Source organism: Ziziphus jujuba, chromosome 6 (assembly GCF_031755915.1).
Source record: "Ziziphus jujuba cultivar Dongzao chromosome 6, ASM3175591v1".
NCBI lineage: Eukaryota > Viridiplantae > Streptophyta > Magnoliopsida > Rosales > Rhamnaceae > Ziziphus > Ziziphus jujuba.
In genome coordinates this window covers 6,549,985-6,660,598 of record NC_083384.1, presented here as the reverse complement: position 1 = coordinate 6,660,598, position 110,614 = coordinate 6,549,985, and the positions used below count along the sequence as shown (strand labels likewise).

General features: G+C 33.2%; 12 protein-coding genes across 14 annotated transcripts; 7 read left to right on the top strand and 5 right to left on the bottom strand.

Annotated features, from left to right (window-relative positions):
- Positions 1 to 3,290: 3,290 nt before the first annotated feature.
- Positions 3,291 to 5,057, bottom strand: LOC125418931 (purine permease 21). Its single transcript, XM_060818475.1, has 2 exons — positions 4,724 to 5,057; positions 3,291 to 4,617 (listed from the first exon to the last, which is right to left on the bottom strand). The coding sequence occupies exons 1-2, from the start codon at positions 4,764 to 4,766 to the stop codon at positions 3,512 to 3,514; spliced, it is 1,149 nt and encodes a 382-aa protein (XP_060674458.1). The 5' UTR covers positions 4,767 to 5,057; the 3' UTR covers positions 3,291 to 3,511.
- Positions 5,058 to 24,068: 19,011 nt separating this feature from the next.
- On the bottom strand, positions 24,069 to 25,754 carry LOC107431168 (purine permease 21). Its single transcript, XM_016042049.4, has 2 exons — positions 25,598 to 25,754; positions 24,069 to 25,514 (listed from the first exon to the last, which is right to left on the bottom strand). Exons 1-2 carry the CDS (start codon positions 25,632 to 25,634, stop codon positions 24,340 to 24,342), a joined length of 1,212 nt encoding a protein of 403 aa, XP_015897535.3. The 5' UTR covers positions 25,635 to 25,754; the 3' UTR covers positions 24,069 to 24,339.
- A 7,230-nt stretch (positions 25,755 to 32,984) lies between these two features.
- LOC107431210 (ABC transporter B family member 2) lies at positions 32,985 to 40,709 on the top strand. Its single transcript, XM_048464204.2, has 12 exons — positions 32,985 to 33,630; positions 34,064 to 34,118; positions 34,337 to 34,512; positions 35,641 to 35,841; positions 36,041 to 36,300; positions 36,758 to 37,298; positions 37,418 to 37,797; positions 37,935 to 38,350; positions 38,609 to 38,850; positions 38,945 to 39,192; positions 39,314 to 39,726; positions 39,943 to 40,709. Exons 1-12 carry the CDS (start codon positions 33,337 to 33,339, stop codon positions 40,488 to 40,490), a joined length of 3,774 nt encoding a protein of 1,257 aa, XP_048320161.2. The 5' UTR covers positions 32,985 to 33,336; the 3' UTR covers positions 40,491 to 40,709.
- A 5,018-nt stretch (positions 40,710 to 45,727) lies between these two features.
- On the top strand, positions 45,728 to 46,932 carry LOC107431136 (transcription factor MYB93). The gene is made up of 2 exons (XM_016042019.4): positions 45,728 to 45,990; positions 46,113 to 46,932. Exons 1-2 carry the CDS (start codon positions 45,728 to 45,730, stop codon positions 46,930 to 46,932), a joined length of 1,083 nt encoding a protein of 360 aa, XP_015897505.4.
- A 5,992-nt stretch (positions 46,933 to 52,924) lies between these two features.
- LOC107426149 (inositol-tetrakisphosphate 1-kinase 1) lies at positions 52,925 to 54,832 on the bottom strand. 3 transcript variants are annotated; one of them, XM_016036256.4, is made up of 2 exons: positions 53,649 to 54,832; positions 53,419 to 53,559 (listed from the first exon to the last, which is right to left on the bottom strand). In XM_016036256.4, the coding sequence occupies exons 1-2, from the start codon at positions 54,485 to 54,487 to the stop codon at positions 53,478 to 53,480; spliced, it is 921 nt and encodes a 306-aa protein (XP_015891742.1). In that variant the 5' UTR covers positions 54,488 to 54,832; the 3' UTR covers positions 53,419 to 53,477. The 3 variants fall into 3 exon arrangements, with proteins under 3 accessions (XP_015891741.3, XP_015891742.1, XP_024933322.1); XM_025077554.3 differs by having other exon boundaries at positions 53,420 to 53,559; positions 53,661 to 54,832; XM_016036255.4 differs by having other exon boundaries at positions 52,925 to 54,831.
- Positions 54,833 to 59,044: 4,212 nt separating this feature from the next.
- On the top strand, positions 59,045 to 59,611 carry LOC107426131 (kiwellin-1). Its single transcript, XM_016036229.3, has one exon. The coding sequence runs from the start codon at positions 59,045 to 59,047 to the stop codon at positions 59,609 to 59,611; it is 567 nt and encodes a 188-aa protein (XP_015891715.3).
- Positions 59,612 to 61,447: 1,836 nt separating this feature from the next.
- LOC107431184 (uncharacterized) lies at positions 61,448 to 64,330 on the top strand. The gene is made up of 2 exons (XM_016042065.4): positions 61,448 to 62,008; positions 63,687 to 64,330. Exons 1-2 carry the CDS (start codon positions 61,448 to 61,450, stop codon positions 64,170 to 64,172), a joined length of 1,047 nt encoding a protein of 348 aa, XP_015897551.2. The 3' UTR covers positions 64,173 to 64,330.
- A 3,362-nt stretch (positions 64,331 to 67,692) lies between these two features.
- LOC107426108 (uncharacterized membrane protein At4g09580) lies at positions 67,693 to 71,042 on the top strand. The gene is made up of 4 exons (XM_016036207.4): positions 67,693 to 68,160; positions 69,574 to 69,844; positions 69,927 to 70,097; positions 70,533 to 71,042. The coding sequence occupies exons 1-4, from the start codon at positions 67,934 to 67,936 to the stop codon at positions 70,656 to 70,658; spliced, it is 795 nt and encodes a 264-aa protein (XP_015891693.2). The 5' UTR covers positions 67,693 to 67,933; the 3' UTR covers positions 70,659 to 71,042.
- Positions 71,043 to 71,511: 469 nt separating this feature from the next.
- Positions 71,512 to 77,241, bottom strand: LOC107426126 (pectin acetylesterase 8-like). The gene is made up of 12 exons (XM_016036224.4): positions 77,121 to 77,241; positions 76,853 to 76,935; positions 76,590 to 76,719; positions 76,384 to 76,463; positions 76,178 to 76,264; positions 75,911 to 76,035; positions 75,741 to 75,801; positions 75,555 to 75,608; positions 75,377 to 75,454; positions 72,060 to 72,165; positions 71,800 to 71,948; positions 71,512 to 71,643 (listed from the first exon to the last, which is right to left on the bottom strand). Exons 1-12 carry the CDS (start codon positions 77,239 to 77,241, stop codon positions 71,512 to 71,514), a joined length of 1,206 nt encoding a protein of 401 aa, XP_015891710.3.
- A 2,275-nt stretch (positions 77,242 to 79,516) lies between these two features.
- On the bottom strand, positions 79,517 to 83,554 carry LOC107426106 (pectin acetylesterase 8-like). The gene is made up of 13 exons (XM_016036205.4): positions 83,328 to 83,554; positions 82,632 to 82,753; positions 82,351 to 82,433; positions 82,081 to 82,210; positions 81,887 to 81,966; positions 81,683 to 81,769; positions 81,373 to 81,497; positions 81,167 to 81,227; positions 80,914 to 80,967; positions 80,517 to 80,594; positions 80,230 to 80,335; positions 79,904 to 80,055; positions 79,517 to 79,726 (listed from the first exon to the last, which is right to left on the bottom strand). The coding sequence occupies exons 2-13, from the start codon at positions 82,750 to 82,752 to the stop codon at positions 79,598 to 79,600; spliced, it is 1,206 nt and encodes a 401-aa protein (XP_015891691.3). The 5' UTR covers position 82,753; positions 83,328 to 83,554; the 3' UTR covers positions 79,517 to 79,597.
- A 7,115-nt stretch (positions 83,555 to 90,669) lies between these two features.
- On the top strand, positions 90,670 to 94,041 carry LOC107426105 (MDIS1-interacting receptor like kinase 2). The gene is made up of 2 exons (XM_025077787.3): positions 90,670 to 93,441; positions 93,555 to 94,041. Exons 1-2 carry the CDS (start codon positions 91,953 to 91,955, stop codon positions 93,863 to 93,865), a joined length of 1,800 nt encoding a protein of 599 aa, XP_024933555.3. The 5' UTR covers positions 90,670 to 91,952; the 3' UTR covers positions 93,866 to 94,041.
- A 2,163-nt stretch (positions 94,042 to 96,204) lies between these two features.
- Positions 96,205 to 97,053, top strand: LOC132803965 (receptor-like protein 33). The gene is made up of 2 exons (XM_060817832.1): positions 96,205 to 96,595; positions 96,857 to 97,053. The coding sequence occupies exons 1-2, from the start codon at positions 96,205 to 96,207 to the stop codon at positions 97,051 to 97,053; spliced, it is 588 nt and encodes a 195-aa protein (XP_060673815.1).
- The last annotated feature ends 13,561 nt before the right edge of the window (positions 97,054 to 110,614 follow it).

The window sequence follows — 110,614 nt, the reverse complement described above, 5'->3', positions numbered from 1 at the left end:
GTTTATCAAATGATATGGTTTTTTCATTCACTGTTCCTTTATTTATCTTTCTTGACAATCTCATTTTGTAAATATTTTTGGTGAACAATGTAACACCCCGTCCTGAATCGCACCGGAATCCGTGCACGTTAATCAAGGTTGACCGTTGACCGAAGGGGTCAAAAGTTGACTTTTTGACTCGGTGGAAATTTCGAGTTGACCAGGGTACCGTGGCGAAGTGCATGACGCCTTGAGTTCGTAGACTAGTAGCACGTCAAAAACGGAGCTACGGTTTGAAAGTTGTGGGCAAAACAAGTTGAAGTTCAAACTGTCCAAAAGGTGCCAGAAGTTGACTTTTTCTTGTGATGTAATTTTGAGTTGACTCTTGTATGGTTGTAAAGTACTCGTCAATACGAGTTCATAGACTAGCGGCACGCTTAAATCGGACATTTGGTTAAAAAGTTACGGACGTTTGAAATTCGCCGGGTACCGTATTATTTTAATATATTTGGCTTAAGTGCACAGTAACACCACGTGTCAGCTTCTGATTGGTCCACGTGGCATGAACAGTGTCACGCAGGGTTTTTATTTGTTAAAACTCTCGGGGAAGAGAGAGAAAGAGAGAGAGGAGAGAGAAAGAGAGAGAGAGGACCCGCCGGACTTTTTCAAGTTTTCCGGCCGAGATACTGTACACGCACCGGCCAGCCAGATTGCCCACCTCATTTCCGGCAAAACCTCCAAATTTCACGGCGAACGACCGCCGGACGCGCCCGGATCGGAGCTCCGAAGTTTGGCGGCGACTTTTACCCCTCCACCGCCGGCCACCGCGAAACGACCCTGTTCCGACCTATCTACAGTACACGCGCCAGCTAGCCTTGATCCTCTCCTCAAGTCCGGCCTACCCACCAAAAATCACGGCCATCGGACCACCGACGCGCCGGGATCGGAGCGTTTTCCGGCGAGGGGCCGGAAATCTTCAAACGGTGATTTCTCCGCCGTCTGACCTCCGTTTTGCTCACTGCCGGTCCCGTTGGATTGCTCTCCTCACGATCTACAAGTCTGCAAAATTTCACAGCCAACCGCCACCGCACGCGCCGCCGCCGGCGACGGTTGCCGGTGACCGTGGCGGCCCGCCGGAAAATACTGTTCCGGCGAGTACCCGAAATTTCGGCCAGCTCCAGTCCGCAGTGTTCGACCTCCTGAACCCAAATCCGACTTCCGTTTCTGCCAATTCGCGACGGTTTGGGAGAATTGCGGAGCCGAAACTCGAAAAGCTTCCAGATAAAATTCCGACCCCGTCGGGTACGATCATCGGAAATTAAGACCGGATCTGTGATTAGCATCACTCGAGCTTCGATTCGGTGCACGTGCGAGTAGCGGAGTCGATCCTGCGGAGGATCTTGATTGAGATACGTGCACAAGGTGAGTGACCCACCTTCAAATTAATTTTGGGAATTTATTTGGTGAATATATTATGTGCGATTTAAATATTTGGAATTTAATTTCTATGTGCCAAATATTTATTGGATTTATTGTGGAATTATTTATGAATTTATTGGATTTAAGAAAATGTGCATTCTACAAATTTATGCCATGTGAAATTATTTTATGGTTTTGAGGATTTTGAAATTGGTGTGGTTTTAATGGTAAATTGGGCACGATTTGACTTTCGAATATTTCAAGGAAAATATTTGGTTATGTTGGTGATTTCAATTTTTATAAAATATGCCCATGCAATATTATGAGATTTGATTATTATATTTCGAGAATTATTTATGCTATTGAGAAAATGTGGATATTTGAATTGGTGGATTTGAAAATCATGGAATTTATGGTGTTGATTATAAAGAAATTACGGAGAATTTCCGGGTTCAAGCGGATGGACTATGCCCGCTATGTTTATGAAAAATGTGAAATTTGTTATATAATTTAAACATGTGGATTTATGATTTTTGGATGCACCGTGCACGTACTGGTGTTCTGTTTATATGTGATATGGTTAGTGTGCACACGGTTGTGATTAGCGCGCAGGTGGGTGTGATTAGCGCGCAGGTGATGTGATTAGCGCGCAGGTGGGTGTGAGTAGCGCGCGGTTGATATTATAAGGTTGTCCTGTGGTTGCCATCGGATGAGGGTAGGCCACCCCCCTTGGCCGGGACACCTGGTTAGCAGCGGCGCAGTGGGACGCCATGCGACCGTATGCCGGTTTCTCTCTATAACCTCCTGTCTGGCGGTACCTTGGGACGCTGGGTACTATTGGCGCCACTGGTATATAGTGGGTGCATCAAATGATTTTTAGAACTGTGTTTTAAAAATAAAATGTTTGGAAACTGTATTGGAATTAAAAATATAATTATTACTGTTTCTGGTATTTATTTGATGTCATGGTTTTCGGGGAATATGAATAAAGGGTTTTGTGAAAAGATTTTAAAAGGGGAACTTTTCCAACTGAGAGAATTGTAAGGGTTTTGAGAGAAATTATTATTTCCAATTAATTATTATCTATCTACTTATTACTATGATATTATATTGTATAGTAGATAGGGTCACTCACTGAGATGATTAGCATCTCACACTCTTAAATTCCGTTCCTCTAGGTTCCAGGTTGTCGGTGTTCATCCGGAGCGGACTTGATCTTCATCGCTGTTTTACTTCGTGAAGTACCCTGTTCTTCCTTTATTGCAGTTGTACTATTTCTTTCACTCTTGTTGTATTTATTATGCACTGGATTACTGTATTTATTTTGAAGTGCTGAAATTTGTGGAACCAACTTGTAGTACTGTGGGAGGGATAAGGGGATGTTGTTAGAAGTGTGTTTTCGGTGCAGGTAATTTGTGGTAAGTAAATCCCTTAGGGGAGGCTCTGCCGGATTTTCCGTTGGAGGGTTCGGTAGGGTTTCCCTGGGATCAGGGCTGTCTAGGGTTCCGGGGAAGGAATTCTGAACGGGTCCTGACAAACAATTTGATGCAATAAGCATAGGAAAAATCCATGTCAAACTCATCATTGGTCGAGCAATAGGTAGACAATGGGCATAAGAGAAATCCGAGTCCAACTTATTATTGTTCTAAAAGAACGTTTTGGTATTCATAAAAAATAAATAAATAAATAAAAGAATGTTGATTGAAGCTGTATTTAAGTCGTAAAGTATATAACCTTTTTGGAAATGTATTCTAAATAATAAATAAAAGAACAATGGTATTCCACTTTCATATATACAAGTGCTAGAAGAATAATATTTTGGTTAAAAAAATGCAACTACATACATATATATATATATATATATATATTTATTTATTTATTATACACCCACTACTGCATAACCACTTTTCCATTGCAAACGAGGATCATTATTCATTACATTTGTATTTTTTTTTTTCTTTTGACACTCACTTATTCAAATTTAATCTTTCTCTTGTTGATACTAGAGAATAATTTAGTGTCAAAGTTACTATTTTTTAATATAATAATTCTGAATTTTATTCCCTAACTCCAATTACGGAAAAAAAAAAAAAAAATCCTTCTTGATCCTCTTTCAAATAGAGGAAGCTTCTTTTGAAACTCCACTATTAGCATTTGAATATGAATCTTCAGTAGTACTCTTGGATTCCTGATCATCAAGGTAATTCTGGTAGATGTAAGAAACAGAGCCCCAAATGGCCAAAACCATTGAAATCACCTTCAAACCATTCATATGGTCATGGAAAACGATGGCAGCCATAACTTGAATAATAGGCAATGACAAAGAACTAATGACATTGCAGAAAAGTGAAGAAACCTCAAAAATAAGACCCACAAAACCAATTTGGAAAACTTGCCAAGCTATAGCAGTCCAAACAAGAGTCATAACATAGGAAACTTTACCCAATCCAAATCCCTCCATCTCTTTGCTTAAATCTTTCCACTCCCCACTAGCAAAAACTCCAGCCAAGATCATACAACTTGCCACTAACAACTCAAAGATTATCATATCCACCACGGCTCGAAACGATTCCTTCTTAATAACTCTCCGGAAGAAGAATTGCGAGAGAGAAAGCCCGAGTGCAGCCGAAGCTGCGGTACCTAGAGTGCATATAAACCCTATTGCATGATTTGCTTTGGAGACTCCGGACAGGGAGGAAGAACTAGGTTGACAAGCAAGAAGGGTGGAGGAGATTGTCAGGAGGACAATGGAATTGATAATGAAAGGTGTGAACTTTTGGGAATTGAGGAAGAAGGAGAAGAAAGCTGTAAATCCCAATTGGGATGCTAAAATGATTGAAAAAGTAGAAGCTGAGAGGTATGAAAGCCCATAGGAAGCCAAGACAGAGCCTGATGCTATGAGTAAGCCAAGGATACCATAAACCATAGATAGAGCTACAAGAGAAGGTGATGAACATTTTGTTTGTTTTCCCAATTTGGATGATGATGATGATGAAGAAGAAGAAATGAAATACAGTGGAAGTAGAATTGGAAAACCAACAACTTGGACAAGAGCTGCAATCCATTTCTTTTGTCCACCTTTATCATAGTACAATCTTCCCAAAAGGGTTGCTGATGATTGGCCACACAGCAGAAATAGTATATACATGGCTATTCTTATCCACCACTTGTAATTCCTTGCTGCTCCATTTTTTGTTTCCTTGTTTTCCTCATCTTGTGCTATGAAAAAACCAAAAACACAAAAAGCGTTTTTGAAAAACTTGATTAGATGCTTAATATATGCCAAAACAAACAAACAAACAAATATGAAGATAGAGAAACTCACCCCTTGCATGAAGTCTTATTTCTTGAGTTTCTTTCATAGACATCAAAAATCCGAGTCCTAATGACTTTCCAAGTTCTCATGCATAGAAATGATGACCAATACATGCAAATTATATAACATGACTAAAATGACTACTGTTCCAAGATGTGAATGAGAGTTGAAATGACTCCACCCTATTAACAATTTTGGATAAGACAAATAAATAATAATTTCTTTTGAAAAATAAGTTATTTACTATTTAGAAACGAGAAATTTCGTTTAGTAGAAAGTGTATTACAAAATTTAGAAATTTGGAAACGAGAAACACCTCTGCCACCAATCCAAAGGGTCGTGGATTGCGTTATTAGGAAACACTTAATTAACTTAAGCAATCTTCTTTATTAATATTGATTCTCTGAGAAACTTAATTATTATATGCATAAAGCATCTATTCTAGTCAGGCATCTAATCTAGCGTGTAGAAGTACCAAAAGCGTTTATTCTAGTGGAAGTTTTTCACTAAAATAGTAATAAATATTCTTGGAATCATTGTCTTGGCCAAACAAGAAATAGAATAAAATAAGAAACAGACTTTGGAATCATTTATGGATTGGAATTTAATGGCTTCACATGGGAATAGATATAGCGAGCTTTTTTTTAATATATATATATATATATATATATCAAGCAATTATTAGGGTAGACAATGGGCATAAAAGAAATCCAAGCGGCACTTAAAATCTTTGTTCTAAAGAACTTTGGTGAAGCTGTAATTAAGTTGTAAAGAACTAAAATTTGCGTAAATTTATTTTCAAAATAGGGAGAGTTGTCAGATTGACCTTGTTGTGGCACTTAAAATCTTTTTTATAAAGTTGGTGAAGCGGTATTATTATTATTATTATTATTATTATTATGATCATCATCATCATCATTATTATTATTCTCATTATTGAAAAGGAAGAGGAGAAGCTAGATTGGAAAGAATAAATTTTTGGACATTTATTTTAAAATAGGGAGAGTTGTTGGATTGACCTTGTCTTCAAAAGTTGTTGTAATTGTTTTCATGTATATTTCAAAAATTAAATTGACACAAAGGATAAAAATTAGAAAATGAAAAACCGGCCAATTAACCCACCATAGATTCATGGGCCATTGACCCGTTGGATTAACAGAAATGCGTGATGGCACATTTACCCAGCATGGAACCCAATTAATTGGGAGGGTTAGCTTTGTTGAAATAAAGAAGATTAGTTTTTGAACTTTGGACCTCAAAATCCACTAATGTGGAGTCTCTCTGTTTTAATATTTGATTTGAGATATTATTCTAGAGATTAGATAAAATGCCAATTATCCTATATGGTTCAAAGGAAAAAAAAAAAAAAAAAGAAAAGAAAAGAAAAGAAAAGTGAGTTATAAAGCTGCTTTTGCAAAACACAACATATCTCCTGAATTACCAAAACAAAAAATAAAAGAGATTAAAAAAAAAAAAGAAAAAAAGACAACCATCTCCCATGCTCAAGCTTAGACCTTTTGTCTCTAGTTAAGTACCCTGATCTTCAAGACATAACCGATTATTAAGCTTGTTTTGTGGCTAAGAAATTCTTTCACTACGCGAAAAATAAGCTCTAGCGACACATTATTAGCGACGCTACGAGATAAATGCGTCTAAAAAAATAAAACCGCGACTCTGAGGTTAATACGTCAGTAAAAATTCGACCAATCGACGACGCATAAAAAAAAAGTTGTCGTCGAGAAGTCGCGAGAAACAAAAACACACGACGCATAAGACTTAGAGTCGCTGAATAAACACAATTATGCGTCGCCTATTAGTGTAACAACTTTTTTTTTTTTTTTTACGTTTTTTTAAGTATGTAACAGTTGATTTTCTTTCAAATTTAAATAATAAGTGAAAATGTTTAAATAATTCGGAAAATATTTTATTGATATAAGGCGACGTATACACTATTATGGGTCGCCCATTAGGGAATAAATTTATATTTTTGGGTGTTTTTTCTAAGTATTAAATAGTTGATATTCTTTCAACTTTAAATAACAAGTGAAACTGTTTAAGCAGCATGACATTTTTTTTTTTTCAAAAAAAATTTTTAAAAGATTTATTAATGATATCAGGCGACAAGAAGAATTGTGCGTCGCCTATTAGTCTATTATCATATATTTTTTTTGAAATTTTTAGTAAGTATTAAACAGTTGATTTCTTTCAACTTTAAATAACAAGTGAAAATGTTATAGCTGCTTCACAGTGCTTTTTTTTTTTTTATTCAAATAAATTTTTAGAAAATATGTTATTGATATATGGCGACGCATAAATACCATTATGCGTCGCCTATTATTGTGAAATTTTTTTTTTTGTTTTTTTCTAAGTATTAAACAGTTGATTTCTTTCAACTTTAAATAACAAGTGAAAATGTTATAGCTGCTTCACAGTGCTTTTTTTTTTTGTTTTTTCAAATAAATTTTTAGAAAATATGTTATTGATATATGGCGACGCATAAATACTATTATGCGTCGCCTATTATTGTGAAATTTTTTTTTTGTTTTTTTCTAAGTATTAAACAGTTGATTTCTTTCAACTTTAAATAACAAGTGAAAATGTTATAGCTGCTTCACAGTGCTGTTTTTTTTTTTGTTTTTTCAAATAAATTTTTAGAAAATATGTTATTGATGTATGGCGACGCATAAATACCATTATGTGTCACCTATTATTGTGAAAATTTTGTTTTTTTGTTTTTTTCTAAGTATTAAACAGTTGATTTCTTTCAACTTTAAATAACAAGTGAAAATGTTATAGCTGCTTCACAGTGCTTTTTTTTTTTTGTTTTTTCAAATAAATTTTTAGAAAATATGTTATTGATATATGGCGATGCATAAATACCATTATGCGTCGCCTATTATTGTGAAATTTTTTTTTTGTTTTTTTCTAAGTATTAAACAGTTGATTTCTTTCAACTTTAAATAACAAGTGAAAATGTTATAGCTGCTTCACAGTGCTTTTTTTTTTCGTTTTTTCAAATAAATTTTTAGAAAATATGTTATTGATATATGGCGACGCCTATTATTGTGAAAATTTTTTTTTTGTTTTTTTTCTAAATATTAAACAGTTGATTTCTTTCAACTTTAAATAACAAATGAAAATGTTATAGCTGCTTCACAGTGCTTTTTTTTTTTTTTTTTCAAATAAATTTTTAGAAAATATGTTATTGATGTATGGCGACGCATAAATACCATTATGTGTCACCTATTATTGTGAAAATTTTGTTTTTTTGTTTTTTTCTAAGTATTAAACAGTTGATTTCTTTCAACTTTAAATAACAAGTGAAAATGTTATAGCTGCTTCACAGTGCTTTTTTTTTTTTGTTTTTTCAAATAAATTTTTAGAAAATATGTTATTGATATATGGCGATGCATAAATACCATTATGCGTCGCCTATTATTGTGAAATTGTTTTTTTGTTTTTTTCTAAGTATTAAACAGTTGATTTCTTTCAACTTTAAATAACAAGTGAAAATGTTATAGCTGCTTCACAGTGCTTTTTTTTTTCGTTTTTTCAAATAAATTTTTAGAAAATATGTTATTGATATATGGCGACGCCTATTATTGTGAAAATTTTTTTTTTGTTTTTTTTCTAAATATTAAACAGTTGATTTCTTTCAACTTTAAATAACAAATGAAAATGTTATAGCTGCTTCACAGTGCTTTTTTTTTTTTTTTTCAAATAAATTTTTAGAAAATATGTTATTGATATATGGCGACGCATAAATACTATTATGCGTCGCCTATTATTGTGAAATTATTTTTTTTTGTTTTTTTTTAAGTATTAAACAGTTGATTTCTTTCAACTTTAAATAACAAGTGAAAATGTTATAGCTGCTTCACAGTGCTTTTTTTTTTGTTTTTTCAAATAAATTTTTAGAAAATATGTTATTGATATATGGCGACGCATAAATACCATTATGCGTCGCCTATTATTGTGAAATTTTTTTTTTGTTTTTTTCTAAGTATTAAACAGTTGATTTCTTTCAACTTTAAATAACAAGTGAAAATGTTTAAACTGCTTCACAGTGATTTTGTTTTTTTGTTTTTTCAAATAAATTTTTTGGAAAACATTTATTTATATAAGGCGACTCAGAAACTCTATTATGCGTCGCCTATTAGTTTAAGGATATTTTTTTTTTATTTTTTTCTAAGTATTAAACAGGTGATTTTCTTTCAACTTTAAATAACAAGTGAAAATGTTTAAACAGCATCACAGAGCTTTTTTTTTGTTTTTTTTTTCTTATTTCCCTCAGGCGACCCTCAAGCTTTTTGTGCGTCGCCTATTGACTTTTTATTGAAATATTTTTTTTCCTTTGGTTTTGTGAAAATATTTATCAATCTGTTTTACTTTTGGCATCAAATAATCTGTTAAAATATTGAAGCACATAACTGTGATGGTTTTTTTTTTTTTTTTTGCATTATTTGTATCAGGCGACTCTGAAGCATATTGTGCATCGCCTGTTCATCGTTTATTTTAATTATTTTTAATATTGTTTGAAATTTTGTAAAATTTGTATGTTTGAAACCAAAGTTCATGCAAAACAAATACTACCTTATGAGCGATTTTCACAAATTTGTCTACGATATTTTATATGTACAAACAAAAGCTATTAACAAAAGCTAGCTATTTCACTACCATGCATATGTATTCATTGGTTTGAGATACTTGTGATCATCGCTATTGCCCATTCATCTCTAAATTCGTTGACATTTTCAGCTTGTAACCAAGTGACACCTTCATACTGAACATGAGAAACTTATGTTAATACATATAAAAATAATCATAAATATTAATTATTATATAATAGAAATATGATGAAATCATTAAATTAATAATAATTTACCATTCCTCTTAAGTCCCGGGGAGGAACTTTGCACCTAATGATATCTCGCATTATCATCATCATATAGTAACCGCATTCCGTATTCCCGGGCTGCATCGATGTCTAAATTTGCAAACAGTAAATTATGTGTAATATTAGATACGAATATATACAAGTATTTAAATTAACTAACAACTAATAATGCTAAGTTTTTATATATAATAATTACCTTAGTATTTTGCCACCGAAGTTTCTTTTCAAATGTCATTCCTTGGTTCCATGCAACGAAGGAACTATATAGAAATATAAATATTGTATAAGATTATACAATAGCTTCAAAAGTACAAATCCAATATATATAAGAACAATTAAGTAAAAATATTAGAGTTATTAATTAACTTACTCGTCGATCAAAGATTTTAGATCCTTATCAATTATATTCTTATGAGTCTTCAAAGAATCAAAAAACCATGCTACTGCTTTATATAAATCAACAACACATAGCATCCAATGATTCCTAAAAACACCAATAAATATTTTAGTTAATATGATGTTTCTCGAAATGAATATTTTCATAACATAATTCAATAAAACTAACACAATATTACCTTGCACAGTAGGGAAATAACCATAGTTGATTATTTCTTGCATCTTGCAATCTACTCAATATATTTAATATCCGTTCATGAGGGTTTTGATGACCAACCAAAGCAATAATATCTGGATGAACAAAGCAATATTTCCCTTGAAAGGAGCCCGTCAATCCCTCACATAAATGCCTACATAATCCGATTACAAATAATTATAGTGTTTAATTAATTAAATTAAAGAATTAGTTATAAAGACATCCAAATTTAGTTTACCTTATGTAGAATGAGATGCATTCGGAAGATAATTCTTGCATGTAACAAAAATCGTTTATATCGCTACTCGCTATGGCCAACTGTTGTTCTTCCCCAAAGATCTCTTTTTTCATATTAAAAAACCATAAATGATCGCTATCGAAGTCTTTGATCCGACGTAGCAACTCTCGGATCGTTGGGGTAACGATTAAGGGATCAACATTATCATCTTCATCATTCTCAACATTTGACCTGTTCGAGCTTCCCTACAAAATATCAACAAACAACATTTAAAATAGAACAAAAATGAAATTATTTTAAACTTCATTAATATATATAGCTGCATCGAACAATACCTCCTCAGATGGCAAGATAACAAGATCTCTTGGCCATGCAACAAATGCACCTTCAGCATCACCGACACGTATGATGTCAAATGACGGAATAGGCAAAGGTGCAAATCCATCAATAACGTCATCAACAGTTACCTTATAATTTGCTGCACCTAGCTTCACACCATGGCACATATTCATTGGCAGCGAAGGTACCAAAGTGCCATGTGCTACTATATGGCCAACATTGCCTTGTGCAAGATTGCATTTTACACCCTGCAAAGTTTAAAAAAAAAAAAAAAGATTAATATATGTTCACATGACAATATTCCTTCAACTTAAAGACTCGATCCCATGACCTCATGGCGGTAGGTAAGACCCTTCAACCATGGGAGCTATATAGATAGTAATAACCCACTTAAACATACATACATACATATATATATATATATAAATAAATAAATAAATAAATAAAATATGAAATAATCACCTCAGGATAGATCCGAGGAGCATCAATCCAAGATGTAGATTGGGTCCCATGAGCAGCAACATCATCGAATTGGGTGCCCAGAGCATCAACATCATCGGCTGGGGGGGTCCCATGAGCAGCAACATCATCGACTTGGGTCCCACGAGCATTAACATCATCGGCTGGAGGGGTCCCTAGACCAGCAACATCATCGACTTGGGTCCCAGGAGCAGCAACAGTATCGGCTAGATGAGCGAGTGACGGAATCTGAATACCACATGCCGATATGAGCGCATCAACTTGGGCAGCGCTGCTGCTGCTTGAATTTCTGACAATCGCCATCAGACCTTTGAGCAGCGTCTCATAGATTGAATTGTTTCCACTTCCCTCCGACTTGGTCTTTTTTTGTGAACTCGGCTTAGGAGTATGGAAAAAGTTATTCACCGTGTATCCTTTGCCTCGACCCCTAAGCCTACCTCCATACTCCTCTTTTCCCAAAGCTTGTGTTATGATATCCACAGGAGGTGAAGGCCGAATTTCTCCTTCTGTTGCCTTCTTCTTTAAGTCATTCTACAATATATTGTTTAAATGATTGAATATATCAGTTTATATAATAATGAAGTGAATAATAATATATGCAACAAATATTCATATAAAATACAATACTCACAATTTTTTCCGCTACATGTTCAGTTTCTTCATTTGCGTATTTTCCATCCTTCCCCATACGTGCCCGTATCCACAGGTCATCTCGGTCTACATAATCTTCAGTGCCTCTTTCAAGTTGCTTCAAAATTACAAATAAATTAATTTTAATAATGCATGCAACTGATCAAGTAACAATGACAAAATTATTATGGTTAAATGTAAATAAAAATAAATTGCATACAATGGCTCTTTCTAATCTCGCGTAGCCCATTGCACCTATCCTATGCGGATACTTGTTTAATTGCCGTTTTTCCGAATATTTTTGACTTAATGCCTACAAAAGTTATAAATAAACATATTAGAAAACCCAAATAACATAAGTCACCATAACAAATTTTAATTTTTATATAAATAATGCCAGCGCAATTTAATACAACAGTACCGTGCGTTAAATAAAACTATACCTGGAATTTATCCGACAACCTTTGTTGTACAAAATCATCCCACACCTCTTGGCTTATGAATTCATAAATTGAGGGTCGATGCTTCAACTTTTCGGGTGTGTCAATATATGGTCGAACAAAAGATCTATACAAGTAATTCTTGAATTTTCTCCATTTGTCACAACAATCTTTTAAAGTTGCCTTCCTAAAACTATCATCCTTACCCGTATATTGCTGTAAAATTAAAATATATATATATATATATATATATTTAGTAACATTGATTGACAAGTAAATGCGGTAAGTTAGAAATGCAAGTAAAATGCATATATACAAGCTGCAAATGCAAAAAAAGAATTATAAAATCTCCATCTATTAAATATTATTTATAATAAACAATATCTAACAATAATGCACTCCGTACCTTTATTGATGCCCATAGGTTATCTTTTAACCTATCGGACACATCTCTCCAATTAGGTATATTAATTGGTATTGTGCTCCTAGCCAACGAGCCCTCCAAATTGTTTAGTCGAACGGCCTCAGAGTTAATAGCAACTCCAACCTCATTATATTGAGGTTCCAAGCTTTTGTTTCCCGCCAAATGCTTCCTAAGGCCTTTCATTGTTGTGGCCCCTCGTTTTCTACGCCTTGGGGATGATGTATTCGGCCTTTCCATATCACTGGATGGTGATCCAGCGCCATCCCCATCCGAGAGGACATGTTCATTAAAAGAATCCATAATTCTACATACAAAAAACATAAACACAAATTAATATTACTAACAATATGAACATAGGGTGTAGTATAATGAATAAACCATTAATAACAATAATAAACGATAAATTCATGTAATTTATTTACCAAGTGATGCAGTAATAGTATCTACTCTTAACATCTATCCTTTTTAACAGTCATTAACATTTTCAAACTTTGCATCCGGCGACTAAATCACTAATGGATTTTGAGTCGCACAAACGACGTCGTTTTAAGACCCAAAACATAGCACCACCTCTGACATTTCCCACGCAAATTTAACCATATAAACACATAATACAAATAATAGCATATAATTTTGCTTTACATACAATCGAACCCCACTTAATAAATATAGCTATTTTTCCAAACAAAATTTAGCTAACCCATTGTCGACAACAAGCCATGATTTTGACAACATAAAACCCCACCAAAATTACAGTAACGAACAAATATTTAAAAAAAAAACAAAAACACCAGCAAACAGAATTTTTTTTCCAGCAAACACATACACCACCGAACCCCAAAAGGGATGAAAAACAGCACACAAAAACAGCACACATATACACCACCGAACCCCAAAAGGGATGAAAAACAGCACACCTTTACAAATCCAGCAATCAAGAGGAACTTCAAGCCACCACAGCAGTGACGGCGACGGCACGGCAGAAACCCAGCAACCAAATCCCGGCGACGAGACGGCAAAAACCCCAGCCACCCAATGCGACGGCGACGGAGAGAAGGTGAAGTTCTTCCAACCCAACCACCGGCAAGAAGGAAGAAGCAGAGGAAGAAGGAACTTTGGGTATTTAGGAAAGAAACCCACAAAATCCTTCAAACCCTTGAAAGAAACAAGAATGCATAATGAGAGTGATCCTTCAAAATCTTCTCATACCCCCTATATTGCTTCCAACTTTCTAGTTTCCGTACTAATGGTTAATGGTTGAAAAGAAAGCCCATAGATTAACGTGCCATTTTATTTATAATATTTCATGAATATTGGGGAATAAAAAAATGTTATTAAAAACATTTTAGGGGCAAATAAAAATATTTAAAGACACTTACAAACGAAAAAATGGAAATACAAAAAAAAATAAAAATAAAAAGAAATCAGAAACAGCGACGTATAAAGAATAAAATACGTCGTCTATAAAAATTAAAAAGCATATAAATTTTAAGTGTTTTGAAATGTTAAATAAAAAATAAATATACTTGAAAGAAAATCAGACTGATTAAAAAATATAAAAAAAAACTCATTCACGTTGTTAAAATATTTTAACTAGTTATTTGATGCTGAGATAAAATCAGATTGATTAAAAAAATAAAAAAACAAAACTCATTTATGTTGTTTAAATATTTTCACTGGTTATTTGATGCTGGAAGAAAATCAAATTATTAAAAAGCATGGTTTTTTTGAAAAAAAAAAATTGGGTATTAGGCGATGCATAATACTGCTTATGCGTCGCCTATTACTATAATTAAAAAAAAAAAAACTCTCTTTATATTGTATAAATATTTTCACTGGTTATTTGACGCTCAACTAAAATCAAATTGTTAAAAATGAAGTTTAAAAAAAAAATATAGGGTATTAGGCAATGCAAAAGCATCCTTATGCGTCGCCTATTACTAAAATTCAAAAAAAAAAAAAAAAACTCTCCTTATCTTGTTTAAATATCTTCACTGGTTATTTGATGCTCCTAGAAAATCAAATTGTTAAAAAAGATAGTTTTTTTGGGGAAAAATAAAAAAAAAACATGGGTATTAGGCGACCAATAATGATGTTTATGCGTCGCCTATTACTATAATTTACAAAAAAAAAAAAAAAAAAAAAAACTCTCTTTATCTTGTTTAAATATTTTCACTGGTTATTTGATGCTGGAAGAAAATCAATTGTTAAAAATGAAGCTTTAAAAAAAAAAAAAACTTTGGGTTATAGGCGACGCATAAGACTTCATATGCGTCGCCTATTACTACAATTTAAAAACAAAAAAAAAAAAAACCTTCTTAACTTGTTTAAATATTTTTACTGGTTATTTGATGCTCCAACAAAATCAAATTGTTAAAAATGAAGGTTTTAAAAAAACATATAAAAAATAAATGTGTATTAGGCAACGCATAAAATAGATTATGAGTCGCCTATTACTGTAATTTAAAAAAAAAAAAATCCTGTTTATCATCTTTAAATATTTTCACTAGTCATTTGATGCTGGAAGAAAATCAAATTGTTAAACAGGAAGATTTGAAAAAAAAAAAAAAAAACCTTCTCTAACTAGTTTAAATATTTTAACTGGTTATTTGATGCTCCAAGAAAATCAAATTGTTAAAAAAGATGGTTTTTTTTGGAAAAAAAAAAAAGGGTATTAGGCGATGCATAAGGATGCTTATGCGTCGCCTATTACTATAATTTAAAAAAAAAAAAAACTCTCTTTATCTTGTTTAAATATCTTCACTGGTTATTTGATGCTCCTAGAAAATCAAATTGTTAAAAAAGATGGTTTTTTTTGGGGAAAAAAAAAAAGGGTATTAGGCGACGCATAAGGATGTTTATGCGTCGCCTATTACTATAATTAAAAAAAAAAAAAACTCTCTTTATCTTGTTTAAATATTTTCACTGGTTATTTGATGCTCCAACAAAATCAAATTGTTAAAAAGGAAGGTTTTAAAAAAATATATGAAAAATAAATGGGTATTAGGCGACGCATAAAATAGATTATGCGTCGCCTATTACTGTAATTTTTTTAAAAAAAAAACTCTGTTTGTCATCTTTAAATATTTTCACTGGTCATTTGATGCTGGAAGAAAATCAAATTGTTAAATAGGAAGATTTAAAAAAAAAAAAAAAAAACCTTCTCTAACTAGTTTAAATATTTTAACTGGTTATTTGATGCTCCAAGAAAATCAAATTGTTAAAAAAGATGGTTTTTTTTGGAAAAAAAAAAAAGGGTATTAGGCGACGCATAAGGATGCTTATGCGTCGCCTATTACTATAATTTAAAAAAAAACAAACTCTCTTTATCTTGTTTAAATATCTTCACTGGTTATTTGATGCTCATAGAAAATCAAATTGTTAAAAAAGATGGTTTTTTTTTGGGAAAAAAAAAATGGGTATTAGGCGACGCATAAGGATGTTTATGCGTCGCCTATTACTATAATTAAAAAAAAAAAAACTCTCTTTATCTTGTTTAAATATTTTCACTGGTTATTTGATGCTCCAACAAAATCAAATTGTTAAAAATGAAGGTTTTAAAAAAATATATGAAAAATAAATGGGTATTAGGCGATGCATAAAATAAATTATGCGTCGCCTATTACTGTAATTTTTTTAAAAAAAAAAACTCTGTTTATCATCTTTAAATATTTTCACTGGTTATTTGATGCTGAAATAATATCAGATTGATTAAACAGAAAGATCATAAACCCAAAAAAACAAATTATTTGTTCATAAGCGACTCATAAATATTTTAATGAGTCGCTTTTTATTTGAAATGTCCTTCCCAAATGTAATCTATTAGTTTATTTGGGTTCATATAAACTATCACTGATAGCCGAAAACATGAAAGTGCAACTCGTTGAACATACTTACTTCGAGCAATTGGACTATGGGTCCTTGCTTTAGACCAATTTACAATTGTTATATCCTATCTCAAATTATGTCGTGAGATGTGTTTTTGTGTTTGTGTATACTCATAATATATGAGAATAATTGAAAAGAGCATTGATAGAACTGTTTTATATTTTTAGATTAATTGACTTGGTGTTCATTGGAATGCTATGTGAAAATTTTTTTTGAATGTAATTTTAAAAAAAGTGACACAAATTAAAAAATAAATTTTAATTACTATTGGATAAGGCGACCCTTATATACGTAAATGTGTCGCCTGTTTCTATCAATGAGTCGTTAGATCATCTACCTTTTTAAATGTAAAATTACCATTTTAGAATTATTGCCAAAAGTTTAAGAAAGAAATAAACAGTACTTGGAGAAACTTATTTGTTTTAAACAAATTAAAAAAAGAGCATCTATGAAACTGTTTATCCTTTAGTGACACAATTTATCTGAATACGTCGCCTGTTTATCCAATTTCTTAAACTTTTTGGCGCGTTATCAAAATTTATGCAGGATTTTGAATACCATTTCTTTTCACAAAATATGTGTTAGTACACTTCATAATAGGTGTTAGAATTGGAAGCAATCTAAAAGAGACTTGAAGAGTGGGATATTTCGTGTTTAATTTTCCATTTGCTTGCATTGCTATCTGGAAGTTGGATTTCTTTCTTCATGGATTCTTCTTTCTTCGTCTCCCTCGTGGTTAGCTTGGATTCTTCTTTCTTCGTCTCCATGGTTTCGGTGAGTTTCTTTTCGCTTTATGATTGGCGGTGACATGTGGTGGATTGGGTTATTTTTTATTTATTTATTCATTATACCCGAAGGTTAGGTTCGCTGGGTTTTCTTAATCTTGTTCTTGTGGATAATTTGTTTTCGATGGGTTTTCTTAATCTTGCTTTTGTCAATAATTTGTTTGCGATGGGTTTTCTTAATCTCGCTTTTGTGGGTAATTTGTTTGCGATGGGTTTTTTTAATCTTGCTTCGATGGGTTTCTTAATCTTGCTTTTGTCGATAATTTGTTTGAGATGGGTTTTCTTAATCTTGCTTTTGTTGATAATTTGTTTGCAATGGGTTTTCTTAATCTTGCTTCGATGGGTTTCTTAATCTTGCTTTTGTCGATAATTTGTTTGCGATGGTTTTCTTAATCTTGCTTTTGTCTCAAATTTTTTTTATGATATTGTTTGATATTGTTCTGTTTAGATTGGTAGGGAAATGGATAAATCATGGATAACGAAGGATAGAACCTCAAGCGATTTTGCTAAGGGGGTGAGTGAATTTTTGAAATTTAGCATGGAGAATGCCAATGATTGTAATGCCATACGGTGTACTTGCATGCAATGCGGGAATATGAAAATCCATACTATTAGGGATATTAAAGGCCATATATATTGGAATGGGTTTGATGTCAACTATCGGTGATGGATTTGGCATGGTGAGTCATGTGCTGATGGTATTAGACCATCTTCTCATTTTGGGAATATTAATGTAGAATATAATGAAAATGATAGTAGTAGTAAGGAAGACGTGGCTTTCAATAGCTTAGACATGACCCGTGCTGCATTAGAAACTTTTGATAATGATCCTAATGAATTTGCTACCTTATTGGAGGATGCGGAGAAACCTTTGTACCTAGGTTGTACCAAATTTACCAAGTTGTCGGCTTTGGTTAAATTATACAAATTAAAGGTAAGATATGGATATTCTAATAAGAGCTTTGATGTACTGTTGCAATTGTTATCCCAGATGTTGCCAAATGACAATGTGTTGCCAACCTCCATGTACAATGTTAAGAAGACTTTGAGTGCTTTGGGAATGGAGTACATCAAGATTCATGCATGTCCTAAAAGTTGTATTCTGTTTAGGAAGGAATATGTGGACCTTAATGAATGTCCTAAATGTGGATCTGCTAGATGGAAAATTGATAAGAATGGAGTTGCTAGCAATATTCCAAATAAAGTTTTATGGTACTTTCATATTATTCCGCGTTTTAAACGAATGTTTTGTAGTGTTGAAACAGCTAAGAATTTGACATGGCATGCCAATGGGAGAAAGGTTAAGACAGGGGAAATGCAACACCCTGCAGATTCTCCATCTTGGAAGTTGGTTGATCGTTTATGGCCAAACTTTGCATCCGAAGATAGGAATTTGAGACTTGGGATCGCGGCCGATGGAGTTAATCCACATAATATGTTGAGTAGTAGGTATAGTTGTTGGCCTGTGATGACGGTTGTGTATAATCTTCATCCTTGGTTGTGTATGAAGCGGAAATTTATGATGTTAAGTCTTCTAATTTCTGGACCGAAGCAACCAGGAAATCAAATTGATGTATACATGGAGCCGTTAGTTGAAGACCTGCAGCGGTTGTGGAATGAGGGTGTTACGGTCTTCGATGCTTACCGTCAGGAGAAATTCACATTGAAGGCAGTGTTGCTATGGACAATAAATGATTTCCCAGCTTATGGTAACTTGTCCGGTCATGCGGTGAAGGGATATTATGCTTGTCCAATTTGCAGTGAAAATACTTTTGCTACAAGGCTAAAGCATGGAAAAAAAATGAGTTTTACCGGGCATAGAAGATTTCTTCCTCCAAATCATCAATATAGAAGGCAAAAGAAGGCTTTCAATGGATTTCAAGAATTTGGAGTGCCTCCAAAACCGTTGACTGGAGAAGAAATCTTAGATAAGCTTAATGCAATGAGATTTGATAACTCACACAAGAGGAAAAGGACTGTTGATTCTGAAGAATGTTGGAAGAGGAAGTCCATTTTTTTTGAATTGGAATATTGGAAATTTCTCCATGTGCGACATAATTTAGATGTCATGCATATTGAGAAAAATGTTTGTGAGAGCATATATGGTACATTGCTCAATATTCCTGGTAAGACGAAGGACGAAGTTAATGCTCGGTTAGATTTACAAGAAATGGGTTTGCGGAAAGACTTGGCCCCTAAGCCTCAAGGTAATCGAACTTTCCTACCACCGGCCTACTATACATTATCAAAGCATGAGAAGAAATTGTTTTGTAAGTGTTTAGCGGACTTAAAGGTTCCAGATGGTTATTCTTCAAACTTTAGGAATCTTGTTTCAATGGAGGACTTAAAGATGGTAGGATTGAAATCTCATGATTGTCATACATTGATGCAACAACTCTTGCCTCTTGCAATTCGTGCAATCCTTCCTAAACATGTGAGACATGCAATTGGAAGACTTTGTTTTTTCTTCAATGCAATTTGCAAGAAGTCTATCATTGTTGCTGAATTGGAAAATATTCAAAATGATCTTGTCACAACTTTGTGCCTTTTAGAGAAATTCTTTCCACCATCATTTTTTGATGTAATGGTTCATCTAACTGTACATTTGGTTCGAGAGGTAAGATTGTGTGGACCAGTACATTTCAGGTGGATGTACCCGTTTGAGAGGTACATGAAAGTATTGAAAAGTTATGTTCGAAACAAAAATCGGCCAGAAGGTTGTATTGCCGAGGGTTACATATGTGAAGAAGTGATTGAGTTTTGTAGTGAATTTCAGAGAGGATTAGATGCAGTTGGAAACCCAATTGGTAGATATCAAAAGTTAAATGATATGGATGATGTTGGTGCCCCATTTAAAGGTGGAAAAAATCAATCAATTGATCAACAACTTTGGGAGCAAGTTCATAGATATATACTTTTGAATACACCAGAAGTGGAACTGTATGTCAGGTGCGTATATACATGTTAATGTATAAAATAGTTGATATTTTTAATACATATATATATATATATATATATATATATAGATCAACATGTATAATTTAGTTGATATTTTGTATATATTAATAGGCATCGATAAGTTGATATGTTGGATATTTTTATTAATTACAACAACTTTTATTTGTTTTAGTATTCATTTTGAAGTCTTGAAGTCAAGCAAAAAAAATCGAGGAAAAAAAGCAAAATGGTTTCAAGACGAACACAAACGTACATTTACGTACTGGTTACGTGATAAGGTATGGGAAAGTTAAATATTCAATATATAATATCATTGTTTTAGCTTTAATTTTTCATATTTTTCTATTGACTAGATTGCACAAGAGCGAAGTCAACCTAATCACACAGTGTCTGAAACATTACGATGGTTAGCCTATGGTCCGCAATGGGTGGTAACGAAACATGAAGGATATGTCATTAGAGGGGTTAGATTCAACACTATAAATATGGATAATAAGAGGGTCACCCAGAATAGTGGTGTCAAAGTTATTGCCAAAAGTGAGCATTTTGCTAGTGCTAAGGATAATAACCTAATTTTAGCCGAGATGACATACTATGGGATCATAAGAGAGATTTGGGACGTCGATTACACTATGTTTCGAATTCCAGTGTTCAAGTGTGATTGGGTTGACAGCAGTGGTGAGAAAGTTGATGAGATGGGGTTTACATGTGTTAACTTTAGTAAAATTGGATATAAATCTGACCCATTCAACATGGCTTCACAAGTTCAACAAATATTTTATGTTGAAGATCAACTTGACTCGAGATGGTCTGTTGTTTTAACTCCACCACGACATTGTACTTTGGTTGAAGAAGAATTGGTTGAAGAAGATGTTCTTGGCGATACTACAATGGCTCACAATCCATTTGCCATACAATTGCCAAGTGTTGATGAAAATGATAATGAGGATGAATGTGAGAGTGGCTATGTTCGTAATGACTGTGAGGGGATATGGATAAACAATATCTTCTAAATAAATTGGTACGTATATTTATTAACTTATAATTATATTTTAAGTAATATTTATTTATTCATTGTGTGTTTTTTTCTTATGTGTTTTCCACTTTAATTAGGAGAATATGTGCCACGCCAAACCTTAAGAAGGTAAATATTCATTAAATTTTCATTTGCCAAATTACAATTTAATTTATTAATTATGATTAAGTTTTTATTAATTTATTTTGCGTCAGTGCTAACAAATTTTTTTATTTTTCCATATGCAGTATGAGGGCGTAATATCGTCAACACGAGTACATCAACTTCCATCTCAATAAGTATGCATATGTAAAAATATGTCAATGAGATGATATTTAATTATATTGATTATTGTTTTGTTATGAACAAGTATTTATTTTAAATTTTTATATTCTAATTATTTTGGACGAAGTTAGTTTGGGTTTTTTGCTCTTATAACTAATTTTATATTTTAATAAATTTTTATGAAGATAAATCTAAAAAAATATAAAAGAAATGGCGGTTTATGAAGATAACTAAAAGTCGCCTAAAATATATAACGACATATAATAAGATAAATTTGGCGACTCATATAATTTTTAGCGACATAAATATATTGTTGTATATGTCGCTAAATAGGTAAAAGAGTCGCTAAAAATTCATAAATATGCGACTCTTATAATTTGTCGCTAAAACATGAACGGTCGCTAATATGGCGACACTAAAAACTCCTCGCTAATTGTTACGGGTCGTTAAAAAACCGATCCACACAATTTGTCGCTAAAAATAATACGTCACTAAATAGGCGACAAAAAAGCGTCGTTAAAAATTCATGAGACGCTAATTTAGAGACACTAAAAAATAGTCGCTAAAAATATATGGTCGTTAAAAGAGAGACTCACATAATTCGTCGCAAAAAATAACACGTCGCTAAATAGGCGACAAAAAAATGTGTCGCTATTCAGGAAGCATTTTTAGCGACATAATTATTTGGCGACGAATCACGTAAGTGTCGCTAAAAATTTATTAGTGACTTTATTATAAAGAGTCGCTATTTTATTAGTCGCTATAAGTACATCACTGTATGAGTCGCTAAAAATTAAATGTGCGTCGCTAAAAATTCTTATTAGGCGACTGTTATTATATGTCGCCTGTTATCTTATATATTTCGCGACAAGACATTTGGCGACTCCGTCAAATGCGTCGCTGTTTATTTAGTACGACGCAGTACTTGCGTCGTGTATCAGCTCGATTCTAGTAGTGCTTCAAATCCATGATTTTGGATTTCTTTAAAACTTTTAGGATGAAATTGGCCACAATTCTGATTGAGTTAAACTATGGCAGTTTTGGCCTAGTAAATTGATATGGAGACGTCAAAACTGTCTCAAAAATTTAAATTTATACTTATTCAATATTAAAAAGGAAAACTAGAAGCTTTTTCTACATAAACGAAAACAACGAAATAATCGAACAAATATGAAGATATTACAATTTATGGCTTTGTATATATATACATTATTATGCAATGCAGGCCGGCTTAAGGCATAGGCTACTTAAGGCACACGCCTAGGGCTCCTATTTTCTTGGGCCCCTTTAAAAGAAAAAAAAAATCATATATATAATATATAATATAATATATATATATATATATATATTAAATAGAATATAATTATTAATTTATTTTAAAAATATAAAAATTTTGACTTAATTTTTTTTTTAAATTATCTAATTGATTATTTGTTTTTAGGTGAGTTCTAATTGATTATTTATCAATAATCATTTTTAACTATTTTTATTTTTGAAAAATAACATTAATTAAGTTTAATTAAACATTTTATATTTTATAATTGATTATATTTTAATAATAAAAAAGAGAGAAAAACATGTTTAATATTCCTCTCATTTATGCACTTTTTCTCATTTGTTTATGCTTTTTTTTTCATCTTACTCACTTATTTTCATTCCTTATCATTCACTCATCTTTTATATTTGTTTAATCTTGATATTCAACCGATATAATTTGCAATTTTAATGCAAATGACTTTAAAATAAAAAAGGCAATCTTGTAAGTGATAATTTATTTTAATAAATTTGTATTGTTCATTCTCATATTAGTTTTAATTTTTGTTTTTTGTTTTTTTTATGAATTCATGATTTTAGTTATTTACTAATTGTTTTTACTGTTTGTAAAAAATTAAACTTTGTATTCCTCTAGTTTTTACTTTTTTTTTTCTTTATATTTTAATTCAAATAAATTGATTAGATTTATTTTGAGAACTAAAACTTCAAAAAAAAATTAAATTATTTCTCCTATGCATAAATTTATTATTTTTTATTAGTGGAGCTTCAGTGGAAAGAAGTTTTGTGACACTAAAATTAATGAAAGCTTATTTATGTTTAATTGTATCTCAAAAAGATTAAACAATTAGCAATTTTATCAGTTGAAAAATATTTATTACCGAATCTTAAATATAAAAATTTAATTAGTAATTTTCCATCTAAAAAGGCCAAAAAAAATATAGATTTTATATCAAAAAATCTATTTTATAAAAATAATATTTAATTATGACCCTAAATATTTTTTTCTGTCCTAGGGCCTCAAAAATTGTTGAGACGGCCTTGATGCAATGCTGTGATATGATATGATACATATGATATGTCTAGCAATAATTTTTAACATGAGACCAAATTAACAATAATTGCTGCATTACAATCAAACAAACATAAACAACATATTACAATTTATGACCTTGTATATAATATGCATTATTATACAGTGCTATCATATGATATGTCTAGCAATAACTTTTAACATCCGACCAAATTAAAAATAATTGTTGCATCACTATCACCAGACAGCATATATCATGCAACATATAATGGCCATAAATCGACATATTATGCCAATTTTATCAATTCTTTGGCCTCTTTCACAAACAGGAAAAGCAATGAAAACTCCATTAATTGGCATCTACATCGGCAATATCTTCAACAACATCAGCATCTGCATTTGCATTTATTTTTATGTTTTTGGACTTCTGATCATCAAGGTAATGCTGGTATATGTAAGAAACAAAACCCCAAATGGCTAGAACCATTGATATAGCCTTTAAACCATTGAATTTGTCATGGAAAATGATCACAGCCAATACTTGAATAAGAGGCAAAGCCAGAGCACTCATCACATTGCAGAACAGAGAAGACACTTCAAATATCAATCCCACTGCTCCAATTTGGAAAAGTTGCCAAGATATAGCTGACCATACCAGAGTCATCGCATAGGAAACTTTCCCCAATCCAAACCCCTCCATTTCACTCCTCAAACCCTTCCACTCATTGCTAGCAAAAAGCCCAACAAGTATCACCCAGCTTGCTACCAGTGACTGAAAGATAATCATTTCCACAACAGCTCTAAAGGATATCTTCTTTATAACCTTCCTGAAGAAAAACTGTGAGAGGGAAAGAACTAGTGCAGTCACGACTGCAGCACAAACTGTGCAGATAAACCCAATTGCATATTTTCCTTTTGAGACACCATTGACATTTGAAGGATTGGGTTGGAAAGCAAGGAGTGTGGGAGAGATAGTGAGAAGGACAATGGAATTGGTGATGAAAGGAGTGAACTTTTGGGAATTGAGGAAGAAGGAGAAAAGAGCAGTGAAACCCAACTGTGATGCAGAAATGATTGACAAAGTAGAAACCGGGAGGTACAAAAACCCATATGAAGATGATAAGCAGCCTCCTGCTGTGAGTAGACCAAGTGTAAGATAAACCAACGCCAAGGTTATTATAGATGGTGGACCTGATATTCCATTACTGGTGGTAGGAATTGAGGATGGTGATGATGATGACGATGATGATGATGATGATGATGATGATGATGATGATGAAGTGGGAAGGAAATAGAAGGGAAAGAGAATTGGGAAACCGACAGTTTGAACCAAAGCAGCTATCCATTTTCTTTGTCCACCTTGATCATAATACAATCTTCCCAAAAGGATTGCTGTTGATTGTCCACACAAGAGAAAGATCATGTACATTGCCATTCGAATCCACCATTTATAATCTTTTCCTCGTAAATTTGTTGTTGAATCTTGTCGCGTTGCTCTGCTTGATTCTTTGTGGGCTTCCTGATCTGGTTAAGAACAAAAAGAGCAAAAAATTAGAGTAACCAAAAATAGAATGCATATAAGGAAAGGATTAATAAGTTTCACTTACCAATTGCATGAAGCTGAAGTAGTTGATTTTCTGCCATAATCAAAATGTGAAGGAGTTAAAAGAGAATAAACACATAAAACTCAGCTTCCTATAGCTAGCTCTGACAGTACCCCTTACAGAATGTCCAATTGATATACATATTTAAACTGAATTTGAAAAACCAAAAAAAATAATAATAATAAATAAATAAAATAAAATAAAAATAAAAATAAAAATACATATATTTAATTTATCTGACTGAATGTATTGTATTGGGTACGATGTGAGTTACAGTGTTGTGGTGGATATGATGTAAGTGACATGAGACTCAAAATTCTGCATAAGACAGAGTGAGATTAGAAATAAAATGACCAGCAACGTAATTGACTAATTTTGTTTTTATTTTTTATTTTTTAAAAAAACCGACAATAACAACAACCACAACAACATATATATTTATTGAAACCATACAAATTGTAGCTATAAACTTTCTAATCAGTTGAATTTCTAACAAAACAAATAAAGCTCAATTACTAGTCAACGATGGGTCACATCTACAATACCTTCACAGCATATCATCCATACCTTTAGGAGTCTCTGTGATAAAATACTTTTTAAAAATACCTGAATTAATTCAATAGGAAATTGATTAGGATAATATTTGAGCAAATTTGGCAGTACGATTTCATGGAATCCACTCAAATTTTTTGATTTATTTTTGCTGAATTAAAGGAAGCCACTCAAATTTTGTAGCTGAGATTAGAAACATTTGTACATAAAAGACAGAGAGCTGAGGGTGATTGAATACCCTTCTTTCAATACTGTGAATGATCATTTTAATATATATGTTCAAGATCAATTTGAAGAGACTTCTAGAGGAGGTTAGCAGTATTAATGTTTTATTTTGTATTAATAATTAGTGATTAGTTACTAATTATTCCTGATGATGACCAGAAATTGTTAATATATAGATTGTCAGACACAGATAACTAAATAGACTAGGCTTTCATTTTGCTGATTAATCCTTCGTGATCCTTGATCTCATCACCTGCCGGCTGGTTACTTAAACGTTCAAATAGTGATTGAATTAAAAGTGAAAAAAAGGTTCTGATATTCAACCAAAAATAAATAAATAAAATATAAAAAAGGGAGTGCATAGAGATATTAGGCGGGTACAAGTAGAATATGACCTTGCAGATTGGCCCAAATTATCTAGATACTTCGAGGCAATATAAAGGCCCAAAATAAGAGAGACACAACATGAAGGCTTTTTATAATTATCCCTTTTCTATAATTTTTTATTCTATTATTATATGCATTTTTCTTTATTTTTTTTTTTTTTAAATAAGTTGAGAAAATTGGTTTTAGGCCAATTTCGGTATTGCCGTAACTTATATAAAAATAAATTACTACAATCGGTGGTGCTAAAGTAAAAATCGGTATTGCCGTATCTTATATCAACTGTCAGTATCCCAAGATAAAAAAAATAAATAAATAAAAGAAAAAAGAACTAGACATGTAAAAGAGAACGAATACTTTGATATATTTTATTTTAAATATACTCCATTATTTCTATTTTTGTTATTGCTGTATATAATATTTCAATTATAATTAATTTAACTTAGATAAAGAACATAATTATATGAAAAATACATATTTTAGAGCTGTGGTTTTATAAAAGTTTTTTTTTAGTGGAGATTTTAACAGTTAATAAGGGTGAATTTTGCTATTAAAATTACATGTTTACAAAGGATAGGGTATTTGGAAATTTATCTCTTTTTATGCCTTTAATCAGTATCCTTTTTTTTTTTTTTTTTTTTTTTTTTTGGAACTGAAATCAATATCAAGTTCTCTAAATCACCAAAACTGATTAATTTAGTTGTAATTATATGCTATAATTAAGACATTGGAAAACAGATAATGAAGCATTAAGAAAAATAAATACAAGTGGTATGGAATGTCACTACAACCCTTCAAGAACTTGGACAAACAGGATATGTAAAAAGTCAATCATTAATATGAATAGAAAAAAAAAAATGTTTATCATTCCATTTCACATGGAGACTCTTAACTACTTGACTATGACTGATCGAAACATTTTTTTTGTTTTTTTTGGATGAATAATGACTGATCAAACATTTGAAATTAATATAATTGTTAAAATTTAATAAAAATATGCTAAAGAAAGAAAAAAGGAAAATTCACCGAATGAGTCCTTTTCAGCATTATAATTCTTGAGATATGTAGTAACTAACTGATTTTCTATTTTATTTGTCAAAAAACTGATTTTCTATTTTAATATTTGAAGCATGTACTCACAGAGAGGTTAACAAGTTTTGGGGATTTGATTAGGTCTGCTTAATACGTAGATCTGAGGCCAATAAATTAACCAAATTGGTTAATTAACAAATCTTTACTCTTCATCTTTAGTTATAGTCAATTTTAAAAGTGTTTTTTTATTTTTTATTTTTTATTAGTGTCCATTATGTTTTACTTCAAGTTATCATTAATTAGCATCAAATTGTTTAAGCTATGAACCAGCACTGATTTTTTTTTTTTTTTTAAAGTCATTAATCGACTAAGTTGTTAGGTGAAATTTTACTTTTGTAACATTATTGAAAAAAATATATAATTAAGATCATTTGATTATACTCAAATCTTGATCAACCCCAGTTTTGTCCTGTGTGTTAGATAAACAGATTTCTGATTATATGTATATATAATATTTACTCCAGATTTTATAGTTGAATTTAACAATAAAATATATGTTATGCAATGGAAAAACGTAGATAATATGTAGGGGGTTGAGACTTAAATTGGGCATATATGGTTTACCTAATTGATTAACAGTCAAATTTGAAAATCCTTTATATGATATAATATTTATTAGAAAATTCAGAATTTCACTTTTTTAATTGTAAAGACCTCAAAATATCTTTTTATTCAGTGTACGATACCCAATTTCAGAACAAGATCATATTTATATATACGAGTGAGACAAAACAGTTTTGAAATTTCGAGTAGACATATATGAGTCTGGTTAATATCCTGGTATGTGTACGTGGAAAAATGGACAGTTTATTTCTTTGGTTTTCAGACTATTATAATTTCACATCTCATAACATCCACTTGGTCATTGCAGATGTAATGCAGAAAAGAAAAAAATAATAATAAATAATAAAATAATAAAATGAAAAAACAAAAATAAAAGCCCCTACCTAATAATAGTAAACCCGAAACACAAAAGAGAGAGAGAGAGAGAGCCCATCAGAGCATTAAATTAGCACAGCTTCTTGTTGATGAGCCTCAGCTTTTAAAGCATCCCAACTACTTCTATCGATCTCTTTGCCCTACTGTCCAACTCCCAACAGCTCATTCCTCTCTTCAATTATTATTCTTATACATTTTTTATTATTATTATTCTTACACATTTATAATATATATATATATATATATATATATGTTTGCTATACCATAACGTGAGCATGAGCATTCAATTAGATATAATTTTCCGGTAATATAATCAGAAATTACATATAATTAGATAATATATCTCATAAATTATATATAATTAAACATTAATATATGTTCATAACTGTATATTATCTAATAGAGCTCATTCGACATGCAGTTTATATTACACTCTACGCGGTGTATTTCCATATTTTGGTAAAATGTTGTCATTTACCATAAATAGACGATTAAGATTTAAGTAATCATATCTATAAACTATTCAATGGCGTTCAGGTTTTTTCAGCTTCTTATTTTCTGAAAAAACAATTAATTGCAAAAGAGCTACTCTTTTTTCCCAATTAATAGTAATTTAAGCCAAGCAATATTTTGCTGTTTCCGGCGCTTATTCATTAATTTTCTTGATTTTTGTAAGTTAACTATTCTTTTATTTTATTTTATTTTATTTTTCCTGATCATCATTTTGTAGTTTTAATTGGATTCTTATGTTTGGGCACAATTGCAGAGGAGATTTTTATTTATTTATTTATTTTTTTCTGCTGACCATATAAAAAATTACGCATAGTATCGTATCTTTTCCTAAACATTAAAAAACCAGAAACAACAAAAACAAAAGTTCTTCTAACAGTTTTTTTTTTGGGTACTTGATTTGAGTTTAAGTAGATAATGAAATGTTCTCTTTTTTTTTTTTTGTCATTTATAATAATATCCTTTTAAAATTATAATAATTTTTCCTTCCCACCTCGATATTTCAAATCCAAATGGGCTTATTAACTAAGCTAATTCATTTGATAGATAATGAAATGTTTGATAACTGTTTTTTTTTTTTTTTAATTATGAAAAATATGTTAGGTTTTCAAAAACATCTAAGCTAGCTAATACTTTTCTTTTGTTCTTTTAACCATTTTCAACTGTGAAAGATATATCATCTTTGTTATTTGGTTATTAAATATGAAACATTTTTATGCTTTTTAAACTATAGAAAAAATGTTAGAATAAAATAATAAAAAAATGATAGTCCATTTCTTGTTAGTTGAAATTTTTCAAAAAAAATAGTAATTAAATTTAATATCAAAGCCAATAATTTAAAAAGTATTTAAAAAATCAAAATACATATAAAGACTCAAGAATAAATTCAAAAGAAACCAAATCTACATATAAAAAAATGTAAGATTAAAATAAAGAAATGATAGATTTTCCATTATATGAAAAAGTGATGATTTAATTAAAAAAAGAAAAGAAAAGATTCAAAATCTATGTACATATTTATTATTATTTGGCTATGAACCCAGGGAATATATATATATATATATGTATGACACCTCTAATATATATGCTTGAAATTGAATTGATCGCCATGAGCAGTGCTTCTTATGAAACGTCAGCATCTTCGTCTTTTATATAGACTGTTTTGTCTTCGTATGGATCATTAATATTGTTTGGCAAGCAGTTGAAATATATACGTAAGCTTTCCAAACCACACCCTCCTCAACATTCTATCAAAATTTTACTACATTCACCAAAAAATGAAATAAAATAAAATAAATTTTTTTATCACACCCACATGCATAGCTATATATACATGGAGTTAATCCACATATGTATCATTACTGTTTTGATATTATACATGTTCGATCAATTTTTTAACCGACTCAAAAAAAAATGATAATTATTATTGATCAATCTATAATTTGTTGTTATGTTATCAAGATTGATTAAAATGTTAGTATTCACAAAACAGTGAAAAGAACCCATGGTAATTTATTGGGAAAAAAGAAGAAGAAGCAAATAATCAATCATAAGTCTACGGGCAATTAATTTAGAAGGTACTTGGGCAATAGCCATAACCCTACATATAAAGTGAATTTATATGCACAATTATACGCAATTGGTGGATGCCAAATGGGTTCTGATGAGTATGAGAGGTACGCACGAGGGGGACCAAAAGGTAACAAAATTTTTCTACACTGTGTGAGAATGTGATCACAATTTATATATATATTAAGGAAACATTGCTTGATTGGCATACTATTATACATGGTTGTTTAAAATCTTGTAAGGACAATATCAAAAATTCACATGCATACACTTATTATTATTAATTGTCCAAAATATAATGCTCCTGCAAATCTGTAAAAGTTCTTCCTCAGTGCTTTGTTTCAATATATTTGACTTCGATCCAATCGAATTCGACTTTGCAAATTTACATCGTTTTTTTACTTTTCAGAAAACGAAATTATTGTTTTCAAATTTTCAATATATCCTAAAAAACAATCTTTTCGAGTTGTCTTTTCTGGCATATTTGTTTTTAGACGCTTTAATGACATGTAAAAACACCGAAACAATAACATATACATTATGTTCAAATATGGTAAAGAAAGTACATAGTAATTTGTTTACCTGTAAAAGTATCTAGTAACTAATTAAGACTTTGTTTTTCTGAACTATTATATTTTGCAATTTTTCGTACAACTATATATTTCAATTTGAGGAGCTAAAATGTTATTAATTATCCCTTTTGGAAATTAGATATTATTTTTCCTATATAGTCAAAACATAAATAGAATTCACATAAAAGAGAATACTATATAAAGAAATTTAACCAAAAGGTTGTCAACTTATTTGTAATAATACAAACACCAAAATACATAAACACGTAGATGCATTATCTAATTCATAATTATATGGCTAACATGAAAGAATTAACGGGCCAATTAATATTTTCTTCGAGAAATTAAACTATTTAATTAGGTGCCAACTATTTCACTAACAAAGTTGATCAACTAGCAAATGCATTATTTTTATTTAATACTGTTGTCTATTTCACTAACAAAGTTGATCAACTAGCAAATGCATTATTTTTATTTAATACTATTGTTACTAAAAAGATATTTAATGGATTTATTAAATTTTCAAGAATTATGGGGACCACGATCTATTGGCACATATGTACTGTATCTCCAACTCTACTTGTCAACAAAATGCTTATTAATATTTATCAAACAAAAAAAAAAAAATGCTTATTAGTAATAACGACTTGACCCGCTAATAAAAATGTCTAGAACTTACAATTAATTACGAACAAAATGGGTGGTGGGTGGACAATACATCAAGAAAACTGGAAGAAATTGAATACATTTTTCTTTCATCATTAATTTGACACAATTTATTCATTAATTAGTGTCTGAAATTACGATATTTAATATCTACTGAAACCTGGTTAATTATTATTGGTGGAGTAAATTTGGTGTCAGCCCAAATAGTTTAAAAAATTAGATCATTGTGGGGCCAATGAAAATTATCTTTGACAATGTCAAAGCAATATGCGGCCAAGAAAGAACACTTTACAAGTAAGAATGTTGCAACAATTCACCAAAACAAAAAAAAAAAGAAAAAAAGAAAAAAAAAGTAAGAATGTTGCAACAAGTTCTAAACATCCATCGGCTCCTACTTTTTTCTTCAACAGCATTTAAAATGCTTTAATTATATATGCAAAATATTGCCAGAGAGATACATCAATCATTTTGGTAAATGGGCTGTCTCTTTGCTCATTTCAATCAATATAATGACTCATATTGCATGAGTTTTTTTGTGTTTAGTACTCTCTCAATTTATTTATGTGTACTTCTTCTTTTTTTTCCTTTTCCTTTTCCTTTTTTCTTCTTCTTCTTTTTATTTTTTATTTTTTTATTTTTATTTTTTTAACAATTAGCAATTAGGAAATGTGACAACACAAAAGGCTATTGCTTGCTTGAACAATACCATATGGAGCCACCTATCTCACTTCAATTTAATGCATACAGAGAGACAGAAAAAAAAGAAGTCAAAATCTCATCCCAAAAACATGAAAAATCTTGAAAATTTCTTGTGGAGACAATGCATTAGCTCTGCTATAAATAATCATGATAAAAGTTTTTGAATCAAAGCTAGCTACAACTGTTACTCACAAGATAGTCAACCTGCTTAAGCAGCTCTTAATTACACGTCCAACTTTTTTTTATTTTTTTTTTATAAATTTTGGGTGGTTTTCATTTTTGGCATTTTAAAGGTCCATCCAACTCCAACCGCATCTCTATCCTTCTCCATATTAATATTTCTTTTCCTATAACACTTTCACAACCTCCTCTAACTTGTTCTCATATATCATTTTAAAAAACCTGTGACTTCTTTTAAACTTACCCTTTCAACACCTCCATACATATATATATATATATATATATCCTTCTTTTCTCTGTTTTCTTCATCTCTTAACTTAAAACTTAATTTTTTATTGTGGTGTGGGGCCAAAAATGGCACCATCGGATTCATTTTCCGGCAACGGCGAAGCCGGAGACAATAGTACTACGACGAAGAAGCAGCAGCGAGTAGAAGAAGAAAAGAAGAAGAAGCAACAAAAAGTTTCGTTGCTAAAACTATTTAGTTTTGCTGATTTTCAAGACTATGTGCTAATGGGAATCGGATCCATAGGAGCTTGTGTCCATGGAGTTTCGGTTCCTGTGTTCTTTATTTTCTTTGGCAAGTTGATAAACATTATAGGGATGGCTTATCTCTTTCCCAAAGAAGCTTCTCATAAAGTTGGAAAGGTATATATTTATATATATATATATACACATATATATGCAGACAAATAGGTGTTTGAGCATGCAACAACATTACCATTGTTTGTATCTTCTATCTTTTTTTTCTTTTTTTTAACAGAAACAGATATAATCCTACGAGTGAAAAGACAATTTTGTTCACCCCACATATATATATATTTTTAAATTATTGTGAAATTTAGTTTCTTTTCATATATTTTTTTTTTTGGATTTTTTTTATCTAATAGAAAATATAAAAGCAATACTATATATTTTTTTAATTTTTTAATTTTATTTTTCTGGTTGTCTAGAGCCTTTAGTTTAGAGGGTTTGTCGTACGGTCTGTAAGATCATTTTCATTAATAAATTTTATTTTATAAGCTTTAATTGTTTTTTTGTACGTTTATGACTTATTTTGTATCGTATTGTTTTTTTGCAGTATTCATTGGACTTTCTATATCTGAGCATAGCTATACTGTTCTCATCATGGACAGGTTTTTACTTAATTCTCTCAATATTTTCTTAATCAGTCCTTATATTGAACCCAAAAAAAAAAAAAAAATCAGTTCTTATATTATGTTAATTTTAATATTAGTTGATATTGTTTTGCTTAATTGAATATATATATATATATATATCCAAGTTCAGATTATTATATTATATATTGATATGGTAAAATAAAATAAAAAATAAAATAAAATGAAACATGCAGAGGTGGCTTGTTGGATGTATACTGGAGAAAGACAAGCAGCGAAAATGAGGATGGCATATTTGAGAGCAATGTTGACTCAAGATATTAGTCTTTTTGACACTGAAGCTTCCACTGGAGAGGTTATCTCTGCTATTACTAGTGACATCATTGTTGTTCAAGATGCCCTTTCTGAAAAGGTATTTTTTTTTTAATTATTTTTATTTTAATTATAATTATTAATCTAGTTTATCCAAAAAATATATTAATCTATTTAATAATCTTTTGTTCTCCTTTATAATATGGGGATATTATTAATATTGAGCAAATTAGTCATAAAAGTCTCATTCAACTCTATCTTAAAATTATGGGTCCCAACCAAACAGGAAAAAAAATGAAAAAAGGAAGCAAGTATTTACAGCCCTTAAAAACATATGAGAGTCTGTCCTTATCATGAAGTTGTCAAAAGTGATTTTTCTTTCTTTTTTCTTTTTTTTTTTCTCTAAAAACTTTAAGAGAGAAATTAGTTTTGAAATTTCAGTATAGGAAAAAGTAAATACTTGTTGATTAATCAAGACAGTCGCCAAAATTTAAATTTTCAAGAAAATAATTAGAGCACCAAAAAAAACAAAAAATTGCAATTCCCATTTTTATTTTTTTCACCGTCTTACTGTTGATGGAGATTCAAAGGTTTTACTGCAGGGGTGTAATTAATTTGCTAGGCAGGGGTTGAAAAAAATTCATGAATGCCAAAGGTAATTTATAGGTCTAGACTGTAAACGTGTAGGGAGAGATGATATTGGAGTTAATGCAAAGGCTGGTGGCATTTATAAGTTGGTTAGGGCATAGGGGGTTGGGTGCACTGGGTTTAAAATTCTTACCTGCTTTTTACGGCTGGGAATTTATTTCAACTCTAATAATTTAAACTATTTATTTATAGGAAAAAAGTTATTGAAGAGACAATTGTATAATTGATTTTTATAGTAAACTTCAATTTTTTAAATTGATATCACTTTCATATTTCAGGCTTATGGAGACCAAAAAAAAATAAAAAAAAAATGCCTACCTACCTTTAATATTCATAACAATGCAGGAAATGAATTCCCATACAACTTGCATTTCAATGGTTTATAGTGTGGACCAATTTCAGTTGATCAATTTCAATTTATTGTTTGCCACCTGTATTTAAATTCTTGGTCATCCCCATCATTATATTTCCATCCAAAAAAAGTAAATTTTTGTTTTTGGTACAGTAATTTTTCAACATTTTTTTTTTTTGCAACATTAATCTGTAAAAAAAAATAAAAATGTTGGTGGTGTGGTTGCAGGTGGGGAATTTCATGCACTACATGAGCAGATTTCTAGGAGGATTCATAATTGGATTTGTGAGGGTTTGGCAAATTAGTTTGGTAACACTTTCAATTGTCCCGTTGATTGCCTTGGCTGGTGGTGTTTATGCATATATTGCTACTGGTCTAATTGCCAGGGTAAGAAAATCCTATGTCAAGGCTGGTGAGATTGCTGAAGAGGTCAGTTTCTATCTATAGCTCCTAAATAAAAAATAAAAAAAAAAGTTAAACTTTATAGTTCTTAAAAAGTAAAACTGGTTTTCTACCCCTCATTTGGTAACTTTTATGCAGAATAATGTAACATATGCATAGTTGACAATATTTTAATATATATGATACTACTTCTGTTGTTAAAAAATGAAAATAATAATAATCTCAGGTGATTGGAAATGTTAGAACGGTCCAAGCATTTGCAGGGGAAGAAATGGCAGTGAAACAATACACGTCAGCTCTGACTAATACATACAAGTATGGAAGAAAAGCAGGACTAGCTAAGGGTCTGGGCCTGGGTTTCATGCATTGTACCCTTTTCCTTTCTTGGGCATTGCTTGTCTGGTTCACTAGTGTTGTTGTTCACAAGAGCATTGCCAATGGCGGGGACTCTTTCACAACCATGCTCAATGTTGTTATTGCTGGCCTGTGAGTATATACTTCCTTTTTTCTTTCTTTACTTTCTAATGGAACTGACAACCATTTCTAAATTGATTGGTTTTAACTTTGCATTTTATGTAGTAAATTGTGATAATCATGGGGTTTTATTTGTGATTTAAGTCTGTTTATATGAACTTATTCTGCATGTAGAAATTCTTGTACTTTACATCTTGAGGTAGTAAATTGTGTTGATCATGTGGTTTATTTGTGATTTAAGTCTGTTTATATGATCTTGTTCTGTACGTAGAAATTCTTGTGTGAGATTCTACAAATAATCAGGTTCCCAATTTGCTTCTGAATTCTGCGCTTGGTCCATATATGGGATGATGGTGATCTCATTCTCTTTGGTTGCATAGAAAAGTAGCTGTCAATATGATTATGGCTTTTTATTTCTGAATTCAATAAACAACATGAAACCAACATCTGCTATGCATTTGCTTGTCAGGTCATTAGGACAGGCAGCATTAGACATTTCTGCTTTCGTTCGAGCTATGGCAGCTGCTTATCCCATATTTGAGATGATTGAGAGGAACACAACGAACAAAAGCAACAGTAAATGTGGCCGGAAGTTGAACAAATTGGAGGGGCATATCCAATTCAAGAACGTGTCTTTCAGTTACCCGTCTCGTCCTGATGTAACAATTTTCGACAATCTCTTTCTTGAAATCCCTCCTGGGAAGATTGTAGCACTTGTAGGAGGAAGTGGATCTGGAAAGAGCACAGTTATATCTTTGATCGAACGCTTCTATGAGCCACTCTCTGGACAGATACTTATAGATGGGAATGATATTAGGGAGCTTGACCTCAAGTGGCTTAGGCAGCAAATTGGGTTGGTTAATCAAGAGCCTGCACTTTTTGCAACAAGCATCAGAGAAAACATACTATATGGGAAAGACGATGCCACTCTTGACGAGATCACTCGTGCAGCTAAACTTTCAGAAGCTGTCACTTTCATAAACAATCTGCCTGATAGGTTTGAAACTCAGGTATGTCAAAGATATGATTTCTTCTCTTATGGAATAATGTTGTACACCATTGTGCATTTATGTGTTCATATTGTTAGTTTCTAAGTTGAGAAACTAACATTAAGATGTAATTTTTCCAGGTTGGAGAGAGAGGGATACAACTATCAGGTGGACAAAAGCAAAGGATAGCAATATCACGCGCGATAGTGAAAAATCCATCAATTCTGTTACTGGATGAAGCTACAAGTGCATTGGATGCAGAGTCTGAGAAGAGTGTGCAAGAGGCCCTCGATCTTGCCATGGTGGGAAGAACAACTGTAGTGGTTGCTCATCGACTTTCCACCATTAGAAATGCAGATATCATTGCTGTGGTTCAAGAGGGGAAGATAGTGGAAACAGGAAGCCATGAGGAACTCATTTCGAATCCAAACAGTGTCTATGCATCACTTGTTCACCTTCAAGAGACGGCATCTTTGCAACACCACAACTCGTTTGGTCCTAACTTGGGACGCCCACCAAGGTACTTAACAGAGAACTTTGAAATGCAGAAAGCAATTTCTTTTTGAGCTTGATGCTGCATATTACACGCATACAATATTGAAGAATCTGATAACCTGTCTGTCTTGGTATTTATATCTTTGTACTTTTGTGTTGCAGCATAAAGTATTCACGAGAATTATCCCGAACTACAACAAGTTTTGGTGCTAGTTTTCGTTCTGATAAGGAATCACTAAGCCGTGTTGGTGCTGATGGGACAGAGACTGTCAAGCCCAGGTATGTTCCAGCAGGAAGAATGTACTCCATGGTAAAGCCAGACTGGATTTATGGGGTGGTGGGTACGATAGGTGCCTTCATTGCTGGAGCACAGATGCCCCTTTTTGCTCTGGGAGTCTCTCAGGCTCTTGTAGCCTATTACATGGACTGGGACACAACACGCCACGAGATCAAAAAGATTTCTTTACTCTTCTGCGGTGGTGCGGTAGTAACTGTCATTGTCCATGCCATAGAGCATCTTTGTTTTGGAACCATGGGAGAGCGACTCACTCTTCGTGTGAGAGAGATGATGTTTTCTGGTATGTTGCAATCAAATTTATTATTTTCGACCAGTTTTGGTTACTTATGCTATGTTTAAAATTGAATGTATTTTATTAGTCCTAATTACTTCCATACCAGATTTGATTGTATCTGTTCTGTTCTGTTCTGTTGCTACTTTGTTAGAGTAAGGAATGAATCCAAGTACATTATTTTGTTAAATAGGCATATTAAAACACTTAAATTTATAGTTTGATGGTTATTTTGCTCTTTACTGAACTCTACCATGTGTATTGCAGCCATATTGAGGAATGAGATCGGATGGTTTGATGACACTAACAACACTAGTTCTATGCTTTCGTCTCGTTTAGAAAGCGATGCAACACTGTTACGAACAATAGTCGTCGATAGGTCTACGATTCTGTTACAGAATGTGGGATTGCTTGTTGCCTCATTAATTATAGCCTTCATCTTGAACTGGAGGATCACACTTGTAGTCTTGGCTGCATATCCATTGATTATCAGTGGTCATATCAGTGAGGTAATAAATGATTTGCACTCTGCAGATTTGAAGAAAAATTACATTTCAACATAGCATGTCAATGAAATCAATTTTTACTTTTTCTGTGTTTCAGAAACTTTTCATGCAAGGCTATGGTGGAAACTTGAGCAAAGCATATCTAAAAGCTAACATGCTAGCTGGTGAGGCAGTGAGTAATATTCGTACTGTTGCTGCATTTTGTGCCGAGGACAAGATCGTTGACCTCTATTCCCGTGAGCTTGTTGAGCCTTCTAGGCGTTCGTTTACTCGTGGACAAATTGCTGGAGTATTCTATGGCATCTCCCAGTTCTTCATCTTTTCATCCTACGGCCTGGCCTTATGGTATGTGGCTTTAGCTTCTTCTTCTAACAGCTCTTAGGGTGCAGAACAATGTGCCTAATTTCTAAATTAGAGAATGTTGCTTTAGCTATGATTTGTTCTCTTGACTGATCTTTATATTCAGGTATGGTTCTGTTTTGATGGGAAAGGAGCTTGCTAGCTTCAAGTCTGTCATGAAATCATTTATGGTTTTAATAGTGACAGCACTGGCCATGGGAGAGACTTTGGCATTGGCACCGGATCTCTTAAAAGGGAACCAAATGGTGGCATCGGTGTTCGAGGTGCTTGACAGAAAAACTGAGGTAGTTGGGGATGTAGGAGAAGAGTTAACAACAGTTGAGGGTACAATTGAGCTAAGGGGTATCCAATTTATCTACCCTTCAAGGCCTGACATAGTGATTTTCAAGGACTTCAATTTAAAAGTTCGATCAGGCAAGAGTATGGCATTGGTTGGGCAAAGTGGTTCCGGTAAAAGCTCTGTGATATCTCTAATTCTCAGGTTTTATGATCCTAATGCTGGCAAAGTGATGATTGATGGTAAGCTTTTTCAACAATCTGTATTATATATGTTTGTATTCAGAATATATTTGCACGTTGAGGAAAAATAAACTTCAAATTTAAAAGGCATGTTAGTACTTCAAAAACGTGTTTTTCTTAGTGAAATTTCATTATATGTTACTCATAATCAATTCTTCTTAACTAGTGAAAGTATGCAAATCTAAAAACTATATATGCATCAAATTTTTGTTACAGGGAAAGACATCAAGAAGCTGAAGATCAAGTCTCTCAGAAAACATATTGGCCTGGTTCAACAAGAACCAGCCCTCTTCGCAACATCAATTTACGAAAACATCCTCTATGGAAAAGAAGGAGCATCTGAAGCAGAAGTGATTGAAGCTGCTAAACTTGCCAATGCACATAGTTTCATCAGTGCTCTTCCTGAGGGCTACCAAACCAAAGTAGGTGAGCGAGGAGTGCAACTGTCTGGAGGCCAACGACAACGCGTAGCTATAGCCCGAGCAGTTCTAAAGAACCCTGAAATCCTGCTATTGGATGAAGCAACAAGTGCTCTTGATGTCGAATCAGAGCGCATTGTGCAACAAGCTCTCGACAGCTTGATGAAGAACCGGACGACTGTCATGGTTGCTCATAGGCTTTCAACCATAAAGAATGCAGACCAAATATCAGTTTTACAGGATGGTAAGATTATAGAGCAAGGGACTCATTCAAATCTGATAGAAAATAAAAATGGAGCATACTTCAAGTTAATAAACATTCAGCAACAGCAACAGAGACAATAACAAATTTGGAAAAACATATTATCCAAAGTATGATGATCAAAGAAGAAATGGGGGGAGAGCTTTCTTTACTAATGTACCTTTTGTAATTTATTTTCATTTATTTTTCTTTTTCACTATAATTTCAATTTGATAGATTGTTTTTTTCCTTTTTTTTTTTTTCCTCAACCTAAAAATAATGATCATATACATGCTCAAGAATGCTGCAAAATATTGCTCACATTTCCTCTGTAGTTAATTTTGTATGTATCTGTATGAAAATATAGAGCCGAAATATATATATATATATATATATACATAGTTAAGAAACAGACTATGCAATGTATTGGTGATAACAATTTTATATTTAATTGGATATTGCTTTTGAAATTTGTAATCAGGTACAGAGTTTGCATATTGATTGTCTACTGCCCTTTGGAAGGACAAAAACAATTGAAACTGAGCAGAAAATGCCTTATTGGAAGGCTTAATTTGGTTAGTACGTAGTACACCATATTGATGGAATTAGTTTCTCATGAATTGTTTCATTGAGAAAAATTTTCACATTTGCTTATAAAATATTTAAAAAATTATCTAAATAGTTGAAAAGTTTTCTTTGCAAGACGCAAAAGAAAGCTACCAACAAATAAAGGAAAAGGAATTCAAACAACATAAATAAAAGTAATAGTTATTGCAAATTTGAAACTTGTGCCCACAGAAATCACTGCAAATTTCAAGGAAAAGGAATTCAACCCTTTTTTTTTTTTTTTTGTCTTTTTTGTTTTTTGCCTCCCTTGATAAATCAAAAGTAATAGCTACTTATCAATGTGGAAACCATATAAAAAATTAAAATTGAAATGAAAAAGCCGCCTTCCTAAGACACATACTCACTTTATAAGAAAACTTTTTCAATTAGGAAGTTTCAAGGATGCACAAAGCAGGGTGACAATCTAAGTTGTTTGGCTTCTGTCTTCGTGTTTTCTACTTCTTGTCATGTTCTCGAAAGAAAAACAAAGTTGACAATATATTAATTATTATTATTTTTTTATTAATATTGTTCTTCATCTAAGGAAACCATGTTTGATAAGCAAGTAATCCATCTAATAAGTTAGAGTTTTGTGTATATATATAATGCCTATATTCAAAGATCAGAATAGCTACTTTTTTATTTTTTTCCCATTCTATTTTCCTTTTGAATAATTAATATTTAAATCCAAATAGACGTGTTGTAAAATGAAACCCAATGAGAGAGAAGAAAGGTTGAAAAACATATCTTACTGGCATTTTATCGTCCCCTTGACCAGCGAGTCTAAAATGATATCAGCTTGTTTGGAGTGTGGAAAGAAAATACCTTGAGATATAATTAACCTTCTCAATTTGTTGAGGTCCAAACCAACCTTGCATAAATATATCAAAATGTCAAAGTGTTTATTAAGAAATGTCAAACATTAATCCCCTCTCCCAGCAAATCCCAAATTAAAAAATAAAAAAAATAAAAAAGGTCAAAAGCATGTGTATTCCTTTTTCAATATGAAGAAAATGCTCAAAAACACTGTCAATTATATATCATAAGTCCCTAATATAATAGTTTATACATATTCTTCTATTTGACATTTCCTTTGCTGTATAATATTAGTGTCCTTTTACGTGGCTCTTGCTCTGCAATTTCATTGCAAGCTGTTTATTCAAATACTGTGCACGAAATTTAACTAATTCTGATATAGTGAGATTTTTGTGAGATTAACTTTAATTAAAAGTCAAATATCTCAAACCAAATGTCAACCCAATTAAAGTAAAAAAAAAAAAAAATGACAAAACATTTCATCTTTAGCATTTTCCTAATTTGAAAGTATAAGTGCCAAATGATGTACATTATTTTTGGGCAAGATTTTTTTTTTTTTTTGGGGGGGGGGGGGGGGGGGAGTTATTGTAAATTCCAAATGCACTTTTTTTCTAATAATTCTATGGCAAATCGAAAAAAATTTCTCAGTCATAGCCACAAACATGATATCTCCAAATTAAATTATCCAAATCTTAGAAAAGAGATTGACAATTAATTAAAAAATATATTTTTCAAGTTAATATTAATTATATATGTTACTGGTGGCTATAATATATGTATATATATATAATGTATATTAATGTAGTCATAGCTGACGTTCGCTTGCTTATCTCATATACTGGGGTGTGTTTCCTCGAGCCGATCAAAAGTACTAATTAAAACTAGTTTTTTTACCGTAAATTTTTTCATAAAACCATTATTTTTGTTAAAGTTAAGCGTTGAGTTTGAATGAAATTCAAACTTAGTAGTCGAAATTAAGGAGGCACAAATTTGGAGTCCAAAAAGACTGAAGAGAATGTTTGGTAAATGGGTGATCAACCTTTTAATGGCAAAGAGATTGAATGAGCAGGTAGAGACTGCCATAGCTGCAAAATAATCTATATATATATATATATATAAATCAAATTAATCGTAGTTAATATTGAATTAAATTAGTAAGAAAATGACAAATTGATGACCACTCTGATGAGGCATTATAGGATCATATAGGATATTTGGATCATAACAGGAAGCAACGTCTTAATAACATATAAATATCAAGTATTATATGTATTGGCTTGTCGATGATGCAAGAACCCATTTATGTTTCGTTTCAGAAGAAGTATATAGATTGGGGAATAATATTAAAATTGTATAAAGATAAAAAAAAAAATGGTAATGAAAAAAAAAATTAGGATTATCATCTTCTGCAGTCAAGCAATAAATGTATAAGATCATAAAACAATAAGATCACCTAGTGCTTATACGAAAATATGGATGCCCACGTTGTAGTAGACTCGGCGCAAAATTATATTTAATTTATAGAATGTTATATGTGTTTTACTATAAAATTACATATAATTTTCTCTCAAATCTATCATAACGTGGACGTCAACTTTATGATGGTAAAATTATATATATAGTTAAATTTTAGTGTGTAATGTCAAATTTACTTATGTTCCTTGACAGTTTGTTAATGATACTAAAATTGTATGAGATTTATTGTGCAATGTTAAATTCATTGTATTGCTCGACGTTTATTAATTACGTACAATTTATAATTGGATTATATATAAATAATAGGCTGTAAGGTAACATGATTTGTCTAACATCGCCTAGTAAACTATTTCTCTCTGTATATATATATCTCCAAATTAATTAAAAACCAAGCATAAGAAAACAAAAACATATATATTTCTATTTTCTTCATTTTGTGTAGTATAGAAATGAAGAAGGAAAAGGAAAATGTGATATCCCACATCGGTTGAAGAGGAAAATGAAGTATGCCTTATAAGGATGTGGATACTTTTTACTTGTAATGCGTTACCGTCTCCTAGAGACGCATAGAAAACTGTAAAGGGTAGAATTGGGCTCACCACCTAGCTTCCAAAGCGGACAGTATCATGGTTGGGCCTGGGAGGCCAGTCCCACTAGGACTGGCAGGTGAAGGGGTGTGACCCCTAACCAACCTGTACAGGTGAGGCCCAAAGCGGACAATATTACATGCAGATGGATTTTATAAGGGTGTGGATACCTTTCCCTCGGTGCGGACGGGTCCCAAAGTGGACAATATTATATGCAGGTCCAGGTGCGGACGGGTCCCAAAGTGGACAATATTATATGCAGGTGGACCTTATAAGGGTGTGGATACCTTTCTCTTATGATGCGTTACTCTCTTCTAGAGACGCGTAGAAAACCGTGAAGGGTAGGATTTAGCTCATCACCTAACTTCCAAAGCAAACAGTATCATGGTTGGGCCTAGGAGGCCCGGATCAGTAGGACTGGCAGGTGAAGGGATGGGACCCCTAACCACTATGACGTGTTTTAAACCCGTGTGAGCGGAACCCAAAGCGGACAATATCACATGCGGATGGACTGGGCTGTTACAAAAAAAATGATTGGGCCTTGGAGGCCCAAGCTAGTGGGATTGGCAGGTGAAAGGGTGAGACTCCTAACCACTATGACGTGTTTTAAACCTGTGCAAACGGGACCCAAAGCAAACAAACAATATCACATGTGGGTAGACTTGACTGTTACAAAAAAAATAATAGAAGCCTGAAGTAATTTCATTTTCTAAAATTTTACAAAACCAAAATAATTCGTGGTTCTACTAATACGGATCTATCTCATTTAGTTTGATCAATTCCTTACTTGCGTGTGAAAACTAAATTTTTAATTATTTTTATTATTTTGAAGAATATAATTCTTATATTGTCTTTTTTTTTTTTTTTTTTTGGGAGGAAATCCTTATATTGTTATCAGTAGAACACAATATGAAGACAAAGAAGACAACATTAGTTGATACCCCAAACATATACCTTAAGTTAATCTAGCTTAAAACAATTTGGTACAACAATAATAATAATAATTGGAATAATTATTTTTTCTCATGGTATTAATTTGAAAGGATAATGTTAGTGATGTAATATTACATTTACAATCATACTGCAGCTTTAATTAATTGACAAAACCTTAAATTTTAGCAATTGTACGTATTCTCTCCAGATTGGCCTACACAACAGTGAATGGCAGCGCATGTGCTCTGTACTTGCACAATCTATGTTATACAAATATTTAAAAATATGCAACGTTTCCTCATATCACGTACCTAAGGGTTTTTTTTTGTTTTTGTTTTTGTTGTTGTTGTTGTTGTTGTTTTTTTTTTTTTTTTAAATTCTTTTTGGACCAAAAGATTAACAGAATCCTAAACTAACCACTATATTAATCCCATGCAATCATGTTCGTCATGGAACTGGTTATACAAAATTAATTGAGAAAAAAAATTTATATATGCAATATAAAATCAAACTGATGGCTTTAATTTAAACCATATACGTGCATTTTAAGGAAAACTAGACCAAATTAATTTTACCAATCTTCATATATGACACCACCTTTACTACCTAACCCTCATTTTTGGTACCATTTGATTTGCTGGCATGCTCATAGAATAGGCCAAGCAAGAATATTGTTTTCCCTTGTGGACTTCCTTCCCATTTCGTTCCTTTTATGGATGCTAAGAATTTATTAAATTATAAAGAATGGATAATGACATAATCATTTGAATTTCATCTTCTATATATATGCACCTATAGAACCCACCCCATTTCACCAAAACATTTCCAAACCAAAAATCCTTGAACAATAATTTTTACATTTTCATATATCTCCATTTTGATACAACAAGTAATTCTTTGTCTTAGCTAGAGCCATAGCAACAATGGGCAGACCACCATGTTGTGATGAGAATGGTTTGAAGAAAGGGCCATGGACACCAGAAGAAGATGAGAAGCTTGTTGATTATATTAATAGGCATGGCCATGGAAGTTGGAGAGCTTTACCTAAGCTAGCAGGATTGAATAGGTGTGGTAAGAGCTGCAGATTAAGGTGGACTAACTACCTAAGGCCTGATATCAAAAGAGGCAAATTCTCCGAAGAAGAAGAGAGAATCATCATCAACCTCCATTCTGTTCTTGGAAACAAGTAATAATTATTTCATGATCGTCTTCTTCTTTTTCTTTTCTTTTTTTTTTTTTTTTCCAACTTTTTTGTAGTAATGGTCTAATTAGCTATATCCTTATAAATATTTGTTGTTCTTGAATTAGGTGGTCAAGGATTGCAACCCATTTACCGGGAAGAACTGATAACGAAATCAAGAACTTCTGGAATACATACCTGAGGAAAAAGCTTCTGAAACTTGGTATTGATCCAGAAACTCATAAACCAAGAACAGATCTGAATCACCTCCTGAACCTTTCCCAGTTGCTAACCGCTACGCAATTCGGAAACACCATTAACACTACTAGTCCTTGGGACAATGCCCTGAAGTTGCAAGCAGATGCTGCTCAACTGGCCAAGCTCCAGTTGTTGCAAAATCTATTGCAAGTGATAAACACAGCAACCAGTAGCACTAGTGCTACTGTCACTAATCCACAGTTTCCATTTATGGATCAAAATAGCGGTACTAGTATTTCTAATCTATTGGGTTCTCAAAATTTTAACCCAATCCTAGGGCTTTTGAATGGAACAAGCAATAATATGATGAATACAGGTGCTGCTGATTTTGTTCCTCAATATTATGAATATTCCAATAATAATGGGTCATCTCAAGGTGTTATAGATACATGGGGTTCTCCTGAATTAGGTGGTGGGTTAGAGTACTTGGATGGTAGTGTTAAAGCCATGGCCGATAGCAACAACAACAACGACAACAATGGAAGCTATGAGATTAAGCCTCTTCCTGAATTGACTTCATCACCATCTGATCATTCTCATGGAACTTCTGCCGGAACCAATCAAATGGAAGAAAGCAAGAGCGATATTGATCATACTCATGAGTCATCCACTTCCACAATCTTTGAAGCCTGGGAAAAACTCATGGATGATGAAGATAGCGAAACTTACTGGAAAGATATTTTAGAGTAAGTTCTATATTTCAATAAATTTCTATGTTTATCCGCGTATATATATATATATATATATATGTGATATTGGGTGTTAATTTCTATAAAAACATATATAACATTTGCTGTTGCTACTTGTTTTGCAGATTGATGTCATAATTGCTGAGGCTGCTGGTAGAATGATATTATTATAGCTCCCTCACTTCCACATATAATCAACTTTCTTGATCAACTCCATATATATGGAAACTAAAAGAATTTCTTGATTCGTTATTCCTTTGTTTTATTTTTTTCGTTTTTGGGTATGAGGAGAACTAGCTTCTGAAATTGAAATTAAAGCTATACATACTTATATATATGAAAAAACCTATATATATATACTTCCAAGTTCTTTGTAGCGAACCTTTGTTTTGCAAGGAATTAATTGTTCAATTTTTTTTTTCTCTTTTTTAAGTCTTTCGTTTTTCTTCGATATTCGCACTTGAATCTTAGAAATAAAAATCTGAATAAGATTGCAACGAAGCACCCAATTGCATGCCCCTGAAAATATTCCAAAAAAGAAAAAAAAATTAATTGACGGAGCTAGTTTTAGTGTTTTTAGAAGCACATGTATTATATGTTGCATGATTGTGATAACGACCTCCACTATTATAAAAGTAAATTAAATTTTCGCTGGGATACGATCCAATAGTCGAGTGTTTGACCATTTTACATAGAACATGTGTCAAAGTCAACCATGTCACCGGCATATGATACTATAATTTAGATCTCGTTCTCGATGGGCCACCAAGTGTAACGCCAGATCATTATATAATATAATTTTTTTCTTTTGAAAAATATTTTTTTAAAAAAAAAAATGAAGGAAAGGCGATCCTGTTGATAATATTAATGATTGATTATTTGAGAGCATATTTTGAGTAACTAAAAGTCAGATTAGTTGTTGCCATTGTTAACTATTAGGTAAAGATTGTTTACGTTGAATGCAAGCCATTGACTGTCGCAAAAACAATTTTACCAACCAAACCACCCTAGCCAAGTTTACTTCCATCTTTAAAATCAGTCTTTGTAATTTAGTCAGACAAACAAATAAGTAATTATCATATATGATTTTTTTCCTTTATACGGTTTGTTCGATTTGGATACGAGTGTAACCTTTTAACATGTGTTGTCCGCATAAAATTTTTGTGCAAATATTCGAAATTTTTTATTTTTTATTTTTTTTTTTGGGGGATAACATAATAATTTTTTAAATTGCTTTGTATTTTTAGTGAATATTTTGTATATGTTACTTCATTTTATGTTTATAATTAATTATATAAATATGAATTTTAGAATTTTCAAAATTGGTAGATTTGTAATTTTTACGTAAAGCACGTTATATTATAATTTGTAACACATAATATTAAAAAGATAAACTATTAAATTAATATTTATTTTTATCCATATGATGGTCGAAATGGATTTTTTACAATTCAAACCCGATAAAAAAGATGACATTTCTAACTGATTTTAACATTTGGGTAAGTGACGAATTTGAAAACTCAAAGAGGTGGGTGATGTTTTATCATACATGAAGGGGACCTATGAAATTTTGCCATAAACATATACAGGCATATAGGTACATGTATGCAGGGGTAATTTTATCAACTTCTATTATATCCACTAGATGGAAGAGTTTCTTTTTTTTTTTTTTTTTTTTTTTTTTTGGTGAATTGATAGATGGAAGAGGTCCATATGCAATTTTAGTATGCCTGATGAATCAGAATTCTGTTTTTTATGACTCGTCATGCAAGTCGAAGGCAGAATTTTGTTCTTTATCCAGAATGAAATACAAAAAGAAATAATAAACAGATAAATAATAAAAATAAAAAAATAAGCAGTTTCTTCAGAAAAATTAACACTCAACGAAGAAAAGCATAAATATAAATTATACATTTAGATTAAATGCAACTATCTATAGTGCAAATATGAATATATATTTAAGAGTAAATGCAACTATTTTAAAGTCTCAAACATGAAATTTGGTACTGGAAAATTAACTTCCTATAATTATATTTAGCAATCCAAGAGAACCTCAAACAACAGTGAAGCTAAATCGACTCTGTACATCCTTGAGAACATTATTACCAGAGCACGATCTGTGCACCAACCATGCCATGCCAGTGCGAGTAAGAAATGCGTCTTATTTGATAGCAACCATTATGCTTTTGTTGAAAGTTATAAACACAAACATTTCTCATCGTTAATTATACTTCGAAAATTCTCGAACAGCTTAGATACCAACTCGAGGACCAAAGCATAAAATGCACTCCACAATCAAAAGAGGGAAATATATTTTCCCCCTCTTCTTTCGTCTATAATACACAAGCATTATACGCGTTTCTAATCTTTGTTCATAGGACACCTTAATCAGAGTAAAGCCTCAATAGTCCAAACAAAAAGAACCATACTATATAGAAAAATGTCAAAGCCAAATACCAACAGCCTAGCAACATTATTCAATTTCTGATAATACTAGGACCCAGCATGGCTTCAATGCTGCTATGAACAAGCTTCATTATAATGTCCAACAACAACAAATAGTTCATTTCTATCTGATATCACTGACACCTACACAAAAATCATCATCTCATTGGAAAACTTGGATTTCAAAAATAGCCAGACAGCCCAAACATGAATGCTCGTGCCTTTTCTATTTCCATCCCCTGTATAAGCCGATTTTCAGAATTCGGTTTCACCTTCTTTCTTCATCCTAAATTTATTCAAACTTGATTCACAAGACTAAACTTAAATATGCCTTAACCCAACAGCAAGCGACTGGTATAAAAAACAGATGCATATCCACTTTTCACAAGAAGATATAATCAAGGCCAGCAAGTGCAACATTCCTATTTTTATCATACTAATTTAGATGGACCACGTACGTTACTAAATTGACAATTATTCAGAACAAAATAGCAAATATTAAAGCACCCATAAGAACAAGCAAAAAAATGAAACTATGATCCTCTGTTCTGTGTTTCGGCTGTCACAATCTAGGAGCTAATAGCCAAGGTCAATCTATTAACAAAGCTACATTAAGAACAAATGAAGAACTTTTAATCTTGTAAGCCTTTCTAGTTACCAAAGCAGCCACAGTAAAATAATTTGCTTAAAAACCATTCTAACTGCAAAGTTTGGAAGTACATATCAGTTATGAGATATGAATACAATATGAATGCACAAACTGTGCCAATTTTATCCAAGAAAGGATACCTTTATCATGGTACACACTGTATGTGCATGTATCATATTTCATAACATTATATAAGTTGTGTGTGTGTGTGTGGAAAGCAGCATATATATATATATATATATATATGCGCATACCCCTTTTTTTTTTTTTTTCTTTTTCATTTGGTGATTTCCTATTATTTATGGCATAATAGTGCATTTCAGTAAATAACAAAAATATGTTATCAATGGATCCTACATCTCCATAGGTTCAGTCCTCCGAGAGAGGTTGACAGCCAAGGTGTATAAGACACTCAAGAGTAAGCAACGAGTATTGGATGTGCTTGAAAATTTATAAGTGCATAAAGTTACAGTACGGTAAAGGGAGACCCTGCTTCACTAGATATGTATAGCTTTCAGGAACCTTATTCAAAACAAGAAACTGAATTTTTTTCATCATATAACTCCTTTTGACAGGTAGGCTACATAACTACATTCCTTGATTGCTGTTGGTTGTCTCAACCTAATATAGTAGAAGAGTACGATAAGGATAGGCAGCAATTTAGTTTTGGGAAGCAAAGGAAGTAGGATCTAGATTTGGCCAGATCTTTGGTTGATGAAAATAAAAATCCTCCAGAAAATGCAGAAGAGGTTTCAAACCAAAGTTCACATTTTAGTTTCTTGTTTGTGCTGCCATGAGTCAATTGAGCACATCAAGAATTTATTGGAAAGAAAGTAAAAGCTCGACATAGAATTAATTTTCTTAGGTTACAACATGCTTCATCTCCTTACGAATTCATTAAGATATGATTAATTTGAAGATCTTCATGAATTATTAAGTTACCATTTTTGAGTTGGTTCCTTAATAGCAAAAATCTATGCCAAACATGTAAGGAAAATACCTAAATCTTACTTCTATAGTCGTATTGTTTTCTATCTTCACACTGAGCAGGTGTAGAACGATGATTATTAAAGAGGAGACACCATGCAGCCCAAGAGGATCTATAAGAATTATACCCTTCATCTCCTGAATTATACCCTTCATCTCCTTAATTTTACATGGTTTTATCTTTTAAAGAGCAGCAAGTTTATTAAAAAAGCCCTAGCTACTCTTACCACATATCCGTACCAAACTTCTTCAAAAGTGTCAGCATAATCTACTTGAAAATCAGTTGCTCATCCCTTAAAACATTCAACATGCAAGGAAATGGGTCCACCCCAAAGACAATTAAGGATAGCTTCATTTCACCAAGAAAAAAAGAAAAAAAAAGAAAAAAAAGATTAGCTTCGAATTAAAAGAAGCACAAAGATTATCAACATATTTCTTTTCTTTTCTTTTTTTTTTTTTTTTTTTTTTTCCAATTATTATGACTAGCATTAGTATCAAGTGAAAACACAATTGGCATCTTACTGGTCGGTTTAAATACTTCTACCTTATTTTGAATACAGAAAAGGACAGGACAAAGATAAAGTGTAGAAGAGGACGTAAGAAATCACCTTTTGCTACACCCATGCGTCTTGCAAATACGCGGCTTTTCTAAATATAGAACAACACAATACCACATGTATTGTTGACAGATTGAACTTCCAGAATTCAACAGAAGCAGATCAACCAAAATCAAGCATGTCCTTACATTCAGTTTAGATTTCTGAACTGTACATGTTTTTGTATTCTACTATCCTCATCAGAAAAATATACAAATTTATAAGAAAGTGATCTAAATCATGGACACTTGCATGAATGGGCATATGGTATTAAATATGACACATCCACAGGTCAGAACACATACCAGTTGAGACTTTGAAACGCAAGGTGCAAAAATAAGATACAAGTACAAGTGGAACTTGACATTAATATATTTTGTCACCATCCAACACCACTAAAAGCAAATAGAATCCTATACTTCACTAGGTAAACTCTTAAAATATAGGATTTGAGAACATGACATGGCATAATAGCTCATTAACAAAGAATAACAATAACACCTAAAACAACATGCATGCCAGACAGTTCTATTGGTGTTCATGCAAAGTAAGAACTCAAATTTCAATGTATATAGATCCAGTTACAATCATATGATACTAAGAAAAAATTCAATTAAAAAAATGAGCTCCCATTTTCAGTGGCAACCAGTTTGATTCTGCAAATGAACTGGACACGCTTACCTCTAAAAGAATCTATAGAATCATGCTACAAAACAATACTCTGTTAATAAAGTTCACATAAGTGAGCTGTAGTATATATTAGTATCTCAGAAGTATTACTCTGTTAATAAATCCACATGAGTGAGCAGGAGTATACTTTAGCATCCCAGAAGTTTTACATGCAGAAGACATCTAATCCAAGGAATGGAAAAAAATCTCTGCCTACAACTACAGATTGAGATAGAATCACTAAAGCTATAACACTTACAATTAGGTTCATCTTAACCACAAAAGTTTTACATGAACATAATACAGAATACAATGATTTCATGCTTACATATCATTCATCGCAATAGATGAGATAGTGAACGAACTACGATTTTTAGGCATACTTCAATTAATAGTTCAAACTAATTCTTGCTTGAAATCTAAAACACTGATATCAGCGCCTGCCTCATTTTTTATTTTATTTTATTTTTAAAGTTAGACATGCAGAGAATTTACTTGACATAGTATGAAGTTATAAACCGCATAATCCAAGGAAGTAGAACCAAATCAATAAATTTTCATCAACGTAATTAATGAAATATTATAACATCAGTTAGCCTACAGAAAAAAATAAAAAATAAAAAATAAAAAATAAAAAAGCAACAAAATTAAAAATGAAACTACCATTGACAAAATGGCAAAATCCATTCACTAAAAGTGCCAATGACACAAACTAGAACAGTTTCTAAGCAAGGAAAGACTTTTAAGCCTCAACATACAACTTGGCTTTCCTAAAACTTCGAAGTATTTTGGAAAGTACCTATTCTCCAGAGCAACGGTGGATGGAATATACATCATCAACAATGAATCACCATCTAATGCTGTCAAGAAGTTAAACTAAAGCCAAGAACAAACCTACTCAGTTTCAGCACTGTACCATCTCTGCTATCTAAACCAATTGTGCAACTCGCTTCAATTCCAAAATAATCGGTGGAAAAAGGCCAAACTGCTTGAGCAAATTCTGATGACCCAAATCCACCAACCAAGGAATGAACATGCCCTCACAAAGTTAACTCAATTCATGGGTATATTCATACGCCCTTTATTCATACTTGAATTGGGTTCTCCTCTTCCCTGCTAAGAGGTGAAACAGGGAGACCCCCATCTTCCCCATCACTGCAGCAAGTATTGCTTACCAGTTTTCTCACTTCTTGGTCGCAACTACGCCTTTCCAAGCCACTCTTCTCCAAACCATCGGTCTCCTCCGAAACCTTTGCGGCCTCCTTTTGCTCTTTCTTGTGCACTATATCACAGAAGAAATCCGTCAAGATAGTCTCATAACCCGGCATTTTGGCGTACCCAGGAAAATAGTTAATGTCAATTATAAGATACCGGTTCCCAAACCTCGCATCCCGAATGACATCGAAGTTAAACAGGTTCAGATTCATCGCTCGCCGCAGACCCTTTGCGATGTCGGTAATGAAGCTCTGCGGAGGCATCTCTGTATCTGCCAAATGCATCATCTTGTAGTACTTATCGTCAATCCTCTCATTGGTGGCCAGATTTGAGACCTGCGAGAACGACATCAAACCGTCCAAGCTCCCCAATTTCTCTTCCTCCGAGACGTCTGGCAGAGATTTCCTCTTGACGCATTTGACATACTCTCCAACCACATAGACCTTGAAAATTACTCCTCCATGGTTCACAAACTCCTGCAAGACAATCGGAGGCTTGAGCTTGTTGAGGCCGTCGTGGTTGAATACGAGCGCCATTTTGTGAGATTTTGCGCTGCCGTCGGCGACGAGAGGCTTGGCAATCACCGGAAATTTGAGACCCTCCCAAGCCTGTCGATCAAACAGAGTCTCCTTGTCGTATATCACAATCTGCTTCGGAATCCCAAACGTCTCGTCCTGGTGCTCCATTTTCAGCTCCGACACAACCTGAAGCATGGAAATCCGGTTGTGGAGCCGCTCGATCGCCTCCGGCGAATCGATGATCACGGCATTAGGGTTCCTATCCCTAAACTCCTGCAACTGCCGTCTCCAATCCTTACCGTACAGCTTGTGAATTACGCAATCGAACGGTCCCTGATCCACCAGGGGTCTCTCCATGTCGATCCGTACGAGATCGACTCCACGTGACCTCGCCGTACTCACCAACGATTCCTGAATGAAGCTCTGCTGCTTCTTCGGCGCCAGCGCGTAGCCCACGCCGAACCTCGTCTCCGCCATTGTTTGTTCCACACTTTCCGAACCACCCCTTCTTCTTCTTCTTCTTCTTCTTCTTCTTCTACTTCTTCTTCGACCACCACAATGAATCCTACAAAAATGCTAACCAAAACGCTCATAAGCAACCATCAAATCGTTCAAAGAATTTTTTTTAGTCTCCCGCATACTCAGAATCCAAAAATCCGATACCCTAATTGGGTTTGAGCCTCCATTTTTTTTTTTTTTTTTTTTCCCTTGTCGTTTCGAGCTTCGAAAAAATCGGGAAAAAAAATGTATTTTATTTTATTTTTTTAATTTTGTTGCAGAGAGAGAGAGAGAGAGAGAATAAGGTGGTGATGGAGAGAGAAAGAAATGCTGGGTTGATGGATATATATAGCTTCCTCGACTAGGGTTAGATAAAGTTACGGTGATGATAAAGTAACCAGGGTTAGTATCAAACATAGGGATCTCATTGTACACGTGGCATATTCTTTTGGCCAATATGCGGATTCTCGCCGCTTAAATAAGCGCGTTGTGGCAGGAGGAAAACGAAAGAACAAAAAAAAGGTAACTAGGGGCTGTGACCGAAACGGACGGTTATAAATTTGAGCTAAATTGACGGGGTGGTGATAGTCAACGAATTTTATTAATTATTATTTGCTTTATTTTATTTTATTTATTTTTATTCGATTATTATAAAAATAGTAGGCCGCGTTTTAGCTGGGCAATCTTTTTGACTCTGGTCTTGCACTTGATTACTACTCTACGTGGCTTTCTTTTTCTTTTTTTCTTTTTTCCTTTTTTTTTTGGGTGCTGTGGAATTCGAGGTAATTGGGTCTTTATTTTGGGCACTTGGGACCTCAAAAGATTGGAATTTTTTTTTTTATCTTTTTGGCAAAAGTCAAAATTGGAACTAAAATTTGGCTTATTTGCTATGTTTTTCAATTTGGTATTATATTTATGCAAATTTTTTTTTTTTTGGGTATATATTTGTGCAATTTGGCCTGCACTTTAAATGGTACTTTGATCATGTGACTTTCTCACCCATCACTTGAATGCCACGTGGAAATTTATGTAGACGGTTGATTGTTGAAATCCACGTGAACTATACACTTGCTGAGTTGAACAGCGCACGTGCAAATGGAGTATATATATATATATATATATATTTGCTATTGGTTTTAGAAGTTGATGTAAGAATTGGTCATTGATCTGATTAGAAAGTCTAGTCGTGTGCATAAGGACATTAGGCAAATGAGGGGCAGGCCTACATGTCATGTAGGTGTCACAAATGTCTCCTTTACAACCCCACCCCCACCCCCCAGAAAAAAGAAAAAAAGAAGAAGAACGAGTGTTGCAAATTTCTCTAATATGCCTCGTGTATTTGATTTGAACGGTGGTTGACCTTGGAATAGTATATTGACTCACTTTGTACCTCAAAATAATATTTAGTAATTTATTAGATATTTTGAGGTTAATATATCTATTTTCCAAGTTATTTTCTTATAGATTTCTTAATAATAATAATTTTCTTATAATTCCTTTAATAAAAAAAAAAAAACAAAAAAAACTACCAACATATTGAGTAGAACGGAAAATAACTTGGGAAACGGTCGCTGATGGCTTTATTTTTTATAATTTAAAAGATTTAAATTTGAAAGCGTTATTGGTGGTAAAAAAAAAATATATATATATATATATATATATATGATAATTTCATCAACGATATCATTTTATTTTGACGAATTGGAAAATCAATAATGTATCACATAGTCCAAGTCAAAGATGTTAAACGTGTCAAAACAAAAAATGATCTCATCAATTTCCTTAAGCACGATCACAATCACGTTTAAAAACCACCCTTTTTTTTTTTTTTTTTCCCTGTTGTTTGAAGTTTTAAACCAAAGCTCATGCCCATTTCAATCGCTCTGACTCATCACTCTTAAAACTTAAAACCCGTCAATAGCTTGGCTTGATGTACCAAATTGGTCATATATTTCCTTCTACTTTTCCATACTTATATATTCAACACTTTCATTATAAAAATCTGATCTACACTTTGTTATTTTAGAGACACATATTCATGATTTCGATGACTTTGTTATTTTAGAGACATATATTCATGATTTCGATGACTTGTTCAAAACTCAGACCATTTGTTTCCCATATAATAACTTAAAAAAAAAAAAAAAAAAGGCCAAAATGAAAGTTTAAATCAGTACCCAGTTACCCATTTCTTCAAGACAAGGTCAAACTATAAAAGAAAAGGAAGAAACCAAAAAGAGCCTACCTTTTGAGTCGTAGACTTGTAGTTTTCATTCTTGCTAATAGAAAATATATACTTTTGGAATCTATACTTACATTTCAACACATTTTTCCAACACGACTTGACTACAATTAATGCATATAGCTATCTAGCTATCTATCTATCTATCAAAATATATATATATATATATATATTTGGAGTTGTCAATGTGGGTCCTATAGGACATGAAACCACAAGAATTTTTTACAAAATGGAAAGAACAAATCCATGAGAAAAAAATGCATAGTTTGATTAAAAATCTACCATAATGGGAAAAGAAAAATAGCAACTTTCTATTTGTTTGGATATTTGATAATTTATTTGTCGAAATTGAAAAATCAAAACATAAAAGAGGGTAAATTGTAATTTCAGTAAAACAAATAAATATAAATAAGAAGTATGTTTACAAAATTATTTTAGAAACGTTGGGGTCCCAACCTAAAGAGTGTTTCTCATTGATAATGATGAGTAAACCAATTAATTTCAACCGTTTAAAATGAGTGGTAGATCTCAATTACTCGATCCAAATAAATAGATATAGCCGATCCTAATAAACATGGTTATTTTTATGGTTGATTATAGCTAGGAAAGTACCGAGTGAAAAAATAAAATAAAAAAACTAACAATAAGACCATAAGTGGGACTTTGTCGTTTTGAGTAGAAAACAATCAAAGTGGATAAGATATCTAATATTCTAAGGATGTGGAGACAGAAGCTTTACATTTATTATATCTTTGTTACATGAAAGGCTTCTTTTCGGGGTACTAAATGGATAAGTAGGTATCAACCCAAAAGGAAGGAAAAAAAAAAAATATAGATAAGTTGGTCTTTATATTATTATTTTATATTATATTTCACTACTCAAGAATAAAAGACTAGAAAAAGTCGGTCTTTTTATTTTTTTAACATTTTTGTTAAAAGATGTAATCCATTATAGCAGAATCCTTACCAATATATATGTTGGGAATAAGAAACAGACTGCTCAGGTTTGTGGTATTCATATGCTTTGTCTTAAAGCTAGCTATTTAATAAGGGTGAAAATAATTAATTGGTATATTATATATATATATATATATATGTATATTCTATCTTGATAACCCAGCACATTAAAATAAATTTCAAATCGACCACCTTATTTATTTTATTTTATTTTATTTTCGGGATGTTGGGAGAAGATGATGATGATATAGGGATATGAGCTTTGATACTGTCGTTCAACCCAAGATTAGGAGTTTTGGAATGGATTATAGTTTGGGCCTGACAATAGGTAGACAAAACATATCAAGGCCCAAGTTTTAGATTAAACCTTTTTTGTTTTAAGTTTTATTTTTTATTATTATTTTTTTCTTTGGAAGATTAAACCCTTAGGGCCCGAATTTGGCCTAACAAACTTGAGCTTGATGAATAATAATAAAGAGAAAATAACTCTTTATAGACAATATGAACTTCAAATTTGACCAGTAGATATAAATATATATATATATATAATTTAATATTTTATGATTGCTATATATTCATATTTCATAACAAATCATTATTAGATAAGTTTCCAAGTATTTTAAGACCAATGAAAATAAATCTAAAAAGACTAAAAACATGTAGCTAACGACAGGGCAGTTATCTCCTTCATATAAATTATATAAATTAAGAAGAAAAGCTTTGTTCTATATCTGTTTTTAAAATATATATATACATATATATATATATATATATATATATTTCCTAACAGGCTATATGTCAAGTTACTCAAGTTTATGGATAAACTAGGATCTCTAAATAAATTGTTTATGAATAATCAACTTTTTTATTAAAAAAAAAAAACTGATAATATATATATATATATATATATATATATTTTGAAAAAAAGGGAAAGATTTCCGCCTACGTAATATGTTTTTCATTTACTATTATAATTATATTTTTTATTTTATTTTATTAAAAGTGGATTTCTCCTTTTGCAACTCCAAAGAAGCTAGCGTACCGTTTTGTGATTCAATATATTATTCCTTAAAATTTTAAAAAGTTCTTCTTTACAAAGAGCATAACTTTGTTTTTTTTGCTATATCTAAATTATCAACGGTAGATTTATGGAGTACCATAATTATGTGCTAGAAAGACTACAAAAATGTCATATTTTGACATAAAATGTGACTTTTCTTGAACTTCTTAATCTCTATATATAGGTAAAAACCTAAATACAACTTATTCAAACTAAACGCATATTAAATTTTCACCACCAAAGCAAATTAACAGAAATACAAAAGAAGTTAAACAAGATGAAGAACCAAATTTCTTCAGCTATTGTTTTCCTCCTCTTCCTTGTTTTCACAAACTATTGGCTAAGCATTGAAGCCCAAACCTGCAAACCCAGTGGTAAAATCAAAGGCAAAAATCCACCACCAAATCAATGTAATCAAGAGAACTACTCTGATTGCTGCCAAGATGGCAAAACCTACCCAACCTACAAGTGCTCACCAAAAGTTATTGGCCACACAAAGGCAACCTTGACATTGAACAGTTTTGAGAAAGGTGGAGATGGCGGGGCCCCATCTGAATGTGACAAAAAGTACCACTCGGACAACACCCCAGTGGTTGCGCTCTCCACAGGTTGGTTCAACAACATGAAGAGGTGCCTTCAGAACATTACCATTTCTGGCAATGGCCGGAGCGTCAACGCCATGGTCGTCGACGAGTGTGACTCCACCATGGGGTGTGATGCTGATCATGATTACCAGCCACCTTGTCTTAACAACATTGTTGATGCTTCTAAAGCTGTTTGGAAGGCCTTGCAAGTCCCTGAAAATGATTGGGGTGAATTAGATATCTATTGGAGAGATGCTTGATTGATATAATTAGTACTTCTCAATGTTAATTTTGTTTTAATTTGTCCATGTGTGTGTGAATTTCATATGGTTATTGGGTTAATTTTGTTACATTCATGCATGTCTATACTATATAGTGTTGTATGTAATTATAATTGGTATTGTTAATTAATTAACATATGTTCTTGATATTCTCAATTTCTGTTCTCTTTTTATGATTTTTGGGTTGAGATTTAAAATGTATAGAAAGAGATAGAGCTTCCACATCCTTGAATGTTGTTGTTAGTAGTAAATAAAGATGCAATACAATTTTAATAACTTTTTCAAATTAAAATGAATTGAATAAAACTGAAAAAAATAAATCAGTTGATTCAATAGGTTTTTCGCATACTGGAGATCATATATCATAAAAAGTAACTATTCAAAGATGTGTAGAGAGGTTGCTGATATTATATGTTTTTGTACACATGTGAACAATAAGAGAAAGAAAAAAAAAAAGATTTTTTAAAATTATTTTTTATAGTTTACATTAATTAATTCCCCACAAGAAGTTAAAATTGTCATTTTGAATAATATATGAACTGTATAATTTGGCTAGCAAAAGAGGATAAAGTGAAATAAAAATGAAAACTGAAAGGATACTATATCATTTAATTTTTCAAAATAAAGATGCATATTTGTGAAAAGAAATGCAAAACCAAGGAACTAAAGTGAAATTTATCCTAAAATAATGTCACAAAAGTTGATACCTAAAATTTTGATAACCAAATTTAGGAGACAACATTGTTGTTTCTAGATTTCAAAAAAAAAAAAAAAAAAAAAAAAGAAGAAGAAGAAGAAGAAGAAGAAGAAGTTAAAATATTGGATTTTTCAAGCCAATCCAATCAAATTATTCCGCACCGTGGGTAAGAAATAATAATTAAAGGCATGCGTTTGGAGAAAATTTCAAGTGCTTATGAAGCATTGCTGCCTCTTCTCACAGACAAATATGATATCCATATGCTTTTGGAAGCATTGTTCCCTTCTCTCACAAATAGATGGGACTTACGTGGGATCTTCATGTGTAGTGCCTACTTATTTGTGAGAGAAGGAAGCAGTGACCTCGGGAGCACTGGATTTTTTTTTTTTTTTTTTTTTTTGGAATCAAATAAATTTTTCAAATGTTTTTGTGATCCTAAAAACTTTTAACCAAATAAATTTTCAATTATATTTTTAGAGTTATAAATTTTGGTGGATAGAGTAGTATTCTCATAAATTTCCTTTGAAAAATAAACTCAAGGAGATCTACTACACGTTAGGCTTAACAAGTATCATAATTAACCAAATAAATAAATAGAAAATAGATGTTCTTACATATAATATATTCTCTTCCTATATGAATCAGGCAAACAAAAAGGAAGTTCTATAATGTAGCTAGTGACAGAGCAGTTATCTCCTAATTCACATATATATTAAATAAACATTAACCAGAACGATGCTTAATTTGTTTTATATGTACATATACATATTTCAAAATATAACAGTGATCTCCATCTCCTAATTAATTAGGCATAAAAGGATGATCTATTCGTCCACAAATTAAAGTAGTTCAATTTGTCAGGATTAGATTTTGAGATTAGACATATGCATCTTTTAATCTCAAAGTATGTTTTTTGTTATTACCTAGCAGTATTTGTACGCAAAAGAAAGTATCATACTTAAAGAAAGACTACAGAAATGTCATATTTGACACAAAATGAGAATTCGATCAGTAACATCTCTCTATATATACTCAAAACTTCTAAATCATTCTTCAAATCAGTCTCATAACTTGTACCATTACTAAAAGCAAGAGCAATATACTACCCGAAAGAAAAAATGAAGAACCACATTTCTTCAGCTGTTATTTTCCTTCTCTTCCTTGTTTTCACAAACCATTGTCTAAGCATTGAAGCCCAAACCTGCAAACCCAGTGGTAAAATCAAAGGCAAGAATCCACCACCAAATCAATGTAACCAAGAGAACTACTCTGATTGCTGCCAAGATGGCAAAACCTACCCAACTTACAAATGTTCACCAAAAGTTACAGGGCACACAAAAGCGACCTTGACATTGAACAGTTTTGAGAAAGACGGAGATGGTGGGGCCCCATCTGAATGTGACAACAAGTACCACTCAGACAACACCCCAGTGGTTGCACTCTCCACGGGTTGGTTCAACAACATGAAGAGGTGCCTTCGGAACATTACCATTTACGGCAATGGCCGGAGCGTCAACGCCATGGTCGTCGACGAGTGTGACTCCACCATGGGGTGTGATGCTGATCATGATTACCAGCCACCTTGTCCTAACAACATTGTTGATGCTTCTAAAGCTGTTTGGAAGGCTTTGCAAGTCCCTGAAGATAATTGGGGTGAATTGGATATCTACTGGAGAGATGCTTGATTGATTTAATTAGTACTACTTCATGTTAATTTTCTTTTAATTTGTGTGTGAGTGAATTTCATAGTTATTGGGTTAATTTTGTTACTTTTCATGTATGTACTGCATAGTGTTTTGTGTAATTATAATTGGTATTGTTAATTAATTGATATGTATGTTCTTGTTATTCGTAATTTTTGTTCTCATTTATGATTATTGGGTTGAGGTTTAAAGTGTGTGCGAAGAGATAGAGCTTTCCCATCCTTGAATGTTTTCGTTAGTAGTAACTAAAGATGCTAGTTCTAAGTTGAAATGAATTGAAGAAAACTGAAAGAAATTAACAAGTTAATCCAGCAAGAATGGCACTATGGAGATCATATATCTCCCAAAGATGTGTAGAGGGGCTGCACAAATTGTAGTGAATGATGGGCCCAGATCATGCACCTTTTTCTAAACACATATGAAAATAATAGTTAGGGTTAAAATTGTCATTTTGAATAAAGTATAAACTAAAATTTGACTAGCAAAAAAGGCCAAATAGAAATAAAAATGGAGAGTGAAAAGATACTACATGTTTGTGGAAGAAAAAAAAAAAAAGGCAAAACCAAGGGAAGTAAACTGAAATTTATCCAAAAATAAAGGCATGAATTTGGAGCAAATTTCAACTGAATCCCTTGGAGCATTGTTCCTTTCTCTCATAAACAGATGGGATCTACATGCTTTTGAGAGTAGTGTTTCTTTCTCTCACAAATAGATAGGAATCATGTGAGATCCACACATGTGGTGCCTACTTGTTCATGAGAGAAAGGAGCAGGGGAAATTTTTTTCCTAGGTCTGGCATATCAAATCAGACAAGCTTCAAGCTCGACTCCAAATGAGGTTTTCAGAGAAATATATGTTCTCCCAACAAAAAAAAAAAAACTTTGACCAAATAAATTTTCAATAATATTTTTTAGAGTTATCAAATTTGGTGATAGAGTTGTATATATTCTCATAAATTTTCTTTGAAAAAAATAAATATTTAAACATCACAATAAATTGCAATAAAAAAAAAAAGTGAAAAAAGAACACGGAGATCTACTACACGTTAGGTTTAATAGGTTATCATAATTAACCAAATAAATAAATAGAAATATATGTTCTCTACATATAATATTCTCTTCCTATATCAATAAGACAAACAAAAAGGAAGTTCTATATGTAGCTAGTGACGGAGTAGTTGTCTCCTAATTCACATATTTATTAAATAAATATTACCCCGAACGATGCATAATTTGTATTATATGTACATCTATATTTCAAAATGCAATCCGTCTCCTAATTAACTAATTGCACAAAAGGATGATCTATTCGTCAAATTGAAGGTCAATTTGTCAAGATTATATTTTGAGAATAGACATATTAATGTTTCAATCCTAAAGTGTGTAGCAGTATTTGTACGCAAAAGATGTATTATACTCGAAGAAAGACTTCAAAAATGTCATACTTACCACAAATTGAGATTTCAAGTAGTTCATCTCTCTATATATACCCAAAATCTCTAAATCATTCTTCAAATCAATCCCATAACTTGTAGTATTGTAAAAGCAAGAGAAATACAACCCAAAAGAAGATGAAGAACAACCACATTTCTTCAGTTGTTATTTTCCTCGTCTTCCTTGTTTTCACAAACTATTGGCTGAGCATTGAAGCTCAAACTTGCAAACCAAGTGGCAAAATCAGAGGCAAAAAGCCACCACCAGGCCAATGTAACAAAGAGAACTACTCTGATTGCTGCAAAGATGGCAAATCCTACCCCACTTACAAGTGCTCACCAAAGGTTACTGGCCACACAAAGGCAACCTTGACATTGAACAGTTTCGAGAAAAATGGTGATGGCGGAGCCCCATCTGAATGTGACAACAAGTACCACTCAGACAACACCCCAGTGGTTGCACTCTCCACAGGTTGGTTCAACAACATGAACAGGTGCCATCATAATATTACGATATATGGCAATGGCCGGAGAGTCAACGCCATGGTTGTCGACGAGTGTGATTCCACCATGGGGTGTGATGCTGATCATGATTACCAGCCACCTTGTCCTAACAATATTGTTGATGCCTCTAAAGCCGTTTGGAAGGCCTTGAAAGTCCCAGAAGGCAATTGGGGTGAATTGGATATCTATTGGAGTGATGCTTGATTGATTTAGTACTCTATGTTTCTTTTTTTTTTTTTTTTTTTTGTTGGTGTGTGTGTGTGTGTGTGTGTGTCAATATCAGGTTATTGGGTTTGCTATGTTTCACGTGTACTGTGTTTGTGTTATGCTTTCATGTGTGATATTATTTACTGTATAGTTTCTTATTATCCTTAAATTTTCATTTTGTTTTATGATTATGAATTGAGGTTTTTGAGTTTACAAAGAGCTTTCCCACATATACTTGATGATTACAGTTACAAGTACTAATTTAGAAGCTGTTCAATAGAACTTGAATTTGAAATTGAAATCTAGTTGAAGAAAAATGAAAGTGCTATATGTAAAGTACTAAAAATGTCAAAGACATGTGGAGATAATAATGGTTAACAAATGCAGTGAATGATGAGTTGAATAAAGTTTGTAACTTCCTAAACATGAAATAATTTGTAAGAAGACAACCTTGGAAAGATAAAATCAATTGAGGTAGAAAGTGAAATTTCAATTTTGGGCTCGATGGTTTTTAAAGCTTTTTTTGTCCAGTACTGAATTAGAAAACCATATTGCTTACAGCTTTTGTTTAAGGAAAATTGTAAAACATTTTTGGGTTTCAATTTGCTTTCACTTTCAAACAAAAATGCGATGGAAACGTGGTTACCAAACCCCACCTCATTAGATTCTTTTTCTTGGATCCAAATGAAAGAATATGTGGTGATCTATATGCTTTTGTTCAGAGTGAATGTTACTCCTTAAGACGAATGTACAAAACTACCCTTCAACTTGATTGCCCATGGGTCCCAATCAGAAAATGACTAAATGCTCAACAATTTGTAATGTCAACATTGTCATGCTACTACTAAAATGGCCACTTTCCAATCTCCCCAAAAATGTAATTATCCAGGGGTGTATAGGTCATTCCACTTTGAAGTTGAATGCTTGGCAAATCATTTTCCTTTTAAAGTTTAAAATTAATAATGGGCTTACATTCTAAGAATTTCTTTTTCTTTTTAATTTTTTTTTTCTTTAAAAAAGGAAACCAAACAAAAATAATACTAAATGAGAATCGCATTTTTCTCTAGATGCTTGTTATTACTTTCAATTCAACGTCATCACTAAGATTCAATCAACATCATCACTACTTGCGTCAAAGCAGCAAAAATTCAACGTCAAGGACTCAAGGCATCGTGATAATACTAAAACTTCAAAGAATTTTCTACATGTCCATGAAGGTTGCTTTTGTAATATATAAACCTCTCCAAGGACCTAAAGAGCATTTGCCTTTTTGGGGTTCTTATAAAAATTATTTCCATATAATTTGTCGGCTAAGGAATGCATTAATTTATAAAAAAGTTATACATAGGGTCTCAATCGAAATCACAAATGCATATTTTGATCTTAGATTACACAATAAGTATGTCCTTGTGCAATGAATTCCTCTTTTGTCCTGATTGTTAGCCTACACCAAGAATTAAATAATGCAGTTGAACTTTATTTAACGTATTGCAAAAAAACAAAAAACAAAAAGTAAAAAACTTTTTGACAATTTCAACATTTTTTTTTTTTGTTTTTTTGGAAAGCAACAATTTCAACATTGATGGGCATGGCATATTTATATATATGATTGGGTATGAAATGTGGTATTAATAGCTTAATTTAATAATATGATCCTTTTCTTTCGATCTAGCTACGATCAATTTGTTTGATTTCCCCCCACAATATTGGAGAGTTGAAGTACATTTATACCCCCTCCATGCCACTTTCATTTATATGAATGAAAAATACTTTTCATTAACACAATTGCGATGCAACATATCTTCACCGTCATAGATTTATATGCTTTCATTTGTTTAAAGCTCACAACTTCGGCTTATTCAACAAATACCAATATGCTATGTTGATTTTTGTTGTGGTCGAAATTGTGGTGAGTAAATAACTTTGTTTTCTTTTGAAAAAAAAAAAGAAAGTAATTTTGTTCTCAAAATGTTTGTCAATTAAAAAATAAAAAAAAGAGACATTTTTTTTAATATAAGCTGAAAACATTTTTTTTTAAAAAAAATAAACACATAATTGGTGTCCTTATTAACGTGGTTGATTTTAATTTTTCTAATAAATATAATTATGTGTAATTTGCTTATTTTAAATATTTTTTAATATTAATTAGTAGTAGTTACAATTTTGTTAGACATCAATTTAAATTAGTGTTCAATTAAATGTTTTTTTTTGTTTTATAATTAATTAAGATATCTAAAAAATTATAATTACCAATAACAAATATTTTTTTTAAGAAAACAACCAACAACAAATATTCGAGATAGACATATCGTATACAATTATATTAATAAAATAAAATAAAATGGAAAATCATGTTACTAAACAACACTTAAATCTACTTAAAACTATGTTAAAATACCATTTTCATGCCCTGTGACATTTTCTCTCTCTCTCTCTCTCTCTCTCTCTCTCTTTTTTTTTTTTTTTTTTTTGAGGTAAATCCTTCGACATTTTATTTTATTTTATTTTTTAAAACCTTTTGACATCTTCTCGTAAAGAGACATAATTGTCGCAAGTGGAAATGAATAATTAATTATAGGCATTAATATCGTACTGGTAACAAGGTGGCGTGTTGCAATCCTTTGCTTTTGGGCCACAATGATTGACTGATAAATTATCATCATCAATCATCAACATATTAGACACCAAAAAAGAAGAAAAAAAGAAAAAAGAAAAGAAAAGAAAAATGGTAAATTAGTAATTTAAAACCATCTCTTTTGGTAAGCCAACTATTCTCCAATTGCGACAAAGTACTGTAAACCACAAACTTCTCCAATGGCTACCAGAACATTGTACAAAGATCAGGGGTATTTAAGGCAAATCAAGCTTGGGCACTTATTTAAATGCCATGGAGTAGCGTGTAGTGGAGCACTACCATTAGATGGAGGAACACGCACATGCCGCTTTTGATGGACGGCATTGATTGTATGTCTTTTCTGCTTACCGCCGTTCAGTGTTCACACTTGCACGTGCTTATCGTGGCTTATGTGTCACACTTCCATTTTTTTTTAATATTAAAATAAAACAAAACAAAAGAAGAAAAACATTAATTTTTATTCCTCTTATTGCAACTAAATATATTAATTCGTTCGTTGATTTTTCCTCATTGATTAAAAAAATTGTGCTTATAATCAATGTGATCAAATTACAAAACAATTATTTTCTCAGATGGTCAAGGACCGAATGCATGTGAACATGTGGTCAAAAAAGTTGAATAAAATTTTGTTATTATTAACTACTTATTTAAACTTTTATAAACGAATGAAGAAAAAGAAAACACCAAGTAAAGAGGCTGTTTGGTGTGAACGACATGTCGTACTTGAACGGGAAGTGAGAAAATAGAATCGGATATGAAATGATACGACAACGGTAAAAGGTCGCTTGGTTAAGGAAAAAGAAAAAATAATTAAAATTTAATTTATGATAATAGTAGTATATTATTTTTAAGAAAAAATTAGTTAGTTAAGCTTTTAGGATTTTAATTTCTAACCAGCGAATATTCTTTGTCTCTCTCTCTTTTCATTCAAGATAGAAGAGAGAGAGAGAGAGAGAGAGGAGGAGACCAAACAACAAAGAACAAAGAAGAAGAAGAAGAAGAAGTGCCCCTGAAGGCAGAGAAAAACTAGCGTAATTATTTTCTCGAGTTTTTCTCTGTTTGTTTCCCGAGAAAATAAAAAAGGAAAAAGAAAAGGGGGGAAAAAGAATTAGTGGAGGGACGTATGGAGAAGAATATAAGAGAGAATGGGAATGATGGGGACGTGAAGAAGGATGTTGTTGCAGTGGGATCTGACAATAAGTTTCCATTGAGCTTTTGGGAGGTCACGGTGGCTTCTTCGGTTGTTTTGGGCTTCTTGTTGGGCCTCCTTGGTGTGTACCTAACCATGCCTGATTCCGATTACAGCTTCCTCAAGCTCCCACGTAACCTTGAAGATCTTCAAATCCTCAGGTATTTTTTTTTTTTTTTTTCCATCACTTGTTTTTTTATTTTCCTCGTAACTTTTTTTTTTTTTACTTTTTTAATTACGCTGGATGTACTTTTTTTTTTTTTAAATTCATTTTTTTTTAAAATAATATCCTTTAAAGTCATGGAGCTGAATTGGGTATTCCAGATTGATTTTCATTCTTAAATAAATAAAACAAATTTTCTAAGAAAATGAATTTTTCTGGGAAAATAAATTTTTTAAACGATTTTTTATTTTCTATTTTAAAATTTTGTTATATTAAAGCCTAATCCCTGATTTTCAAAATTGCGTTATATTTATATGTAGTTTAATATTTGGTGTTTCAATCTCTACAATTGGCTTCTCTGTCCTAGGAATTATAGGTTTCTCTTGTCTAACATTACCTCTAAAATGCCTCTTGATCTAGGCTTATGCTTCGTCATATCATTATGATTTAGAAAATACAAACTTTTGCTAAATTAAAGCAAATCTGTATAACTGACCTTGGCAATCGAACGTCGCTTACCGCATTTTAACGCTAAGTGCAATATTTGTCTAAAAACTAGACTGATTCGCATACGTTCAAACCCAAACCTTGGTATTCAAATAAAAGTGAAACAGAGGCAAGGAAGTAAAAGTTTTAGGATAGAAACTGAGATATATAAATTGCAAGCCATTGTGCAGTTAAATTATTATAGACTTGATGCTTAATAGAAAAATGTGAGACAGATACAAGTTTTTGTAGGGCTGTTAAAGATGTTTTAGATAATTCTTCTTCTGGGGGGTTCATTATTGAAATGTCCTGTTACTCATAATCTAAGTTATCAAAAAGAAGAATAATTAAAATCTACTCTGCTCCTAGTGAATCAGCAATGTGCTACACATATGGAGCATTTTATTGGGTTTACGTCATGGATGATTGCTTCAGTTGTAGGCATGATATAATTGATTCTTTTCTGGATAAATATGTTGAAAAGGAGCTGTATAATTTTACTTTTTCTCTCTATTCTTTTATAGTAAATAATTCTTCTGTTAAATAGGGCATTTGGCCAATTTGTGTTCAGGATGTTGATAAAATGGTTGATTGAACTATATACTTCTTTGTTTGACATATTATAACTATGAAAAGATCAACCCTATGAGTACGCATTAGAAAGGAGAATACAATCATGAACTCAAATTTGTGACTTTTTTGTTGTCACGGTTGACTCGACTTGTGATTGATGTGATCTGATTTATGTTGCAAGATGATCTTCGTTTGTCCTAATATATCTCTTTGGGCTGTTGTTTCATTTCCAACTAGCTGCGTTTTCAATGTTTGCTTGCATTCTATATATGCTTTATGTTCGGATGAAACATGGTGTGTTCTTTTGATAATGTTCTGTGATTTTCATTCCCCTTTTCTTCTTTTTGAGTAGAAATCACCTTGAGAGCTACACTAGTGACTACACTGCACAGGTCTTGGTGGGGTATTGTGTGGTTTACATTTTCATGCAAACATTCATGATTCCGGGCACTGTGTTCATGTCACTGCTGGCGGGATCCCTTTTTGGAGTTCTGAAAGGTGTAGCTCTGGTTGTTTTCACTGCCACGGCTGGAGCTTCTTCTTGCTACTTCTTGTCAAAGATGATTGGTCGGCCTCTTGTCTTCTCACTGTGGCCTGACAAGCTGAATTTCTTTCAATCACAGGTAAATCATAATGAACTTGGCCTATAATTGTTAGGTTATATCAATCGGCATACTGGAATTCATTATTTCTATATATTTCCAGGTTGCTAAAAGAAGAAAACGCCTGTTGAACTACATGCTTTTCCTGAGACTAACTCCAACGTTGCCAAATACGTTTATCAATGTTGCTTCGCCAATTGTTGATGTGCCATATCATATTTTCTTCCTGGGAACAGTTATTGGTCTCATACCTGCTGCTTATGTCACTGTCAGGGTATGACACTCTTGAGTGTTACTCTTGAAGAACACCTTTATTGGGTTTTATCACTAATACATAAACATATACTTATATGTGCATATATATATTTGAATCTTAATAACATTAGCATAGAGAACATGTAGGCTGTAATGTAGTTTATTGTAGTTATTGACTATCCAAACCCCAAATCCCCTATTACCTGAAAATACAGCCTAGGTGGTGGGTGTTTGTTGGCAAAGAATTTTGTGGTTACTGAAATAATCTAATTTAGCTGCTGTTACAGAACTAGTCTAGATGTCGATAAACTTTTTTTTATTGGGACTGGGTGCAGTTTCACTTACAGAAATAGAATTAGGTCCACCAAGGAAATGTAATTGAAAACTGGTGAAAATTTTTCAGAGTTCTCAAATTCTATGTTGCATTCTAAAATGTGCAAGGTTTCTTGTGCAGGCTGGTATAGCTCTTGGAGAGTTGCAATCCCTTGGAGATCTGTATGACTTCAACTCAATGGCTACATTGTTCCTTATTGGAATTGTGTCGGTCACCCCCACATTGGTGAGCAAGAGCAAGTCATAGGATCAAGGCAACACTAGGCTGGCTGAACTTGCTTGGCGTACATGGGTCCTTGTTATTTGGGCAGCCGTTCAATACCACCTCATTCCTGTACAGATCAGCATCCAATAGTTGGAAAAAAATTGTATACGGCTGTCTGTGTGTTTACCATTCATTGCTGGCCATCGGAGAGGGCTTACATAAGGGTGGTTGGGGGATGTTAAAAGAAAACTTAGGTTTCGGGCTCTCTGTATTAGGCGGGGTTTGTCTTATAATCTTATTCCTTGTATAGGCTTTATTCTTATGCTTGTAGTTTTCTACTCAACATTTGTATAATTGTATTGTTGAAACCAATTCATATTTGATAATGCTAACGAAATGGCACATTATACGTGTCTTTGAACTCAAGTTGCCTAGGTATTTTGTTTAATGTAAATGGGGTTTGTGGTTCAAATGTTTGTGGTTTTGTTTCCAGTTGTATGATTAGTAAAATATATTCTTAACATTGTTATTAGTGAAAGGCAATAGATTACTATCTTATTACCTTTGACTGTTTGTATGGCTCTGTGTCATTTGAGTTTTTTTTTTTTTTTTTTTTTTTTTTTTTTTTGGGTGGGTTTACTTGTACCGTCCTCTTTTTTCCTTAAAAAAAAAGGGGGGAAAAAAAAAAGCAGAGCAACATTTCCTAACTCTCTGACTTATTTCATTCTTCAAACAATGTCACAAGACAATATATGATTAACCAAACCATATGAAACCAGTCGATTTCATATTTACCAGGAGATAAAAAGAGAAGAGGAAAAAAAAAAAAAAAAACAAAGAAGCAAATTCCATTAGATCAAATTGCTTATCGATTCTCATAAATCAGTAGTTACTATCATTGAATAGCAGTGGTTATATTAAACACATTGTGATAACAAGTGGGGTTGCAAGGATAAGGGCAATCGGCTTTCTGCAATGGACGATCTTCATCATAATAAAACCAGTCTCTAATTTCATTTGCCAATTTCTGTATATATAAGTAAATTTGAAATAATTAGTACTTTATTGGTTTGGCAATTTAGGGAAGAAAGGATAAGAAAATCTCAAATAGAAGAATTTAACAACTGAATTTGTAATATAATTAGCATTTAAATCAAAGGTAAATGATCTACTAATTAATTACCTTGCTCCACACAAGAGTAGAATCATTTCTGAACCATATTTCTTGCCGTTCGGTTTGGCAGTGTACATAGCATGAGTCTATAAACATTCCATTAGCTTCAGAATTCTTCCCCAATCCTCTCAATGCATGCAAAAATTTCAACCTGAAGTCTGAAATTAATAAATACATATATTTAGAAATAAATTCATCAATAATTAATTTTCCACTGTGATATTTCATTTCCAATTTCAAAATTAATAGTTGATATACGCAACACTTACGCTGCATGGTCTTGATTTGGGCACTCGAGCAATTTCCTATGTTAGCCTTGCATATTTTCCAAAAGCCATGAGGATCAGCAATTTCTGGAACAAGAATATTTGACACCTGCACTTATCATACAAATTAAGTGTAACACCCCGTCCCGAATCGCACCGAAATCCGTGCACGTTGACCGAGGTTGACCGTTGACCGTTGACCGAAGGGGTCAAAAGTTGACTTTTTGACTCGGTGGGAATTTCGAGTTGACCAGGGTACCGTGGCGAAGTGCACGATGCCACGAGTTCGTAGACTGGTAGCACGTCGAAAACGGAGCTACGGTTTGAAAGTTATGGATGAAACAAGTTGCGGTCCAAACTGTCCAAGGGGTGCCGGAGTTGACTTTTTGTTTATGGGGAATTGAGCTTTGACTCATGCATGGTTGTGAAGTGCTCGTCGATACGAGTTCACAGACTAGCGGCACGCTCAAAACGGACATCCGGTTAAAAAGTTATGGACGTTTGAAGTTTACCGGATACTGTATTATTTTAATATTTTTTTGGGTCGGTGAACAGTGAAACGCCACGTGTCAGTTTCTGATTGGTCCACGTGGCATGAACAGTGTCACGCAGGGTTTTAATTTTGAAAAACTCTCGGGGAAGAGAGAGAAAGAGAGAGAAGAGAGAGAGAGAGAGAGCCACCGCCGGCCACCGGATTTTGCCACTGTTCCGGCCGAGTTACTGTACACGCGCCGGACAGAAAGCTTGCCCACCTCATTTCCGGCAAAACCTCCAAATTTCACGGCGAATGGCCGCCGGACGCGCCCGGATCGGACGTCCGAAGTTTGGCGGCGATTTTTCTCCCTCCACCGCCGGCCACCGCGAATCGGCACTATTCCGGCCGATCTACAGTACACGCGCCATACACCCAGCATCCTCTCCTCAAGTCCGGCCTACCCACCAAAAATCCCGGCCATCGGACCACCGACGCGCCGGGATCGGAGCGTTTTCCGGCGAGGGGTCGAAAATCTTCAAACGGTGATTTCTCCGCCGTCTGACCTCCGTTTTGCTCACCGTCGGTCCCGTTGGATTGCTCTCCTCACGATCTACAAATCTGCAAAATTTCACAGCAAACGGCCACCGTCGGAAATTACTGTTCCGGCGACGGTTGCCGGTGACGTGGCTGCCCGCCGGAAATTACTGTTCCGGCGAGTACCCGAAAATTCCGGCCAGCTCCAGTCCGCAGTGTTCGACCTCCTGAACCCAAATCCGACTTCCGTTTCTGCCAATTCGCGACGGTTTGGGAGAATTGCGGAGCCGAAACCCGAAAAGCTTTCCGACGAAATTCAAACCCCGTCGGGTACGATCATCGAAAATTAAGACCGGATCTGTGATTAGCATCACTCGAGCTTCGATTCGGTATATAACTCGTAAATTCTAGATATCGTTTGTGTTTTGACCCCCCGGGTACCGGGTATTATTTACCCGAATAAAATATTAATTTATTTAACTGTCTGTGAATTTTGTTCTAGGAGCACCGGTGAGTCGTAGAATTGATCCCGTAGTGGATCATGGGTTAATTGCGTGCTCCAGGTGAGTGACCCACCTTCAAATTAATTTTGGGGAATTTAATTGATGAATATATTATGTGTGAATTAAATATTTGGAATTTAATTTCTATGTGCCAAATATTTATTGGATTTATTGTAGAAGTATTTATGAACTTATTGGATTTAAGAAAATGCGAATTCTACAAATTTATGCCGTGTGGAATTATTTTATGGTTTTGAGGATTTTGAAATTGGTGTGGTTTTAATGGTAAATTGGGCACGATTTGATTTTCAAATATTTCAAGGAAAATATTTGGTTATGTTGGTGATTTCAATTTTTATGAAATATGCCCATAAAATATTATGGGATTTGATTATGATATTTCGAGAAATTATTTATGCTTGGAAAAAAAATGTGGATATTTGAATTGATGGATTTGGGAGTTGGTGGATTTGAAAATCATGGAATTTTTGGTATGGATTATAAGGAAATTGTGGAGAATTTCCCGGTTCAAGCGGATGGATTATGCCCGCTATGCTTATGAAAAATGTGAAATTTGTTTTATGATTTAAATTTATGGATTTTATAATTTTTAGATGCACCGTGCACGTACTGGTGTTCTGATTATGTGATATGGTATATGTGATATGGTTAGTGTGCACACGGTTGTGATTAGCGCGCAGGTGGGTGTGATTAGCGCGCAGGTGATGTGATTAGCGCGCAGGTGGGTGTGAGTAGCGCGCGGTTGATATTATGAGGGTGTCCTGTGGATGCCATCGGAGAGGGCGGCCACCCCCCTTTGGCCGGGACACCAGGTTAGCAGCGGCGCTGTGGGACGCCACGCGACCGTATGCCGGTTTCTCTCTATAACCTCCTGCCTGGCGGTACCTTGGGACGCTGGGTACTGTTGGCGCCACTGGTATATAGTGGGTGCATCAAATGATTTTCAGAACTGTGTTTTAAAAATAAAATGTTTGGAAACTGAATTGGCATTAAAGATATAATTGTTACCGCTTCTGGTATTTAATTGATGTCTTGGTTTCGGGGAATATGGATAAAGGGTTTTGTGAAATTGTTTTAAAAGGGGAACCTTTCCAACTGAGAGAATTGTAAGGGTTTTGAGAGAAAATATTATTTCCAAATAATTATTATTTATACTTATTACTGTGATAATATATGGTATAGTAGTAGGGTCGCTCACTGAGATGATTAGCATCTCACACTCTTAAATTCCGTTCCTCTAGGTACCAGGTTGTCGGTGTTCACTCGGAGCGGACTTGATCTTCCTTGCTGTTTTAGTTCGGCAGTACCCTGTTATTCTTTTATTGCAGTTGTAATATTTCTTTCACTCTTGTTGTATTTATTTTGCACTGGATTACTGTATTTATTTTTTTAAGTGCTGCAATTTGTGGAATCGATTTGTAGTACTGTGGGAGGAATAAGGGGATAATTTTAGAAGTGTGTTTTCAGTGCAGGGAATTTTGTGGTAAGTAAATCCCTTAGGGGAGGCTCTGCCGGATTTTCCGTTGGAAGGTTCGGTAGGGTTTCCCTGGGATCAGGGCTGTCTAGGGTTCCGGGGAAGGAATTCTGGACGGGTCCTGACATTAAGTTTGTGTTTATTATTTATTATTTCTCGCTTTCCTCTGAATTTGAACAAATATAATAACAGATTTAATAATGTATAAGCTAAAAGAAAATTTGTATGTTATTTCTTAATATCCAATACAATCAAATTGATATCCATTTGAATATTAAATAAATCTTATAAAATTAAGAAATTGGTTTTCAACCTGCCATAAATCATAGGCTGCATTGATGATAAAAATGGGCGTTCGAACATCTTGAATCACATATTGTGGAAAAAAACACTGTAAAATTTATTCATCAAAGTTTAAATATTTGGTAACTAGTACAGGAGTTAAGGAAAAAAAAGAAAAAAGAAAAAAGAATGCATTATAGACTAATTACCAATTCCGGTCTCCTTTTTGACGTGCAGGATTTAGGCAAATTCTTGGCTGAGCCCTGACACAAAAGATTTGTCAAAAATATCAATTTCGGTTTTTACTTGAAATAAAATGAAAATCAAATTGAAAAAGACAAGAACAAAATATTCCTAAATGAGAGACAATTAGAAGAGAGAGAGAGAGAGAGTACATGTGTTTCAACTATTTGACTAAAGAATGTTTCAATTGTTGGTACCCCACGAATATCTTTTCTGTAAAATATACAAAGTCGGAAAAAAAAAATTAGAAATATAATATAGATTTAAATTCAGCAAAAAACCAACATATATACCAAAAAATGAAGATAGGAAGTTTAGTTACGCATTGATAAAGAAACCAGCATCCGAAATGCATTTTACTCTTGTAGTCTTAGGTAGGAGAGCTTGGAATGTATCACAATGAAGAATTGAGGCCAATGATCCAGCTGAACAACCGGTCAGTATAGCCTGTAGATTAAGCTCTTAATTTTAAGGTTTAAACATATCACACAAGTAAACCAGAATATGCAGTTAGACTACTACTACTACTACTACTACTACTACTAATAATAATAATTGTACTACTTTTGGGTCATGTATACATGTATACATTTTCAGCATTTTTCAATCCTTTTGCTAATAGGTCCTCCATTACAGCATGCCAAATCCTTGCTCCTCTGAAGTGAAGATTAGTAGCCTATATATATATAATATCAAATTGATTAGAAGCTATCAAACAAAACAATAAATAAAGATAAAAGAGTTAATAATATGAAATTAATGAGTATTAAAAAATGCATTCAGAATTCGACATACAGGATCTATGGCTTTCACATCGCCTGTGAATGATGCCCCATCACAATACCTAATCCTGATTATGTTCCAGTTGTAAAAGTCTGCAAAAAAATTGTATATGTGGTATTGAGATCATAGGCAACTTAACTTGAGGTGAGGAAAGTAATTACATATTAATATTAACAACTTATCAAGTATTCTATAATAAATTGTAAATTGGGCCTGACATGGATTAAGCTCTTGTTGGTTGCTCAAGATTCCAGTGAAATTAAATTGCTTGGCCATATACTTCGATGATCCCAATTCTGTATTCTTCCGAGAGAGACAAGTTGTCACATTGTTACACCATGCCCCACCCTAGTTATTACCATTCAAAAAAAGCAAAAAAAGAAAAAAAAAAGAAAACCAAGATTTTGATTAAATGATAAATAGTTAAATTTTAGAAATTGAAAGGCTAATTCTGTTTATAAGTAATTAGAGCTAATTATACCTCATGGTATACTAACCAACTATCAATCCCTGTGCCAAATCCCTTATGGAAGTGATAAGCAGGTGGACTACCATCCAAACAAACTGCACGAGACTAATGGTCATGAAATTCCAAAACATATTAACGACTTTAATATTGAACAGTTTGATTTTTTTTATTTATTTTTAAAATTGTTTTCTTATATTTCTTGTTTTTAGTATAAATTAATTGAGCTTCAAATGCTTGTATGATGTAAAAAGAAAAGGAAAAAGAAAAAAGAAAAACTCACCGGCTCCTTTAGCTACTGCACTGTGTAGATAAGTAATGTCCACCAAAAACCCTCCTGTTCTAAGAAAATTGAGTAGGAACAACACAAGACCAAGCCTTGTGCTTAATCTTGTAGAGACCATTCTGCATAAATAGATATATATATATATATATATATATACACACACACACAAATTTACTACTTGGAATACAACAGAAAAAAAAAAAAATGTTGAGGAAATCGAAGGCATTCTTTATGATGGGTCCCAAATATGGTATTGGTAGCAATATTAAAATTATAACATATGTATATAGTTTTTACATTATTGAAATAAAAAATTTAGTTGAGATCAATTAAGGTTGGTTTAATTAATAAATTACTTATATCTACATTTGCAAAATTATGATTGAAGATCTCAAAATAGGGTAAAATTATTATAAATTATCAACAAAATAATAATAATTAATAAAGAATTCGGTAGTGGAACAGTTTATCAGGCCCAATCACGTGGCTGTGCAGATTCCTTGCACATAGGCCAACTTGGTCATTATATATTATAGATGGCTCCAATTAGCTATTCAATGTTAATTTTCTTTAATTTATTTTTTGGAATTAGCATTTATCACAAATCAAACCTTAAACCACCAAAAAAAGACTAAGGCACAAAAGCAAATTGCATACATCAATCGCATTCGAGTTTATAAACATATAAATACACATACATAAGCTTAATTTACATGATCAAAATGGCACACCTTTACTTGTTATTGAAAAAGTCAGTACCGAAGAAGACACAGTTTTTGATTCAGATCATATGATTTACCTGCCAAAAAGAAGGAATACTACTACATATATATAAATTGACCACCATGAAATATCGATAATGAAGCTGGTTAGTTTGCAAGATTTAGAAGCTATAAAAAGTAGTTTTCAGCCGGAAAGTAGAAACTAGTGTAGTGGGAGAGATCATACACATAAATCGCATCCAATGAGAAACTTGGATTGAAAGATCTATAAAGAGAAAGCTAGATTTTACTGAAGACTAATTAGGCAATGAAGATATATTATATATATATATATAGATAACCAGAAAACCAGATCGATCGGAAAGTCAACGCCAAAATGCGGGAAGCAAGAAAGAAGATTATGAAAATGAAGACAAAGTTGACGAAGAGTAACAAATTAACTTCTGTATTAATACTCCACTAGTCCACTTGCAAATGCCCCATGTGCTTGCTCTTAATTTGCCTTCCATAGAGAGATTCTTTTGAAGATGAAGATTAATTGTGTTGTATAGGGCAAAAATCAATTCTAATTTTGATCTAAATTTTAGTCCAAAAGTAAAAAGAGCAGAAACATGACGATTATTAATTATTCCTGCCCATTAGAGTTTTGCACAGATTTTGGTTTATATGTATCAAATATATAATTTGGCTACAAAAATATATGCACAATTCGTAACAAATATATAAATATATGTATCTAAATTGTCAACAAAGTTGTGAGCTATAGTCACTTTTTTTTAATAAAGAAAATAGAAGGAAAATAAAAACCATAAGTTGATTAAAATAATATATATGAAGATTTAGATCCAAAATATTATATTTTTTTATTATTTTATTATTTTTTCCCATTTAATTAAAGTGGTTGAAAAATCACTCCATCGAAGCCTTGTTCAATTTGTTCCTTCAAGCCCTCTCCATTTTCCACTGCTATTTATCTTTCTCATTCGAGCTAGATTAGAGTACTTATGATGCTTGCTCTACTTATTTAAGCAAAAAACAAAATTTTTTTTTTTTCTGGTAAGAAAAGAAAGAGATATAATTATTTAATTAAACGCAAACCGAATACACAAACTTTAATCCTCTCTGTACGGTTTGATCACCATTTTCACTTTTGCATAATCGTTGCACCTCACTATCTAGTCACTACAGTAATCATCATTGTAAAACACCACTTGACAAGTGGCAAATTGGGTTGACTATGTCCAAAAATGTCATCAAATCATTGCCCGCCAAATAAGAATAATATGCTATTTTCAAGCTGGGTTAGCAGCACCAAGCAGTGCCACGTGGCATCCAGTGGATCACACTGCCACATGGCAGCATGTAATTTGTGATAGCTTAATGAGTTAAAATTCACGAGTTGCATGAAGACAAGACAATGAAGACAAGACAATCAGTTTGGAGGCAAAAACAAAGAAAACGCAGATAATGATAAAATTAGCTAGGAGTAGTATATTCAGTAGCATTACGTAGAGTCGAAATACTCCATTTAGTAGAGTGGTTAGAGTAGTTGAAGAAAAGCCTTATTGGGTTTAATTATACAATACTCTTTAATCCAAAAAAAATAAAAAAAAAAAAGAAGAAGAAGAAGAAGAAGAAGAAGAGAGAAACGTTTTCCAACTCTCTGGTTTATTAAGCATTATCCTCTCTTTTTTTCCTTCGCTTTGAACATGTCACAAGTTAATATATGGTTCGAACCGATCGAAATTCATGCTACATCCACTGTGTAAAATTGGTTACAACGTTATGACAAGTAGGGTTACAAGGGTAAGGACAATCTGGTTTCTGCAATGGTTGATATTTATCATCATAAAACCAATCTCCAACTTCATCTGCCAATTTCTGTACATATATAGAAATTTGAAATAATTAGTTCTGTATTTGTTTGTCATTGTCAATTAGGGAATAAAATAAAATAAAATAAGGAAATGATCTCAAATTGGAAAATATATATGCATTTGATAAATGAAATTGTAATAATTAACAGCTAAATCGGGAGGGGGAAAAGCAAATAATTACCTTGTTCGATACAACGGTAGAATCATTTCTGAACCACGTTTCTTGCTTATCGATGTGGCAGTGTTCATAGCAAGAGTCTATAAACATTCCATTAGATTCAGAATTCTTCTCCAATAATCCTCCCAATGCATCCAAAAATTTCGACCTGAATTCTGGAAAATTAATAGACATATAAATTCATCAATTTCCCATTTTTAGAATTAATTGTTGATAAATTTATAAAGCTTCATGAAAACAAAGAAACTAGTTTGTTTCCTCAAAATATAATACACACACACACACACACACACACACACACACACATATATATGTAACATAACACTTACGCTGCATAGTTTCGATTTGATCACTCGAACAATTTCTTACGTCCTGCTTGCAAGGTAACCAATTACCATGAGGATCAGCAGTTCCAGGGACAAGAATGTTCATCACCTGAATATATCACACATAGTATTTTACTCTGAATTTGATCAAATATATAATAATATATTTAACAATGTATATGATAAAAGAAAAGTATATATTATTTTTTTATACCTAACATTAAGTGAGCAATTGATTATACTGTAAAAATCAAAATTAATTGTTAAGTTAAAAATAAGTTGGTAATAACCTGCCACTGATCATAGGGTGAATTTATGATATAGATGGGCGTCTGAACATGTTGAATCACATATTGTGGAAAAAGACACTGCAAAATTTATCAAAATGTAAATTTGATAAGTCGTAAAAAAGAAATATTAATTGTGAAAATCTATATACATATATATATTTATCATACGGAAAAGATATGTATTTTATATATACACACAACCAGGCTTACATTCCATCCAACTGATGGTTTTATCATCACGTGTATGTTTCTTAAACAGTTAATTAGTATATTACTAAATCTATACTATATTATTAATTAATTTTTAAATATGTTAACACTATCAAATTGATATAACTGAAGCCTGATTCTATATCCATATACAGATATAAATGGTTAGCCATGTATATATACTTACCAACTCTGGTTTCCTTTCTGAAGTGCAGGATTTAGGCAAATTCTTCGCAGAGCCCTATTACAAACAAATTAACAATCAAACAAAAATACCAAAATCAACATTTCATTAAGTATAAATTTTGGTAAATTCTTCGCATACCAACAATTTTTTTTTTTTTTTCCTGGTGAATAACAGAGAGAACAAAATATTCCTAAGAGATAAGACATTGATTTTCTCTGTAATAAGTGGGGAGGGTGAAGAAGAGAGAGAGTACATGTGTTTCAACTATTTGACTATATATAGTTTCAATTGTTCGTTCACCACGAATATCTTCCCTGTTATGTACAAAGGCCAAAGAAAAAGGAAAAAGTTAGAAATATACTATATACTTATAATTAACCAAAACCAACATATATATACATATATATATATATATATATATATATATATATATGTATATAAAATGAGATAGGAGGTTACGCATCGATAAAGAAACCAGCATCCGCAACGCATTTTACTTTGGTAGTATTAGGGAAGAGAGCTTTGAATTCATCGCAATAAAGAAGTGTGGTCAATCCTCCAGCTGAACAACCAGCCAGTATAGCCTGTTGATCAACCTCTTAATTAATTAAAGTTTAAATCATATATCAATTAATAGATAATTAATTAGAGGCCGATTAAAGTTAAAAGGGTAAAAAATAAAATAAAATAAAATAAATTGAACTGGCTTTGGGTCATATAAATATATATATATATATATATATATATATATATATATATATAAATATACATTTTCAGCATTTTTCATTCCCTTTGCTAATAAGTCCTCCATTACAGCATGCCAAATCCTTGCTCCTCTGAAGTGAAGATTAGTAGCCTATATATCAAATTAATTTGAAGCAATCAAATTAAGTAAAAAATATAATGAAGATAAAAAAGAGGTTATAATATGAAATTAGTAAATATTAAAAACATCATTGAGACTTCGACATACAGGGTCTACGGCTTCCACATCTCCGGTGAATGATGAGCCATCACAGTACCTAACCCTGATTATGTTCCAGTTATAAAAGTCTGCAAACAATTTATTGTAGGCAAATTAATTAAGCTCTAGTTCATCGGCAAAGTAATTGCACGTTAACAACTCAATATTAAGTATTTTATAATAGATTGTTAATTAGCCCTGACATGGATTAAGCTCTTGTTGGTTGCTCATGATTCCTGTGAAATTAAATTGCTTCTCCATAAGCTTGGATGAACCCAAGGGTAGATTTTTCCGCTTTAAACAAGCTGTCACATTTTCACACCATGCTCCACCCTACTTATGACAATGCCCAAAAAAAAAAAAAAAGGTTTTGATTAAACAATAAGCATTTAAATTTTAGAAATTTACAGGCTAATTCTCTACTTATATATATATATATATGTATATTTATATGGATGTATATAAATATATACCGAAAGATAAATCATCCAACTATTAATCCCTTCGCCAAATCCCTTTTGGAAGTGATAAGCAGGTGGGCTACCATCCAAACAAACTACGCAAAAATTAATTAACGGTCGTCAAATTCCAAAACATAGAAGGACATGTCATTAATTTAGTCTAACATTTTGTTTTTTGTTTTTTGTTTTTTTTTATTTGTATAAATATTTCTTAGCTTTAGTATAAATTAATGGAGATTCAAATATATGATGTAAAACATAGGAGAAAAAAAGAAAAGAAAAAAGACACTTACCAGCTCCTTTAGCTACTGCATTTTGAAGATAAGTGATGTCCACTAAACCACCTTCTGTTGTAAGAAAATTAAATAGAAACAATGCAAGACTAAGCCATCTGCTTAATCTCGTGTAGGCCATTCTGCATATATATAGAGGCATAAATTTACTATTTGGAAGATTAAATAAAAAATTAAAATAAAATAAAATTACTGAGGAGATCGAAGCATTCGTTATAATAATGTGGGTCCCAATTTGGTAGTTTTAAAACTATATATATATATATAGTTTTTATATTGTTGAAATTAAGAATTCGGTTGAGAATGGAACAATTTATCAGGCCAATCAAATGGCTATCCAGCCCATGTACCTTTGATCAACTTGGTCATTCTAATGAATTGAATTGCTCCAACTATTCATCAACAAAAAAGAATGGCTCCAACTAGCTACTCGATGAATATAAATATATATTTTATATATATATATATATATATACCATGGATATATCATATATGTGCATTGGAGTCTTTTTGGTAGCTTAAGAAGTGACTATATAAGCTTAACATCTCAGAAATAGCACACCTTATTATAATAGATTGTTATAAAAAAAAAAAAAAAAAAAAAAAAACTAATTTTGTATATAAATCAACCACGATGAATTAACATCAATGAAGCTTTCATTAGATACTAAAAAGCCTGGGAAACAAATTACTTACAATTAAGGAGCTAGCTCGAGCTAGCTAGCACTCAGAAAAGATATAAAAATTGCAGCGAATGAGAAACTTTGAGAGATAGATTGATATTAAGAGGAACTAGTTTTTATTGAAGATATATATATATATATATATTATACACACCCAGAAAAAAATCCGAAGGAAAAGTCAAAGCCAATACGCGGGAAGCAAGATTATAAAATTGATTATAAAGTTGGAAGTACCATGTGCTTTTTGAATTCATAAACACAAAAAAAAAAAAAAAAAAAAAATGAGAATATAAACTTGAATGTGGAATCAATGAATTTTTCATTATGGTGAAGTATGTATATATACACAGATACAAATCTATCTTTAGCAAATGTGAATGGTATTTGGTTGGGCTGGTACGTGAATTTATCATACAATTGGTTAATTAAAGCCAACATCATTAAGTTCGCTAATTAATATAAGTTGGTTCCAAAGCAACTTTGTACAGATCATTATGGTTAATATGTAGCAAATATATTAGTTGGCTACAATTCTTAACAATAATAACAGGCCAAATGCATACACCAACGAAACGAATTTGGCTGCCAAATTTAGGTTTTTACACCCAAAGACAATCTTCTATTTTTGTCCTGTCCAATCTTATATCTTACAATACCCAATATACCCCTCTTTTACTTTTGTATTTCTTGTCCTTCGGTAAACAACCAAATGGTCGGTGTCCGGTGATGCCAAGTATCTTCGGTATTTTTATGGAATAAATTAACAGGAATTATTGGTTTTTCATTTTTTTCTCTACATAATTAAGAGAAGTAAACAGAGATGTTAGAGAGAGAAAGAATAGATATGTTAAGGAGAGAAAGAGTATAGTCTATGTAGGAGAAGAAAAAATGGGATAGTGTTTGCACCTAAGTCTACGTAGTCATTCTATTAAAACTTTGACAAGTAACAAAAATAATTGATGAGAATTTTAAAATGGCCAAATCAAAATAGAAAAATCATTTTATTCGGAAAAAAATATTAAATTGGGAAAAATTATTTTTAGGTGGTAAAAATTCATAATATTAAATGATTAAATTGGATTAAAAAAATTTGAACAAGAGGAATTTATACATGGCAATAGGAGAAAAAAAAAATAAAAACATTTAAATGGAGAAGAATTTTTTAATTGAACGAATTTTTAAGTCACGAAAATAGAAAAAAAAATCAAAAAATTTAATTGGAAAATATTGATTTGGCTGTTCTAAAATCCACATCAACCTTTTTTTTTTTTTTTTTTTCCACTTGTTAAAGTTTTAATGGAAAGACTTTGTAAAGGTAGGATCACCTGATTTTTTTCCCTAAGAGAGTTGAGATTGGTAAGGAGGGGAAAACAGAGAGAGAGAGAGAGAGAGAGGTGGTTATGTTATAAAAGAAAAAAGGCAAAAAAAAGAAAAAAAAAAAAGAAAAAAAAGAAAAAAAAAAAAGGGGAAACCCGAAACGATCAAAGCAATCAAAAAAATATAGTCGAAATCCAACCTGAGCCCGTCGTGGCATGAGCTCAAGCCGCCCAATTTCTTTTAGATTAGGCTCGGGGTTCAAATTATTATTAATATAGATTCGGTCCGAAATCCGATCTAATGTGCTATCAATCGGGCCAATTTGTCATATTTTATATTTTTCTAAATATCATAACATAATTTGTTATTTTTATTTTATTATTAAAGATATTTTAGAGACTGTTCTAGCTGATTTTGGCACAGCAAAACTCCTTGATCCTAATTTGGCCACTCAAAGTACCATACTTGTGGGTACTTATGGTTATATTGCTCCAGGTAAGTTAATTTTTCTTTAAATAAAACTAGTGGGAGTCACCATAACGTAGTATTTCAATACTAATAATGCTAATCTATATTGCAGAGTTTGCATATTACTACTGCTATAACAGAAAAATGTGATGTGTATAGTTTCGGGGTGGGGACATTTGAAATGTTAATGGGAAGGCATCCAAAGGAATTGTTATCATCATTATCATCATCAGCTACACAAATTCAACTGCTAATTGAAGTTTTAGACGAACACTTACCACCCCTGAGAAGTCGTTTGGATGTGCATAATGTTGTTCTTGTTTCTGCAATTGCCTTGGCATGCATACATTACAACCCAATGTGTCGACCAACTATGCTAAGTGTTTCTCAGCAATTCCTTGCCTGCAGAAATCTGTTAGCAGTTCAGTGTTTTCATGAAATTTCAATAGGGCAGCTCATGAACCAACAAGTCTATGTAGACCGTGACAAAAGTGAGATATGTACGACTTCTGTCCAAAGATGATTTTTTTCTTTTTGACTAGGATAAACATATGATTCGATATATGTTAAGGTGTGTAGTGCAAATATTTTTTTTTTTAACAAATTTCTATTGCTATATGTAACATTGAAATTAATGCATGCATGGATCTTAATTAACCATATATAATCATCAATCAACTTAGTCTCACTAAAGAAAACAGAGTAATGCATAGAATAAGAACGGATAAAATTACTATGAGAGATTTTCTGTTTCCAAGTTCAAAAGAGCATACTTTGAGAACCATAGTAGTAATTATACATTGTCCTCTTGTTTTTCTTTTTCTAGGCTTAGGCAGTATGGTCTTTATATCTTTTATGTTGGATGCTATATAATATAATCCACATAGAATTATATAACTTGTTTTGCGGTGGACATAGAAGTCAAGAATGGCATTCGGAAAACAGAGTATGATAGGCTGAGACACAGAAAGTAATAGTAGAGACCAATGAAAAGCTGAAGTGACTATTCTTATCATTGACACTCCGTATATACATACATGGTATAATACACCAAGTAAATTTTCTGACCATGTCACCTTTGTAGGGTCTGTTTTCCCCTTTTCATCAGTTGATGAATAAGGCTTTACTTGAAAGGCTCAATCGGATGGTGTCTGTGCTCGCTTAAGACCTTTTTTTTTCCACATCCTTATCCTCTTAGGCCCTATTCATACGCCAACTATCACTCTCTCATTTAATCCGCAATCTGTGCAGGCCTTATCTAAATCGAATTCCTCTCCAACTTGTAGATGAGAGAATGACATTATTGGAAAAGTCTCAACTCTGTTATTGAGGAAAACCAAATTAAATACAAGTTGTAGTTAACAAGTATAACAAGCCTATGAACACGAAGGCTAGTTCCACAAGTATTATGTTCTATCATCATCATCATCATCATCGGTACACAAAGTGAAATTGCTAATTGAAGTTTTAGACAAACGCTTACCAACACGGATAAGTCGGTTGTATGTACATAATGTTGTTCTTGTTTCTGCAATTGGCCGGGCATTCTAAATGTTTCTCAACAATTTTTTGTCTGCAGAAATCAATTGGTAGTTTAGTGTTTTTATGAATTTCAGTAGGCCAGCTCATGAGTATTCTTATTTCCTTTTTTTTTCTTTTTTTCTTTCTTTTATATACCGTAAAACATTATTATTCTTAATTAATAAATATCAAAATCATCAAATGAAGGTATATATAGGTTATGTTTATGCATGTTTGGACTGTCAGGACCCGTCCAAATTTTTTCGCCGGAACCCTAAACAAGCCCTGATCCCAGGAAAACCCTACCAGACTCTCCAAAGAAAAATCCAACAGATCCTTCCCTAAAGGTTGGACTTACTACAAAATTATCCTGCACGAAAAACACTTCTAGATACATCCTCTTATTCCTCCCACCTTACTACAATATATTTCCACAAATTTACAGCACTCCAAAATAACACAAAGGAATCAATATATGATTCAATAAATATGTGTCTAATCAGTATACAGAGTGTTATACAAGTAAATATAAAATTAATATAATGACAGATGAAGCAATACAAGATGGAGAGGAAAAAAGGAAGAAATGCTTGTTGGACTTTCGGCAATGAATTGAGACGTCGGGCTCCCCCCGAACGATCAATGTCTCCCAACCTGGACCTAGGGAAACGGAATTTAAAAATATAAGATGCTAATCATCTCAATGAGTAACCCAATCTACTATACAATTATAATAGTAATAATAGTTATAGTACACTTGATTAATTAAGAATAAATAAATAATAATTAATCGGAAATAATATTTTCTCTCAAAACCCTCACCATTCACTCCGTTGGAAAAGTTTCCCTTTTAAAACGTTTTACAAAACCTAATATTTTATGTCCCAAAATCAAGGAAAGCAATTGGTCAATAGTTTTCTAATAAAATATGATAATTCAAGAATCCAAATTTATAATGAAATAAATTGAAATAACAATGACTTATAATAATTACTAAATAATTAATGCATGTCATAACAATTAATACCGAAATATTAATAAAACTCACATTAAAACAATTCATGGAATAATTAAATAATTAAAATAAATCAATTTATTGAATAATTAAGCAAAGGAAAGATTAAATCAAATTAAAACCTTTATTTGAAATAATTAATAAAAACAACATTAAATATATTCTTAACTTAAATACAATTTCAAAATATTTATTTTGAAATCTATGTTCTGAAAACCATTTGATGCACCCACTATATAGCAGTGGCGCCAACGGTACCTAGCGTCTCGAGCACCACCAAACAGGAGGTTAAAGAAAGAAACCGGCATACGGTCACGTGGCGTCCCACCGCGCCGCTGCTAACAGAAGTCCCGACCATGGAGGGGCGGCCTACCCTCATTCGATGGCAACCACAGGATAATCCCATAATCACCTGTGCGCTACTCACACCTACCTGTGCACTCATCACATCCATCTGCGTGCTAATCATATCCATATATAAAGAACACTAGTACGTGTATGGTGCATCTAAACATCATAAAATCAATATTTTTATTTTCAAATCGCAAAATTTCATAAATACCACCAAGTTTATTTCATCCAATTAAACTCGTAAATTTTCCACAATTCCTTTATAAATCATCGTCATAAATCCATCGCACAATTTCCATCAATTTCAAATCCATCAACTTTCAAATGCATTAATTTTCCAATCCACAATATTCAAATGTATAAGCATAATTTTTAAAATAGTGTCCTTAAATCCTTAAAATTCAAGATAGGCATAATTTCATTAAAATCCCATAAAATTTCCAAAATTCATAAATCCATATAAATGCATTTTTATTGCTTGAAATAAACTCATAATAATTTCAACAATAAATCAATAATGTTAAAAATCATAATTTCTTTAAATATCAAATTTTCATAAATGAATTTCCATAATTTATCAAAATCGAAATATGCTTCGGTGCACACACATATACACATTTCAAATTGTCCAAATATTAGCATCAAAATTTAATTTGCAATTTATCACATAATTAATATAATATAAACATCCAAATATTAAAATATAACGAAATATAATTAATTTGACACCCGAAATTAATTTTTAAAAGTGGATCCTCACCTCGAACACGCAATTAATCCAAGATCCTCCATGGGATAAATTTCACGACGCACACATGTTTCTAAAACAACAATATTACACAGGATCAAATAAATTAATATTTTATTTGGATAAATAATATCCGGTAAACAGAGGGTTTAACACAAATGGTGTCCAAAATTCACAAATAAGGTGTCTATGGAAAGCTAAGAGGACAAGGAATACGTTACCGATCTCCGTTGGACTCAATTTGATCGGCAGGGACCGGCAGAATGGACGGGAAGTTTGGATCGAACTTCAACTTGTCGTATCTCCCAAACGACAAGGAATTAAGCTGAATGGACCTCAAAATCGGGCTCTGGAGGTCCAAAATAGGTGAAAAGAAGTATCAATTTGATCCGGTGGTGGCCGGATCGCCGACGAAGCCAATCTTGCCGTCGCCGGCAATGAAGCCCGATCCGGCCTCATCCGGCTACGGTTGGCCACCATTTTTCGGCTGCTGGCTGGAATCTTCCCCCTCTTCCTCCCCATCAGGTGCGTGTGGCTTCATATCGTTGAAAAAAAAGAGAAACGGGGTGAAGCCGAGAGGGAGAAGGAAGGAAGAAGGAAGAAGGAAGAAGAAGAAGAAAAGAAAAGAAAAAAGAAAAAGAAAACCATTTTTCGTGGGTGTTTCCCCACGTGAGGAAAAAAGAAAAAAAATTTTTTTTTTTGATAATAATAATAATTATAAAATAAATAAATAAATAAATAATATTAAGATAATATAGTATTTAATATGGTTGACATGTGGCATCTCCTCATTGTGACACATGGCATTCTTTATTAAGTCACACGTGGTATACTGTTTATATATTTAAAAAATAATATTAAAATAATATGGTATTCGAAAAACTTTGTATGTCCATAATTTTCAAACCATATGTCCAAATCGGACGTACCGCAGTCTATGAACTCGTATCGACGAGTACTTCACAATCATACATGAGTCAAAGCTCAACTTTGCATGAACAAAAAGTCAACTCCGGCACCCCTTGGACAGTTTCGACCTTAGCTTGTTTTGCTCATAACTTCTAATCTGTAGCTCCGTTTTCGACGTGCTACTAATTTATGAACTCGTGACAATGTATACTTTTTAATGGTACCTCGGTTAATGTGAAATTCCATCAGGAGCAAAAAGTCAACGTTTGATCCCTTCTCGGTCAACGACGGTCAAACCGGTCAACCTTGGTCAAATTTTAGAAATTTCCGATGTACTTTGGGACGGGGTGTTACATGGACGGTTCATTAACCTATCCCATGAGTGAGCATATAATATTCATATAGTAAGGGGCTCAAGTAGAGTATAAGAGATTGTTATTTATTTATTTATTTAATTATAATATATATACATATATATATATATACAGTCCGTCTATGGTGCGGACGGTCCTCATGCGGACTACAGTATTGGTGACGGTTTTTTATAGTATTGGTGATGATTTTCTAAAAAACCGTCGTTAATACTATAAAAAACCGTCATTAATACTGCAGTCCTCATGCGGACCGTTCTCACCATAGAATTTCCATATATATATATATATGTATATATATATATACATGCCACCACTCTCTCTCTCTCTCTCTCTCTCTCTATATATATATATATATATATCTACAAAAAAAGTGAATGTTATCCTATATACAATTTGTTCTTCGGATTTAACTTCCATTAGAAAATTTATATAGGCTTAATTAGGGATAGTTCTTTGTAATTTAACTTCCATTTGGTGTCTAAGAATCTTCAGAGTTAAGCAAATTAAAATAGCCAAAAAAAAAAAAAAATATATATATATATATATATATATATCTCAAAGTTGATTTGATTTCTTTAAGTGGATAAATAGACATATCTGTTTTTATTTCGAAATTAACAGCAGGTAAAGACTAGCTAGATAGAGAGTATACTAACTAAGAAAAGTCTAAGGACAATGGAAGAACCAATAATTGTATCAGGGAATTAATTAAGATTGGCAGAGCATTCAATGACTCGGCTTTCTTCTTAGGTCATAATTGGAATGGACTAAAAAAGCCTTTATTTATTTATTATTATAGCAATTCTAAAATGTTTCTGAACATTTGGGATAAAGGTGTATATATATATATATATAAGCTTGGTTTATATAGAATTGGTTTGAAGTAGTACTCTCTGTACACAACAGAGCAGAGCATATGGCAGCAGCCTCCATATTCATTACCATTTTCACAGTGGCAGTAGCCTAGATTACCCATGTAGTTGTCAGCTCTCCTGAACAAGAAGCAAGGCTCTGCTCCAATCTGGGTGGTGGAGTCCTCAATATGTCAACACCACCTCTACAACCCCATGCAACTTGACTGGTATTACCTGCAATATTGCTGGAAGCATTACACATATTTCTCTTCATCACCATTCTCTACAGTACAAGAAGCTTGGGAGATTTCTCAACTCGTCTTCGTTTCCGAATTTAGTTGTTCTTGATCTTGCTGAAGCTGGACTCTATGGGAGTATTCCACCAGAAATCGCTACTTTTTCAAAGCTCACCCACCTTGTCCTCTATCGTAATCATCTTACAGGTGAGTTGCCTCCTTCTCTAGCAAACTTGTCTCAATTGGTGCGACTTGATCTTTCCTTTAATTATATCCATAGTACCATTCCTCCAGACTTGAACAATTTAAAGAATCTTGTTGTACTAAACTTGACCTACAACAACTTGTTTGGTCCAATCCCTTCATCATTTGGTCTTTTAAACAATCTCACTCATTTGTGTCTTGCGGTCAATCAAATCACCGGTGAACTACCTCTTTCGCTCACAAACCTCACCCATTTGCTGGAGTTTGAAGCTTATTATAATCAAATCAATGGTACAATCCCAGTTGAAATAGGAAAGCTAAAAAATCTTGTTTCCTTCTACATAGACAACAACATTCTCAGTGGTCCAATTCCTTCTAGTGTGGGTCAGCTTACCAAATTGCAATTTCTTGCACTTTACTCAAACCATCTCAGTGGTTCACTTCCTGCTGAACTAGGAAACCTGACCAAGCTTTTATATCTGGACATTGATAATAATAAACTCACGGGACAGCTACCTCCAACTCTGGGTCGATTGACAAGTTTGCACTTTCTGTATGTTAATTCCAACCAAATCAATGGATCTATCCCTCCATCACTTGGAGATCTTGAGAATCTCTTTTTGCTCTTCTTGAATGGCAATATGCTCAGTGGACCGCTGCCACGGGCGTTGGGTAATCTATCGAAGCTGACAGAGCTTCATCTTGAGTCGAACTGGATTAATGCATCCATCCCTCCAGAGATTGGAAATCTCAAGAATCTGGAAATATTGGGATTGGAGAACAACCATTTAACTGGTGGAATACCTTCTTTTATATGTGATTTAACCAACTTAATACATGTGCACCTCAGTTTTAACAGGCTAAGTGGTCCATTGCCTTCCAGAATAGGGAATTTGAAGAATCTGACAAGTTTGCAGCTTGGTTCTAACAACCTCATGGGTCCTATTGTTCCTTCTTTGTGTGGTCTTGAGAGTATAGAAGATATTGATTTGTCAGGGAACAATTTCAATGGAAGCATCCCTATTGAGATATTTTCCCTTTCTACTCTCACTTCTTTGGACGTCAGTTCCAATTCAATTACCGATAAAATACCTTCTCAACTTGGCAACCTCACAAGCTTGACCACCTTGAACCTTGCACACAACTCAATTGTTGGAGAAATACCTTCGGAACTTGCCAACCTCACCAGGTTGACTACCTTGAAACTTGCCTATAACAATCTCAATGGTACCATTCCATCTTCTATCCTGCTTCGATTCAAGAACAAATCACTCGATCTCGATGGCAACAGAGATTTGTGTGGTAACCTGTCAGGATTCCCTTCCTGCTTTCATTCTATCCCACCAAGTAGTGACCAGGGTGTCGTCAACAAAGTTGGAGGCCGCTCCAACTCCCACAAAATCAGTAGCATAATTGTTCCCATCTCAGTTAGCTTTGTCTTGTTTTTTCTTGTTCTTATATCGGCGATGTTCTACAAATGTGGGAACAAGAATGAAAAGTGCCAAACATCACTTGGTGAGATAACTACAACAAAGAACGGAGACATATTTTCAGCATGGAATTATGATGGGAACATAGCATACATAGATATCATACAAGCAACAGAGTATTTTGATATCCGATATTGCATTGGAACTGGTGGTTACGGAAGCGTCTACAGAGCACAGTTACCTAATGGCAAGGTAATTGCATTGAAGAAGCTTCATAGTTCAGAAGCTGAAGAGATGGTTTTGAAGAAAAGTTTTTTAAATGAGGTGAAGACATTGACAGAACTACGACATCGTAATATTGTGAGGCTCCACGGCTATTGTTTACATAAAACATGTATGTTTCTGATTTATGAATATGTGGAAAGAGGGAGCTTGTTTTGTGTTCTAAGTAATGATATGAGGGCTGTGGAATTGGATTGGAGAGAAAGGGTGAATATTATCAAAGGCATAGTACATGCCTTATGCTACCTGCATCATGATTGCACTCCACCAATTGTTCATCGTGATATAGCGAGCAATAACATTTTGCTCAACTCCAAATTAGAAGCTATTGTCGCTGATTTTGGCACAGCTAGATTCATGGATTATGGTTCATCCAATCAGACCATAATGGCCGGCACTTACGGTTACATTGCTCCTGGTAAGTTTATATTCTAGCTGCTCCTCGATGATGCATACGTATGAATTTAAAATGACTACTATTTGAAACAAACATCTCACAAATAGTTATTATATATTTGTTGTCAATTGTAGAGCTTGCCTACACTATGGCTATAACTGAAAAATGCGACGTTTATAGCTTTGGAGTGGTGGCACTTGAAACCTTAATGGGAAGGCATCCAAAACAAGTATTATCATCATTATCATCATTTTCTACACAAAGTCTACTACTAATTGATGTTTTAGACAAACGCTTGCCGCCTCCTAGAAGTCCATCAGATGTGCATAATGTTGTTCTTGTTTCTGAAATTGCTTTGGCATGCTTACATGCTAACCCTAAGCACCGACCAACAAGGGAAAATGTTTCCAAATACCTTGTTGATCGCAGGACACCATTTGGCTAGCAGTGTTTTCATGAAATTCCAATAGGGCAGCTCATGAACCCGACAAGTCTATGTGGAACATGACCAAAGTGCATCGCATGAGATTTGTACAATTTCTGTTCGATGACGATTTTCCATGTGTTGTGACTTGGATAAACATGATGTTAAATCTGTAAAGGTGTTTAATTAGTACAAAATGGTGTTGCACATTTTTGATAGATTGAAATTAATGCATGAATGGTTCTTAATTAATTGTATATGACAACCTCAATCTCACTAAAATAATAATAATAATAACCAGAGTGATGCAGACAAGACAAATACTCTGTTTCCAAGTACTTGAGGTCAAAAGGAACATTAATTTATAAAATCATCTTCTATATAATGTATTACATTCAGTATATAATATTATATTATTGAAAACAAGGAATAGAATGGAGGACACCACTCTATGGAAAGCCGAATGTGAATGTTATATATATATATATATATATAATATTAGAAAAAAATGGCAAGGAACCTAATAATTTAAAAAAAAATAAAAAATTAGACTTTGCAATTTTTTTTTTTCATTTGTTTTTGTTGGTTTAGAAAATGTATTAATTCACTTGGCATCGGCAATACTGCCACGTGAGATTTTGAACTTCCACATATAAAGTAATCAAGATAGTTACACAAAATTCCACCTTTTAGTATGAAATATTTACAAAATTTTCAACTATTTTCATCTATTATTATTACTATTATATAAATTCGGTTGCATGCGTCAATTAAATAACGAAGAAGACAAAATAACAAAATACTGTATTCTTCTCATTTTTCTCTTCTTCCTACTAAAATTAGGGAAAAAAAGACAAACAATGCTATTTTTTTTTTTTTTTCTTTCTTGGACAGAATAACATTTTCATTAAGAAGAGGTGATTACATCATCAATAATAAACTTTCAAAGATTAGGAGGATAAGAAAACTCCCAATTCAGAGGAAGAGACCTATGCAATGCTTTTCTTGGCAACCCAAAATAGGTACTTTATTTGCACAATGGGAAACAAAAGAAAAAAAAAATACAAGTACTAAAAGAAGACTGACGAAAAAGAATATCTGCAATTATATAGCTCTGCATTCCCATGAGCAAGCACACCGTTGTTGCATTGAGATCTTGAATCAAGGCAGCATTATCAAATTCAACAATAATACTGCCAAATCCAAAAGATGAAGCTAAATAAAGCGCGTGCAGAACAGCCAAACACTCAGCTATGGAGGATGATGCTGAAATTATCAAATGGTGAAAAGCCAAAACAGAACTCATATAATCTCAACTCCACCTCCACAAATCCTTGTAAACTTGCAACTTTGCAGGAAGTATTACACATATTTCTCTACATGACAATTCTCTAGAAAAAAAGAAGCTTGGGAGCTCTTCATTTCCGCATTTAGTTGACTTTGATCTAGCTGAGTTCCAAAGAAGCTGGACTCGTTGGGAGCATCCCATCAGAGATAGGCACTCTTTCAAATGCTCAACCACCTTGACCTCTCTGAGAATGTTCTCCTCTCCCAGCTTGTGAGGCTTGATATTTCTTTCAATCAAATAAATGGTTCCATTCCTCAACAACTGTGCAATTTGAATAGTCTTGTTGAAAAAAGCTTGAGCTCCAACAATTTTTTTGGTCCAAAACCCTCATCAATTGGTCAGTTGGTCAACCTTACTCACTTCCATATCTCTTCCAATCAAATCAATGGCAACTTACCTCTTTCATTTACAAGCCTCACCCATTTGGTCATGTTTCGCCCTTCTGATAATGAGATTAATGGTTCCATTCCGGTTGACATAGGAAAGATGAAAAATCTGGTTTCCTTTTTCCTATCTGATAACATCTTCACTGGACCACTTCCATCTACTCTGGGTCAGTTAACCAAATTGTCTTCTCTATTACTTTTTTCAAACCATATTATTGGTTCTATTCCTTCAGACATATGGAAGCTAGACAACCTTACTCTTCTAAGCCTTGGTAATAATATGCTCACTGGACAACTACATCCAACTCTGAGTCGATCGACTAATTTGTCCTATCTTTACCTTGATTCCAACCATATATTTGGATCCATCCCTCTAGCAATAGGGCAATAAGTGAACCTACGCTTTCTGTACTTGAATGGCAATATGCTAAGTGGTCCACTCCCACCCACATTGGGTCGTTTATCCAATTTAACCAGGCTGCATCTTGAGTCAAAACAAAATTAATGGATCCATCCCTTTAGAAATTGGAAATCTCAAAAATCTAGTCACACTAGCTCTTGAGAGTAACCAGTTAACCGGTGCATTACCTTGGTCGGCTATATGTAATTTAAGCAAGCTACAAGATATGATCCTTAGCTGGAACCGGTTTAGTGGTTCTATACCATCTGGAATAGGGAATTTGAAATATTTGGAAAGTTTGAAACTTAGTTCTAGCAACCTCACTGGTCCAATTGCCACATCTTTAGGTGGTCTTGTGAGAATAAAAGATATTGACTTGTCACACCACCGCTTGAGTGGAAGCATCCCAGTGGAGATCTGTGCCCTTTTCACACTAACTTCTTTGGACCTCAGTCACAACTCACTTGTCGGAGAATTACCTTCTTCACTTGGTAACCTCACAAAGTTGACCACCTTGAACCTTGCATATAACAATCTTGGCAGTAGCATCATCTCTTCCTTTCTACTCCACTTCGAGAATAATTCACTTGATCTTGATGGAAATGAACATTTATGTGGTAACTTAACAGGTTTCGCTTCCTGCTTTCAATCTACAAGTCAAGGTGTCAAGAAAAAAATTGGACACTCCTCCCACAGAATCAGAAGCATTATTGTTCCCATCTCGGTTATCCTTATCTTGTCAATTTTTGTGTTTACAATGACATTGCTCTACAAATTTCGGTGTAAAAATAAAAAATAAAAAAAAAGCCAACTTAGTGAGACAAATACAACAAAGAACGTAGATATATTTTCAATATGGAATTTTGATAAAAACGTAGCGTATGAAGACCTCATACGAGCAACAGAGCAATTTGATATCAGGTATTGCACTGGTACTGGTGGTTATGGAAGTGTTTACAAAGTACAACTCCCTAATGGTAAAGTAGTTGCCTTGAAGAAACTTCACACTTCTAAGTCTGGACAACCGGCTTTGAGAAAGAGTTTTACAAATGAGGTGAAAACATTGACAGCATAAGACACCGAAACATTGTAAGACTCTATGGTTTTTGTCTACATAACAAATGCATGCTTTTGATATACCAATATATGGAAAGGAAGAGTTTGTTTTGCATCTTGAACAATGATCTTGAGGCTGTGGAGCTAGATTGGAGGAAAAGGGTGAATATTATCAAAGGCATAGTGCATGCCTTGTCTTATATGCATCATGATTGCACTCCACCAACTGTTCATCGTGATGTGACCACCAACAATGTTCTATTCGACTCAGAACTAGAGGCTGTTGTATCTGATTTTGGCACCGCAAGACTCCTTAATCCTAATTCCTCCTTGCAAACCATAGTTGCTGGAACCTATGGCTATAATGCTCCTGGTAAGTTAATTTTTACACTTAACTAATTTGACATAGTTTTCTATTATGCTTAATTATTTCACCCTCTCATATCCAATATCGTAATTTGTTTACCTTTCATGAAAGAAAAAGAATGTGTATTGATCATCAGTATTGATAGATTTCTTGGTTATTTATCATTTACTAATAATAATATTTTTATGTTCATCAACGTCAATCTAACAGGTAACATTAGAATCCTCATTTAAGTTATATGAGTTTACTCTCCGTAAAAAAATACATGTACACAACCAAATTCACTTAAATTTGTACCCTTTATCAATTGCATAATTTACTTCATAATTTTTTGTTACAAGTTTCTACTATTGTCTATATGATTGAAATTAATTTATGCAATGGTTGTATAAGAACCAATGAAAAGTCAAGGAGAAATATTCTGTTTCCATGTTCAAAAGAGCATATTTTATACATTGTCCTCCAGTTTTTCTAGTCTTGGCAACATACAGTATTTTTATATTTTATGTTGGATGTTGTATATTATACTCCGCATAGAATAATATAATTTGTTATGTGGTAGACATTCACGTAAAGAAATTGGCATTCAGAAAACAGAGTATGTTAGGCAGAGACAGAGAATGGTGGAGACCAAGGAAAAGCTGAAAGTGAACATTCTTATCATCGACACTCCTTATATGTGAAGTCCAGCCACACCACCACTACACCGACAGTGTGAAGACTGCTCAGCCACCATCTTTGACAATGGCCATTGCTGCATTGAACACCGAACTCCAACTTGCTCAACAATTGTGGGCTACTGTCAGAAGCTGTTGAAGATTGTGGCCATGCAACCGACCTTGTAAGCCTATAAATAGGCTCCATCCCCTTGCATGCAAGCCAAGCCAAGAGAGCAAGCTCAATATCATCCCACGTGAGGAGTATTGAGAGTAAACTCCGAGAGAGAGAGTGTTTAAGTTCCAGAGAGAGCTTGAGAGAAGAGTGAGCAATTCCAGAGAGAATTTGACAGAGTAGAGAGAGGTTCCACATGAGAATCTCCACGAGAGAAGTTTTTATTTTTGTATTCTATTTCCAAGAGAGTAATAGAATTCTTTTTATTTTTCTTCTCATATTTCTTCTCTAAAGTGGTCGGAGAACCACAACAAGTGGTATCAGAGCTCCAGGTCAAGAGCTTGGGTTCAAAATTTGAAGAAACAGAGCCTCTGCTCTTTAAGTTGGTGTTTCGAAAAGTTGCTCAAATAATTAATTTGACAATACCAGGTGAAAGTAGTCTACGAGACGAGAACACACAAGTTTGCCGGAGAGAAAGACAGCGGCTCACGCGCCCGCATGCGCCGTCTGAAATTTTCTGCAGCAATTCACGCGCATCACGCGCCGCACGCGCCGTCTGGAGGTTGAAGACGACCACGTCAGCAAATACGTCAACGCACCAAGCCACGTCATCTGCTACGCCATCCGACACGTCGTCAGCCACGCAATCGACACGTCATCTGCCACGTGTTGACACGTCAACACAATCTGCCACGTCATCAGAAGTTTCTAAAATTACGGAACAGCCTCTAAATTATTGGAAATTACAGATTGACCCCTATAGTTTTTGTCTTTACAGGTTGACCCATAATTTTTGTGAAATTACATTTTTGCCCCAAAATTTCTGGTAATTATATTTTGACCCCAGAAGAGTCAAGTCCACCATTTTCGGCCGTTCCGGACGCAACGGTTAACTCCGTTTTGCCAAATTCGGTTCCATTTTTGGTCAAGCCATAATGTCAATGGAAGAATCATCTTCGGGAACTATGGTTAAGCTCACTGCCATAAATTATACACTTTGGAGACCTCGGATGGAAGATCTCCTCAATTGTAGGGATCTGTTTGATCCTATAGAAGCTAAAGGAGAAAACCCCAATCCCAGCAAAGAAGCAGAATGGAAGAAATTAAACAAGAAAATGATCGGTCAGATCAGGCAATGGATCGACCACAGTGTCTTCCATCATGTAGCGAAGGAAACGGATACATATGCCCTCTGGACAAAATTGGAGGATATGTACCAGGCCAAGACTGCTCGGAACAAAGCCCTGTTGCTTAAGCGATTGGTAAATCTAAAATTATAGAGTGGAACTTCTGTAGCCGAGCATACCAGTGAGTTCCAGAGCTTGGTAAATCAACTATCTGCTGTGGATTACCAACTAGGGGATGAGGATCAAGCCCTCCTACTTCTAAGCTCTCTACCAGACAGTTGGGAGACATTGGTAGTCTCTCTCAGCAATTCGGCCCGAATGGCAAACTTACTATGTCTATGGTTAAGGATGCCCTATTTAATGAAGAGGCCAGGAGAAAGGACATTGGCATGGATCAGTCACATGCCCTCGTCACAGAAAGAGGAAGACAGCAAAGAGGTGGTCGAGATAAGGGGAGAGGCAGGAGCAAGAGCAGAGGTAGATCTACAGACGGCAGAAAATCATCATATAAGTGCTATCATTGTGGCCTGGAGGGTCACATGAAGAAGAACTGTAGAAAGTTGTTGAGAGAGGACTCCAAGGTAATCAACCGAAGAAGGATGGAGAGACACTAGTCACTGTTACAGGAGAAGTGGTGCTCTGCTCCACCGAAGAAGAGACATGCCTTCATATATCAACCCAAGATGTTGAGTGGGTAGTCGATACTGCAGCATCCTACCATGTCACTCCACACAGAAATTTCTTTAAAATGTACAAAGCAGGAGACTTTGGTACGGTAAAGATGGGAAATTCCAGTTTCGCAAAGATTATGGGAACTGGTGATATTCAGGTAAAAACGAATGTTGGTTGTACAATCACTTTGAAGGATGTCCGTCATGTTCCAGATCTTCGCCTTAATCTACTTTCGGGGGCAGCCTTAGACAAGTAAGGCTATGACAACTACTTCAGCAAAGGCACATGGAAAATGACAAAAGGTGCCATAGTTGTCGCCCGAGGACATATTTGTGGAATGCTGTACAAGACTCATGTGAAGATATGTGCAGATAGCCTCAATATTGCAGAAAGAGAGGCGTCTCAAAATCTGTGGCACCAGAGACTCGGTCACATGAGTGAAAAAGGATTGTCCACTTTGGCAAGGAAGAAGCTTATCACTGTTTGCAAGGATGCCGCACTAGATCCTTGTAATCACTGCTTGTTTGGTAAGCAACATAGAGTCTCCTTCAGTTCCTCTGCATCGAGAAGATCAGAGTTGCTTAGTCTGGTGTACTCTGATGTTTGTGGTCCCATGGAGGTGGAATCATTAGGTGGCAGCAAGTATTTCCTGACCTTCATTGATGATGCTTCACGGAAGGTGTGGGTATATTTCTTGAAGACAAAGGACCAGGTATTGGATTACTTCAAACTGTTTCATACCATGGTAGAGCGTGAAACAGGAAAGAAGCTGAAATGTCTCCGCTCAGATAATGGAGGCGAGTATACTTCCAAGGAGTTCGATGCCTACTGCAGAAGACACGGCATTTGACATGAGAAGACAGTCCCTCGCACCCCAGAACATAATGGAATAGCCGAAAGAATGAACCGAACCATTATGGAAAAGGTCAGAAGTATGATCAGTATGGCTAAGCTGCCAAAGCCATTCTGGGAAGAAGCTGTTCGTGCCGCCTGCTATTTAATCAACAGATCATCGTCAACACCGAACTCCAACTTGCTCAACAATTGTGGGCTACTGTCAGAAGCTGTTGAAGATTGTGGCCATGCAACCGACCTTGTAAGCCTATAAATAGGCACCATCCCCTTGCATGCAAGCCAAGCCAAGAGAGCAAGCTCAATATCATCCCAAGTGAGGAGTATTGAGAGTAAACTCCGAGAGAGAGAGTGTTTAAGTTCCAGAGAGTGCTTGAGAGAAGAGTGAGCAATTCCAGAGAGAATTTGACAGAGTAGAGAGAGGTTCCACGTGAGAATCTCCACGAGAGAAGTTTTTATTTTTGTATTCTATTTCCAAGAGAGTAATAAAATTCTTTTTATTTTTCTTCTCATATTTCTTCTCTAAAGTGGTCGGAGAACCACAATACTATATATATATATATATATATAAGTAATATAATAAATTAGGTAAACTATGTAGATTTCATTTTCATTTGCCTTAAACTTTCTTTTTCTTTAGTGGTATCAAACAGCAATCGGTTAGAGTAAAGAATATGTGAAGAAAGGTCCAAACACCTTGAAAACACCAAATGCATTAGTCTCACTCATTATCAAATATCAACAACCATTCAAAGCCAAGGTGAAGATGCCCGCAACCAAAAAGGACATCCTTTCTCATATCCCTTTTGAGAGGTCAGAATATCAAAATTTTTGGTACCATGCACTTGATCATCATGACCGTGTAATTTGCGGCAGCCGTGGAGACCTACAGCCTAAACACATTGAATTCTTAGACTTTTTTTGAAAAGCTTGGATATATATAGAGGGAGATGAGAACGAGTGAACCATAATCTTCAATGCACTTGTCCGTTCTTGCCTAGCTATTTTCAGAATTCAGAGAATATATCCCATCAACATAATTTGGTTACCCCCCAAAAAAAAATAAAAAAAAAATAAATTAAGAAATAAAGCTTTGGAATTAAACATTTTGACTCAAAAACATTAACTAAAATTTATGCTGACGGGATTTTATTATAATAAGGAATCTCACTCAAATACATAAGTTTGGTTGCTTGGTTGTTGTCTTGGTGATGCACACTATTACAATGTAAATATAGTTTAGATTATTCATTGGTAATAGAATAATGAGTGAGAGATAGAGAGAGATGAGAAGAAATTGTTTTTAAATATTAATGATGTTAGAAGTTTGCCAAGAATGCAAAGTGCAATCTTGCTTTTCAGGACGTTTTCAAGAACTAAATTAGTGTTTCTCTCCCTAACATTCTTGTAAAGCAAGATTGTATTTTTCAAGGCAAACAATGCACTTGCTATTGGTATTTAGTGGATGTTCATGATCCAGCTTAGTTGGAATTTTGGAACCAATTCTATTTCAAGTATACACAGCCATTTGATCAAACTCGTATTCGACATTGTTAGATATGGAATTTAAGAAGATAAAGCTAGGGAAAAAATAAATAAATAAAAACACTATATGAAACAAATGAAATTAAAAAATTATTGCAATTAAATTTACAAAATACATCTTTATCAACAATACAAAAAATAAAAATAATAAAAAGTCAAAAATCAAACCCCCCCCCCCCCCCATTTTTGTCCCTCTCCATTTTTCTCTTTCCATCTTCATCTCTACTTTTACATTTCTCACCCCATTTTTCTCTCTGTTTTCTCTCCTCTCCATCCCTGCTTTTGTCTACTCTACCTTCTCTTTACATTTTCCCCTTGCCATCTTTCTCTATCTCCAATTTGTCTCCACTTTCTCTTTTAATTTCTGCTTTTCATCTTACACCTTTCACCATTTTCTTCCTCTCAACTTTTTCTACTCTTTTTTCCACCTCCTCCTCCATGGTTCTCTCACATTCTCCTTAAACTTTCTGCCTCCCACTTTCTCTCCCTACACTTTTCCACTACATATCTTCCTAATTTCTCGATTTACTTTGGTCTTCTAGTTACTCTCTCCATTTGGCTATTTTCACAAAGTAATTCATTTATTCCACAAGCTATTAATACCTTTAAATATACATTTCTATTTATACTACTCGGAATGTTTGTTATCCAATAACAGTTTTTTAAAGTAAATTTTATTTTCCTATTTTTTTAATATATATATATATATATATGAGATAACATCATTGTAATAACTGCTAGCCTTTGTTTTTTCGTTTAAAAAAAACTATTATCTTAATAATTATTGTTTTTTGTTTTAAAAAACTATTTTCTTAATAATTAATCTTTTTTGTTTTAAAAAAACTATTTTCTTAATAATTAATTTTTTTTAAAAAAAAAACTATTTTCTTAATAATTCGTACATGTAATGAAAAAATTTCCCTTCAAGTTTTTCCTAAGTTTTTAAATTTAATACAAGAACAATTTGAATAAATATACAAGCATAATTTTAAAGAAAATACACATTAAAATTATAATTAAGAAAATATCAAAATTTTGTTAATTTCTTACTTTAAATTTTTTCAATTCAAAACTTTTAAGTTTCTCTAATTTTTTTAATGTCATATTTTAGGTTTTTCTTATGCCTATTTAAGGTTATTTATTCATTTTTTTTTTAATTGTGTTTTGATTTTCTTTCAAAGTTTTTTAGTTTTTTATTTTATGATGAATTTCTTATTTTAAGTTTTTACTAGTAGTGTCTTATTTTACTTTGTTTTAATTTAAAATTTTTTTTTATCACATGCAAATGTTTGTTTATTGTTTCTTTAGTGTTTTTTTTTTTTTTAAATATTATAATAGTAGTATAGATTTTTATTTTTTGAAAAAATAATAGTAGTATACCTGGTTTTATAATAGAAGTATTGTTGATAGTTTTATAATACAAGTATAGTTTATACCTATATATATAAGTAGAGTTAACTTTTTTATGTATTATATTTCTAACATGTTAAGACCTAACCATTGATAGCATGTGGAATAAACAATTTACCCTATGACAATAACTTCACTTTGAAAATAAACTAGAGATAAAGTGCATAAAGAAATTAGTAAGAGAAAATAGAAAGAAAAGTGGAGTAGAAAAAAAAAAAAGCAGTAAGAGAAAGTTCAAATGTAATAGAGAAGAGGACCAAGGAAGTAGAGGGTGTTGAAAAAGAAAATAGAGAGAAAAAAAATGGAAAAAGAAGTAAAAAGAAAAAGCAGTGAGAACAAGTAAAGAGATAACAAAAAAGAGAAAGCAAAAGAACAAACAAAATAGAGAAAGAAAATCAAGAGAAAAAGAATACAGAGAAAGATTGTAACACCCCGTACAAAAAAATATACATGATTAAATAAGTTTGACCAACTTGACTAAGTTTGACCAAGTGAATAATATATGGGTTCAAGTTGACTTTTCAATAACCAATATTTTTGGTTTGACTGAGGTACCATTGTGTAGATCTCATCGATACGAGTTCACAGACTGACGGCACGCCAAGTTCTGAGTTACGGATAAAAAGTTATGGTTCTGAGAAGTTTTAAGTATAAGTTTTAAATCAGTGTCCAAGCCAATCCCCAGTTTTTGTCTGTTAGTGATTTAGGCTCTATATAAGCCTCGGTAAGTGTGCCAAACAGGAAGAAAAGCCCAAAAATACCCATTTCCTCTCTAAAACCCAAGAAAAACACCCCAGACCCACGGGCCCGAACCGACCGTTTTTATCTCCAACCGGTTTTACGCCGTTTGACCCATCTCCAGCCACCACCTTGCTACACACGCCAGCTAGAGAGGAAGGGAGATGGAGGCGAGCTCAGCCGTAAAATTTCATGGCCACCAGTCGCCGGACACGCCCAGATCGGGCATGAGAAGCCCGACGGCCGGAAATTTTCTCTCTCCTCTTTTCTTGTGTTTTTGGGCCAACCCAGCTCTACTCATACCTTTGTCCCACCATTTTCGACCCCTCTGAGTCCATTTCCATGGTTATATTGCCCAAAACCCCCACCATTTGAGAGATCTCTCAAGTTCAAATTCGGCTGAACCTTTACGTCAATTTTTTCGGTCACCGGAGGAGTCACCAACCAAGGCACTCGAGTTGAGCTTGGAGGTGATCCTGTAGAAGAGCAGGCGTGAGCATCTACAGTACTGTGAGTGGTTATATCATTTTTAAATGATTTGGGTATATAGTATAGTATATATGGGGTTTAAATATTTTACGTATATATCATTTAATTGAAATGTTGTTTTATGCATAAATAAATATTTGCTTTCACATATATGTGTTATCATTTTATATGACTTTTGATAATGTTTTAAGTGATTTTCAATTTTAATGGGTCCATAAATGGACTTGTGGTATTTAAATATCTTGGTAATTAAATTGAGATTTTAAATCATTTTGGAAACTATTTGGTTTGAGAAACCAGATTGAGAATCATATAATTTTAAGCACGATCAAATATTTTATAATTTTATGTGCTTAAAATTGGTTTATGGTGAATATATTTCACTGTAGTATTTTTGGTTTTCGTATGAAATGATGTTTTGAGATTTTGAAGTATTTAATTAAGCGGTGGAAGTTTAAATGTTAAATTATGATTTATGATATAGTATCTTTTGGAAAAGTATATTTATAATCTTACAAAATTGTTTCATGTATACTGTATTGGTTATTTTTAAATTGATGTACCATGTAATGCCAATACCTTGGATCAGTATTATATTATATTATATTACCGTGCGCTGGGTTTACCACGGTGCCGTGAGGTTAGTTGCATCCAACGGTTATCTATTATTACCACGGACTGTGAGGTCGGGTTTATCCGACGATTTATTATTATTACCACGGTGCCGTGAGGTTGGTATCATCCAACGGTTTATTATTGCCACGAACCGTGAGGTTGGGTACGTCCCGATGGTTATTTATTATTTCCACGACACCGTTCATATATTGAGGGTCATGAAGTGGGTGTATCCCACGGTTTACAGATTGGTACATCGTATGGTACATTGTATATGTTTGTATATATTATTGAGTTACAAATATTGGGGTGATTCCTGCATTTTCATATTTATTTGGTGGAACTGTATTTGTTATAGTATATGCTCAAATGTTTATATCTTGATTTGAGACATTTCATAATATTACAATGATTGTTCATTCATACTTTTGAGCATCGGTTTTTATGATATTAATTGGGGTACAAGTTTGGGTTTTGTAAAATGATTAAACGGGGAACTTTTTAAAAGAGTGGAACGAAAGGTCTTGAGAGAAAGATTTTTCAGAAGTAAATCATTATTTTTCTATTATATTATGCCACTCACTGAAATTCTTTATCTCACGTTTTATTGTTTTAAATTCATTCCCCTAGGCCCAGGCGGCTAGTAGCAGCGCATAGCTTATCGTTTGTTTCCTTCCACTGCAGCAGCCGTATTTATCTTTTCTTCACCTATTGTTATCTTCTGGACTTATTTATTACTTATTTGTACTTATAGACTTTGTTGACACTCTTAGAATGCTCTAATGTTAATTATGGGACTCAGTAGAGACCATGGTACTCATGTGTATAGTTATGGCCTATAGTACAGTAGGCCGGTTGTGGACTTATTTATATATATTTATATATTTGAGGTATTAATGTTAATGCTGGTGTTGATTATCTACGTTTTAAGGTGAGGTTCCATTGGATATTTTCTGGAGTTTGTCCAGTGGGACTTCACTAGGCGGGATCACCCGGGAGGTCTTGAGAGGGTTCCCAGGACGGGTCCTGTCAAAGATAGAGGAAAAAAAAAAGAGAGAGAAAATGCAGAGATAAAAACATAGAGAAATTCCAGAGAAAAAAATAGAAAGGAAAAGAAAGCAAATAAGAGAGAAGAAGAAGAGAGATCACCACACACCCACACTCACCTTAGAGGGCAAGAGAACCTCAGGCAATCCCTGAGCGTTTCTCTCCACCCAAACACCATAAAACCATTTTTTCTTATTAAAAATAATTATACAATCAGATCTTAGCCTCCATGGGCTTTACAATATTACACACACATCCCTCTCCCCTTCACACTTTCGAAATTCTTGACACTTGAAAAGTACACCATCCATAACTCTAATCTTCCACTGTTCTTGTATTCCTCCGAGATGGCCTTATTCTCCTAGTTAAAGCTGTAACAAAGAATTCCCCCTCACACTGTCTTCTACACATCACATTGTTCCTATAGAAGAGAAGCCCCATATCAAGCTTTAAAAATAACAAAGAACTCATTACAACAACAAAAAAGATAATTATAAGCTTAGAAAACAAACAAATTGATAATAAAAAAGGAAAAAAAAAAACACTTAAGCTACAACTTCTTTTCCAGAATGGTAGCCCAACAAGAAACCAAAAATATACTCATATACGTTATAACTGGAATACAAACTTGACATCATGTAACTGTCCAGTCCACCCGCATGCGATATTGTCTGCTTTGGGCCCAACCCTCACGGTTTTGTCAAAATGCGTCGCAAGGAAAATGTATCCACACCCTCTTTTAAGGCATGCTTCGTTCCTCTTTCCAACCAATGTGGGATCTCACAATCCTCCCCCCTTGGGGCCCAGCGTCCTTGCTGGCATACTGATTTGGGTACTGGCTCTGATACCATCTGTAACAGCCCAGCTCAGACCACCCGCATGCGATATTGTCCTCTTTGGGCCTGGGGAATCCTTTTACAACCCAGCTCTTAAGGTTTTAAAAGGCCTCGCAAGGGAAAGGTATCCATACCCATTTATATGGAGTTTTTCGTTCCCCTTTCCAATCGATGTGGGATCTCCATTGGAAAGAGGAACAGAGCATGCCTTAAAAGAGACTGTGGATACATTTCCCTTGCGACGCGTTTTGACAAAACCGTACAGGCTGGGCCCAAAGCGGACAATATTGCATGTGGGTGGACTGGGCTGTTACAGAGGGTATCAGAGCCAGTACCCGGATCGGTGTGCTAGCGAGGACACTGGGCCCCAAGAGGGGAGGATTGTGAGATCCCACATCGATTGGAAAAGGGAACGAAACACTCCATATAAGTGGGTGTGGATACCTTTCCCTTGCGAGGCCTTTTAAAACCTTGAAGGCTGGGTTGTAAGAGGATTCTCCATGCCCAAAGAGGACAATATCGCATGCGGATGGTCTGGGCTGGGCTGTTACACATCACCCCCAAAAAGTTGCATAAAAGTTGACTGGACACCAGAATGGTTTAGGATATGTTACAGAAAATAGTGAATTATTTTCCTTGATGTCCATCTTCCTCTCCTCTCCAAAATCTCATTCAGATTTAGGAGCACCTCTAATCTCAAATGGGTAGTTTTATGTTTTGGTGATTTGTGCATCTTACATAGACAAAAAAAAGAGGGGGGAGCACTTTCTCCAAGACTTTTGATTATAGATTTTGCTGATCATGTGTACTAGATTGATTTAATTACTAAATTTCAAGGCCTGCAATATTGGATTATTTACTTATTTAAACATTGTCATCCTATGTAATTATTGTAGACATTCATATCGAGAATTTTGTATACTTGTTATGATAAATAAGTATAATCACCCGCAAAGCCCACATAAATCTAACCAAAAAAAAAAAAATTCCAGAAATGCACTCAAAAATAGAACCATCAAGATCATAACCAAACACCAAAATATCTAATCAGAAACCAAAAGATGTGAAATTTTATTAGCAAACAAAAAAATTGATAATAAACATAATTAAGGAGATAACATAGAAACCATTAAGATCATACACCCGAAGACCAAAACATCCAATTAGGAACCAAAAGATACAAAATTTTCTCAGTAAACAAACAAATTGATAACAACCCAAAAAAAAAAAAAAAATTGAAAGCAAAATTGACCTACCAACCATACCTGAAAGCCAGAGTCGTCTGCTCACAGTAGAAAGCTGTGAGGCACCATCTCTATGCCGATTTTCCTCCGGAAGACGGCGAGCCAATGTTTGGAGGTGAGAGTGGATCGCATCGGAGATTTTGCCGGAGAAGAGTGTTTGAAAGTGGTGGAGATTGAATTCCCCAACTGCTTAAATTGCCTTGTTCCCTCTATTAGAATTCTACAGAAGAAGAAGAAGAGGAGGAGAAGGAGAAAGAGAAAAATAGCCATTGGGTAGAGAGAGAATAAATGTAAAGCAAGGATTTGCATACTAGTATCTCCTTTTGTACCGTTACAAAACCCACAATTGGGTGAGCAAGTGAGAGATACACGCTTGCTGGATTGACAAACGGCTTTATTTTAATATCGCATAATAAATTATGAATTTTTCACTAAAAGAAAAAAGCGTAATATATTACGAATTTATTAAATATATATATATATATATATGACTATACTTTCATTTAAAAAATTGTACATTTAATCTTAACTTTATGATGGAAATTTTTTTATTTAGTTTTAAATATTTCAATTTTTTTTTTTAGACAAAACAAAATTTTCATTAAGGAGAACGGATTACATCATCAATAATAAGCTTCTTAAAATCAAGAAAATTCCCAATTCAAAGGAATAAAACTACTCAAAGTTTTCTTGATAACCCAATGGATTATTTTATTTGCACTACAATAAACAAAAAAAAAAAAATATATATATATATATATATATACACAAGAACTAATTTAATTGAAGCCGAAGGAGGCCATCAAGCCTCATTTTCACTTGTTTTCCTAATCCCAAACGCACATTGCTAAGCTCATGAAATTCCAAATTTGCATTACAAGCAGCCGTGATCATTCAAAGGGTTTGGTGCAACTACGTCAAAAACCAACCCATTCCATGCTTTCCAAATCACCTAGCATATCAAGGGCAACAAGATATTGACACTTTCATTCTTCATTCTACATAGTTCAAATAACTTCCTTTAAACTAGCTCAAAAACTCAATATGTGAAAAACATCATGTTGCCTTAGGTTGAAAATTAATCCAAACAATACAAGCTTCATCCAACCACACTCAAAAAATGATGATAACTTGATTCAGGGGAACTGTTACACATAGGATACTAATCATCCAAAGCAGTATGTCTACCATGGAGGGCTAAACGGAGTTGGCAAAATATATATTCCCATTTAAAGTTGTTGATCAAATCACTGCACGCACATTTTACAATTTTCATAACTTGGAATCTAATTAATTCTAAAGGCTAATCTTTATATATCTATATATATATATATATAAAATCAAGCCGGCCAAGCTAATTTTTCCTTGTCTTTGCTTTAATTTAATTTATCCAAGTCTTTCTCTTTTAACTTTGTCAATCTAGTTTAAAAAACTTTCTCGATCTAGATTAGAGTTACGTTGCTTGCTTGACTTATTTAAGCAAAAAACGAATAATATATATTGTATATTTTCTTTCTGATAAAATAATTCAAAGAAAACAAAGAGTAATTATTTAATATTTAAGCGCAAACCAGAAACACAAACTTAATCCTTCTTCATCCAGTTTCATCCCCATTTTCACTTTTTCATAATCTTTGCACCTCACTACTGTATCATCATGTAAACAGCACTTGACACGTCGCAAATTGGGTTGACTATGTTCAAAAGAATCATCAAGTCAATGGCACCCAAATAAGAGTAATATGTATTTTCAAGCAGCACCACCAAGAAGTGCCACGTGGTAGCCAGTGGAACAGCACTGCCACAT

Excerpts from the sequence above, each read along its gene's own strand:
- LOC125418931 (XM_060818475.1), bottom strand. The coding sequence starts at position 4,766 with ATGTCTATGAAAGAAACTCAAGAAATAAGACTTCATGCAAGGG. Across the intron at positions 4,618-4,723 it reads AATAAGACTTCATGCAAGGG|CACAAGATGAGGAAAACAAG; the intron begins GTGAGTTTCTCT and ends GTTTTTTCATAG.
- LOC107431168 (XM_016042049.4), bottom strand. The coding sequence starts at position 25,634 with ATGGCAGAAAATCAACTACTTCAGCTTCATGCAATTG. Across the intron at positions 25,515-25,597 it reads ACTTCAGCTTCATGCAATTG|ATCAGGAAGCCCACAAAGAA; the intron begins GTAAGTGAAACT and ends GTTCTTAACCAG.
- LOC107431210 (XM_048464204.2), top strand. The coding sequence starts at position 33,337 with ATGGCACCATCGGATTCATTTTCCGGCAACGGCGAAGCCGGAGACAAT. Across the intron at positions 34,119-34,336 it reads ACTGTTCTCATCATGGACAG|AGGTGGCTTGTTGGATGTAT; the intron begins GTTTTTACTTAA and ends TGAAACATGCAG. Across the intron at positions 39,193-39,313 it reads TCCTACGGCCTGGCCTTATG|GTATGGTTCTGTTTTGATGG; the intron begins GTATGTGGCTTT and ends CTTTATATTCAG.
- LOC107431136 (XM_016042019.4), top strand. The coding sequence starts at position 45,728 with ATGGGCAGACCACCATGTTGTGATGAGAATGGTTTGAAGAAAGGGCCA. Across the intron at positions 45,991-46,112 it reads CATTCTGTTCTTGGAAACAA|GTGGTCAAGGATTGCAACCC; the intron begins GTAATAATTATT and ends TTCTTGAATTAG.
- LOC107426149 (XM_016036255.4), bottom strand. The coding sequence starts at position 54,487 with ATGGCGGAGACGAGGTTCGGCGTGGGCTACGCGCTGGCGCCGAAGAAG.
- LOC107426131 (XM_016036229.3), top strand. The coding sequence starts at position 59,045 with ATGAAGAACCAAATTTCTTCAGCTATTGTTTTCCTCCTCTTCCTTGTT.
- LOC107431184 (XM_016042065.4), top strand. The coding sequence starts at position 61,448 with ATGAAGAACCACATTTCTTCAGCTGTTATTTTCCTTCTCTTCCTTGTT. Across the intron at positions 62,009-63,686 it reads TGGATATCTACTGGAGAGAT|ACTTGCAAACCAAGTGGCAA; the intron begins GCTTGATTGATT and ends ATTGAAGCTCAA.
- LOC107426108 (XM_016036207.4), top strand. The coding sequence starts at position 67,934 with ATGGAGAAGAATATAAGAGAGAATGGGAATGATGGGGACGTGAAGAAG. Across the intron at positions 69,845-69,926 it reads TGAATTTCTTTCAATCACAG|GTTGCTAAAAGAAGAAAACG; the intron begins GTAAATCATAAT and ends ATATATTTCCAG. Across the intron at positions 70,098-70,532 it reads CTGCTTATGTCACTGTCAGG|GCTGGTATAGCTCTTGGAGA; the intron begins GTATGACACTCT and ends TTTCTTGTGCAG.
- LOC107426126 (XM_016036224.4), bottom strand. The coding sequence starts at position 77,241 with ATGGTCTCTACAAGATTAAGCACAAGGCTTGGTCTTGTGTTGTTCCTA. Across the intron at positions 76,464-76,589 it reads CCAACAAGAGCTTAATCCAT|ACTTTTACAACTGGAACATA; the intron begins GTCAGGCCCAAT and ends ATTTTTTTGCAG. Across the intron at positions 76,265-76,383 it reads ATGTGAAAGCCATAGATCCT|GCTACTAATCTTCACTTCAG; the intron begins GTATGTCGAATT and ends ATATATATATAG.
- LOC107426106 (XM_016036205.4), bottom strand. The coding sequence starts at position 82,752 with ATGGCCTACACGAGATTAAGCAGATGGCTTAGTCTTGCATTGTTTCTA. Across the intron at positions 81,770-81,886 it reads ATGTGGAAGCCGTAGACCCT|GCTACTAATCTTCACTTCAG; the intron begins GTATGTCGAAGT and ends TTTGATATATAG. Across the intron at positions 80,336-80,516 it reads CACCCTATGATCAGTGGCAG|GTGATGAACATTCTTGTCCC; the intron begins GTTATTACCAAC and ends TGATATATTCAG.
- LOC107426105 (XM_025077787.3), top strand. The coding sequence starts at position 91,953 with ATGCTCAGTGGACCGCTGCCACGGGCGTTGGGTAATCTATCGAAGCTG. Across the intron at positions 93,442-93,554 it reads TTACGGTTACATTGCTCCTG|AGCTTGCCTACACTATGGCT; the intron begins GTAAGTTTATAT and ends TGTCAATTGTAG.
- LOC132803965 (XM_060817832.1), top strand. The coding sequence starts at position 96,205 with ATGATCCTTAGCTGGAACCGGTTTAGTGGTTCTATACCATCTGGAATA. Across the intron at positions 96,596-96,856 it reads TGGAAATGAACATTTATGTG|CGTATGAAGACCTCATACGA; the intron begins GTAACTTAACAG and ends ATAAAAACGTAG.